Source organism: Podarcis melisellensis (genome assembly GCF_964234715.1).
Source record: "Podarcis melisellensis genome assembly, chromosome: 8".
In the NCBI taxonomy this organism is placed as follows: Eukaryota; Metazoa; Chordata; class Lepidosauria; order Squamata; family Lacertidae; genus Podarcis; species Podarcis melisellensis.
The window spans coordinates 2705398-2844318 of record NC_138540.1 but is presented as its reverse complement, the minus strand read 5'-3'; the positions used below and the strand labels follow the sequence as shown (position 1 = coordinate 2844318).

The following is a 138921-nucleotide window of genomic DNA, read 5'->3' as shown; positions in this document are numbered from 1 at the left end:
ATGAGGGACAGATAAATCTGACTCACAGGGCACGATCCGCCAGGGAGATCAGCTGTCAAATGAAATCAGCTGGAGTTGCACAAGAGCAGAGCAAGGAGAAAGTATCAAGAACTAGAAGACGACCCTGGACATGCCCAGTTTGAAAGGATCAGATTTCTGCCTGAGACCCTTCTTCTTTTGAAGAGAGAAGCAGGATGGCTAATGTCCCTGGCTTCCCACGGGGGGGGGGGGCATGGAGCATTGACTTCCTACTATGTGGCATCTACTTCAAGGTCCTTTTTGCTCTTGGGTGAAGAAGAGAAGAAGAAGTTTGTGGGGTCAGCTGTAGAGGGTTGCAAGATCGGGCAGTCTGGCCAGTCTTTGCACACCCCTCCTCTTTGAGGTTAAGGAGATTTGCTTGAGGGTCCCTTGCTGCAAGGCCCCTCAAATCCTACAACTGGCACTGCAAGCAAGAAGGTCCTGGGTCCTTGTATCTAGTTAAAGGAGCTAATGGGAGCTTCACACACACAAACGGGCATGCAAACTGCAGGTCTGGGTGCCACGATCTGCTTTGAGTCCATAGTGGGGTACAATGGTTTAATCCCCCCTGCCCCCTCCCATGTCAGGGTCCCAAATCTGGACCAGGAGCCTACTGCAATCTACTTTTTAAAAGCCAGTCGCTAAATGTCTCTCCTTGGCCCTGAGGCCGCAGAGCTTTCTGTGTATATTTGTACGCCTGCAGCAGAGGAAGAGAGAGAATTGGGGCACGCCATGACTCTGCTGTGAGTCCAGCAACATTTGGTCTCTCCTCACCTTAAACACTTTCCATTCCAGCTACTCATTATAAGACCTTTTGCAATTAAGAACCCGAGTCTGGATTTGCCTCCACTTCTCGCTCTCATTTCTTTTTCCTTTTGTGTTGTGTCTTTTGGACTGTAAGCTTGATGGCAGGACCTGTCTCTGTTAAGCCACCCCAGGAACCATTTTTGCCTGAAGATTGGCTGAGAATGCTTTAAATAAATATATAAATATACGTAATAAACCACAACTGTTGCTTCTCAGCAGAGACAATACTGGACTACATAGTTCGGATTAGTGGTTTGACTCACTATATGGCACTTCTTGTGTTCTCATCTGGCCTGGTGCCTTTGACTCAGATTGTGTTCAACATATATTTGGAGTGGGCCTCTGTCTCCACAAGATCCAGCATCTCCAGTGAAGAGGATCTCAGACAGCAGCCCTGCAGAAGACCCTTGCCTATCATCTTGGAGGGGCAGAGCAAGTGAGAGGACCCATCCTCTGAGTTGATAGAAGTCCGCTTCCAATGTTGTTTTGTTTGAGGAGAGGGATCATAGCACAGTGGGACAGAAATGGGAATGAAGATTGCAATTGTTTGCTTGTGTGTCCCCATAGGGAAGGGGGGCAGGGGGGCAGCTGCCCCCCCAGGTCCACAATTATTATTGAAAAGCATTGAAAGTACTCAATTATTTGAGGTACTGCCCCCTCCTAGAGGCATCCTGCCCCGGTATTTTTACCCACATCTTCCCAAGAAACTTTGATTTCTTAAAAAAACAACTTTGGCTACTCTCTCCAACAAAAATGCAAGTCTGGAACAGAAAGCAATCCACTACTGTGGGGCTCAAATCCTCCGTGGCCCTGGGACCTGCTCCCGAGTAAGCATGCAACTGGGTCGCATAGGAACGAGGGGGAGCAAGGGAGGGAGAAGCGTCCTTCCGTACAGTTAAATGCTATTTGCACCTGTAATTTGGAGTAAGTACCACTGAGCCACACTGGGCTTTGCACCTGAATAAGAATGCACGGGGTCTGAAGCTGCACAGCCCTGTGCTATTTGCGCTGGGTGGCATAGCTGTCAACTCCCCCCCCCTTTTTAAGGGACATTCCTTTATTCCAAATAGGCTTCCTCGCAAGAAAAGGGAAAAGTTGACGGCTATGCTGGGTGGGGGAGTCAGAGCCACGACTCTTTGTGACCCCCTGGACCAGAGCACGCCAGGCACTCCTGTCTTCCACTGCCTCTCGCATTTTGGTCAAACTCATGCTGGTAGCTTTGAGAACACTGTCCAGCCATCTCGTCTGTCGTCCCCTTCTCCTTGTGCCTCCATCTTTCCCAGCATCAGGGTCTTTTCCAGGGAGTCTTCTCTTCTCATGAGGTGGAGCCTCAGCTTCAGGATCTGTCCTTCCAGTGAGCACTCAGGGCTGATTTCCCTAAGAATGGTGAGGTTGGATCTTCTTGCAGTCCATGGGACTCTCCAGAGTCTCCTCCAGCACCAGAATTCAAAAGCATCAATTCTTCGGCAATCAGCCTTCTTGATGGTCCAGCCCTCACTTCCATACATCACTACTGGAGCCACGAGAAAGCGCCCCGCCTCCCGAGACCAGCGCAACGGAGGGACGCGGCCCCTTTAAATCGCTGCTCCCCCCCCCCGCAGCCCCTCCCTCCTCTTCGCCGCCTTGTTTATAACACGGCGGCGCCGAACTTGCTTCCCGCTCCTCGGCCACGCCCCCTGTGTGCCCATTGGCTGGACCCCCTCGGCTCCTGGCGCGCATTGGCCCGGGCGCCGCAGGCAAGTTCGGAGGCGCCGGCGGCGCAGCGGTCAGCTGACCTTCCCGGGCGGCCCCTCCCCCTGTCGCTGCTGCTGCTGCGGCTGCGGCGGCTCTGGCGATGGTGGGCAGCGGCCGAGGGCTGGGGGGGCCGCCGCCGCCGCCGCCGCTGTTCTTGGTGCTGCCGCTGCTGGTGCTGCTGGTGCTGCCGCCGGGCGGCCGGGCCGCGCTGGGGCGGAGGGGCGCGGCGGGCGAGCTCCGGGCCACCGCTTCCTCCGCTTCCTCCGCCGCCTCCTCCGCCTCTCCCGGGGCCTGGGGCCCGGCGCCGCCGCCGCGGGTGATGGGCTTCCGGCTGGAGGAGGGCGCCTCGGCCGCCTGGGCCTCCGGGGGCCTGATCCGCGCCGCGCCGGGGGCCACGCTCCGCCTGCGCCTCTACGGCACCGGCCTCAGCAACCGCAGCTGGCCCTGGGGCGCCTTCGTGCCGGCCGAGGCCCCCTGCGCCCCCGCCGCCTCGCCGGCCCCGCCGCCCCGGGCGGCGCCCCAGGTGCTGGCTGAGGGCGCGCGGGCCGTCGGGGAGCACGCGGCGCTGGTGACGGTGCAGGTGGCGGCCGGGGGCCCCGGCGGGCGCTTCCAGCTGTGCGCCCCGGCGGGGCCCGGGCAGGCGTGGGCTCGGGCCGCCCCGGGCGACGCCATCCTGGTGACGGAGGAGGAGGGCGGCGGCGCGGGGCGGGTGTCGGCCGTGGCCCTGGCGCCCTGGCTGCCGGCCTGGCTGCTGGGCTCGCTGGTGGCGCTGCTGCTGGCGCTGCTGGCCCTGCTGCGCACGCTGCAGCTCAGCACGCTGTGGCTGGAGCCGGCCGAGCTGTACGTGCTGCGCGACTGCGGCTCGGAGCGGGAGCGCGAGGCCTGCAAGGCGCTGGAGCCGCTCCGCCAGCGCGGGGCCTTCGTGCTCTGCTCGCTGCTGCTGCTGGGCTGCGTGGCGCACGCCGCCCTGGCCGTGCTCTTCTACCAGGCCGTGGGGATGCTGGCGCCGGCCGTGCTGGGCGCCGCCGGCCTGGTCTTCCTGCTGGCCGAGGTGCTGCCCTTCGCCCTCAGCTCGCGCTGGGGGCTCGCGCTGGCGCCGCGCGGCCTGTGGCTCACGCAGCTCTTCATGCTGCTCACCTTCCCGCTCTCGCTGCCGCTGAGCAAGGTGCTGGAAGTGGCCCTGCAGCACGACACCAGCACCTGCCTCCTGCGCGAGAAGATCCTGGATATGGTGCGCAACAGTGACCCCTACAACGAGTTTGTTCGGGAAGAGTTCAGCAAGAGCGCCCTGCGCAACAAGACCGTGGAGGATGTGCTGACGCCGCTGGACCAGTGCTTCATGCTCAATGCCAACGCTGTGCTGGACTTCAACAACATGTCAACCATCATGCAGAGCGGCTACACCCGCATCCCCATCTACGAGGACGAGCGCACCAACCTGGTGGACATGCTCTACGTAAAGGACCTGGCCCTGGTGGATCCTGATGACTGCACCCCCCTCAGCACCATCATCAAATTCTACAATCACCCACTCCACTTTGTCTTCAACGACACCAAGCTGGACGCTGTGCTGGAGGAGTTCAAGCGAGGTAAAAGACACGCCCCTCAGTTAGGCCACTGCCTTGGAAGGTCTGCCCAAGATTCTGGAGCCCTATTTCTCAACCTTGGGTCCCCAGCTGTTGTTGGACTACAACTCCCATCATCCCAGACCACTGATCCTGCTAGCTAGGGATGATGGGAGTTGTAATTCAACAACAGCTGGGGACCCAAGGTTGAGAAACGTCTCTAGAGAGTCATTGCCAGGAGAATAGACAATTGGTTTTCAAACTATCTTCTGTGAAGCCTCAGTTTCCTTAGAACAGACATGGGAAAGCTGCTTCTCTCGGGTCCATCAGTCAGCATGGCCAGTGGGGAGGGGTAACAGTGCAGCTTCACCTGGAGGACCACAGGTTCCCCATACCCCTAGCTTGCTGGGGCTGATCCAAAATGTCTGGAGGGGACCAGGTTGGCAGAGGCTGAGTCAGGCAGTACAGCAAGAGCTGTGCCAAGTACCTCAGCTTTGCTCCAGCTGCTCTATGAGCCACATGAGCACGCCAGGTATAAGCTGACAAGTGGGGCTTTTGTACGTTTGGTTTTTGCTGCATACATGTAGTGTCCAAGTTGCAGCCAGCCTCAGCATCCCAGCAAATATACACACTGAGGTAATGGCCAGGGGCAACCATGTGGCAACCCAGCAGAGGTTTCATCTGCTTTCCTCCATGGACATGGACAGCTAGAGGTTTTAAATACAACTTCAGGCACCGCTAATGCATAGGAACCTCATTTCTTTTTCTCCCACCCCACTTGGTTTTATTATGCTTTCCTGTACAGTCATACCTTGGAAGTCGAACAGAATCCTTTCCGGAAGTCTGTTCGACTTCCAAAACGTTCAGAAACCAAAGCGTGGCTTCTGATTGTAAGCTTCTGATTGTAAGTGTGGCTTCACAATTGTAAGCTGTGGAAGCCCCATTGAACATTCAGCTTCCAAAAAACCAAGGTACAACTGTATTTGGCTTTACAATCGTACCTTAGTTCTCAAACGCCTCGCAAGTCAAACGTTTTGGCTCCCGAACGCTGCAAACCCAGAAGTGAGTGTTCCAGTTTGCAAATGCGCTTTGGAACCCGAACAGCCAATCGGAAGCTTCGCTGTAATAATATCTACAGCAATCTAGGCCTTGAACCTGCTGGAGTTAAGTGTGTAGGAACCTATTCTGCACTCAGAACTTTTCTGGGTAAGCACAGGCCCTCTAGATGCTGAGCAGAACAAACTCTTTGACTTAAAAAGCTTGACCTTACTATATGTATTGTGCATCTATAATCCTGTCTCTGGAATATAATCACTTCTGAAAGGGCTCATATAATGGATTGTTCCTCTGAACCAGCAGAGCACCAACGACCACAGCAAAATGCTCTTCAAGTACAAAAAGGTGTCTCTGGGAGGGAGCCAGGTCCAAACCTACCTTGCTTCTATGGAGGAGCATTCCATCTTGTCATCTCCCACCTGAAGTGGTACAGGCCAGACACAGGTTGACCACCTCAAGGGCAGCAAGGCCAGTGGTTGCCCAGTGTGTAATGAATCGCCCTCTGTTTCCATGGGAACCCTTCCACCATGGTGGTTTGTGGGTAGGGCAAGAGGCCAGTCTTGCTCCCAACTTCAGAGCTGCAGAGATGGGTGGATGCCAGCCTGTTGTGTGGCAATCTCTGCCCCAGCTCCAGTTCTAAGGTGGCTGCAAAGGAGGGCTCTTGAGTTGTGTGGCAGCTACACAGAAAAGGAGCTTGGAGAGGCCATATTGGCAAAAAAAAAAACCCAACTGCTGTTACTGTTTTATTCATTTATGGAAGTATTAATTTATTTAAGTTTCAAGGCAATTTAAAAGGTAAAGGTAAAGGTACCCCTGCCCGTACGGGCCAGTCTTGACAGACTCTGGGGTTGTGCGCCCATCTCACTTAAGAGGCCAGGGGCCAGCGCTGTCCGGAGACACTTCCGGGTCACATGGCCAGTGTGACATCGCTGCTCTGGCGAGCCAGAGCTGCACACGGAAACGCCGTTTACCTTCCCGCTGGTAAGCGGTCCCTATTTATCTACTTGCACCCGGAGGTGCTTTCGAACTGCTAGGTTGGCAGGCGCTGGGACCGAGCAGCGGGAGCGCACCCCGCAGCAGGGATTCGAACCGCCGACCTTTCGATCAGCAAGTCCTAGGCGCTGAGGCTTTAACCCACAGCGCCACCTGTGTCCCCAAGGCAATTTACCATCCTACAAAAAACCCAAAAACTAATGATAGGTCTAAAAACAATACAAATAAGACCCAAAGTAGAGACCTAAAAACATTATTTTCAGAAGGCTGATTTGAAAAGTTAGTCGCAACAATAATGTCACTTCAGTTGTTTCTGTAAACAGGGATCATACCTCAACAGGGATGCTGTTCTGCCAAGCAGGACTGAAAGCCCCACTCCAGGTTGCTGTGGGGTGGGCTTCAGATACTTAAGGGACAGGACGGAGAGGGATTTCCGTAGGACGCAGAGGCTTGCTGGGTGTAGAAGGAATGAGGCGGTCTCTCGGGTCACCTGGTTCCAAGCTGTACAGGGCCTTGTGCGATGGGATCAAAACCTTGAACCTGGTCTGGTGCTCCTGGTTTTCCCTGCTCCAGAGCAGAAAGGAAGGCAGCAGTGGCTTGGATGCCACTGTTGAAAAGTGCTCTGCATGTCCCTTCTCTAAAAGCAAGCGGTGCTCTAGTCATCTTCCCGTGCCCAGCTGCCCATTCTCCTCACCAGCCCTTCTCCTAGGAAAAACCACAAGGAGTTTTAGGATTTTCTGTGCATACGCATTCAGAGCACCTTTAAGGGATCAAACCAACAAGCTTCCCTTGTGCGGTGGGCCACTTCCTGGGAGATTGCCACAGTTTTAGTCTTTCCCAAAGAGTGACTGCTGGTGTCCAGGCCTCCTTGCCTGTAACATAGGCTGTGTCTGCGTAGGCTTTCCTTGAGCAGAGAAATATTCTTGTTTTTAAACTGGTAGGCCTTCCCCAAGAGGTTTATCTCCTTTTCCTCCCCTAGCCCTTCTCCCTCCTAAAGCGTTTGGCAGGAATAGCTGGGTGGCACCCGTGACCTTTGCATACCTGCAGGAATCTGGCTTGCCCTGCAGAGAAACAGAGCAGCCAAGTTCACGAGTTCAGTTCTCCAGCCTTACCACTTCCAAGCAGGCCCCAGGCCATTTTATTCCGGGAGAATAAGCCTCCTAAGAATCTTACACATCCAGCCCTCCCTCCCTCCCTCCCTCCCCCTCTCATACACACAGATTGGTTGTCCTTACAGCTAAGAAGCTGTTTTCCCCTTCTCCTGGCATGTGACGAAAATGAACAGCTTTGCCCCTTTTCACCTCAACCTTTGGAACAAGATTGGCTCCTCCGTCTCCATCGCCTCCTTTCTGTGCTGCCTTTCATTTTGCTTATTTGTTTAGAGCAGAAATGAGGGAACTGTGGCCCTTCAGATTCTGTTGCACTACCAGCTGCTTCGCCCTGACCATTGTTCATGATGGCTGGGGCTGATGGGAGTTGTAGTTCAACAACATCCAGTGGGGGGGGGGGCAAGGTTTTCCCAGCTCTTCAGCCACAAGGATCCCTGAGCAACCTATGGACAAGTCAGTTCCTGCCCACAGGCTTTGCAATTGTTGAGACATGACACACAAGTAAAAAGGGACAGGGAGCGGAAAGTGGGGGTGCAGATTGCATGTCCCAGCACAGCTTTGGGAGTTAGAAATCTACAGTGGTGGGAGCCTGATCCTGCTCTAGTAGCACATAAACAAGGAGTAGCACACAGGAGAAAGGGAGAGACACAATAAATAATTGACAACATTGTCCAGCCTTCCCCAGCCTAGTGGCCACCAGGTGTTTTGGACTACAGCTCTTATCAGCCCAAGCCATGGCCGTGCTGTAGTCCAAAGCACCCAGTGGTCGTCACGTTGGGGAGCAGTGGCCTAGTCTGGCAGGCAGCTTTCAGGGCTATTGGGCAAAGGCCTTTCCCAGCTCTGCTTCTGGAGATCATTTTTTAGAGACCCTCGGAACTGAACTGGTGACTTCCTGGTTGCAAAGCAGTTCTTCTACTGCTCAGTTGTGGTCATTGTCACAAACCCTGCTGGAGGCGTCCAGTGGCCCACTCAGTCCAGCATCCTGTTTTTGCAGTGGCCAAAGAGTTGCTCATGGGAAACCCTCACGCAGGACTTGTGCACAAGAGCCCCTCCCCTCCTGTGGGTTCCAGCAACTGGTATTCAGAAGCAGAGCTGCGCCTGACTCCTACTGTGGAGGCAGAGCAGAGCCATCAGGGCTAGTAGCCAGGGATAGCCTGATCCTCCTCCATTACTTTGTCTAATCTTCTCTAAGTCACCCACTTGGTGGCCATCACTGCTTCCTGTAGTTTAACTGTGTGCTGCAGGAAGAAGTGCTTGCTTTCATCTCTCCCAAACATTCTTGGGGTGTTGATGAAGTCTGGCCAGTTTCAACCCTGTTGCCTCTTCTGCCTTTTCTGTTCAGGCATCTTTGAGGGTGGCAGAGCAGATCCTGGAAGCAAAACCCACCAGGATAGGTGGGAAATCTCAGTCCCAGGGGCCAGACGTGGACGTCCAGATCTCTGTTTGGCCCTTGGACATCTTTCCCCAGGCCACACCCTCAAGTCTCAAGTCTTTTTCCTGGCTTGAGTTCAGAGTGTTTTCAAAGGAAGAAAACAGCTACCTTCTAATGCTGCAAAGGGCTCTGGTCCCGCCAGGTGGCACATGACCAGAACTACCAGATGGGGGCAAATTCCAGGGAGCCAGGCGTGGTCTAAAAACCTTGAGAAGCTCATTGAAGAAAGAGATGGGCTGTTTGGAGCCTTCATGTGAATGACCCTGCAGGAGATCCTTGGAGCCAGCAGGGGGACATTCCACTAGTTTTGCATTTCTCAGCTGAACCCAGCTATTATCGGGAGCCTCGTCTGGGTGCAAGCCGGCAGCCTCCACAGAGAAGCCTATGATCTGAGCAAGTCTGTGGGTGCAATATTCTTGTAATCTGTCATCAGAGCAATTGGCTGGGCTAGAGGATATGTTTTAGCTGGTGAGATGAGGTTTGCATTGTTCACTTTGTATTTAAGAAATGCAAACAGCAAAAACAAGGATACCTCTAATGATCCACTAAAAGCGAAACGGTGGGGTCAACAGCTGCAGCTTCAGAGCAAGACTCACAAGAGATTGAGATTGCAAAATGCTAAATGCTTGGGGAAATTAAAAGTTTTCACCTGGCGCTTAAACGATGACATAGTAGGCACTAAACAAGTATACCCTCCCTCAGACCACATTCAAAAGGTGGGCTGTTAGTGTCCATAAATAAATGGAGAGGGTATTTCATAGTCAGGCTGCCACTACAGCAAAGTCTCTGTCACAGGAGAGACTGAGCCCAAATTGGTGGCTCAGTTGATGGAGGACAGAGCTATCTGGCTACTACCTCCAGCATTGGAGGCTGGTTGCCTCTGCATACTGCTTGCTTTGCAGCAGGCTTCCTATTGGGGTGCCTGGTTGGGCACTGTGGAAACAGGATGCTAAATTGGTCTTTGATCTCATCCAGTAGGGCTCTTTTCATGAGGAAATCAATATAGTTCTTTCCCTTTGGCAACCTGGTGCCCTCCACAGCACCCACCAGCTGCAGCCAGAAAGTGCCAAATGTGTGTTGCAGGCCGAAACATCTGGGGGGGGCACCAGGTTGGCAAAGGTTTCTGTACCTCCATGTACTGCACCAGAAAACTTAGGACCCTGCCTTTGAAATGTTTGGTGCAATTGTGCATGGACAGCCTGTTTCCATGCTATTATTCTATTTGTGCATTTAATTGTCAGGTGCTGAGTGGTAGGAATGTGAAATAGGAGGTGCTGGAGGTAAAGTAGACGGGCAAGGATGGAGACTGTTGCCCAGCCAGGAATCCAGGACTGCATTTTCTGTGGTTGCTCTGTCTGTCCAGGTAAAAATGCAGCCCGATGGGCCTGGGAACCTTAGCTACTCAAAGCCTGCACAAACCACATTATGTTTTGAACCAGATGCAGGAATATTTTTGTGTGTGATGCTTCTCCTCTATCTGTTTTTATCTTGTGTATGAAGAGGGTCTTGTGGCAACGTCTGCCCATTTCTTCTTCTTAACGGTCTTGTTCTTTACCAATCCTTGTGCTTTCCTGTTCCTTTTCCCCAGGTAAATCGCACATGGCGATTGTTCAGAAGGTAAACAATGAAGGTGAAGGCGACCCTTTCTACGAAGTCATGGGCTTGGTGACATTGGAAGATGTCATTGAGGAGATAATAAAATCAGAGATCATGGATGAGTCAGATGACTACAGTAAGTGGGTTTCGTGCAGGTATGGTCTCTTTGGGGCTGCTCTTCCGCTCCCCTCCCTCTCTTGCCCTTTCTGCTTAGCAAAGACATGTTTTAAGCCTCCCTTCCCCTGTAAGGAGTGGACTTGCTTCCTAGGTGGTGCTAGTTGCTTCATTTGCTGGTTCAGGTGGGCAGGGGAAGATACAAGGGGAGCATTCAGAAGTGTTATTTTTCACCTGTATTGGAAATGGTGCAGTTTACCACCCCGTTTTGCTGCATTTATAGTCCTTATATCTGGCTACTAAGTTGGTGGGGTAGGATTTATATAAATGCCTTTTCCTACTCCAGAATTGGGAAATAGCTTGGTCTATTTATGCACGCGGGAGGATGAGGCAGTGGAAAGCTGAGATGGTAAAATGGGAGCTGCATCAGGTCAAGTTGCAAGAAGGGGATTACAATTTTAGATGCTTCTCTTGACTTACTTTAAAAACAATTGCAATTAAAACACTAGCACTAGAAAAGGTTCTGTTGCACCCTTTTGTCCGTTGGAGTGGTTTTCTATTTGACATAAACTTTTCATGTAGGAGAGCAAAGGAAAGTGATGACTGATGTGTGCCCTGAAGTTCACTCAGCCAACAGGTTCTGCTGCAAGGGCAGAATGGGCCTTAATACTTGTAGAAGGGGAAGTCTGTTCACAGCTGGGGGAAGAAAAGCAGGGAAGCCCCAGACCCACAGCTCAGAACCAGAGACAGTGTGTAGCTGCTGTCACAAGTATTTCACTCAGGAGATGACAGTTCTGTACTAATAAATGGATGTGTGCTCTGCAGAGAGATATGCATTTTGAGAAGCAGGGAGCACACTGGGGTGCCATTGAGCATGGGGACTCCTCTGCAGTGGAAATTCCATGGAATCAAAGATCCAAGTGTGTTGGAGATAACTGATCACCCTCAGAGTGCAGTGCATTGCTTGCCCTTTTTAGGTAGTTGCAGCTGGAATGACAACTGGTGGTAGTTCCTAAAAAATGGCAGGGAAATTTGTTTAGTGCTCAGACTACACGTCTTTATTCCTTGGAGCATCAGTGATTTTCACTTCCTCCTTACACCTAGGGCTGTGTCTGTGTGTGTGCCTAAATAAATAAATTTAAAACATCAAAAATCTGTACCTAGCTATCCTAACTTTTCCACCCTGAATAAATACTGCATTCGAAACAAATTCACACAAAATTGGCTCACTTTCTGGGCTGCATCATAATTGGGGGGGGGGGGTTGTACACATGTGAGCGATATGGGCTAGAAACTTAGGGTGGGGGTATTAAAACTAAGATTCCCAGGAAACTCAGTTCCGCAGTCATAAGTATTCTGCGTTTTTTCCTGTACTTGTGCAGAATTGTAGAATCCCTACCGTCATGTTTTACAAGAGAACCCACCAGTGCTAGTAAGGATGGATAGCTTGATTCTTTTGCCTCCTGTTGTCTTTTTTGGCTTTCTCTCCCATCCCTCTAGGGGAGAACAAATTGAAAAAGAAGCCGCCTGCACTTGGGACCTTGATGGACCGCAGGAAAGAAGATTTCTCCTTGTTCAAAGTGTCCGACAATGAGTATAAGGTGAAAATCTCTCCCCAGTTACTCCTGGCTACGCAGCGCTTCTTATCCAGAGGTAAGAGCAGAGAAGAGATCTTGCCGTCTGGCAGTTTTTGTTCCTTCCCTCCACCACCTCCCACCATCTCTGCTCAAGGGGGCTACACTAGGTTTGGATGCATGATCCAAGGTTTATTTTCCCTCTGAAATGTTTGTTTTTAATCCAGTTAAGTGGCTGATAACTGTGTTACAAGGTTGGGAGATGCTCAGAAGGATTTTGGAAAGCAGTTTATGTGCTTCTTCATTAGATGTAGACTTATCAAACTAAATGTTGTCCTTTCACAAAAATAACAAAAATAACAAATTTGAATTCTTCACAACCAAAAACATATTTTTAAGACCTCTCACTGAAGAAATTAAGTTTCACCCCCTAAAATGACATGCCCTGTATGCTGTATGGGAATTTGCAAATACAGAAGTTGTTGAGCATCCTTTTCAGCAGCTAAGAGAGAGCTTTGATTTTCATGCTCCCTAAGGACAGCACAGCAAAGAAAGCCCCTCTGCAGATGCAGGACCAGACACTATATTGCTGTATCCTTCATTTAACCGTCTCTTTTGTCTGACGAGAGCCGGAGACTGAAGGGTCTCTTCCTCAGACTGATACATTTCAAGGCCATGCTGAAATTTAAACATATTCCACAAAGGGGTAGTGCTAGTCATTGGACTACAACTTTCATCAGCCCCAGCTGGCGTGGCCAGTGTTCATGAATGAAGGAAGTTACAGCTAATGTTCTGAATGAGAGCCGGTGTGGTTAGAGTGTCAGACTAGGGTTCAAATCCCCTGCCTGGCTATGAAGCTGAGTGGGTCATTGTCTCTCAGCCTAACCTACCTTACAGGGTTGTTGTGAAGATAAAATGGAAGAGAGGAAGAACCATGTATGACACCTGTTCTCCTCCCAACTCGCTTCATTGGGTGTGGGTAGGAGAAGCACCCACCTTCTCTGGGGGAGAAAGCTGAGGCCGTGTGGCCTCACATCGCCACCTCCATTGGGCTGCTGTGAGTGAATAGGGCCTTTTTGGTGGCAGCACCTCCCCAGACACACTTGACTGCTCTGTATTCTTCTAACCTTTAAGGCACCAGGTTAAAATTTTATTCTCTCAGGCATTTAATGAGATGACTGTTTGCTATGCTGGGTCTTTTGTAAAGCAGTTTGTTTTTTAATGAAACACCATGGGACTCCCCCCCCCCCCCCGCTTGGGGTGCGGTTGGTTGGGTTTTATCTTCTAGGGATACTTACCCTATCAGACCTCCACCTCTTTCCCATACCATTTTGACCCAGGAGTCCTGGCCCAAGGATGACTTGGGGATGTTACCCATCTATTAGGGAGGCTAGTATGGGATCTGGGATTTCCACAATTGAAGGGCTAGGGAGGAATGGCGGTGGGGCTAGATATCTCTATCGGCGAAGGGTTTCGAGATGCAGTGATCCTCGAACCCCTTCCAATCTACGCCCCATCCCAAGGGATGAGGGTAGGGAGAGCAAGGATTACACACCTCCGTCATTGGTGCTGTGCAATGCCAGGTCCATAGGCAACAAAACCGCCACCATGCGTGACTTTTTTGTCTCGCAGGGGATTGACCTGGCTTGCGTGACGGAGACCTGGGTATGGGAAGGGGAAGTAGTCTCCCTACATGAGATAACACCCCAAGGTTTCTCTGTCCTCCATCAATCGCAGACTGTGGGTCAGGGGGGGGGAGTAGCGTTGTTATTCTGGGAGGATTGCTCTTTCAGAGCTCTGCCATCACCGGTGATCTCCGGCATTGAATGTGTTGGCCTCATGTGGGGCACCAAGGAGAGCTTGGCTGTCTGGCTGGTGTACTGACCACCCAGCACACCTGCAGCCACCCTGTCAGACCTGCTGGAGGTGGTGGCGGGCTGGGCCTTGGAGTTCCCAAGCCTACTGGTTTTGGGAGACTTCAGCGTCCATGCCAATGCCGCTCCCTCCTCACAGGCTCTGGACCTAGTGACTTCCATGGCAACACTAGGGCTCTCCCAGTTTGTTTTGGACCCCACTCATCAAGCAGGCCACACGCTGGATCTGATCTTTGGGGCTGGCATAGATGTGATTATGCTCCCCGCTGTGGAAGTGCCATGGTCTGATCGCTACGCTCTGAAAGCCAAGATTGACTTCCTGCTCCTCCCCGGCCCGGGTGGCGAACCTATTTGGGCTCGTCCACGAAAACTGGTGGATCCTGATAGATTCCGACAAGCCTTGAGGAACCCTGCTCCTCCTGGCAACTCATTAGATTGCCTTGTTGAGGACTGGAATAACCGGCTCTTGGCAGCCATTGATGAGATCGCGCCTAAGCACTCTCTGCGACCCTGTCGAAACCAGGCCCCTTGGTTTACTGAGGAGCTCCGGAAAATGAAGTGGGATCTCAGATGGCTAGAGCGAGTATGGCGACGGACTCGTGACGGAGCCTCAAGAACATCTTATAGGACGCTTATGAAAGCCTATGAGATGGCTATGAAAGCTGCTAAGAAATCTTACTTTGCAGCTTCCATTGCATCCGCTAGCTCTCACCTGGCACAACTTTTTAGAATAATTAGGTCAATAACGTCCTTAGGAGCACAAACAAATTTAAGCACAAATTCGACCCACAGTTGTGAGGCATTTGTGAGCTTTTTTGCTCTGTTGCTCCGCCGTGACCTCCCTGCCAATTTAGATGCAGTGACTGAACTGGAGGCCCCTCGACTGACTTCAGGTCCAGTGTTGGCCCATTTGATCGGATACTCCCTACTGATGTGGATAGATTCCTCCAAGTTGGTAGGCCCACCACCTGCCTCCTTGATCCGTGCCCGTCTTGGCTGATTAGGGAGTGTCCAGATGTCGCGCGGACCCCCCTGGTTGAAATTATCAATTTGTCCCTTGACACGGGGACATTCCCAGGGGAACTGAAGGAAGCAGTGGTGTGTCCACTCTTAAAGAAAACTTCATTAGATCCCTTAGACCTATCCAATTACCGCCCAGTTTCAAATCTTCCATACCTGGGTAAGGTAATTGAGAGAGCGGTTGCTGAACAGCTTGGTAGGTTTCTGGAGGAAACATCGGCATTAGATCCATTTCAGTCCGGTTTCCGTCCTGGTTTTGGGACGGAGACGGCTCTGGTTGCCCTAACAGATGATCTCCGTAGACAACTGGATCGAGGCGGGTCAGGACTGGTGATCCTTTTAGATTTGTCAGCAGCCTTTGACATGGTCGATCATGATCTTCTGGACCAAACAGAGGGTGGCACTAGGGAGGGAAATGTCGTCGCGCCACTCCTTGGTGTGTGGAGTGCCGCAGGGCGCAATTCTCTCCCCGATGCTTTTTAACATCTTTATGCCCCCCCTTGCCCAGATTATCCGGAGCTTTGGGCTGGGCTGTCACCAATATGCTGATGACACTCAGCTCTATCTGCTCATGGATGGCCACACCGACTCGGCCCCGAACACACTGACCAGATGCTTGGAAGCTATGGCTGGATGGTTTTGTGGGAGCCGATTGAAACTAAATCCTTCGAAGACAGAGCTCCTATGGCTAGGTCGGGATGGCATGGGGATGAGGGACCAACTCCCTTCTCTTGCGGGGGCCCAATTAGTGCCATTGCCTTCCGTTAAGAGTTTGGGTGTAATCCTTGACGCCTCCCTCTCCATGGAGGCGCAAGTTACAGCAACAGCCAAGGCGACATTTTTCCACCTTCGCCGCATCAAGCAGTTGGTCCCTTACCTTTCCCGCCCCGACCTGGCCACAGTGATCCATGCAACGGTCATCTCCAGGCTTGACTACTGTAATTCGCTCTACGCGGGGCTGTCCTTGAAGCTGTCCCAGAAACTCCAGTGGGTGCAGAATGCTGCAGCGAAGCTCCTCACGGGGTCTCTTCCATGGGAGCATATTCACCCAGTGCTTTTCCAGCTGCACTGGCTCCCAGTGGAGTACAGGGTCAGATTTAAGGTGCTGCTTTTGACCTTTAAAGCCCTTCACGGCCTAGGACCCTCGTACCTACGGGACCGCCTTTCCTGGTATTCCCCACGGAGAGCCTCAAGGTCCATAAATAACAACACCCTAGTGGTCCCAGGCCCTAAGGAAGTTAGATTGGCTTCAACCAGAGCCAGGGCCTTTTCAACTCTGGCTCCATCCGGGCTGGTGGAACGCTCTGCCTCATGAGACCAGGGCCCTGCAGGATCTGATTTCTTTCTGCAGGGCCTGTAAGACAGAGTTATTCCGCCTGGCCTTTGGCTTGGAGCCAATTTGATTCCCTCCCTCCCCCTCTTTCTTTTTTCTTTTCCTTCTCCTCCTGCGATGAGGCTACATTTTAATATTTTAATGTATTTTATTTTTGTTTTTAAGTTGTAATCATTCATCTTGTTTTTATTATTGCTTGTAAGCTGCTCTGAGCCCGGCCTTGGCTGGGGAGGGCGGGGTATAAATAAAAAATTATTATTATTATTATTATTTGTTTTGTTTTGTTGATGTTGAATCCTATGTGTGAAGTTTCTCCTGTTATTCTTTCTGCCTATTTTTACTGTTGTTTGATTTCTAAATTTCTAAGTCTGAACTGGCTGATGCTACCTTTTCTGTCTCCTCCACACACTTCCCTGCAGAGGTGGATCTCTTCAGCCCAGCCCGAATCTCTGAGAAGGTCCTCTTGCACCTGCTGAAACACCCCAGTGTCAACCAGGACGTCAAGTTTGATGACAGCAACCGACTTGCTGCTGAGCATTACTTGTACCAGCGCAACCAGCCGGTCAATTACTTCATCCTCATCCTGCAGGTACCACACTTTGTGGCCCCCAAAGCCCCCATCTGGCCCTTACAATACCCCTCACTGGCCCTACTTCACACAATCCTCAAATGTAGGGTTATATATAAAAAGAACACTATACAGTGGTACCTTGGTTGTCGAACTTAATCCATTCTGGGAATCTGTTCGACTTCCGGAACTACCGTAAATTTCGCTCCATAACACGCAGATTTTTCCTCCTAGAAAGTAAGGGGAAATGTCTGTGCGTGTTATGGAGCGAATGCCTAGAGATGGCGGGGGAATCTGCTGCAGTTGTGAGCTGTCCGTGGCTCGCTTTGAAACAGCAAAGCGGGTGTAAGCGGCTCCTGGCAGCGAGCTGAGCTGGGGAGGAGGGAGAGAAGCAGAGCGGGCTTGGCTGCTTTAAAACAACCCCGTCCTCTTTAAAACAACCTCTCTCCTCCCCACTGAGCTGCTAAGTAGCTGCAAAGCTTTTCAGCCAGCCTAGCCGGGAGGAGGGAGAGAAGCAGAGCGGGGTTGGCTGCTTTAAAACAGCCCCGTGCTCTCTGTCCCTGCCTGCAGTTTTTTGCTGTCCGATGTTGGATTAGCCACTATAGGGGCTGTGTGTGTGTGCTTGAGCTATCGTTCTCCTCCTCCTGCTTCCCGTTCACTCTCCCTGCGCTCTCCCTCCGACTTTAGAATTGACACTCTGTGTGTCTGTGTGAGTGAGAGAGGGCTCCTTCTCCTTCTCTTGCTTCCCGTTCACTCCCTCAGCGTCCCTGCGACTTCCAGCGCCCTGCGACTTTAGGGCCAGTTCTCTCTCTCTCTCTGTGTGTGTGTGTGTGTTTTGACCTCACTGCGCTTGTTGGGGGAGAGTGTTGGTCGTAATTTTTCTTGATTTCTCTCAGAGTGGTTACTATCATGGTTTCCTTGCTGGGGAGGAGGGAGAGACGCAGAGCCTGCTTGTTCTAAAGGAGCAAAGCCAGAGAGGAGCCTCTCCTGCATTATCAGCAGCATCCTTCTCCACACCCCCCACGCCTGCTCCTTGTCCCTTGAGTTCTTTTCCTTCCCTCCCCACTTAAAACGTGGTTACAAAGCACGGATCCACATGGATCCTCAGGATTTTTGCACTAGGTCACCCCAAATTCACCATCAGATCACATAGCATATCCATGGCTACAGCCTGCACCAAAAAACACACGCACCCACTGTTTCATGGGGCCGCAATGGTGCAAAAACGTGGTTACAAAGCATGGATCCACATGGATCCTCAGGATTTTTGCATTGGGCTACCCCAAACTCACCGTCAGATCACATGTCTGTGGCCACAGCCTGAACCACAAAAATCATACATCCACTGTTTCGTTTAGAATATTTTTTTCTTGTTTTCCTCCTCTAAAAACTATGTGCGTGTTATGGTCAGGTGCGTGTTATAGAGCGAAAAATACGGTATTTGAAAACCAAGGCTCGGCTTCCGATTGGCTGCACTCAATTGGAAGCCGCATCGGACATTTGGCTCCCAAAAAACGTTTGCAAACCAGAACACTTGCTTCCGGGTTTGCGGCATTCAGGAGCCGATTTGTACAGGAGCCAAGCCCTTCGGGAACCAAGGTACCACTATGTATGTATGTATGTATGTATGTGTGTGTATATATATATATAGATATATATAGATATATATAGATATAGATATAGATATATATATATAGTTTGTGTGTGTGAGAGAGAGAGAGTGTTTTTATCCTCTCCTTCCCCCTAAGAGCTCATGGTTCTTGCCTCTCCTCCCATTTTTATTTTCACGACTACTTTGCTTGGTGGATTAGGCAAAGCAGCTGGCCCAAGGTCACCCATTAAATTTCATGGCTGCACAAGGATTTTAACCCAGATCACCCTAGCCCTAGTCCAGCATTCTAATCACTGCACCTCTCTGCCTGTTCAGCTGTGAGACAGGCAGAAATAATGCAGGTAGAGCATGCAATGAAGTTGGGGGAAGGGAAAGCTTTACCCTTTGAATCAGCCTGGCGTGCAGCATTGGAGTAATATAATAATAATAATAATAAATTTATATCCAACCCTCCCCAGCCAGAACCGGGCTCAGGGCAGCTAACATCAAAATATACAATATATTAAGACATGAAATTCAGCAATTGACTGAAATACAGCTTAAAATCGGATTAAAATCAAAATAAGATCAGATGGCTACCCAATAATAATAAATTTTATTTAGAGTTATTTAGGGTAGGGTTAGAGGTGCCTTAGTTCAATCCCTGGATCCACGGTGAATCCACAGGTGACCTTGGGTCAGTCCTTCCCTCTTTTCTCCAGCATAGCCTACCTCACATGGCTGTTGTAAAGATGAATTTCATGCACAGGAACCCTGTGGCAACATCTTGGTCTACAACCTACCATTTCATATCCTCTTACCGCTCCCCTCCCCTAAGGAGACCAAGGTGGAACACATGGCTCTCCCCACCCAAGTTTCCCCCTCACAACAACCCTGTGAGGTAGGTTAGGCTAGGAGAGAGTGAATAGCCCCAGTGCTGCCCAGTGAGCATCACAGGAGAGCGGCAGTGAAGTCTAGCAGAGGACAAACTCAGGTCCTCAACTCTCTTTTTCTGTGCAGAAGCCATGAGGTGACCTGCCAGGCTTATTGGCAGAGTCGGCTTGCACTAATAGTAATAATAATAATAATAATATTTTTTTATTTATATCCCGCCCTCCCCAGCCAAAGCCGGGCTCAGAGTGGCTAACAGCTAGCAAGGAATGAGTTGATAGCAGTTGCTTGTGATTGATTAGCATAAAGAACAGCCAGCCAGAGGCAGAACCCTTTCTTTGTTTCCCTGCTTCCAACTAACCATTTTCATGGTTCCACTTCTTTGCGTTTCTAATGAAATCTAAAGGTTTCACTGCGCATGACAGGAGAGCTTTTGTTAACGCTTGTATGTTTTGCAAAGGTTTTTTGTGTGTGTGACTCTCAGCTGATCCTAATTTCGCTCTGTGGGTACAGTGCATGTGTCTATATGGACCAACAGAGGGGCTTGCACTTTGGGGCAGATTCTTGGAGGATAAGGCTAGCCATGGCTGCTGCTAGATGACAGCTATGTGCCGCCTCTCGCCCTGGAGACAGAAGGCTTCTGCATACCGCTAGCTGGGGAGCGCAAGGGAGCGCAGTTGCTCTCGTGTCTTGCTCTGAGAACAGAAGGGTGGACTAGGTGGGTCTTGGGTCTGATCTGGCAGGGATCGTCCATTGTCGGAGTAGACTCTCCACCGGGCCATCGCAATGAGCCCCAGCGCTGCACGATTCACCACTGCCTCACAGGAGGGGGGATTTATGCCTGGGCTTCCCGACAGCCCCCACCATCCTCCATCCTCATCATTTATTTATTTGTATACTGCCCTTCGTTGGAAGGTCAGAGGGTATTGCTGGACATCTCCATCACTTTTCTGCCAAGGCACACAGGACCTAGCTATTAACCTGAACAAATGGTACCAAATAGCTCTGGCTCCCTATCAGTGGGATGCTCTCCCTGGGCTGACTCCTTTTCAGCCTCCCCCCCCCCCCCCCAGGCCTTTGGATAGACTGAGATGCTGAGATGCTGTTTCTGGTGCAGTTCCGTTTTGTCGGCACAGCTTTCTGTCGCTCAGCGCCGGCTGCGGCAGCATCACCCAGAAGCACCCAGCACTCCCTGCGGAGTAGAGATTATCGATGCACCTTCGGCCTCCTTTCCCCCCGAGGTGCGCTGCCTTTAGGGACTTGCTCGCGAGTCAGCCTGGCAGCTCCACTGAGTGTGCTGTTGCTGACACGGACCGGCAGCAGCTCCCCAGGGTTTTGGGCAAGGAACGGGCTCCCTCTTTTCCCCGGGCCGACAGCAACTGGCATCTCTCTCTCTCCGTCTTCCCTGGCACTGGGTGCTTCTGGGTGGCACTGCCATGGCCGGCGCTGAGCGACAAGGCCGTGCCGACAAAACAGAAGCGCACCACAAATGGAGTACGTTCTCAATCTCCCCCCCCCCAAAAAAAATGCAACCCGGAGCACTCATTTCTGGGTTTGAAGTGTTGGTAATCCAAAAAGTTTGTAAAGTAGGCTGTTCATAGACCTCTGCCGCTGTTGTCTCTGCAGCATCAAAGGCTATGCCACCGCAGCCCCCCCCCCTTCCCCTGGTACTGGGTGTCACCCGTGCAACTGCCACTCCGGGCCCCAGAGCAACGCTAAGCGGCTCGGCCCCACAAGTGACTGCCGTGGCATTTTCTCACAGGGCACAGGACGGCGTGGGCAGGATGCTGGCGCTGCCACTGCAGTAAGGGTGTTTATACCTGGTCTGTTGCTTTCATTTTATGGATCAGTGGCCTCGTTAGATAGTAAAATTCATGTGAAATTGCTGTTTTAGGGGTCATCGTCTGGAACGGATTAATCCGTTTTACATTACTTTCTATGGGAAATCACACCTTGGTTTAAGAATGCTTTGGTTTAAGAACGGACTTCCGGATGGGATTAAGTTCGTAAACCAAGGTACCACTGTATTTCTGTTCACGTTTTTAAATGTTAAAGGACAAGCAGTTAAAATGTGTAATGAATAATAGTAATAGCATTATTTTTAATTATTTACTTGACGGGCTTCTGGAGCTGATAGTTTTGGGCTGCCTGGCTTATGCCTTCTGTCAGGGCTATTGAGATGTATATTTTTAGGACCCACCTCATTCCTTGATTGCAACTTGCTTTGGACTGGCTTTAATAATGTGTTTAAATGTTGTATCCTGCCCTGGGACGTGAGGGTGGAGGGTGCAATGATGACGATGAGAAGAAGAGGAGGAGGAGGAGGTGGTCCCGGGGAAGGGTCTCTCAAGCTCAGTCCCTTCAGGAGCTGGCTGTGGTCTGTGCCCTGGCCGGCACGGTCTGTTTCTGCTTGACCAGGCGCCATCCTGCCTGCCCACCCCAGGCGCCCATGCTGGTGCACCTCCCGCTCACTTCTGCGCCTGAAGAGGCCTCTGCGCATAGGGCTCTGCGCATAGGGAGCTCTGGCTTCAGGCTCAGCAGGAGGAGGTGGGGGCAGGCTGAGGGTTGCGCCACTTTGGATGGCAGCAGGGGGAGCAGGGAGGGGATGTTTTCAGGCGCTTCTCTCTCTCAAGAACGCTGTGCTGACCAGGAAACCTTCACGGCAGAAGACTGCTCAGAGACCTTTCATGCTTCACACGAGAGGCAAATGCCCAGCAATGGGCTCCTCACCCCAAGTCCAAAGTGGTGCAGTCCATTGTGCTGCCTCATGAACCACCACCACACCTCCTCCTGCTGCTGCTGCTGCTGCTGCTGCTGCTGCTGTGGGGTGGGCGCACCCAGGGGTCCCTGACCAACCCGACCCCTCCTCACTTTGGGTAGGAAGCCAAGGAAGAAAAGAAGCACCCGTTGCCTCCCCGTGAGAGTTACCCACTTGTGGGACACAAAGGACCCTGTTGGGTTGGGGGAGGAACAGACCCAGCATTGGGGGTCAGCACCTGCAGGCGTCTGCCGAGGGTCATCCCAAGCAGGGGGCCCTCTGCCGTGGCCCCAGCCCTCCTGCTCTGCCTCCTCCCTATCAGCCGCCCCCTCTAAGCCAGTGAGCAATGAGGGGCGGCAGGAGGGCCAGCCTCACCTCGCCCTTCCCTGAGCCCCAAGACAGAAGGGGCTTCTGGGGGGCAGCAGGAGAAGGAGGCAGTCCACAATGGGAGGCTGAACCTCTGGTGGAGGGCGGTGCAAAGAGCAGAGCCGGCTCTGCCATTGGACAGAGTGTGGCAGAAGATGCTGGTGGGCACAGCACTGGCAGCCCCCCCCCAGCTGTTCTTCTTGAACATCTTGACTTTCCCCTTCCATTGGAGGGTGGAGCTATGTGTGCCATGCAGCCTGCCCTGTGCTCCCAAAACTGAGATGCTGCCCCCTGGTGTGGTGGAGGACATGCATTTAAAGTACACACCCCAACTGGGAACTGTAGTTTGTTGAAGGTACTGAGAATTGTATCTCTGTGAGCGGGGCGATCTGCAGTTCCCAAGGCTCTTTGCTGTGGGGGTTGGGAACGTGCAGAGACAATTCCACAGCCAGAACCATAACTGTCTAAAATGCTCCCTTCATTGAATGGCGATGCATTGTTATAAGAGTGGTTCACTTACTAGCTTGGCCATTGTGTGTGTGTTTGGGGTAGGGGGGAGGTGCACTTGGAATTGCAGCTTTCGCCAACTTAGTGCCCTCCAGATGTTGTAGGACTACAACTCCCATCAGCCCCTAGCCAGCAGCTGCTGAGTTGTGGTCCCACAGCACCTGGAGGGGGCCAGATTGGCCAGTGCTGCCATATGGAGTCATCAGCTGGGACTGAGAACCACACGTGCCTCCGCGGGAATCTGCTCATGGTCTTGTTACTGCCTCTTGCCTTACGGAATTTGGGAAAAGAAAGAGAAAATCTGCCCTTGCAGGTGAAACTAAGGAAGGGGTGTTAGCAGGTTAACCACACCCTCATTAAAATTTGTTGTGGAGTAAAGTTGGCTTAGGACAGAGGTTCCCAGCCTTTTGGACACAGGAGCACATTCTGGGCACCACAGAATACCCATTTCACAGAAGAAAAACTGGTGTTGCTCAGAACACACTCCAGCACCTCCAGACACCCCAAAACAAAACTCAGGCCTCCCAAAAACTGCTCAAATAAAATAAAATGGGAGTGTGTCAAGGGGTGCCCACAGGGGCCATATCAGGGGAACCATAATCCTGCAGTAACCTTTGCCAGCCTAGAACTGTATCCAACACTGGCCATCCAATCTAGTGCTCAGAATAGACCCACGGAAATTAATACAGCTAACTTAAGTGCATTAATTTCATTGGGTCTACTCTGAGTAGAACTTGGTTGGATACAAAAATTAGTGTTTTTGGACCTCCACTCGGATCAGCCCCAGCTGGTATGCCTGTTCTTGCAGGGGGTCTGGAGGGCATCAGGTTAGCAGAAGATGTCCAGTACAAACAAACGCCCCCCCCCCATGAGAAACTTCCATGGCGGATTGGTGGCCATTTATCCAGCACATGAACCCATGTGCGGAACCAGGGGAAACTGTACCTGCCGTATTCTGTAAGATACTGTTGTGTTAGCGTCTTCCTTTAGACTCTTCTCTTCAGGGCTTATATGAACTTTGCTATTGTTATTTATTGTTATTTAGATCTGAACTATGCCTTTAGGTTGGGTAAAAGGTGCTTAGTTTGTTACTTTTCTCTTTTTAATGCATAACTCATATTAAAACTTTCTTTTTTGCAACTCAAGAGTGGCAATACTAAAGTAAAAGCAGGGACTGTCTTAAACTAAATAAAGGGTTGGTTCACGCAATAGAAACCAAACCAACTTGCGCTGAGTGAGCTACAAGAATATGGGATCAGGATCTAAGATTCAAGTGGGTCAAATCTCAACTTGCTTTCTCCTCTCTCTCCATTGCTCCCTCCCTCCCTCTCACCTTGCATGGCTTTCTCTTCTCGTTCCCAGGGCAGGGTTGAAGTCGAGATTGGGAAGGAGGGACTGAAGTTTGAGAATGGAGCCTTCACGTATTACGGTGTCTCTGCCCTGACAGCTCCTTCTTCAGGTGAGTCGCGCGTTTCTTCCCACCTCTCCCTGCCACTGAGAGCCCTTTCGGGATGAGAGATTTGCACCAGAGCTTGAGCTGCTGGCTACTTTTTTAAAGGGGTGTCCTTGTGTTGAAACCCTGGAGAGCCGCTGCTGGTGATTAGACCACACTGTGTTAGATGGTTCTGACTTGGTATTGGGCGGCTTCTTATGCTCCTGTATTTTGAACCGAGCACAGCCTGGAAGGACCAGCAGTGTTGGCTCTGCCCACAGATTGGACCCCTGCAAGCCCTTTACCTCACCCCCCCCCCCGCAGCCTGAGCGTCAAGAGAGGCATCCACAGACTTCTTCCCCTGCACACTTCAGCTGCTGAGTCACTTGATTGTCCATCGGCATTTGTTGTTGGCTTGTTTAAACATACAGCAGCAGAGGAAGGGGGGCATTCAGGAAAAGCTACAGAACTGCATTTAACAAGAACAGATAATAGGTTTAGATAGTTGTTGTTTCGGCTGCATTCATGAGAACTTGAAACAGGACTTGCAGAGTTCTGGGTTAGAAGCCGTATTCCTAAACTCCCTGCCTCTCATTTGCAACACTGGTGTCCTTTCCTTCAATAGTTCATCAGTCCCCAGTGTCCACTCTCCGGATGAACCGTCGTGATCAGCAGCTTGAATGCACAGAGACCACCACATACTGTCCTGACTACACTGTCCGGGCACTCACTGATCTGCAGTTCATCAAGGTAAACACCATAAAAAGAAAGACTCTGGAGAAGTAGGCTGTTGACCACCAGCCAAAGATCTTTTGAAATTAGTTCAGAAAAAAGGATTTCTCTTTGAAATCTGTAGCATTTCTCCATAGTGTGTGCCTTTGGCTCACCTGCTTGAGTAAGTTCCTTCTTTTGACCTAACTGCAATCTTAGGCCTCCATCAAGTCGCGTGCTGATCCGCAGCATATATGATGCCCTGCTGGGGACTGGATCATCTCCCTGCTTTTGCAATCTCAGGAATATGAGGTATATTGAGCTCCTAGGGGGCCGCATTCAGCTAGGCAAGATGTACAGGCAAGACTTTGGCAAAATCCTCTGGTGATCACAGATCACTAGGGTCGCACCTTTAATTGATTGCATTAACCAGTTAAAAAACCCAAAGGCTCCTCTAATGCAGCGTCCAACCATGGCACTTTCCCCTCTTTGCTCTTAGCCAGGGACCCTTGGCGAACACAGAACAAACCAGCCACGTGATTTCCAGGCTGATGGTGGCTGAGGTGCAGATCATCTCTCACTGACCTGTGGCTTCTTTTTCGCAGGTTACCCGGTTGCAATATCTCAATGCTCTCATGGCCTCGAGGATACAGAACTCCCCACAGTCACCTGACACCGTGGAATTGAAAATCATCCCCAGCAGCCAGACAAAGCTTCTGAATGACAAAAATGCCACGCCAGGTATGTGCTTGTTCCGTTGTGGGTCACCAGGTGGCGCTGTGGCTCAGCCCCCTTGCCGGGACCTGCCATTTTCTCCACCCGTTTGGACCACGGCTGCCTGCTTGGGTGGAGATGGGGCAGGATTCCTGCAGGCGCTGCAGATGCAACACCAGGGAAGAGGAGCTAGTCAGGAAAATCGGTTGATGTATATGCACAGAGTTATGATCATTGTCTAGTCCGATTATTACGCACCCTTCATAATCAATTCTGAGGGCAGATTGCAATTTAAAATTCAGTATCAAAAGCAATTATAACAAATTACAACCACAGAAATAAGGTGGTTCCTGAATATATATACCTCAGGTGACAAATGCCAAGGTAAAGAGTTTTGTCTGCAGCATTCCCTGAAAGCAGGGTAGTGAAGGTGCCGGGCACAGCTCTGTGGGGAGGGATTTCCACAATGTGGGGCTGCCACAGAGATTGTCCTCCCTCAGGCCACCACCTCCCAAACTTCTGAAGAAGGTGGAACGACCGGGGGGCCCCTCTGCTGATCTTACATCTGACTGAGAAAATTGGCAGGGAGGAAGGTGGCAAAAGTCGTTTTGGTTGGGCTTTAAACAGCTTTAAACACTAGTATGAGCACCTTAAATTGTGCCCAGAAATGAAGTGGCAACCAATTGTCTCTCCAACTTGGACGCTGCCACAAGATTTGGTGATGGCTACTGGCTTAAATGACTTTAGATGTGGCTTAGACCATTTTGCGGAGGATTGGTCTCGCCATGGCCTGGTGGCTAGATAGGAGCTCCATGTGCCAAGGAATGACACAACGGAGCAATCCCTGACAAGGAGCTCTAGGTAGTCCTGAGGCAGCCAAGGTGGGGCCCTCCAGGTGTTTCTGGACTGCAGCTCCCAGCCCCCCTCAACACCAGCCAGTTGGAGTTCAGCAGCACCTGAAGGGCATATCTGTTGATGCCCCCTGATCTTCTCCAGCACAACTCTCCTTAGGCTTCATTCATTTTTTCCTTCTACGGACTTGAGCACTGGCTCCGGCTGATGGCAGTTGTAGTCCCGAAGAGGGGTTCCCAACTCCTCCCCCTCAAAATTGACCACTTGGAAATTACTGAGACCTCTAAATTATTTTTCTGCCTGTTCTGAAAACATAAGAAGAGCTGCTTGCTCAGGCCAATGGCCAATCTAGTTGAGAATTCTGTTTGCACAGCGGCCAAGCAGTTGCCCCCAAGGGAAACCCACAAGCGCCCTCAGCACAAGAGCACCTCCCCTCCTGTAGCCTCCAGCAACTGGGGCTCAGAAACATGGCTGCCTCCGACCGCAGAAGCCGAGCAGAGCCATTGGGAACCTTATCCTCCTCTGGGAGCACATTCCATAGTTTAGCTGCGCTCTGCGTGAAGAAAGAAGGACTTTGCTTACCTGTCCTGAACCTTCCAACATTCAGCTTCATGGGATGTCTGTGAATTCTAGTGTTATGAGAGAGGGGTGCACACTTGTCTCTGTCCGCTGCAGCAATTGTAATGTCCTGTATGATCTTTGATTGCATTGTTATGGCTTCTTTTATTTATTATATTGTATTTTATTGTATTTCCATAAACTTCAAATTGTTATGTGATAAAATAAAAATAAATAAAAAGAAGCAATAAAAATGCAATTAAGACTCAGTAGGAATGCTTAATGTGGACACACTTGAATGTACCTGGTTGGCGAAGGCTGCCAAAGGGCCTGGGGATCAGGGGTGTTTGCCAAAGGCTTCATGAAAAAGGCAGGTGGATTTCAAGGGAGGAGTTTGAAAGAAGGAAGGGAGAGGAGGCTTGATTTTCTGGGAGGCAGTCCCAGGCATGACAATGAGCCTGAGACACAGAAAGTCGCAGGCAGGGCTGTATCTGTCATCTGGGGACATAAGAGCTCAGAGACAGGCAGGTGGGGGAGGCAGTGAAGGTGAGAGTTTTGAAGGTGAGGATGCAGGAGCACAGGGGCATTGCCAGTGGGGCTCCTTGCCCAGCAAAGCTGCATGTCTTTCCTTTCCACGCGTTTTCTTCTGCACTGTCCTTCCAGGAGCTAAACACTGCCATCTCTCCTCTTCTCTTTCTTCCTTTCTCCCTCCAGCCTTCCCGCTCAATCTCTCTTTCTTTGGCACAATTGAGAACTGCATTTAATACAGGCCTCTCTGCCATAGTCTGGAGTGCCTTTTTTGTTTGAAAACCACAAGGTAAATATATCCAGTTGGTTCCCTTCCTGCATTTCCCCTCTCCTTACAGTGCCCTCTGGACCCAGGGGAAGGGCAGCAGCAGGCCCCCCGGGGGTTATTGGGTTTCAGCCCCATCTGCATGGCTCATGGCCAGCAACACCTGGAAGGGCCACAGGTTGCCTAGTCCTTGTTTAGTCTCCCAGTCGTGTGATTGCTGTAGGACAAGCAGAACTTTTAAATGACCAAGTCACCGTAGGGTCTAACTGGGTTACTCCTTCCCTCCTTCCCCATGGAATCTGCATCTCATCAGGAGGGAGCTGTCAGGGGGAAAGACTCAACTAATCAACCCCTGGCCTGATGGATGGGTCATTAAGAGCACCCATCTTAGGTTGGGTCTACTCAGAAGTAGTAGAATGATTGTATCATGTCAGAATGCAAGTGGGAGGTGCCTGTTTGAATGCTCCCCTTACTTCTTCTCTTCTGCAGGTTTTCTGCTTGCGGGGCTTTGTGTTTGTTGTTTAACGAGGGCAGCACCAACCCTCCTGGCTGCACCCGAAAGTGGAACAGTTCTTTCTACCATCTAATTTTTGTAGCATCTGCAAACCAGACCTTTGTCTGTTGGATCACTAATTCCCCCCCCCCCCATCCTGCCTTTCCCACCTTAACCAGATGTGGCTCTTTTGTGCAGGGGAGGGGAGGGTGGGCCCACCTTGCAAGAGGGCAGGGGAGATCCGGGGGGGGGGGGGTTGGATTTCGCTGTTCTGATTCCATGCTAGCCTGCTTTCCTCCTCCCTTCAGCGAGACTCGAGAGAGAGAATCTGTCTCCTTCCCAGGGCTAAAGCGTGTCTCCACTCTTCACATGCCAAGAGTTTATCAAGTGGGTATTTGCCACACTCTGTTACGCAAGCACTTGGTGAACTGGCTGACTGTATTATCCTACCCCCCACCATGCACAACCGTATTTGTGGGGTTGTGTGTGTGTGTGTGTGTGTGTGTGTGTGTGCGTGTGACAATTTAATGGGAGCAGAGAAATTGGCATTGGACGAGATATTCAGCTTCCCAGAATCTCAACTTATTTGTTATTTATTTATTTGTTTCTTGCATCTTTCTCTCCCAAGGAGGTCAAGGTGGTGTGTACATGGTTCTTCCCTCCCTCCCCCACCTTCCTCGTTTAATTCCCACGACAACCCTGTGAGGTGGATTAGGCTGAGAGGCAGAGTGCCTGGCCCAAGACCGCTTATGGCTGAGTGGGAATTTGAACCCTGGTTGCTTCTCCTTGAAGGCAGTGGTGTGCTTGAAAGAACCAGGGTGGCAAAGTGGTTGGCATTTCAGACTGCCAAGACCCAGTTTCACATCTCAGCTCAGCCATGAAGCGTACAGGGGAGCCTTGGGCTTCCTCTCAGTGCCTAACGTCCCTCACAGGGCTGTTGCTTGCTATGAGGATGGAAAGCATGCCACCCTGAGCCAGAGGCAAAGGTGAGCAGAGCGACCGCTGTGGAGCTGACCTTTCTGCAAGGGGCTGCTTTATGCACACACCTCTCCATTCAAACAGACAGACAGGCAAGAGGCAGGATTGGAGCTCAAGAAGGGTGAGGACTAAGCCTGGGGAGAGAGCGGAGGGCCAAAGAGAGGGCCTTCCAGTCCTGAGGTCCCATTTGGAGAGCTGCAGGCTCCCCATTACTCTTTCTTTCATACAGGATGTTCAGTCCCTGCTCATGGCTCAGTTCTTCGTTGCCAAACTGCCAAGAGCCAGCAACGATGGGGTATAAACATTGCCACTCTTTCTCTTCCTTGCCACCCTTCCCCGCCCCCCATTCCAGGGAAAAGCAGAAGCAAGCTCAACCTTCTGGAAGAGGAGAGCCAGAGCTCAGGGGTCTGACCCGCTAGAGGCTTTGGGGGCAAGGGGTCTTGGGAGGCCCCCTCTGAAATCTCGGTCGCCTTCTCCTGGAGTCCACCCATCCTTCCGAGGAACCTTTCACTTTGGCTCCTGCGTCCCAGAGAGACTCCTGGAACTGTGAGGAAACTGGCCAGCAGCCTCTTGGGTTGCTTCTGGTGCTGTGACCCGGCTGCAGCACCCAGGACGCCCTCTGAGCAGCACTTGACGGACAAAGGGTGGTTGAGTTTGGGGGGGCGGGAATCTCTAAGACTGTGAGCAACAGAGAACAGCCACCCTGTGCCTACGGACTGGATTATTTTTGCAGGCGTCGGTGTGAGCAGGGACCGGCAAGGGTGTCATTGCAACAGCGTTCCCTCTGCTCCACTGACTGTGTTGATATTATCCTCCCCGCGTGCAGCAGATCTCCCTTCCACCCAGCGGTCTCATATGTACATTCCACCCACCCTCCAGGCACACTTCAGTTTGTTAGTCTCCACACCAGGCTTTCACTGGTGGCTCCAGCGCTTGGCTCTGGGGCACCCCCACCCACCAGCCTCCCTCGGCAGCTGTTGCGCTTCCTGCCTTTGACTGTAGCTGCACCCAGCCGCCATGCCAGGCCTGACTCCAGGACCTGAAACTTGCTCCTCCCACATTCCAAGCACACCCGCCTTGCTGGTCTTCTGAACGCCAGCGCCAGGCTCCGAGGGCATTTGAACCAGCCGTCTCACCTGGCGCCAGGCAGGGCATCAAACTATCCTCCCCAAATTGTGCCAAAGTCCACACTCCCTAGAGCCACATGTGCAGCCTGACTCTGTCTTGCCAGGATTGCACTGCTCACCCTCTTTCCAGAAAGTGGGGCCCCATGGCGAACGGGTGGTGGGCTCTGTCTGTGCCAACCCAGGGAATGCTGCTATTCTGCAAAGCAACACTTCCTTCCCAGATGATGCCTGTCTCCTGGCCACTTTCACCTAAAGTTTCATTCTCTTCCCCCTTGCTTTGCATCTCTAGCTCTTAAATCCAACACAGGTTTGAAATACAGTTTGCACAAGTGGGGACTGGGGTGGGAGCCATTCTGACCCCGTGCTGGTGTTTCCCAAATACTGGAGTTTAAGTGACTCCTCACGTAAGCTATTGAGTGGTTGGGGATGGGACAACAGGATTTGGCCCATCAATCTGCTGGCATTCCAGGCGCTGAGTCTCCCACCTTCTGAATGCTTGCAGTGCATGGAGGATCTGCAGCATTTTGCTGCAGTTTACCCAATAAGAAGGCCTGCTGGGTGGAAGAAAGTCCTAAAGGACCACCATTCCTCCTGTAACTGCTCCTTCTGGCTCCTTGTGTTTGTGCTTAGAAGAGCAGCTGCTGTTGCATTTCCCTCTGGACTAGCCTTCCCCAGCCTGTGCACTTCAGATGTTTTGGACTACACCTTCGCATCAGCCCCGTGCAGCATGGTTCCTGCTCATGGGCTGATGGGAGCAGGAGTCCAGCACAACTGGAGGGCGCCAGGTGGAGAAGGCTGTTCTCGGCTGTCCTCCTTGGCTGCCGGGTTCTGGCTGGAGAGGCAGCACAGGATGCTATGCTTGCCCTCCATGCTAGCTTTGGCAGAGAGAAACAGCCCCCCCACCCCACCCTTAGTTGCTACTTACAGTATTCCCCCACTGGAGTTCTTGTTTTTAAAATGAAATAAAGGACTGAAGAGCAAGAGAGGGAAAGAGAGAAAGTTGGTTTCCCTTTCTCCCTCTCTCGTCCTCTCCCTGTCCATAACCAACAGCAGAAGTTGTCTAAAAGCAATGTATAATTTCAGGTAAATTATTTGTAACCTGCCTTTATGTTGTAGTTTTTCTGCAAGGACTGTACCTTCAAAATGGAATAGTCTAATCTTATATATCTATTTATAAGTTACTGGCTTTAAGGAGTGTTTGGTGCGCTGCGTGTGTAACGACCTCTAAAAACAATTAGGGAGCTGTTACCGTGAGCGGCTTCTGCAAAGGGGATGCAAATGCCCCCTCTTTCCTCTTACTCCTAGGTTGCCCCTGGCTCTGGGAAGGAGGACCTCCTTGGGTTTCCACCAAAGACAGTCTTGCTTACCTATGGTGACAGGGACCACAGCCAGGCTCTTGCCAGGGGCGCCTCCCACTCTGCCATGTCTGGTTGAGGAGTCCCAGGCTGGGGGCCCCCATTCCACAGGCTACACCCCAGCAGCCCTTTTCTCTGTCCTCAAGAGATGGTGCTGCGCTCAAATGTGTCCTTGAACTGTGAAAATGGTCTCTGGGAGGAGTTGTAGAAAACTATGAATTGGTGAGTGGCTGGCATGTATGACCAGTCACCCTTGATCCTCCTCCCCACAGGTATGTGGCTCCCCAGAAGATTCCCCCCCCCCCCCGATTGAGGCATGGGCTGTAGGGTTACCAACAGTGGTTGAGAGGGGGGGGGGGCTTTCTTGTTTCAACCTTTGAGGAGAAAGAGTTGATGCCAGAGCACTGGAGAGAGAGCGGATTTCAGGAGCAGCCCTTTCCTAAAACACAGAACTCTGTGCACAAAGCCAGGGCTTCCAATGATTTATTCTTGTTCAAAGAGGAATCGCATCAGTTTCATACTCCAAAAAAACAAACCCAAGCCTTTTGGGTGACTGGGGTTTAGCCATCTATAGTCAGCCCCACGCAGTCCCTTAAGTAGGGCCTTGTTTGACATGCCAGCTGTGGGGGAGAGGAGGGCTCTCTTCTCACAGAGTGAAGGGCCAGAAATGTCAAGGTCAACAGCCTTTGAGAATGTTCCACCACCTGATTGGCAAAGAGAGCCCATCCTCCAGATGGCCACGTGCTGCTGCCCAGAGCTGCTTGAATTTGTCAGAATTTCCCCCCAAAAAAGTAGAGGCTAGAACATTGTTTTTGACACATTTAGATTCAAGATCAACTTGAGAAGAATTGAGACCTCACATTGGTTTGCAAAGATCCATTCAAGTAATTTCCTCCAACCCCCTCTGCACATTTCTCTGCAGAATGGAAGGGGCATAAAGGTACCCCAGTTGCGGACGACTCGGGGGTTGCGCGATCATCTTGCTCTATAGGCCAAGGGAGCTGGCGTTTGTCCGCAGACCGTTTAGCTTCCCGCTGGAGCGGTACCTATTTATCTACTTGCACTTGACGTGCTTTCGAACTGCTAAGTTGGCAGGAGCAGGGACCGAGCAACGGGAGCTCACCCCATCATGGGGATTCGAACTGCCGACCTTCCGATCAGCAAGCCCTAGCTCTGTGGTTTAGACCACAGTGCCACCCGCGTCCCACGGAAGGGGCACAGACATGTATTAAAAGTTCATTCTCCAGAGTCCAGTGTCACCCATGTACCAGACAGCAAGGTCAACAAGGTAGACCATTGTGGTAACCAGACACTGAAGGGCAATGCCCATCCTGGCTCTGGGGCTCTTTCACTGATTACCTTGAAAAAAATCCATCAACAGGTATGTATGTCAGGTATACAGAACGTGAAACCCAGTTCCACGGTGAAGGTCAGTTAGCAGAAAGTCAGGGAGCTGCTCTGCACACTCCAGAAACAAAACAACAGTAAGGGGATGATGCCAAGAACAGCTGTGCCAGCAGTGTGCAAACACTGGAACCTGCAGCACTTGAGATCCATTTTGCATCAGAGAATAAATCCTTTGAAGATCATGTTTTGGTTGGGTCATGGCCTGAACCAGCAGTGCCAAGATCCTGCTCCAACAGGCAAGGAATGAGAGGGCCGTGCCTGGAGGCATGTGGCTCCACAGCAGTGGCTGGGAATGGCAAGGAGGAGGCAGTCGCTGGCACCTTCTAAGGTTATGCCCTTTGGGGCATGTGCAAAGCCCCACCCCAGGGCGTCTCCCAAGGGAACAGGCACAGGGATGCTTGACAGGAAAGAGCTGGGGTGCTTCCCTCATGCCTCAAAGGGGAAATTAAGGCAGCTGAGAGAGGATCCTTGTTTCTGCTTGTGGAGGCCAGCAGAGGTTTGGTTCATAACCAGCTGTGGCCGAAGTGTCTCAGGCATGGCTCCCCAGTCTACAAGGAAGTTGCTTCCAGTCCTCACCACTGGACCAGGGAAGGCTGCAACTAAGCTCCAGAAGTGGCCTCCAGGATCTGTGAAAGGCAGAAGCTGTCTGCCTTTTCCTCCAAGGCCTCCTTGGACTCTCAGCCCCAACAGAACTGTTAAGGCACTTGGGAAGGGCAGCCATCACAAGTTCTCTGTCCCCCTATCATGCGGCAGAGTGAGGAGGCTGTCTAGGCAGTAGATGGGGAGGGGGCACAGTACAAGGGCTCCTGCCCTCCCCAGACGTTCCTCCTGAGCTCCCCGTAACAATGCTTTCCGGCTGGTGGGGTGGCTGGCTGGCTACTTTGTCTTCCCAATGCCTCAGCACACCCTCACCTGCGAGCGCCCTGGCTGGCTGCTCCAGCAGGTGAGTTCAATGTGCTGCGCTGCTTACCCATTGCTGCTGCAAATGCCCTGCAACAGGCCCAGGCGGAGCAGTGGAACATTGGGAGAAAAGCTGTGTGCCCCATGGCCTTCCCTGCACCCTCTAAGCTTGTCTGCCGCCCGTCACCAGCACTGAAGTGAGAGTTGACTGCCATTAACAACCAGCTTCTGGGAGCAGAATGAGGCTGGTGTGCCATGCTGTCCTTTGCCTAGTGTCTGGCGGGGGGGGGGGGGACTAGCCCTGCAGCCCCCCCCCAGGTGTTCCTGTGCAGCAGGACCACGGCCACAGCATTCCCCTCACCACCTGCTTGCCCTGCCTGATAGAGCTGCTTTGGGAGTTCCCGAAGGGGCTGTGCATCTACCCACCTCCCTGTAATAAAAGCCTTTTTTCCCCTCCACCCTTCTTGCTGGCCAGAGAGGACAGTGGATTTCCCTGTTTCCAAAGAAAGACCCCCATTCCCCCACACGCCCCAGATCACAGCCACAAGGTTTCCAAGTGCCATCTCTTGTGCCTTAGTTTCTCCTCGGGTGACAGCCTCCACAGAGAGCCACAAGAGAGAGGGAGTTTGTCGGCTCCACCAGGAAGAGCAAGTGGGGAGAGGCCCAGCATGGCTGGCTCCCAGCCCACTCCGAGGAGCAGAAAACTGACCCTCAAAGCCTGTTGAGACATAAGAGGGAGGCCTCAGGGACAATCTCTCACCCCGAGGGTACCAAATAAGTACCTGGTGCCCCGCTGGCACCAGAGTCATGACGGGGTGGGGGCATATCTGCTGAAGGGCAAGGGGAGTGAGTTGGTCCCCAGCTGGTAGAGGGGTACAGTGGAATGTCAGCTCACAGAACCAGCACCCCACCACCCAGGGCCCCCCACTCTCAGCAGCTCCTGAGGGGGCCTCGCTGCCGGTTGGCACAGGCCTGCAGTGTCTCTCGGATGCCCATCTGCCAGTCTTTCACCAGCTCCACTGGAGTCACCGCCTCCTGCCAGAACAAAAAACGGCATCAGACAGCTCTGCCTGCCTCTCCGCTTCCTGCCTCAAGCTGGAAGGCCAGGAAGAGGCAGAAAGAAGCCTTCCAATCTCTGTTAGGGAAGGGGAGCCCGAGACATGCCAGGTGTTGTGGCAGGACTGACTACAGGGCAGTAGGCTGCACCCTGGAGAGCCGCAGCTTCCCTGCTCCCCACACTACAGGCTCAGCCTGTTTGGGCTTCTTGACAGATGGGATGGCAGGCTATGGCACAGGCCCACCGCTGGCCGCAGAAGGCAAGCAACGGGGGCTTTTCTTTCCCGAGCAGCCCCCTCCACCCGTCCTCGTTGAGCATCAGCTTAGTTCTCACTCTGCCAGTAAATCTGCCTGGGCTTCCGAGTGCAGGTATGGACACTCATTAAAAAAGCCCTCTATACTGGGAAGTTACATGGTGCTGAGAAGGGTTATAGACTGACCTTTGCCCTGAACTGCTACCTTTCTATGTGAAGGGCCTTTTTATGCAGGAGCATTTAGCATCTGAAGCTGTCACCTGCTATGATACAGCGCAGACGCAAGTTGACAGACTCAGTGAGCCTACAGAGTGGTGCAGAAAGCAAATGGTACATTTGCACCAAGAAGCAGTGCCACCAGACCCGCCCAAGCTCTGGGGGCCCAAGGCTCTTCCCTGCTTGCTGCCCATTCTGAAAGGGTGGTAAAACCTCCCCGCTGTCCATGCCTCACCTCATTCTGGATGGCCAGGTTTGCCCCGTACATCAGCAGCGTCTTCACAGCCCTGAAGCGTCCCAGCCTGACTGCGTCGTGAAGGGGCGTGTCTCCTTCCTGGGCAGGGGGGGCAGAGTAAGTGCGCCTGGCCTCCTCCACACCAGGGCCAGTTAAGGGCAGATTCTTAGCTCGGCAGAAGAGCTGCTGCTTTGCATGCAAAAAGATCTCTGGGTCAATCTCTGGCTAAAAGGATTCCCCGCTGGAAGTCTCAAGAACCCACGGAAAATGGCAATGAACAAACTGACCTGGGCTAGAAGGATGAATGCTCCAACTCAGTAAAAGGAGGGCTGTGTGCAGAGTGTGTCAGATAAAAACAATTCTGTGTCTTGCATATATTATGCAAACAAGCGCAATTGCTTTTATTTTGCATAATTCCTTCTGCGAAAGCAAAGAGCTCACTGTGAGGCGAGGGCCATTTCTGAAAGTGCTTGAGGATACACCCCAAAGTGCCTAGAAGGAAAGACCATCAGAAGAGCCCTGCAGCTGGATCAGGCCAAAGGCTCATCTGGTCCAGCATCCCATCCTCAAGGGCCATCCAGACACCAAAGAAACCTGAGCAGCCCCTCACTCCTCGCAGGGGCTTCCCGGCATTCAGAGGCGTGGCTCCTCCAGCGGCAGGGAGAGAACTCAGCCGCTCAACTCAGGAGGGTTTCTGCTGGCAGCTTGCCTCCCCAAAGCAGTGCAGACCTTCGGGCAGAGCCAAAAGGAGGGCTTGGCCACCCCAGCTGCTCCCCACAGCCCAGAGGCAGAGAGCCCCCCCCCATCTCATACCTTGTCTTGCGCATTGATGTTTGCCCCGCAGGCAATGAGGTGCTCTGCGCAGTCGCTGTGCCCCGTCCGGACGGCCACGTGCAGGGGGGTGCTCCACAGCTGCCAGAGAAAGAGAATCCCTCAGAGCCCACCCCGTTGTCCCGGTGGGGACTCCGTCACGGAGGCAGCGCCCCCAGATGGGGCAGGCAGCATTGGCTGAGGCTGCTCACCTTGTCCCGTGTGGAGATCTTGGCTCCCCTGCCCATCAAGCGCTTGAGGATCTCCAGGTGCCCCCCACGACAGGCCCAGAGCACAGGGGTCGCGTCCAGCTGCGTCAAAGCAGAGCCCACTCATTATAGGGAGAAGATCATTTGGGGCACAAGAAGGTCTGGCTGCACAGGAGCGGGGAGGTGGGGAAGGGCAGTCTGTGGCATAAAGCAGCCTTCGCCAATGGGCGCCTGCCACATTTCGGACTACAAATCCCAGCATCTTCAGCATCATGCAGCCGTGCTGGCTGGCGCTCTTGGGAGCTGTGCTCTAAAGCATCTGGAGGGCACCAGGTTGGCAAAGAGAATGGTGGGGTGGGTGTACCCTTCCTACTTTTTGGAAAGGGTCCCAACCTCTCCCTCCCTGCCTCTCTTTCCCTCTTCAACCACTAGAGCTTCAGCAAGGCAGGAGAGCACATGCCTGTCCTCTGGGCTGGAATCATGGCCCCGATGACAGCCAACCTGGCTTGCTCCTGCTTTTTAGCATTTTTAAGCCAGTGAGTGAAGTTAAAGTAGCGATTGATGGGTACGTTTTCTCCATCAGCAGGTGTCAGGAATCCCTAGGTGCTCACCATGTCTCTCGGCTCCAGCTTGGCCCCAGCTTCCAGCAGCTTGTCCACGATCTCTGCATGGCCCCGCAAGCAGGCCCGGTGCAGGGCTGTACATCTGAACTGCAGGAGGACACACAAAGGAGCACCTTGGTTTGACAGGTCAGCACCCTGCAAGGCTGCCCACCCCTTTCACATCCACCTGAGGGTCTTCTGTGATGGATACTTGGCGCAGCCCATCAAGCCAAAACAGCATCTCCTGGGACAGGGGATCTCCTTCCTAGTGCAGAACTGCACATTACTCTAGGATAGCCTTTGCCCTCCAGACGGTTTCAGGTACAGCTCCCATCAGCCACAGCCAGCACTGGAGAGCACCAGGTTGACAAGGGCTGCTCTAGCAAATGCAGACCTTTGTCAAAGTCATGCGACTTGAGGGACAGGGCAATGGGATGTTTGTAGGGGGGAGTGCTGGGAAGAAGGGCGCTTAAGCTTTTCCCTTCCACTGATTCCCCCTCTCCATGGGTATCTCCACCCTCACTGCCAGGCTTATAGCCAGCCCAGCAGAGGAAACACTTCAGGGTAGGGGGACCTGGAAGAAGGATGTGGCAGGAAGGGAATTCTCCTTTGCAGGGGATTTTGCCCCTGCAGTGAAACCCATTTGCCTACAGAGAAACCGGTGATCAGAGCCACATAGCAGCTTTGACAAGCATTTGCTACTTTGGGGTTGGGGGAAAACAGCTTCATTCACCATGAACCATGACGTTTTGAATCCCCTCCAAAACTATGGCAAAGTTTTGTAGTTGTTTTGTAGTGTAAACCCTGCATTTTGCAGGGCCTCCCAAACTGAGGAACTGATACATCAAACAGGGGTTCATAGCTTGATACTGTATATCAATTATTCAGTTGGGGGGGGCTACAAAACGTGGGGTTCATGCTACAAAACCCCATGAAACGACTACAAAAGTTCAGCACCTGTATGGAAGGGACCCAAAATCTGGGGGTTTGTAGTGAATGAAGCTGGGGAACACCAAAGGGGATGTTTTATTTCCACCAGGGGGTTGTCTGCTTCTGGGGCAATGCAGCTTAAAAAGTTGCTGAGCAACTGTCTCCATGTGAACATATTGTGCAGGGATAGTCTGCCTCTGACTGCCAGATACTGAGAATCAAAAGTGGGGATCTTGTGCTCAGATCCTGCTTGCAGGTTTCCCACAGACATCTGGTTGGCCCCTGTGAGAACAGGATGCTGGACTAGATGGGCCACTGGCCTGATCCAGCAGCAGGCTCTCCACACAGACGTTAAACAATGGAATCTGTCTCACACGATGTAGTGATGCCACCGACTTGGATGGCTTTACAAGAGGACAGGACAAATTTGTGGAAGAGGACAAGGCTCTCCTTGGCTGATGGCCACAAGGGCTAGCGTGACTCTGAATGGCGGCTGCTGGCCATCGCACGCGGAGAGACATCTGGCTTGGCCACTAAGAGAACAGGATGCTGGTGGGCCTTTGGCCTGATCCTGCAGCCATGCTCCTCTTGCACTCTTGTGGATGTATATTTTTGATACAAGCACCTATCAAAACTGCAGATAGCAAAGGGCCACCTTAGCAACCATTCATCGCGTGAGAGAGAAGCAAGAACCGCACTTCTGAGGTGATGCCTGGCACAAAACACCTGGAATTTTAAAACCATCCTTTGGGAATGATTGTTTTCCATTGATACAAATTTAGACAGATGTAATCAATCAGCTCAAACTCATGCATTGAATCAACTAAGATGGCTTTAGATGCAAAAGTGCGTCCGCGGCTGGATCTTGGGGTTGTTGGCGCGTTGGGGGAGGGGCAATCAAATGACCATCCCAGAGAGTGGCAGTTGATGGAAGAAGTGACCAAAAGGCCTGACGTTGGTTCCTGAGCTGGCAGGGGTACCCCAGGCCCCTCCAGAACTGGCGCTCATCACCGCAGCAACACCTACATTGGCTCCCAGTACGTTTCCGAGCACAATTCAAAGTGCTGGTGTTGACCTTTAAAGCCCTAAACGGCCTCGGCCCAGTAGACCTGAAGGAGCATCTCCACCCCCATCGTTCTGCCCAGATGCTGAGGTCCAGCGCTGAGGGCCTTCTGGTGGTTCCCTCATTGCGAGAAGCAAAGCTACAGGGAACCAGGCAGAGGGCCTTCTCAGTGGTGGCGCCCACCCTGTGGAATGCCCTCCCATCAGATGTCAAAGCGATAAATAACTACCTGACATTCAGAAGACAGATTGGGGAAAATTCAGATTGGGGAAAATTTAAAGTATATCTTAAAAACTGTTGTAAAATTATGGACTGATAAGATGTGAAGGTGTAAGAAACAGAGAATTACAGCTGTAAATGACAAGGGTAAGGAAATCTAAAGAGAGTTAATTAGAACTGATTGATGGGTTGCTAGAAAAAAATGGGAAAATAAGGATGCAGTGAAAGGGAGGTATGGGGAAGTCAATTTTATTTGTATGTATTTGTTTTTTGAAGCGTGTTTGTTTTCTTTTCTGTTTTGTTTGTTGTATGTTTTGAAAATCATTAAAAATCATTTAAAAAAAAAAAAGACATTCAGAAGACATCTTAAGGCAGCCCTGTTCAGGGAAGTTTTTAATCTGTGGTATTTTAGTGTATTTTTGGTTTCCATGCAAGCCGCTCAGAGTGGCTGGGGAAACCCAGCCAGATGGGCGGGGTACAAATAATAAATTATTATTATTATTATTATTATTATTATTATTATTATTATTATTCCTTTCAACTTATTTTTTTATAGTTGGGGGTGGAAGCCTGAGCTCAGGTTGTTATTTTTACTGTAAAATATATTATCCTCTTCTACACCAAAATGAGGCTATTCCAAAGTAAATGTGCTTTTGCATCAGGGCAGGAGGAAAAGCAAACTCCATTTTATTCCGGGAGCCTCAGTAGTGCCGGGATTTAAGTGAGCTTGGAATGCAAAGCTACATATGCTGGGTCTTTTTGTTTTTCATCATCAGAGCTGGCAAACTGCTTTTTGCTGCTGTTTGGTCTTATGCATCAGGAATGTGGAAGTGCTTATAATGCGGGGGGGGGGGGGGGACAGGACGAAGAAGGGAAATGTTAATTGTGTGTTTCATAATTGAGTGTCTAAAGGGGGTTCCCCATGAGACCATTCAATCCAACCAAAGAAAACCAAGGCAGCTGCCTCCAATGGAGAGAATCCTGGTGCAATTTGGGGAGGCAGAGAGACCTGACGGGGGGGGGGGCTGATTCCAGCGAATGCTGTGAGAGCCCCTGATGCTGCAGCTGTGATGAAAGCTGCAGAGTTTTGGACTTAAGTGAAATGATCTAAGACAACCACACTCCCCAGAGAAGATGTCCAGCAGAGTGAGCGAGAGATGTGCAATATCAGGTAGGTTCCTTTCAGTGGGGCTTGTGCAAGAGAACGTCCCAGGGGATTGCATCCTTTAAGGCTGAATAAAAGGGGAGGTGCTTTTCGGCTCTTGACACCAATATATCTTGGGCAAATTTGCCTCTCTCTCCCTTCCTTTGCTAATAACCTCCACCCCAGCTGCCATCCTTGCCTTTGCCGTAGGTTCCCTGGACTGCCCCATCCCCCCTTCCCTGTTTCATCATTAGGCAAATTCCGGATGGAAGCAGGAGGCTTGCGTTTCTTAGCACCCCCTTTACCTTGTCATGAGCGTTGGGGTCCCCTCCATCTGCCAGGTATTTCTCAATGACAGGCATCCGGTTCTCCAGTGCCGCTTGAAGAAACTGCACTGGACCCACAGGCTCTGTCTATAGAGGAGGGCGATAGGAGTCAAACTCTGCTTTTCCACAAGGTGCCTGTCCCCCTTTGAAGAGAGGGGCACTCGGTCTGCCTTGTCCACCTTCACCCCACCCCAAAACTAAGCAATACTACTGCTATTACTGCTGCTACTACTACTACTAATAATAATAATAATAGGGTTTCTTAGTTGAACAATGTACAAATTCTGCTTAAATAAGAAATAATTTTACTACTAATAATTCTACTAATAATTTTACTTATAAAAAGAAAGGTTTAGTTGGTGCCTCAGAGATAACAATATGGCTGTTCCATTGCTAAGTCTGTAGCCAACTTGCTTAGCCCTGAAGGTGGATGGGCAGGGACAGCCCTGCCCATTAGGCAGAGGGAGGCATCTGCTTCAGGTGCCAATGCTGGTGGGCAGAGCATCCATCTCCCACCTTTTCCCTGGGGACCCTTAAGCCAGCCTCTGCTCCCAGGGATGCAGCAGAAGACACTGTCCTGCTGGTGGTGTGGAAGGTGAAACTTGAATTCTGGGTGTGGAATGTGATGGCACCATCTTGCCCTTTGCTTCAGGTAGCAAAATGTCTTGTCCCAGCCCTATAAAGGGGACCTCTAAAGCAGATCTGGGTATGTTGGTATGTTGAATGAGTTCATATGAGAGATGCACCAGCCCCTAATTAATTTAGGGCTTGCAAGGGGGCAGCACTTTGAATTGCACCCAAAAATAAATTGGAAGCTGTCTTATGATGGGACGCAGTTGGGCAGTCTCACAGGCGGTCTGTCTGGGATGCTATCCAAGCATGGATACCTGTGACAAGACCAGGTTTTTCTGAGAAGAGATGCAATTGGTGGTGCACCAACGCAAGACCCTTTGGGGGATGAATGCCTGCCAAGCTAGGTCCAAGCCACAAACTTCCTCTTGCAGGGGAAGCGCTGCCCCTCCCTCCAAAGCAGTGTGTCAAGGCCACCCCTGTGCTGCAGCACACAGTCTTCTGGCAAAGCGAGACTCACCATCACTTCTGGCTCCCGTTCTTTGGGGCGGACCACTTTCTTCAACCTCTTCTTATGCTTGCGAAGCTTGACAATCGCCTCCAAGTCCTGTAGGCTGTCTAGCTTCAGCCTGGAATTGCTGAGTGTCTCAAGCTGGAAAGGAGACGGGGGAAAGGAGATGGGTGGGCAACCTGCCGCAGTGGGGGAGGGGAGGCCTGGGACACCCAGTGGGAGAGCTTTGCCACGCCCCCTTGCAAAGCTTCCATTCATTTCAGTGGGGCTTGTGCAGGGTTGCTTTGCAGCAGGGAAGTGTTTGCTTGTCTGCCACATTCAAATTATGCTGCCACTCTTCCTGGTGCTCCCTGTATTCAGGAGGCTGCCCCACATTGCTTCACAGTAAACCAGGGGTGGAGCCACAGGCCAGGATGCTGACAGCCCTCAACCCGCGTGGGCCACTTGGGGTGCAGCCACCCACCTGGTATCCCCTTGACAGGGAACAGCTGCAACTGCTTTTGGGCAGGACCCGGCTCCATGCAGGGGCTCTGACTGAGAGCTCCCGAGCAGAACCAGACCCAGAGAGAGTCATCAGGAGTGCCCTTTCAGGCTCCCAATTGTCTGTTGCTTTCTTTAAAAATTTTTTTGTTATGAATGTGTTTGCTGCCCTGAGCTCCTTTAGGAGGAAAGACAGGATATAAATTCAATCCATCAATAAGTGCAACAGAGCCGACAGAATCTTGTGGCCCTTGAAGGGCTAAGAGATCAAAGCAGAAAGAGGATTCAGTCTTCAGTGACATTTAACAGAAGCAGAGCATCCAGAGCATAATCTCCCCGAAGGTAGACCAGTTTATCTTAACCTTGGATATACAGCTGTCGTGGGACTACAACTCCCATCATCCTTGACCACTGGCCCTGCTAGCTAGGGATGATGGGAGTTGTAGTCCAACAACAGCTGGCGACCCATGTTTGAGAAACACTGGTGTAGATGATCCATTGCATTGCTATTCCAGATCTGTATTCATAGATTGCTCAACCATTCTAGAATGTGCTCTAGCCATTTCCTTTTCTGTGGCCTGCCTCTCTTTTGTAGCAATCAGCTCTATCACTTTCACTCTCTCCTTCCCAAATATCATTGCCTTTACATCTGTTTACACACATACTCCAAACTGCTATAGGAAGCAGGGTGTGTGTGATCACATTCAGAGAATACAGTGCAGGGAGTATTTAGTCCTTTCCCCACATACAATAGTCCCATAGCATTTTCCCCTCCCCACGTCCTACAATGAAGTCTGGGGGAAAGTGGGGTGTACCTGCCCAGTTGACTACATTGAGTTAGAAATCTGGAAGCAGAGCTGCTCTTCCAATTCCAGCTTCAAGCAGAACTGCCTAAGTTTGCTGCTGCTAAATCATCCATGTCTGGAAGCACCTTTGATCTTTCAAGTGCCATGTGATGCCTTGGGAACGCAGGTCAGCCTCTGGCTCAGCTGCGTGAAGAGATCCCAGGTGCACACCTTTGCGTTGTCTGTTTAGCAGGTTGACTGCTGGGGGACTAAGAAACAGCTGGCCAGCTGGCTTGCCAGACAAGAGCCTTCTTGTCCACTATTGCCCCCTTGTGGCTGCGGGGGAGACAGGCCCCTGCCCACCCCCCACGAGCAAGGTGGAACTTCTCACCCACCTTTTTCTTCTTCGCATCTTCTGCCTTCTGCCTTTCCTTGCTGACTGCTTCCCACACGCCTGCCGGGCCTGACCGCCATCTCTCTGGCTCCCTGGCCACGCTTCCTGCCAGCACTTCAAAACCTCTCCCTTTCTCGTCATGTCGTTCGCCACTTACCTGGCGGGAGAAGGAAAAAGGCAGGAGCATGAGGACTGTCTTGGGTTAGGGTTAGGGTCTATATCCCTCCTTCTGGCTGCAAATTCTGGTGGTGGGTGTCAATAGCTCAGCTGTGGAGCATCTCTTTGCATGCAGAAGGTGCAGGTTCAATCCCCAGCATCACCAGGTAGGGCTGGGAATGTCTCCTGCCTGAAACTCTGGAGACCTGCTGCCTGAAAGCACTGACATCACTGAGCTCACTCACTATAAGGCAGTTTCCTGCACTGCTGGGATTGTAGCCTCTGTGGTACCGCGGTTAGAAGGTTGCACTAGAACCTGGGAGACCACACTCAGCTGTGAAACTCACTGGGTCCCCCACCTTGATCTCCTTGCTGGAAGGAGGTGATATAAAGACAGTAATGACAGCAATGAATTCATAAAATGGACCAGGGCAGGGCAGGAGGGCAGGAAACAGGGTGGGAGGGAGAGGGAGAGCCCCAGGTTTTGCAGGTGTACAAAATAACTTAAGGAGGTCATCTCACAAATGCACCAAAGGTGCACAATCTGCCTCAGTTGCATCAGAATCCACAGCAGCCTACCTGGCCCCAGAACGCCCACTGAAGTTCTTGAGCTGCTCTTAAGCTCCCACCCTGCCTACAGCCAGTTGCTCCCTCAGCCTAGTTTATATGTTTCTGCAAGTTGCTGATCCACCTTGCTCTCCCGCCGAGTGGAAAGGGTGCCCAGGGCCAGGGCCAATTTGCAGCATTCCCCCCCTCCCTGCCGCCAGCTCCTCCTGGCCCTGATGAAGCAACTTCTATTTATATGGATATGTATATAAGCAGCAGCCCCTGGCTCAGGAACACACATCATGTGCGGCGAATGCTCCCTCCTCCTGCAAGGGCAAAGTCAGCACTGTCCACCACAGGGCCGACTAGAGACATTTGGGCGCCTGAGGCAGGACGTCTCCAGGGTGGAAAATCCCCAGGCACTAGCAGGTGACTGGGAACAGCCGCTGGCCAAACTTCATTCCGATGACCCCCAGGCTCTCATGCCCGTCCTAGTCATTGCAAGAGGGCGATCATTTCCTGACTGCTTGTAGCTCAGTGTGGTCTGCCCACACCCAGCCCCACGCTCTCCCTGGCCAAAGGAAAACATGCTGCTTGAGAGGTCCATACAGAGACAACAGGAGACATGTTGGCAGCGAGGCAGAAAACCCAAACACCTAAGAGCATCCTGTTCTCCCTGTGGCCACCCAGATGCCTTTAGGAAGCCCAAGGGGAAACCAGCAAGAAGCACTGGGGGTCCAGGACTCTGGGAAGCAGAAGAGAGCCAGTGGGGTGGGGTGGAACTGGACTCAGTCCTGGGAGCTCGGGGCTTACATTCAGTCACAAAGCTCAGTGGGTGACCCCGGGGCCAGTCACGGCCTCTCAGCCTCACCTACTTCACAGGGTTGGTGTATTAAACAAGGAGCAGGGAGAACCAGGTGTGTCCCCTTCAGCTCGGGGGTGGGGTGGAGCTGGGCTATAAATGTAGCAGATTAATTGTTGAATAAACTCTCCTGGCTTGCAATGGCCTTATGCCATCACTAGTACCCACTGATAGCCTCATCCTCCAGGAATTAGTCCATTCCTCTTTTAAAGCCTCCATTATGCTTCCTTTCCAAGGAATGTATTACAAATACATTTGGTTGCCTCGGATGGAATCCAAAGGGCGCCCCTCCCCCTCCCCCCACCTTCTGCTGGGATCAACACTAAAAAGTCTTGCTGCACCTTTCGGGCTCTGCTCCTGCCTTTCTTGATTCCCCCTCCCCCACTTTCAGAGGACCCCCCTGAAGCTTGGCAGGGATGACCCCAGAAATAATGAAGGCAGCCTACAGGTTAGAAAACACACCCCACACCCTTAAATAGTCTTTCAACATGTGCCACCTGAGGCAGCCCCCCCCGCCCGGATTACTAGAGTAATGCGATAGCTTCTAGGCCTTGCTGCTGTCACAGGCCAAGCATGAACGGAATGGCTCTTTTCTCCCCAGTTTCAGTCACTCCAGCGCGGTCAGCGGCTCCCTTCCTTCTTAGGCCTCCAGGGAAGAGGACACCCAGAGGTCTTGGGTGACCTCCATGAGGCAGCAAGCAGAGCTTCAGCTGGACACAGCAGCCACAATAAGACACCAGCTGCAGCCCAGGGGAGGCCTAGCAGGCTTGTTTGTGACATCCTTCCCATCTGCACATATAAGGCAGTTGAAGGAGTTCGTTCAGTCTCAGCTCTTTCAGCAAGGGAACATAGGAGGCTACGCTCGACCGATCCATCTAGCTCACTATTGCCTGCACTGACTGGAAGCAGCATCCGGGGGGGGGGGGGTTCAAGCAGATTCTCGCCCAGCCCCACACCTGGAGATTCCATTGGGGATTGAACCAGGGACCTTCCGCATGCAAGGCAGATACTCCACCACTGAGCCACGACCCGTTCCTTGACAGTAAATTTAATTGTTGGGCATTGACCCCAGAGCCTTCAGGGGGGGCTACCGTGGAGCTGCAGCAGGCACCCCCCATCACCTGCTGGTCGGCTGTATTGTGCTGCATTCCTATTGAAATGAGCGCCATTCTAAATTTGCGTGTATACAACTCAATGGCCATATGGAAACTGCTGGCCCTTTTGTCTTCTTTTGGGGGCAACGCATAGCTGGCCACCCCAACCCACACCGCCCGACACTGTGACTCCCCTGCCCTGCCCCCGCAGTCTGGAGCAGTCCTGGATCAGAGAACCTTACCACCCAAATAAGGTCTATGGCAGGTGTGGAGCCTTTGAGTAGATTTCTAGGTAATGTGCAGTATGCCTGCAAGGGGTTCTAACTAATTGCCTCAACAATTGCAACAATCCAGCTCAGTCCTGGTCCTGGTCACAAATTCCTGGGCTGAGCAGACACTCACAGAGACATCCTGTTCCTTAATTCTCAACGCACACATGCCTGGCACCAGACTGTGGCTGGTGTACCTCAAGGCTCTCTTTAAAAAAACAAGAGCCAAAGCCTGCCGTTTGCCCATCTCTGAGCTGAGCACCCATCCCGCTACTCCCAGTTTGCTCTGGATTGCCCTCAGCCCCCCACCCGACCCCTCCATCGCTTACCAACTGCTGAATGCTGAAGATCTCCATGGTCCCCCCTACCTCAGAGCCACAACGCTCACTCCTTGGCCGCCAGGCACAGCAGCTGTTTTTATTCCACCCCGGGGCGGGGGGGGGGGAGGCTGCCTTTCGGCTTTGCTCCAAAGCTCTCCCTCCCCTCCAGCAAACTGGATAATTCAGGTGCCATGTCACGCGGGCTAAAATAACTTCATAGTTTAAAGGTTTCCAGAGCTTGGCAGTGGGATTCCCAGGTCCAGAGTGGGAAACATGTGCAATTGTTTGGAATGAGAAGAGCTCCAGATAAATCAGAGCCGTTGGGAGTCCCATGACATTGGGGAGGGGGCACAGGCTCCCTACCGCCATGCTACTTGCTCCCAAGGGTGCTGCATTGGCTGCCAATAAGCTACTGGCCCCGATTCAACCTTGTTGGCCTTGACACACAAAGCCTGGACCAGCTGGGGGCCCAAGTGCCATAGGAAGCTGCCTTAGACCAAGTCAGCCCATTAGTCTATCAAGTTCAGTGTTGCCTACACAGACCGGCAGTGGCTCTCCAGGGTTTCAGGCAGGGGGCATTCCCAGATCTGCCTGCAGATGCTGAGGGTTGGACCTGGGACCTTTTGCATGCAAAGCAGATGCTCCGCTGCTGTGCTGTGGCCCCTGCCGTTGCGGCAGGAACGCCTTCCCCAGAACTTGCACTCTGGATTCAGGGTGGGGTAAAGAAGCGGGGAGCAGGTGCCCCTGTGTACAGGCAGGTGGAGTGAAGCCTGGATCTAAAAAGCTGCAGCCCAGACGGCAGCCTGTGCCTCCTGTGGATTTGTAGACAGTTGAGCAGAAGAGATCCTCCCAGAGCAGTTTAACCACCAATCCCTTTTCACAGGGGACTCTGGGAATTGTAGCGCTGTGAGGGGAACAGGGGGTCTCCTAACAACTTTCAACACCCTTAACAAAGCACAGCTCCCATTATTCTTTGCAGGGAAGCAACACCTGTTCACATGTAAGGTGTGGATGTGGTCTATGTCTACAATGTTTGATCATGCATCATTGTTTTACCATTAAACCTGAGGATTTGGGGGGGTTTTATTGTGTCTGTACGTCGCCTAGGAAGCAGTTTTATATCAGACCAAAAAAACTGAATGAATGAATAAGCTGGTCCAACAAGAGGGGAAATTTCAGAAGCAAATTACTCTCATGGACTGAATATAAATTACAAAAACACATGAGATCAATAACACTTAAGAGGATTACTGAAGAAATGAAGTAAGACCTTTGAGCAGCTGAAACCAGGCAGGGAAACTTCTGGCTGGTCAGATGCTGTCAGCCCACCACCATCCAAAGCATCCAGGGAGCACCAAGTTGGCGAAGGGTGTCCCAAACTGTTGCTCATTCATTACTGTGGGCTGCACGGCTTCTCTTTCTACCACCATATTGCTGGGTGGAGAAACAACGTGGCTGAAAAGCTCTGGGGCGGAAGCCATCCTCTGGCTGAATGCCCTGGAGCCCCATTCGGCTCTGCCAGCCTCCTTCTGCTGCTGTCAAAGTCTCACAGATAAACTACTGAGGTCTGGTAGAAGGTAGGGAAGGGAGGAGGTTACAGGAATTTGAAAGCCAAGATTCTCTGTCGCTGAAGAGTTCATGTTACAGGTACAGGAGGAGCAGGATGGAAATAGCTGCCAGATAGGATGATATTTAATCTTGTTGAGATGCTATTCCCACTGCCCAAGCGCTCAAGGTTACATAAACACTCCAGGATTCTGCTTCAGGAAGTGCAGGCATTGAGTGTTTTGGGGTGGGGGAGAAGAGAGCTGCTTTTTGATAGGGATGTTGACAAAGATATTTTCCATACGGTAATATTAAGAGGATAGCATAGTAACTGCATTGATTATTGACTAGGTGTGTGTGTAAGGTAAAGGTAAAGGTACCCCTGCCCGTATGGGCCAGTCTTGACAGACTCTGGGGTTGTGCGCCCATCTCACTTAAGAGGCCAGGGGCCAGCGCTGTCCGGAGACACTTCCGGGTCACGTGGCCAGCGTGACATCGCTGCTCTGGCGAGCCAGAGCCGCACACGGAAACGCCGTTTACCTTCCCGCTGGTAAGCGGTCCCTATTTATCTACTTGCACCCGGAGGTGCTTTCGAACTGCTAGGTTGGCAGGCGCTGGGACCGAGCAGCGGGAGCGCACCCCGCCGCAGGGATTCGAACCGCCAACCTTTTGATCAGCAAGTCCTAGGCGCTGAGGCTTTAACCCACAGCGCCACCTGTGTCCCTAGGTGTGTGTGTATCTATCTATAAATCTCTATCTATACAGACACTGTCTTGGTAGTGTGATGTGTGAAAACTGTTATTATTTAGTGTTTGGTCACAAGGAATATTTCTTTAAAAGGAAACACTAAGTTGATTCAAAAGTTCAAGTGGGGAGACAGGTGCGCTCATTTCCGTTTGCTGATCTCAGTGGCCAAGGGCACAGCAAGATCCCTCTGCTCGATAAGCAGTATCCCGTTACAGGACAGCGCTGGATCAGCCGAGCCAAGAAGAGTTCATTCACCTGCTGCAACCCCTGATGGATAAGATGCCATTGCTGGCCAGTCCTGCCCTCTCCCAGCTTCCGCATGGAGATCCAGTTTGACCTCTTTGTAAAATAATGAATGAGCAATGAAGCTGAAAGCATAAGGAGACCAGCTAAGGGAATGGTCCAGCCTCCTGGGCCATTTCATGTTCTGATCTTGCCCTATCTGAAGAGCCAGATTAGATGCAACACAAGAGACAAATGAAACAGCTCCTTCTCCAGCCTGGTGCTCTCCAGATGTTTGGGACTAGAACTCCCATCAGCCAGCACATGCTGATGCAGTTCCAACACATCTGGGGGGCACTGCCTTTGGGAAGGCTGTTGCTAGGGCCTTAATTATATTTTATTGCAGCTACAAATGAGGTTGGTGGGTCCAAATTTAATTGGAGCATCAGAGAAGGGCCAGCTGAACCTTTCCCCTGGGGGATGTTATCTGATCCACCATCCCCTCCCCATCTTACCCCAGTCATTGTTCCATCCACGGGAAGAAATATATTGGGCCCATGTACCTTTTCAAATGTAGCAAGAAAAACAGCTGGGATTGATTTTTAGTGGATAAAGAGCTTGCAGGAAAAGGGTTGAACGTGTGACCCATTCGCATTCAAAGGCCCACCTCATTTGCACCCAAGTTTCTTTTTTCAAGTAGGACGACATTTCATGCGGAGCCCCATGTCAGGTCTGGTATAGTCACCTCCCCTACCTTGCCACTTCTGTGAAAGTGTGAGGCAAGCTCATGGCTCTGACGCCATCTCCGCCTCCTGGATGGATCCTTTGGGAGCTGGGTTTGGTGCCAGAGGCCTCTCGGTCGATGCAGCAGAGCTCCTTTGGCACACTGATGAGCTGGTACAGTCCAAAAGGGCAAGCTTCGCCATTTTGAGTCTGCAGGCTGTAACATCTGGAAGGGTGGGGATGTGGTTGTTTGTTAAGAGCTGGAATTCATGTTTTGGATAGCCTATGCTTTTCTTTAGGTGTGTACTGTTATTGGGCGTCTCTGATGGAGTCAGGAATTACATGTGACTAAGCTTCTGGTGAGAAGAAAGTTCTAAAGGGGAAATAAAATGCATACTTTTGATCCAGGCTTAGTCATCCTTACTTCATCCCATTATAAATCAATAGGTTTAAGTGAGCCCTGTTATTTTCTATGAGTCTTCTCTAAGCAGGACTACACTAGTGGCCAAAATTGTGGAAACCTTTTGGAGAAAGTGTATTTCTGAGGTTTGATAGCTCACAACACCACTTTTTTTTGAGCAATACCATAAAATTATACATCAATGGAAAGATAATTTAATGAAGAATGTAATGCAACTATGTTTGTTCAATTATCAAAAGTTATAGCCAAATAACCAGAAAAATAAGTGTTTAGAGAGCCAATCATCTTGTTTTGGCAATGATGGCTCACAACACCACTTTTTTTGGGAGTAATACCATAAAATTATATATCAATGGAAAGAAAGATAATTTAATGAAGAATGTTGTGCAATAACTTTTATGAAGGATTATTTATTACAACATAAATAAGGAGGACATTTGTCAGTATGTTATGTGATTGCTATCAGGTTAGTTGGAGTTTTTTTTGTTCTTTCATTTAGTGAGCTTGTAAAACATAGTAAAATTAAAGAAACGGTGCAAAGAGTTGACTAGTCACCCAGAAGGTGATGTAGAATAGTACTATTAAGTGAAGAAGGCTACAGTTATGAAGAAATTAGAAGAAAAATTGGTGGAAACTTAACCAAAGGTATAAACAAAATAAAAAATCCCTTCCAGTAGCACCTTAGAGACCAACTAAGTTTGTTATTGGTATGGGCTTTCGTGTGCATGCACCCTTCTTCAGATACTTTTCCCAGAGCCCCAAATCCAGGGATAGACGCCGTAAGCCGATTGAAGGAGCTTGATTGAGGAAGCCCACCTGCCTAACACCTGAGCAATAGCCATTCCCAAGATCCAGCTGCTTTTAGGGGCGGGAGTAGCCCTCCCATACCCCACAAACTCTCCTTCAGCAACCACAGGGACCCCAGCATAATCCCAGTCACAGCCATGGCCCCCTCTTACTTTGGTGGCTCCAAAATCTAGGCCAGGCCTTGAAGAGGAGCAATTAGAACTGTGAGACTGCTTACACCTCCTACACAGATACAGGTCACAAGTGGACTTGGTTCACACATGCCTTTGTAATACCAGAGGACGTTAGCAGGTCGGTGGAAATGTTTGCTTAAGAGAACACCTCATCTCCTCAACAATCAGCTCCCTACTCCAGAAGCTTCCTCAAGTCCTCGTTCTTGTCAGGAACCAAATCGCAGGCGCGGCGCAGGCTCTTGTCCTGCAGGCGTCTCAGGTCAGAGTTGCGCTCCAGGAAGAGGAGGCAGAGGTCTCCGTGTCCATTCTCGGCTGCCTGCAGGGAGGGAGGGAGGGAGGGGTCCTCAGGCAAGCTGAGAGCAAAGGGTTGCCCCTTGTTTATTGCATTTATAGCCCTACCTTCTTTCCTCTAAGGAGCTCAAGGTGGAGTACACAGTTCCCCCGCCTGCACAGTTAATCCCCACAACAACCCCGTGAGGGAGGTCAGGCCGAGAGACAGCGACTGACTCCAAGATCATCCGGTGAGCACCAGGGCCAAGTGGGGATTTCAACCCTGATCTCCCAGGTCCTAGTCCAGCATGCTCTAAAAACTGTACTACTCTATACCACCTGGGCCTCCCACGGACCAGCCAGACTCACGGGAGGGAGGTGCCAATGAGAGCAAGGGAAGGACATTGCATCCCCTCCCCGCCCCGCCCCCCCAAAATAAGGAAAACCCACAGCCCATTAGGAACTGGAGGGGCAGGGACTCTGCCTTCCTCAGGGCTTGTCTGGAATCAGCCCTGGGACTGTGACCCTCCTTGCAGAAGGCTTGCCTGAACAGAGAGACGTGTGGGCGACTTTTGCATGGCCAGAAGGCAGCTGACTGGAGAAAGGGAAGAGTCCTTTGCGTTGCTCCACCCACTCTGGCCCCACCATACAACCGTGTGACCCTACGTGCAAAGGTGTCTTGGTGCATCACTATACATTTGCCTACGAATGAATGAAACGGCCAAGGAGCCACTCGGTACCCCACACCTTGTGCAAGCAGGTCTTCCCATCGTCATCAGTGGCTGCTGGATCAGCCCCGTAGGTCAGCAGGAGCTCAGCCACCTCCGTGTGCCCACAGTAAGAGGCTCGGTGGAGAGGGGTGGCCCCGCCATGGGTCTGAGCGTTGCAGGCAGCTCCGCTCTCCAGGAGGAATCGGCAGACGTCATAGTGGCCATTGCGGCTGGCATAGTGCTGCAAGGCAGAAAACGAGGCATCTTGGGGTGGTCTGGGCCATTTCAGGCAAGCCACCTTCCCCTGCCCCACACTTGATGTAAGATGTAGGATGTGAGATGTGGGGCAGCTGAAGATGCAGCTGGATTGAAAGGGCCTTGGCAGCCACCTGCAATCATGGGGCTTGCAACATGCCATGCACAAGTGCCTGCAGAGCCCCACTTCTGCCATCCCTGCCCCACACCTCCACGGCCTCTGTGTTGGGCAGGTGTGTGTGGCTTGGCTGAAACAGTCTGGTGGGTCAAATGGGGAGGCACTTGCACAGCACGATGTCTGGGGCTTCGCAAACAGAAAACAGGGGAAGCTGCCTCAACCCCCTCGGGCCACCTTGCTCAGTACTGTCTGCGCTGACTGGCAGCAGCTTTCCAGGATTCCAGACAGAGGTTTCTCCCAGTCCTACCTGCAGATGCCAGGGACAGAGCCCGGGGCCTTCTGCATGGAAGGCAGGCGATCTGGCCCTGAGCGACGGCCCTCCCCCCTCAGCTGATCCTCAGCACTTGCAAATAACTGTGCCTTTGTGTGAATGGCTCTGCAGGCAAAAAGAGGTCACCTGACATCACTGTGATGTCACACCAGCATGAATGGAGCCCGCATGACAGCAGATGCATCTTCCTTCTCATAAAAGACAAGGTGCAGGCACTATGCATTGTTCGGACACCTGGCAGGGGACACTAGTAGCCAACTCTCTTGTATGGTTGCATTCTCATGTATTTTTGAAATCTGACCCCCACAGTAACCTTGGACACTTACCAAAGCTGTGTATCCAAAGGGATCTGGCTCGCTGGGATTACTGCGGTTTAGGATCTGTTTTTTGACCTTCTCAAGGTCTCCGTTCAGAGCAGCACACCAAATCCCTACACATAAATAAATTTCAATTTATCTTTATATTGGCACTAGTCTGTCACTGAGCAGCCCTGTGCCTCATCACCACTCTGCATTTACCTAACGTAATTTACCTGACTATGGGTACAACACAAAAAGCTAACACAACAAACTATTTCTCAACTCGTGTCTCTCTGTCCTCAAGTCTTGTTTTAAACCACCACATTTTCCCTGTGTCCTTCCCTGCTTGCTCCACTCAAAGCTTTGCCATTGTTTAGAACTACCAGTTTCCCCTCTCAATGTCTTACCATTGCTGTTTTACTCAAACCTCTGCCATTGTTTGAAACTATCACTATTTTCCTCTCAGTGCCCCTCTCTACCTTCCAACCAGCAAGCAAGAGGCATTATCAGGGTTCCAAAATGCATTGCAGCCAAACAAGGGTGTGCAATGCAGGGCCAGTGAAGTGTAGCTTGGGGAGACAGGGGGTGGTTGGGAAGGGGAGGGGCCCAGGAAGAGTCTATTTTGTAGGCCAGACAGAGAGGCTCAGACAGCTGCATTTGGCTCCTAGGCCAGAGGCCTTCCCGCCCCTGCTTTGGACCATAATAACTTATCTTTTCTCTCCTCCAGACAGGATAAGGAGGCAAAGCAAGGGGGCAAAGAGAGTTTTAGTTAAAGCTCATCTCCTTATCCCCTTCTCACCCCTCCAAAGACCCACAACAGACTCAATGCCCCAGAGCTTCTGTACCTCTCTCAAAATCCATCTCCTCCAGAGTCTGATGAACACTTGGCACGGCCATATGGTGGGAGCAACAGGAGCCATCCTTGGAGTGTCCAGGTGACAATGCCATTGTTAGCCCTTTGAGGTTATTATTTTGGGAAGCAGCCGTAGGTCCTGCTGAGGAGGAAGAGAAAGGTTGTGACACAAAGCAGAAGAGAAGGCTCCTCTTTCTAGCACAATGTCCAGAAAGAACAATTCAGACCCCAAGATAATACTGAATGCTGGAACAAGCACAGGCAAAGCTTGGGGAATTGACCTTTTATAACGTATAATGCCCAGCAGGTGACAGAGCACAACCTATGCTGGATCTGTCTGAACCATCTCTTTACTTAGCATCCAATTCCTACTGAAAGGAAGCAGGATGAAAGCAATTTTGTTCTGCATCTGCACTGTGCTTTTATTCTGGTCAATTGCCCATCTATCCAGGAATGACCAAGGCGAGGTTTAGAGCAGAGATGCCCTCCAGATGTGGTTGGACTCAAACTCCCATCATCACCAACCACTGCTCATGCCAGCAACAGCAGGATATTAAGGCACATCCCAGATGTAGTGAATTCACCATAGCCAAGAGCAAAATGCGCCCTGAAGCTTCTCACAGGGCAAAGCCTTCAGCCATTTTATTTCTCAGAGCAGGTTCAGGTTCATCCTGGCATAAGACAGCTTCCCAAAAACACTTCCCAGAGGGGTTACTGGGTTAGTCTGCCAGAGCAAAACCAGTAAAAAGCCTCATGGCACCTGAACATTTTTTGGCATCTCTGTCTTGAGAGACAATGGGGTGCACGTCAGGGGTGACGTCAAATCCCTGCATTAGCAGCACTGAAATGACCTCCCTGGGGTGCCAGTCTGGGCAGTGTGTCTGGAGGTCCTGGGCTGCCCAGACCACAAGACCAACCTCGCTGGTGTGGACCAAAGGAGAGCAGAGCAATATGTTTGGCACCAGCTTGGCTGCAGGAGTTGCCTGGAGGCGGCATAAAAGGCACCATCAAGACTCCAGATTTGTGTAGGATTTACTCCTTAGCCTTCTCATCTCTTGAAGATGTCCCTTAACAGATACACCTTAAGAGATATTCAGTATAAGGAATGTGTGACTGAGATCAGCACAAATGCCACAAACTTAGTCTGTTTTCACAGTGAATTACAGTGGTACCTCGCAAGACGAATGCCTCGCAAGACAAAAAACTCGCTAGACGAAAGGTTTTTCCGTTTTCGATTTGCCTCGCAAGACGAATTTCCCCTATGGGCTTGCTTCGCAAGACGAAAACGTCTCGCGACGTCTAAAAACAAAGACATGTTTTGTTTATAAAGTTAATTTATTTTCCCTTCAGTTTTTGAACTGCTCTTTACAGTATGTGTGACTTTAAAGAGCAGTTAATAAACTGTTGTTGTACCAAATTTGGCTTTGTTTAGACCTTTTTTGACCATAGGAACGCATTAATTGATTTTCAATGCATTCCTATGGGATTTCGTGCTTCGCAAGACGAAAAATTCGCTAGACGACAAAAATTGCGGAACGAATTAATTTCGTCTTGCGGGGCACCACTGTATAAGCACCTTTAGCTTCTTTCACATGGTATGTGCCAGAAACTGGGTTAGACAGACCAACAATCTGCTTTGATATAAACTGTTTCGTATGCATCTGGAGGGCCAGAGGTTCCACATCCCTGAATGAAAGGGATCCGACAGTGTGTGGTGGGAGAGAGGTTTCTTTCGCTGAGACTCTAGAGAGCTACTCTCAGTCAGAATTGAGCAGAAACGGGCAGAAGGTAGATCCAGGATCTGCTTGTAGGCCATTGGATGTTGGCAGAAGATTCTCTGTAACTTGAGAATCAGAAACACTGGGTTAACGGCAGCAACAAAGAGCCACCCTCCCAATCTAGATTCCCCTGTCCAGATGAAGAAGACTTAGGATGAAAGGAAGAGTAGCTTCTTATGTGACAGGACTGTCAAGGGAAACAAATTCCTGGACCATGGACATGCTCAGAGGCCCCCCATCCCTAATTCTATGTTGCCCCTACTGAATTATTCTGCACGCAGTTCCTGTTGGGGGTCCCCAGCATCTTAGTTGAAAAAACAACACAGACTCAGCCAGCCTTAAGTCTGCACACCCATTATACTTATCCATGCAATTAACTTATTTATACAAAATATAATATAGGTTTAAAATGGTAACTGTTAACAATTGCTATAGACCTTTTTTTCTCTTCACACTTCTGGTTTTCTTTTTAAGAACTTCTTATGTGTTGCATTTAAATTCCAATAAATAAGAATAATAATAATGTCTGTGCACCCACGAAGCAGACCAGCCTTTCCCAACCAGGTGTCCTCCAGATATTGGGACTATGCCTCAGCATGCCAGAGCCCCGCCGGGCCAGACCCAGGTCCGGCCTCGTGTCCCGGGGCGGCCAGCCAGTGCTCGGACCTTCCTTCCAGCCCCCGGAGCCTCGAGGGGTGCTGGGGGCCAGGCGGCCCCAAGAGGCGGCTCCCCTCCGGGCCTTGGGGCTGGGAGTTGTAGTCCAGCAGCCCCGGGGGGGGGGCAACCTGAGGGGCGGCGGGTCCTGCGGGGGACCAGGGCCTCTCCCCCCCCCGGTCACGTGGGCGCCGGCCGGCTGCTCCTTAGAAAAGGCATCGGCCGCCATCTTAGCTCTTACCTGCCACGGCCGCCCGTTCCGCCCAATCGGAGAGGAGATGGGAGGGGAAAGGCAGCCAATGCGGTCGCACGAAGGGAAGAAGACCGGAAGCAGCCCGGGGGCGGGGCGAGGCTTTCCCTGCGCGCAATGGCGGCGAGCGGCCGCTAGAGGGAGCCGCGGACTCGGGAATGCGGAGCACCTTGGCGAAGAATGGAAATTACGCTGTGGGCTAATGCGGTGCTTTTTCTGGGGGGATGCAAACACCCAGACATTTTGAGAATCTTTGTACTTTCGTCCATTTACTGTATTTATTTTTCCCGATCTGAACTATAAAAAGGTGATTTTCTTGAGTCAAAATGAGAGTACTCCTAAACATTTTTTGGAAGAAAAAAGGAAAAAGCACTGGCTTGATGTAAGGCAGGACGGAGCCCTCCTGCAGCCCTTCATTGGCGCTGGTCTGCTCCCCGTGTGCTTTCCAGGTTGTTTCTGCATGTGCTTTTTGAGCATGTGCAGAGCGTCTCCTCCACAGCCGAGGCTGGGCGCCTCCGAAGACTTTTAGTCACGGCAGGAAGATCAGCCAGTCCATTTAGGAAAGACACCATGTCACTTGACACTTGCTCTTGCCTCGGTCTCTTGAGGTGGGCTGGCATATGAGGATACAGTGATACCTCGGTCTAAGAACAGTCCTGTTTATGAACAATTCAGTTTACAAACTCCACAAAACCGGAAGTAGTGTCCCGGTTTGCGAACTTTACCTCGGTCTAAGAACGGAATACACACGGTGGAAGGGCACCGGCAGCGGGAGGCCTCATTAGGGAAAGCGCCCCTCAGTTTAAGAATGGATTCAGTTTAAGAACGGACTTAAGGAACGGATTAAGTTCGTAAACCAAGATACCACTGTACTCTCCCAGAGACAGTTGCTGTTTGCTCAAACCTGGCAATTCACTCTCCTGTCTTCTGTTCCTTTTTTAAAAATGCTTAAATGCTTTCTTCTGTGTTTCCATCACTCCCTGGGTCTCTACAGTGTACATAAATGCACATCCATGGAAACATTGAATGCCTGCATCATTCACCATGCACGGTGAACGGCGTTTGTTATGAACAGTCTGGCTGGTCTTCTAGGGCAGCATCTACCAACCTGGTGCCCTCCAGATGTTCTGGAGGACAAATCCCATCGGTCCAGCCAGCAAGGCTGTTCGCAAAGGCCACTTTGAGACACAAAAACAAAATAATGTTCCCTTGGTTATTGAATCACAGGAGGCCAACTCAGCAGAGAAAAGGGACATAACAGCAAACAGCAGATGTTGCAAAACCCTTCAGCTCTGCATTCTTGAAGAAGGCCTGGGTGGATACAAACGTCTCTCTCTTTTCCCCTGTAAAAACATTTGAAAGGAAGTTGCTGGCTGGCTCTGCCCCAATCAGTAGCCTGGGGTTAACGGGGACATGCAATCCAAAACTACTGGAGGGCAACAGGTTATGGGGAAAGCTGGCCTAGGCCAGTGCTTTGGAAAGTTCTTCGCTTCAGGGAAACTTTTCCACATCTATTTGTCTGCCAAGGTTCTTTTTACCAAGAGCCACGGACTGGCAGCACACGGAAGAGGATTATGAGTGAAGTTCTAGGGAGCAGACCGTCCTTTCATGTGGGATGTCAGCTGGTTATATGGGCAGGTGTTATGTACTGAGTTGAATAGGATCCAAAATGCAGCAGCCTGATTGGTCCTAGAACAATAGGATCCAAAATGCAGCACTCTGATTGGTCCTAGAACAATGCAGCAGTATGATTGGTCTGCAGGAGCCACCCAATCCAGCTCCAGATGGAAGTGAATCCACAACCTGATTGGCCTACAGGAGAATTCTGGAATTAGCCAATCACGTGGGGCCCATTGTGTAAATAATGTATATAAAGCAGATACTTTGGGGAAACTTCCATTCCTCCTCACCACTATGAGCTGAATAAATAATTCTCGACTGAGTATATTTCAGCAGGGCTGGCCCAATATGTTTGGCACCTGAGGTCAGGGCCAGCCCACCCACAGGGCAAGGTCAGGCAACCACCTCAGGCGGCTTCGCAGACGCAGCAGGTCCCAATGTAGATACTCACTGCCCCCTTGTTCCTGATGTAGATCTTCACTAACTCCTTCTTCACTGGCAGGGAGGTGAGACCATTTTGTGGTCTGCCTCAGATGCCAAAATACCTTGGGCTAGCCCTGCCTGAGGCAGCCACAAAATGGCACCACCATCACACCAAAGAAGGAGGGGTGAGGGAAGATCTACATCAGGAACAAACAAGGAGTGAAGATCTACCTTGGGAAGAGGGTCGGGGAATCGAATCCATCTTGTTGTTGTTTTAGTCATTTAGTTGTGTCCAACTCTTCGTGACCCCCTGGACCAGAGCACGCCAGGCACTCCTGTCTTCCACTGCCTCCCTCAGTTTGGTCAAACTCATGCTGGTAGCTTGGAGAACACTGTCCCACCATCTCGTCCTCTGTCGTCCCCTTCTCCTTGCGCCCTCCATCTTTCCCAACATCAGGGTCTTTTCCAGGGAGTCTTCTCTTCTCATGAGGTGGCCAAAGGATTGGAGCCTCAGCTTCAGGATCTGTCCTTCCAGTGAGCACTCAGGGCTGATTTCCTTCAGAATGGATAGGTTTGGATCTTCTTGCAGTCCATGGGACTCTCAAGAGTCTCCTCCAGCACCAGAATTCAAAAGCATCAATTCTTTGGTGATCTGCCTTCTTTATGGTCCCACTCTCACTTCCATACATCACTACTGGATTTAAATGGAAATCAAAGGCCAGCATGCAGGTTGGGGGAAGGGCCCCACTCTGAATTTCACCAGGCGAGAGCAGAGCCAAGGAAGCCCCTGCCATTTTGTCTCTACAGGTGGGAGGAGGTCAGCAGTGTCTCCTATTCTCTGAGCGGCTGCTGAGGAGCGGAGGGGGCAGATGCAGCCTCCAAGGAGCACACCGCAGCCGTCTCTGCCACCATGGCAGCAGCAGTGGGCTATGCAGTCCTTGGAGGCTGGATCTGCTGCCCCTGTGGATCCTGCTGCCCAAGGCGGTCGCCTCACCTTGCCTCATGGGTGGGTCAGCGCTGCATATGGGGCTAAGGAATAGCCCCCTGCAGACAGAGAGTGTAACTGGGAGCCATCGTTAAGGGCAAACACAATCTTTCTGCTGGCTTTGCAATGTGAATTGTACCCATGCAGTAGACTAGAAGACAGCGATCACCCAGCCACCAGCTTCTGAGCTCAGCCTTATTTCGGCAGGAGACCCACCCTTGACCTCAAAGTAGCAGGCGGTGCTGACCAGACGCAGCCTGAAGACCTCTAATTTCAGAGAGTTTGTTTAATTAAAGCTCCAGCGTCTGGTGGTGGAGAGACGCAGGGTGCGCTTCTGCTGCGATCTGGCTCCCTGCTCTGCTAGCAGGTCATGCTCCTCTCCCAGAAAGCCAGAAACCTCTGATTGCAACTTAGGGCAGAGGTGATTCGAGGGTCAGGAGACCGGCTGCCTCTAGCACTGCTCAGAGTGCAAGAGGAGGCTTATTCCTCCTCCCACGAGGGGGGCAGGTGAGGTAGGTGGCTGGGCACTGTGCCACCTGGCAGCCATCTAGATGCTGATCAAAGCGGGAGGCTACGGGTGCCAGGACAGCTCGTTGTTGTTGGTCCCCTCCCCCCCCAGCATGCCTTGCCCCTGGCACCCAGCCATGCTACCCCCACACAGCCAGATTACTGTGCAAAGCATTGCGGGTATTGGGCTTGCAGCTAGAACTTGTATATAAACAACAGAGGGGATGTGTGGGGTGTGGGGTGGCTTCTCGACTGCGGTGTTTATGGTGGCCGCCCCACATCTGGGGAAACCTTTTCCTCTAGAGATCTGTCTGAGTCTAAGCCCAAAAATACTTTCTGAAAAGCCTTCCTCTTTGGGCAGTCATCCAAACAGCCAGGATTAAGGTGTGAGGTGGTGACTTTAATTTAAACTCTTATTAAGTGCGCTGGCTTGTGCCTTTAGGAACAGGTGAGATAAAAATGGAACTAGCTCAGTCACTAAATAAATGAGGGGAAAGCCAGTATCAGAGACTCGGAAGGCCAGAAAATTCCAGCTCCATCCAGATTTCTCCAATAACGGTGCTCCACAGCTTTGGACCAGGAACAGAGTCAAGCCCTTAGTCCCTCTAGCTCAATATTGTTCACACTGACTAGCAGAGGCTCTCTGGTTTCAGAGGGGACACAATCAGGGGATGCCATGTGGGAACCTGATGCTCCTCCATTTGCCCCTTTTGCTTGGGCTCTGTGTGCTTGTGACTCACAGCTCTGCTGTCACCGCTTCTCTTGTTGGCCCCTAGATAAACCTCCCTGCAAGTGAATCTCTAGATCCCTTACCGTAGCCTATTAAACATTTGAAGGGTCTTATCCTCTCTTCCCTTAATCTTCTTTCCTCTAAGCTGAATTTACCCAATTCCTTCAAATGCTCCTCAGATGTTTTCTTAATTTTAAATCCTCTCTCAACTCTGATGCTCTCCTCAGAACTCACCCCAATTTCTCCATGCCACAGAGTTTTTGACTTTCTGGTGCCATATAACACTCTGAAATTTCATTTGCCCAGATTCTTTCTGCTTCTGCTTCTTTTAATCCACCCACTTGCCTAATTTTATGGTCACTGAGGTTGTGAGCTTCTAAAAGAAGGTTTCCCCACCCACTCCAGTCTCTGTGTTTTAGCATTTAATCAATCATCTGCTGATTATAATAATACTGCAGCATCTGAGCACAAAGTGAGACGATGAAGAGGAGTATTGCAGTCAATTGCTCCTCTTGACTAAATTGCAAAAGACACAAAACATATATTGTTTGGGGAAGCATAATGAATGCATTGTCCAAAGACTGAAAAAAACAACCACTTTGCGTGCATGGAGGCCAGCTTTGGATTTCAAAACTACTGGAATCAGCTTCCGGGAAGAAAGTGAGCATTCCCAGTGAGGACAGTCTCTGGTTTGTTAAGGCTGGAGCCTGGAAGTATCAGGAACAGAAACATGGAGAAACTGTGAGACTCCAGATTGCTAGCCTGAAACTCCCATTTCCCCTGGAAATGAGTGTCTAACTACATCTGGAGGGACACAGATTCCCTGTTGCCAACCAAGGATAAAGGTGGAATCAGGGCAGAAGCTGATAGGTGGAGCCCAAAGGAATCTAAATGCCACTCTTCCAACCCAAACCAGCCTTTGCTGTAACTTTGTAGAGTTTGGAGCACCCCCCCCCCATCATTCCCAGCCAGCAGGGCTGTGCTTCCATCAATCCCAGCACCATACAGCTGTGCTGGCCGCGGCTTATAGGAGTTGTATTCCAAAACATCTGGAGGGCACCAAGTTGGGGAAGGCTGTTTTTTAAAATCAAACTTCGTGGCCCATTATTCTTCCACCCACTGCAACTGTTCTCAAGTTCTTAAAAGCCTATTAAACATCCTGTTCTAAACCCACAATTTAGCGAATTAATCAATCCATCATATTGATAAATTGACCAAGGCTTTCAGACCTAATTATAAAGCTCTTTTTTAATTCTAGCTTCTTTCCTTCAAAGTGTTTGCTGGCTTTGGGCCATCTGCAGATTGGATAACTACACGCTCCACTTCTTTGCTCAATCCGTGATTTAAAAAATTTGAACAGCACTTGAGCCAAGATAAAAAACCAAGGAGTATAATTTCATGAACTGAGGGTTTGTCTGCACCAGAGCAAAATGTGGATTTGCAACTGCCTGTCTCCCCAGTAATATAGGGGTGTCCACATGGCATTCTCCTCATTCCTATGTTGTCCTTTATCCCTTTGAATGTGGGTTTTTCCTGATCTTGGTCATTTTGGACTTCCCAATGATTGAAAAAACCCACATTTAAAGGGGATAAGGTCCAGGACAACACTGGACTGGGGAAGACATAATGTGGACATCCCTACAGTAATGGGGGGCAGGCAGCTGCAAACCCATATTTTGTTCCAGTGTGGACAAGCCCTAAAGATTCCACTGAGGCTTCCTCCCAGGTAAGTGCCATCCTATACATGTATACTCAGAAGCATAGGTGCCATTTCTTAGGGGGCCTGGGGACCTAGGCACCCACAACATTTCCACTGTGGCTGCCTGGTTCGGCGACCCAATGTGTTGCACGTGTGATGTCACACGTGTGATGCCCTGTGATGTCACACATGCAACACATTGGGTCGCCATCTGCATGGGGCCATGGGCAGAGGCCTTCTCCCGAACATGTGTGCTCCCTTGCCCCACCTACGTCACACATACCTGTCAACCGTCCCTTATTTGGCGGGAAACTCCCTTATCCCAGCGCCGTGTTCCGCTGCTGTCCCGGATTGATGATGTCCCTTAAATTTCCCGGGTTTCAAAGGACGCAGCTCCTCTCCCTCCCTCCCTGCCAGCCAGGGAGGAGGGAGGCTACAACTGTGTTGCTTGGCTGCCCGGCCCGCCCCCCTCCGGCCTCCTCTCACCAGCCTCGGCCCCCGGGAGCCCCTCCCCGCCGGGACTGGCGGGAGCCTCGGGCCCTTCCGTCGCCATCCTCCTCGTGGCCGCCAAACTGAGCGTCTCTGCCTGGGGCCTCCCCTCTGCCCATCACCGCCGCTGCCGCTCCCACTAGGCCGTACTGCGGCTGCGCTGCCAAAGGACCCGGATGAGATGGGCAGCCTGGTGCAGCCTATGAATTGCTGAGGAGCCTTGAGAGGAGAGCGAGGCAACCACAGAGAAAGCAGTTCAGAGGGAGGAGGAGGCAGGTGTTCCAAGGGCTAAGCATAGAGGGGGAAAGCGGAGGAAGGACCGCAAGCGCTTCTCCCATAGATTTGTAGTGGTAGACTAGCATAGATGGTTTGATCTGTGGATTTACTTCGGGCGCTTTCCCCCCATCTTCCTCCTGCCCCACCTGATGGAACTGAGAGCTGTAGATGAAGCACGAGAGAAAAGATACAGAACTGCAGCAGCATCTTCGTAGCTTGGACTTTGTTTTACGTGAAAAGTGGTTGCTGCTTGTAGTTATTTAATTGCAGTGTTTCATCAGCTGGTGTCTTGAGCAGCAACCTCTAGAAACGAAGGGCTAAAAACCGGTGCTGCTCTCCAAAATTATCTGGTCCCTTTTAACTTCATATTTCAGCAGCTGGTTGACTAAAATCCCTTATTTTGGCTGCTGATCCCTTATTTTCAAGGCTGCTGGTCCCTTATTTTCAAATCTGTAAGTTGACAGCTATGACGTCACCACTGTGGCGACCAGGCTAAGACCTCCAATGCAAGGCCTACACCAAGGCCCACTGTGGCTGCAGATGCACCCTGGAAGCTGACCCACACTTCCGGAAGCACGTCCACAGCCACAGTGGGCCCCAAGAGAGGCCCCACAGCAGAGGCCGAGGCCCCAGTCGGGTCTCCGCAGTAGCAGCACCAGAGAGGCACGGCTGTGGTTGGCGGTGGCAGTGGGCAGAGGCTGAGCAGAACACACGCGACATCATGACGTCACGTTGAGTGTGCATCGCTGGGCACCCACAACCTGGTGCCCAAGTCACCTGGTGTCAAGCGAAATGTACTTTGTTCATGCTCAGTGATAATATTGTTATATCAGTTCTGTTTTGAGAAGGTTGTCAGTCCTAACTGCTGCCTCTCCAACCACTGCACTGCACTGGCATAGTTCCCCTGCCCCTCTGCCCACTTTGGAGTCCTTCACCCCTACATTTCTGGGGCCGCACCTGGAATTCTGTCACTTAAATCCTAGGCCTAAAAGCAGCCGTTTGCCAACCTGGGTATTTTGGACTAGAACACCCATCAGTCCCCTCCAGATGTTTTCTCCAAGAGGCTCAAGCTGGTCACATGGTTCCCCCTCCCCTCCTCATTTAATCCCCACAACAATCCTGTGAGGTAGGTTAGGCAGACTCTGGGCAGCTGGGAGGGGCGGCAGATCTGGCCTCCTTTAACTCCCAGGCTGTCTCCAGTTGCATCAGGCAGTGACCTTTGTGGAGGAGGAGGAAGGGGAAGCAGTGATGGTGGGGGGCTGTGGAGGAGGAGGAGGAGGCGGGAGAACACTTTCCTTTTCACCTCAAGCGGCAAAATATCCTGGGATGGCCTGCTTCCCACAAACATCAGGGAAATCAAGCCCGGTGTCAGGATGGGGAGAGTTTGTTGCCTTCAAGCTCACATTTCTCTTGCTTGTATGGAAGATGGTAGCATGGAACTCCTGTCAAGATTGCTTAGTGATGGCTTAATGGGATAGAAGAACTTGAAGGGTGCTCTGCAGCGGCAACGAAGAGGCCACTTTGCGTCCCACGCGCACACCATGGTGTGCCCAGGTGCCCAGTGACACCGATTGTGCAGAGCCTGGGAAGGACCAGCAGCAGGCAGTCTTTGACGACACAACGCAAAAGGAGACGCGCTGGAGTCTGCAGGCCTCTTGAGGAGCCGGAAAAGCTGTCTGTTGTGTGCACAGAGAGAAAGGGAGGGAGAGAAGCACAGGCGTTCTAGGCCAAGCCAACATTTTCTCATTATTACAACATCCTTTCTAGGGCCACATTCCCACCAAACGTTTAAAGCACTATGATACCACTTTAAACAGTCCAGTTATTAAAGAGAGGGAGAGAAAGTTAATCATTTTATAAACCTTTATCACCCCCACCACACACAATTCCTACACCCACCCACGCAGAGAGGGAGCTTTTCAACCAATACACTTTAGCCTTTCCTTACAGTTTGCACTGGACTTGAACCCAATGCCCTCAGCAGCTAATCCTCAGCAACTTTCCTGGCAATTCTAACATTGCTTAATAATCCAGCATGAACTCACTGCCCCAACCCAGCCTGCTTTTTCTCAGGCTGGAGGCTGGAGCCATCCTGGCTGGAGGGGAAAGCCTTGGCTGGGAGGCTAAATCCCCTACGATAATGGGTGCCCCTTGAGGACCTGTGAGGTTCTTCGCCAAACTTTCAACGAGACCAGGGAAAATCAGTCCATGTGGAGATCTGTGCCATAGGGGTCAGGATTCTGAGCAGCAATGCTTCACAGGGACTGCCCAAGACAGAGTGTCTGTGGAAAAGGCATAAAATGTGCTGTGATTTCTTCCTACATGCCAGGGCATACCCTCCAACATTTCTCCGATGGAAATAGGGATGTCCTATTTCTTCTTCTTCTTCTTCTTCTTCTTCTTCTTCTTCTTCTTCTTCTTCTTCTTCTTCTTCTTCTTCTTCTTCTTCCTTTTATTATTTATGCCCCACCCATCTGAAACGTTGGGTGGCTTCTATCATATATAAAAATATAACAAAACATTAAACATTAACAAAACTTCCCTATGCAGGGCTGTCTTCAGGTGTCTTCTAGCAGTTGTATAGGACCTTATCTCCTTGGCTCGGGGGTCGCATAACTCCATACCCTCCAACCTACCCTCCGATGAAAATAGAGACATCCTAAGAAAAAGTGAGACATTCCAGGATCAAATGAGAAACAGGGACAGTTCCTGGAGAATGGCTGCACTTGAAGAGTCTGCAAATGGTGCCAGGAAGGTGGGCAGGGACGGCCTGCTTAAATCTTTCCATTTATTCTTAAACCTTAAAATGTCCCCCCCCCAAAACCACTGTCCTATCACACTGCCATGGTAGGGGAACTGGCAAACACACTTCCTCTTGTCCTGCCTTCCCCTGGGAGAAAAGATGGAGACTGAACAATTTTCTGCGTTGGCTGCTCTGAGCTTCCTGGCTGGGCTGCCACCATCCCTATCATAGGTAAAGGGACCCCTGACCATTAGGTCCAGTCACGGACGACTCTGGGGTTGCGCCGCTCATCTAACTTTATTGGCCAAGGGAGCCAGTGTACAGCTTCCGGGTCATGTGGCCAGCAGGAGTGAGCCGCTTCTGGTGAACCAGAGCAGCGCATGGAAATGCCGTTTACCTTCCCGCCGGAGCGGTGCCTATTTATCTACTTGCAATCTGATGTGCTTTTGAACTGCTAGGTTGGCAGGAGCAGGGGCCGAGCAACAGGAGCTCACTCAGTCGCGGGGAATCCCTATCATACTTGCCCTGAATTCTAGGAGCCTTTTCAAAAAAATTTTTTACACCTGACAGATCAGCTGTTCCAGAAGATGGAAGGGAGAGGGGTAATGTTCACCCTGCCACCTCCCCCTGCTTCACCCCACAGCTTTGGCCCCCTTTGCTGATTACTCATTTAGTCGTGTCCGACTCTTCGTGACCCCCTGGACCAGAGCACGCCAGGCACTCCTGTCTTCCACTGCCTCACGCAGTTTGGTCAAACTCATGCTGGTACCTTCGAAAACACTGTCCCACCATCTCGTCCTCTGTCGTCCCCTTCTCCTTGTGCCCTCAATCTTTCCCAACATCAGGGTCTTTTCCAGGGAGTCTTCTCTTCTCATGAGGTGGCCAAAGTCTTGGAGCCTCGGCTTCATGATCTGTCCTTCCAGTGAGCACTCAGGGCTGATTTCCTTCAGAATGGATAGGCTGGATCTTCTTGCAGTCCATGGGACTCTCAAGAGTCTCCTCCAGCACCATAATTCAAAAGCATCCATTCTTCGGCAATCAGCCTTCTTTATGGCCCAGCTCTCACTTCCATACATCACTACTGGGAAAACCATAGCTTGAACCAGACGGCCCTTTGTCGGCAAGGTGATGTTTCTGCTTTTTAAGATGCTTAAAAATATGGCCCCCTACCAGCCCTGAAATTCAAAGTGCTGTTTTTATACCTCAAAGCTCTAAGCCTGGGATGGAGAACCTCTTTTCAGCCCAAGGGATGCATCTGCTTCTGGTCAGTCCCTAGTGGGGGTGGGTCCAGGAGCAAAAGTGGGTGGGGCAGCAAAGGTAAATGTTACCTTTGTACAGCAGCCTGTCGTTTCCATGCACAATCCTCTCCACTTTCCACGCAGGCAAGCAGGAGGCAAGTTCAAGGACACTTTTCAGCCAGAGAAAAATGCTTGTGGAGAGGGGGTGGTGGCCTGGGGAGAGTTTTGTGGGCTTGACAGAGAGGCCCGGGGGACAGAATTTCGGGCCAGGTAAATGGAAGGACCTCCTGTGCCTGTAGGAACCTCTTTGTCCTTTGGAGATCAGCTTGGGAGGCCCGGCTTGTTCACTCGTCCAGTGGGCAGGCACTCCGGCCAGGGCCTTCTCTAGGGAACGGCCTCCCAAGTGATGGAAGCCTGGTAGCTTCTCTTCTCAGAGAGACTTTTAGAAGCAGCCTGCTTCATGTGGTTTTTAACCAGTTTGGGGCTTGTTTACTACTGTCTGAACAGTATTTTAATGTGTTGCTGTTTTCAGGTGTGGGGTCGAGTTGTTTTGATTTTCATTTTGAAATTTTAATATATCGCATTAGTGTGGTTTTATGTTTTATGTTATACTTCACCTTTGTCCAGAAGAGTAGTTTATAAATATTAAAATAGATTTTTAAAAAAATATTTTAAAAGATTAAAATAAAACAATTATTTCCAATTGTTATTACTAGCCAACCTAAGAATGGAAATTTTTGGTTTTGTGCTAAAGTCGCAAAGATTGAAACCACTTCTGCCATTATGTCTCCTGCAACTGATCCCTTCCTCCATGGTTTTGGACAGCTAGCTTTGGCCCATTTCTTTTCTCTCTTCCTCCCTTTACATTTTCATTTTAGCTGTTGTGCACCACCACCCCTACTAGTAGTAGTAGTAACAACAAGAACAAGAACAACAACATGAATACGCAAATATTCAACTTTGGGGGGGAGGGCCCTCGAGTGAAATGGCTGGTGTAATACGGCGGCACCCACTTTAGCTGTGGGGATAGTTGTGTTGTGGGATTGTAACAGGAATTAGAGCTCTATGGGACCTTCCAGTCTGCGTGGGAGTAGGCTCACACAATAATAGAAAATGACAGCTGCACAATTAAAGTTGTTCTGGAGCTCTTTCACAATAAACCCATTTCCCAAAATATCTGACTTTTTGCAATAAGGAAAGTGATGGGAAAACACATGCCTGATGCAATGCAGTATCCTCTCCCTGCAAACAAATCAGAATAAATGCACAAGCAGAGCTGATATCATCTAGCTTCACCTCAAACATTGTGCAAACGGATCAGGGTGGATGCTTGATAAACATGCATTCTAAAAGAAACACAAATTAACTGCCACATGGAGTCAGAGTCACCTGCTTCCAGCTAGTTGCAAAAAAAGGGAAAATAAAACAAAAGTCTCAGTATCACTAAACTAGAGGTCTCTAATGTGGAATAGACTGAAGAGCAGAGAAAGAAGGTGGCGTGTGAACATACTATTTTGGTTTCTAGGGTTCGGGAGTCTGTCACCCCTATTTCCTCAAAGCACAGCAGCCGTTATCTGAAAATACCTCGCTGTCCCTCCTGCATTAGACCTAGGAACTGCCAATTCTCCACATTTCTTAATCCTGAAATTCTCATGCTGGGGCCGGACAGTTTGGCGTGGTGGTGTGGATTCTTTCTCCCCCTGTTCCCTCACGGCCATTCAATTAAGATTAATCATCTGGAGGGTGGCCAAGTTAAACTCTGGAGAGGACGGGGCCAGAGCCATCTCTCAGCCAGCACTCCAGCACCAGTCTGTTCCTGCAGCTTGTGGGAAAGGCTAGGAAGGAGGCCAAATCTGCTTGTGGGACAGTGCTTTTCCCAGCCCCTCTCGCCTTTGTTTGCATCTACTGGGCTGTGTCGGGGCTCTTTCTGACGCAGGCAGCTTCATCTGCAGGCCGCCTCCGTCCTCTGCCCAGAGCGAATCTTCCACGGCCCCCTGCTGAGCAGCGACAGGGCTCATTCTGCAAGGCAGAGGGGTCATTTCCTGGCTGCACAGAATTGACTTCACAGGCTTGGGCAGCCTGGTGCCCTCCAGATGTTTTGGACTACCACTCCAGCTGGCTGGGGCTGATGGGAGTTGTAGTCCAGAACATCTGGAGGGCGCCAGGCTGCCCAAGGCTGCTGTAAACAGTCAGAATAAGCTGGTTCATCAATACAAGCCACTGGTCGTATTTGGAACAAAATCAAAGCTCAAAGGCTTTTTAAACAGTCTGCATATTCCTTTTCCATACGGCCATTTGCTTTGTGCACTGTGAAAGCGAGGGGATCCTAACTCCGCTGCTGTTATCAGGAAGACCAGCTCTGAAGAGCCATTCCTTTGCCTCAGCTTCTCACGCCCGCCTGGCACTGAGGAATGGGCGCCTGCAGCTGAGGGGCCTAAAAACAAGGCTCTGGCAGAGTCTGTGTTGCTGCTCATGCCAGGGCTGGGGAGAAGCAGACATTGGGCCAAAAAGTAGAAAATTGTCCCAGCAATTTGAGGAGAAATGCCTTTGTGAAATGGCCCCTTCCAAAAACACATTTCTCTGAATGATATAGCTGATTCTTCAGCACATTTAGTTGGGAGTAAACTACTGAGCTCAATGGGGTTGGTTTCTGATTTTTGCATAGGATTCTCTGGCAATCTCTGGTTCCGCCCCTTCCCTCTCCCAAAAATGTTTGTATCTACTTTTGAATAAATTGTATTTGTTTATTTGTTTTTTGCAAGACAGTCTTCTTCAACAAAAGGAAAAAAGAAACCCACATGTAAAAAATGTTTTTTTCTTGCAGTTCAAGTTTAAAAATAGGATTTTATGAAACGGCATACTGTGACTTTATATTTTTAATAAGCTTGCTTCAGTCATTGTCCTTTTGGAGGGAAGTATTTAACTGTAGTGCAGCTCTCGAATAAAATGAGTTGCTGGGGGAACGATCTGCCCACTGTGTAAAAGCAAGTGTAAGTTTCTCTCAATATTCTGCTGCTGCTTGACTAAGTGGCAGCCATTTTTTCTCATGGTGCCAGCCATTTTGAATTCCCCCCAATCGAAAAAGCTCCTTGGGACAGGCGTTTTTGTGGGAAGCAAAATGGTGGGTGGAAACGATGATTCCCACCTAACGGAATTCCACCTCCCTCTCAAAATATAGATGAAACAAATCAACTAGTTTCAATGTGTGTGAAGCAGCTGTGAAATGCTTTGTGTCAGTTCAGTCCCTGTCTAGTTCACCCTGGGAAGACATCTGACATATTACAATTAAAAACAGGGGGGGGGGGCAGCACAGACAGAATACGTAGATAATCTCATCCTGGTCTGCTGCCCACAGCTTTGACACATGCAGAGACATCTCCCATCTTTCACACCCATAAAAAGAGGAGCATGTGGGGCAAAACAGTTTTAGCCCAGTCTTTACTGGTGGGATGTATTTAGAACATGGCAAGGGAGTTGTGTGTCGGCACAGAAGCGAGGGCAGGCAACGGGAAGCCATCTGTGCTCAAATCCTAATGGGGGAATGTGTGTGTGTGTGCTTGGGAGCCAGAATGCCTGCGTTCTTTTTCTTGTTCAGCTGAAGACAGTGATGAGAGGATGAAGTCTCTGTTTCCTCTGTTGTTGTTTTCCTTTCGAGGTGGGGTGGGGGGTGGGATTGGTTGCTGGGATGGGCCTCAGGCCTACCACATCCCCTGCCAATAATAGTCACTAGCCCTCCCCAACACCCCTGGCACCGATGAGTGATGTGCCCCAAAACCTCTGGAGGGGACCAGTTTGGTGTTCAGTTCTCGAAAGAGGGAGCTGGGCCTCACCGGCCACGTGACCCCGAAGTGCACTGCTCTCTTTCCAAATTTGCTTCATGCTCCTGCCTGAAATCCAGCTGTTTCTTTTTAAAGTGGACAGGATGGGCATAACACAGGAACTATCAAGGCAACCTAAGGCCATGGGAAAAGACTCTCTGCCAAAGTGAGACCTGCCCCCCACCCCTTGCAGACTGGGAAGAGTCAATTGAGCATTACCCATTTCCCATCCTTTGCCTGCAGACATATATCTTTTATGCATCTGTTTCAAGAGTTCAAACCCTATAAAAACACACACATCTCCAAACCCATTCCAATGTCACACTGTGACAGCTCTTATCTGGACCTTTTTGTGTCATTTCTATTGGGGCTGCCTCTATTCTTACACAAGTGAATCTTAGAAGACATATGGTTATTATTTATCTGTTAAGCGAGACCTGCAACGAAGTGTTGCAGTGTACCCTGACCTCCTAATAGGAGGGTTCCTGCTCAGGGATTCAGCCTGCCAGCCTTGCTCTCCACCAGGAAACTCCATTTGACCCCACCCAGCCCTCTGCTTTTCTTTTCCAGCTGACATTCAGCACTCTGTGGGTGCCGACCAGGCTCAGACCTTATTGAGCTGAGCTGGTTGAACTTTCTGATGGTAAAATATGTTTGACAGTGGACTATCTCGGAAGAGGTGGACTCTCCTTCACTGGAGGTTTCTAAGTGGAGGCTGGATGGCCTTCTGTCAGGATCCCTTAGCTGTGATTCCTGCATTGCAGAGAGTTGGACTAGATGACCTTTGGAATTCCTTCTAACTCAACAATTTTATGATTCTGTGTTTTTGTTTCTTTTGAACTTTACGTTTCTCCCAAGCATGCTGTTATCTCTCTCTTCTTTCTAAAGGGCTCTATTTTGAGGACAACACCATCAGCACTCAGCACCTGAGTGTGCTTTTAGAGAGTTGCCAGCTCTTGAAATAAAAAAAAATGACAGCTGGATGGGAGTGGGGCTGAGTCAGGAGGAAGGGAAGCAAGTAACCTGCTTATTCCACCCGGGGAAGTGATCTGGCCACAATGAAGGCTGTTCTGCTACGGCAAATGAGGCACTGCCCCACCATCCTGCCCGCCAGCTGACACCTGCCTGCCCTCTTCGGCCTCATTCACACCCTCCATTTAAAGCCCATGAAACAGGCATGGCTTTCCCCAAAGGATTCTGGGAGCTATAGTTTATTAAGGGTGCTGAGAGTTGTTGGGAGTCTCCTACTCCCCTCCCAGAGTTCTCTGTGAAGAGGGATTGGTTGTAAACACTCTGCAACTCCCAGAGGGGAACAGGGGTCTCCAAACAACTCTCAGCACCCTTAGCAAACTACAGCTCCCAGAGTTCTTGGGAGGATGAATAGTGTGGCTCTGGAGCCACCTGTCATAGGCTTCCCTGCTGTCCATCCCGCCTGTGCCAACGGGCAGCGGTCACTGCTGGATTAGAAAGCAAGGATGCCAAATGCAACACCAAGGCAGGTTTGGTCACTGCCAGGAATCCACACTGCCCTGTGGTACGGATAGCAAATTTTTGATTCTGGACTTAATGGCTCTATGGGTAGCGTGCCTCGATTCATTTAGACAGTAGTGTCAGGCAGGCAGTAGTGCATTTTGTGTCCTCGGGTTGGCCTCTGCTATGAACTCGCTAGTGTGGTCTGAGCTAAGCAACGGTTGTGCCTCATCCTCCACAACTTGACAGTAATACAGATCTTCATTACAGGGGTGTTGCAAGGATCACAAAGCCTTTGACTTTATCTTCATTGCCAACTCTAGCAAAGCCTATGTAGGTTTAACTTCATTGCTCACAAAGATCCCTCCCTCTCTTCTCTTCGCTATTCCCCCTCTGTAAAAATGTAGATTTTAAGTTCTTTTGGTGGTGGAGAGCAGTCTATTTTTTGCTGAAGCACCATGTTAATTGATACACACAAAAACACTTTGCTTTACTCTTGGCAAAGAAGTTGTAAGTGCTATGAAAATAAGGAACTGAATGCTGAGATGCCAAAATAGGTCACAAGCTCGGGATGCACAGATATCTTGAGATTCCACGTTCCACTCCAGAAGCTTCCTTGCAAATCCTTTTTAAACACCCAATTTCATCTCTTCATTGCAAGGTTATTGTTAGCTGATTGCCTGATCTGCGCCTCATGTGTAGCAGGGGAAAACTATGGATTATTTTCCCAGACTGGAAGCTAGAAGGGAATCAAGGCAGGATAAGTGGGGGAGGAGAAATCTGTTGCAACACACACCATTACTTCCATCCTTAACATATTTATAAATGCGTGTACAAATCAACAGGAGCAGGGAAGGCATTAAATTGGCAGTTGTGACAACAGAGCCCAGAGAGCTGCTTCCTGGGAGCTCTGGTTCTTTCCTCCAGTCTCTCCCACCCCACCCCTCTCCTCCCTGCTCGGCCCTCTGGAGTGCTGGGAACAGAGAAATGCCCTTTTATAGCCCTGCTGTTCTTTTTCCATGAGCTCACAAGCGAAAGGAAAAAGACTGGCAGGCTGTCACAAGGGCAGGCCCCAAAGATCGCGGGGAAAGAGGCCCAGTTGTCGGGAAAGCTAACGAAAGGACAGCGCGATATCCAGGAGTGGCCTCCACAGGGCAGAAAAAGAAGAGTTTCTCCTGTCTGGGGCAATTCATCATCTGAGATGCATCATAGCCAGGAATAAAAAAATCACAGAAAACCAACTTTCACCAACCTAGCACCCTCGAGATGTTTTGAACTACAGGTCTCTTCATTGCAAGAGATACACTGGGGTGTTGTCAAAAATATCTGGAGTTTGGCAAAGGTTAGCATAATCACACAGCAATTTGTCAGGGCTTCGTTTTCGAGAAGAGGCAATCAGAAACCGCCCACCACCATATCCCAATATATGGCCCTTATTCAGCCTTCCTCCCAAGGTGACGCCTTTGCCTCTCTCTTCTCTTCCAAATGCAATGTACAGAGCCAATGAAAACAATGTTAGCCATGCCATTTAACGTCCATGGGTCTACTCTTGAGTAGGGCTGGTCCTGGATACACACCACATTCACACTTTTTCCTCCCAATTTCCTTCTCTCTCCCATCTTGATTTAGATTGCCGTCTGCCTGGGACAAGGACCTCTTCTGCTCTGTAAAATGCAGTGTACACCCAATGAGGTTTTAACAATATTATCACTGCCGTCAATTATTATTAATAACATATAATGCACACTCTCCTCCTGAGAAGGCATGTTCTGCAATGGAAGAGAAACCCCCACGCCCGATGAACACAGTCCTCATCATGTTATTCTTATTCTCCATTTTATTATTAATATAAAAATATCCAGATATTTACATCAAATAAATATATTTCAGTAACAAATAAATTACACGAATTGCCTGGGGGAGGTGGGCAGGGTGAGCAAGAGACCCTTGTTATCAAGAGGCCCCTCTTATTATTTACAGGGGGTTTTTCTTGGATTAAAAAAGGGTAAAAAGAGAGGAAGGGGTGAAGTCAGCTGCTGGCAGTGGTGTGAGGCATGCGGGATTAGGGGAAGGGTCTGGCTGTGTTGAGGGCTTGGTTACCAGGCAGGGATACAGCCAGGGGGGTGGGGGTATCTACACTGCATGCTCCTCATTCCCCAAAAAAGAAGGGAGGAAGCTCAGTTTAGTCACAGCAGTCAATTGCTTTGAAGGAAGAGGCATCTCTCTCTCTCTCTCTCTCTCTCTCTCTCTCTCTCTCTCTCTCTCTCTCTCACACACACACACACACACACACACACACACACACACGGGTTCTCTCTCTCCCTCCAGAAGCAAGTCTAACCATGGGGTAAGTAAAGGTGGTCACCCCAGGTGGCAGATCTGGAGGTGCCATGGGGAGGGCACCTCACAGACTGGGAAGGGTGTGATTTACTGGGGAGATCTCCTGCACAAGCCCCCCTGAATTGAGCATAAGCCCGGAAGGCTTTAGCAGGATGGGAGATTGCCACTCAAAACTTTCTGCCTTGACCTGACCACAATCCCTTAGGCAAACCCAGATTCTGCGCACCTTCCCTGGTGGTGCCACCTTTTGGCCCACCCCTTGACAAAAGGTGGGTCTTTTCCAGGCAAAGCAGCCTCCAGCTCAGTTATTGCAAGTCTTCCCTGGAACTCAATTCTTCCCTGCGCCACCTTCCCAACCCCTTTTCGCTCTCACCAAGACATCTAAGCTTGAAGAGGCCCAGCCCCACACATGCAGGCCCCCCTTTGTGGCATTACTCCCTGGGGTGGAGTGTTTCCTTCAGAGGCATGGGTGGGGGGCACAGACTCTCAGCTACCCTGGCCCAACTATTGCATTTGGCTGGTTGTTTCCTGGTTAGCCCAGCGGAAGTGGCAAACAGAACAGCATGGACCCAACAGCAGCTGTGTACTGGGAACGAGACTCTGCCCTGCCTTTTGCTGTCCACTCTGCCATCAGCCACAGAGCTGTTTCGGGGTGGGGGTGGGAGTGGGCAAGCCTGAATTACTGGGTCTGCCCGTCCAATGGTTAAGTCTCCAGTGAGGTTCAGGCTCACCATCGAAGGCAAAGGAAGAGTTGAACACACCTCCCACAAAGTCCTGGGGATTTCTCAGAAGGAAGCACGGCTGAAAACACTGAATGAGGCAGGAGCAGCCTGTAATGGGGGCTTGGCAGTGTATAAAAACTGGGGGCCAAAGTGTCTGAAGGAAGTATTTAAATAGGATTTTCTTTTCTTAAAAAAAGAAGTAGAACCAGCCAGGGGCAGTGATCCCAGCCTAGTTTATGAGGTAGTTGAGGAATAATACACAGGCCCAGTCCATGGCGCTGCTCATACGGACGACTCCTCAGGGTTTGAGTCAGGCAGCGCTTGCCTCTGCTTGAGCTTCCGGCGCAGCTCCTCGGCCAGGTCGCTGAAGTCTGGCCGCTCCTCGGCGCCCAGGTTGAGGCGGATGTAGCCGTTGGAGGAAGAGCCGCGGATGTTGCCCAGGTTGATGCGGTTGGGCGAATGGAGCGGGGGAGACTGCAGGGGCTGCCCGGGGATGCCGTTGGTGGTGGGAGAGGGTGTGGTGCCTCCGTTCTGGCACACGGCATGGCCGGGGACGATCTTCAGGGACCCGTCAGAGTAGTAGTAGCTGGCTGGGTCCCACAGCTTCTCGTCCGAGTCCGAGGTGGTGCTGGGAATGAAGGTGGGGCTCTTCGCCTCCTTGGGCAGCTCAATGGGGTAGACCAGGGTGCTCTCGATGGCCTTGGAGCCCTTCTCCAGCTCTTCCTTGAGCCTGCGCCGCAGGGACAGCACCACCAACAGAAGCACCAAGCACACGGCGGCCAGAGCGATCACAACCATCCACACCAGGCCCAGGTTCTCCAGAGGGGCTCGCGCTTCCAGAGACATGGCCGGGCCAGAGACCACGGTGACCACGTAGCTCTCGGACATCAGCTCATTGCGTTCCTCCAGCTGGACACACCTGTACAGCCCACTGTGCTTCAGGCTGGTGCCCAAGATGATCAGCGCCTTGAGGTGGGCATCGTACAGGACCGAGTCCCGCTCCTCAGGCAACTCCTGCCCATTGAAGGTCCAGCGAGCCTGGGCCAGGTTGGAGGTTGGGCGGCAAGGCAGGACCAGGTCTGTGCCCACCATCACCGTGATGTTCTTGGGAATTACTTTGGTTCCTGCAGAGAGAAGGGAGAGGGTGAACAAAAGACGGGGGAAGACATCACGCCTAGCTATTCTTCTGCCAACAGACAGGGCTCCTTGCAGGATTTTCTTCCTTCCAAAGCAAAAGCACTGTGGAATCCCACAAGCAGAAATGAAAAAAACAGCAGAGTCTTTGTATATTGCATTTGTATCCTGTATGTCCCTCCCAAAAACCGAAAGAGTGGCACACATTTTTAAAATGTCTATCCCACCTGTTTGTCCAAAGAAACACATAATCCCTGACAAACCTCAATATTAGGGTTGCCATATTACAAGAAGCAAAAGTAGCAAAGTTGTTGAGCTTTTTAAAAAATGCTTTTGAGGTTTTTTAAAATGAAATTTGCCAAAACATCAACACTTCCAACATGGGTTGCTCTGTGCCTGGGGTTTCCTGGACATTTTGGCTGAATTTCAGTAATTCTGCCCAGACGCTATTTCCGGCAGACGAATCCCAGCTATGTCTGGGCACTTCTGGGTGTATGGCAGCCCTACTCAGTGTAGTGTCACAGAATCAGAGAACTACAGAGCTGAAGGGACCACGAGGGGAATTAACCCCTGGCAAAGCGGGAACCTTTTTGCCCAACGTGGGGCTCAAACCCAAGACCCTGAGATTAAGTGTCTCATGCTCGACTGACTTGAGCTATATTCAAAGCAATAAATTAACAATAACCAACCTGTTTAACGAATTCCAGCAGCAAAAAACAACAACAAAAAACAACAACGTAAAACTAATCTAGCAAGAATGGGATATCACAGCACTTTAAATGTACTGTGTGAAAGTGACCCAGTATAGACATTCTGATCAGGCAGCCTCTTGCCTAATTCTGTTCTCTTGTGCTTCAAATTATGTGCCCACAGGCTCCCACCACCATTTCTAGAAGGATTTGCAGACGGAGGACTCAGTGTCATGTGAGCTTTGATCAAGAGGCAATTATGCCTCCTCGTTTTCATGGTCCAGCCACAAGTCCCAGGGCTGCCCTCAGACCAGCAACCAAATCTCCTTGCAGTGAGAGTCTGTGGGTTGCAAGATGCAGCACCCCAGGGAGGGCCCAGGGACAAATTCCTCACTTGGCTATGAGGCTCCCTGGGAGACCCCAGGCCTGATGCTTTTGCTTAGCCCAACCTACCTCACAGGGTTGCTGTGAGGATAAAAAGGAGATGTGTGGTGTGGAGACAACTGAGGACATTGCTCCAGAGTTACTGATGAAAGCTGGAGTGTTTCCTTCACTTGGCATGAGGGATGAGTAAAACTCGATTTTGTGGCATTTCCTGTGAAGATGTTGGTTTGGAGTTGCAACTGAGCATTTGAAATACACAATCACCCTAGTTAAGCTTGTCTTGTCACTGAAGGACCACAATGCTGAAACCACCGGTCCCACAAAGCATATATACAAGGAGTCCACAGAGTAACCACAACACAACACTGCCTGAAAATTGCAGAGGAGGACTGACCTGATTTTGACGTGCGCAGGGGGCTGCAAATCCCAGGCTCCACTCCCAAATCCTGGAACAGCAGCGAGGTCCTAAAAGAGCCAAAAGCCAGTTCATCAGAAGATGTTTTGCCACAAAGAGAGAGGGAACAAAGCTAAGGAGCAGCACCACAATACCAAGGAAAAGCTGGTGGTCACCTTTGTTTTAAGATTTGTCAATTGTCTGTTTTTTGTAAGCCACTTTGAGACATGTGTGAAAAACAGGATATAAATTATTTAAATAAAAGGCAACAGGACCATAAAACCAGAGTTGAGTGTATTCTGCATGCCTGTAAGTTCTTTTTGTGCAGGCATAGAGTTCTGACCCTCAGAAAGTGCAGGAGTTTCTAGGCCTGGTGGTTGAAGCTACTTAAGAGCGTTCAGCAAAGGTCTGGACACAGAAGAGTAACTGAACAAGATTCCTGAGAGTTGATGTCTCAGGGCGAACACAAACAGACAACTGCTCTCCACATTTCCCTTCCTTGTCACTCCCTCTTTTGCCACTTTCCAAGATGTGCCTCTTACCCATCGTAGGCATCTATGCGAACACAGCGACTCCCATTCCACGTCCAGGCACAGTACGGGTCCTTAGCGAGGATGCAGTCAGAACAGCTGTGATACTTGCTGCAGTCGGCCACAGGAAGCTGGATAACTTGGGAGTTGGAGCCAACAAACAGCACCCTCTGGGGTGAGAGGGAAGAATATCAATACTGGAGCAGCATCTAGAGTCACACCACTTTGCTCCCACCTTAATCTTCAGATACCACTGAAAAAGTCAGTGCTGCCTCATTCCCTGGGTTGCTCTATTGCATGCTCTTGCTGCAGAGGCACAAACATCTCCTGCCAAATGTGGGATGTTGTGGATCTAAGTTTACATACATTTGTCCAGGTTTCTAGTCCTTATGGTTGCAGAGAACCATGCAGGCATTTTCTAATGAAATCTTAGCAAACCCCAAAGTACACAGTGGCTGACCCCAATCCTGTCGTGCTCAGTTTGGCTGCACTGCCCTCATCTCCTGACCAGCACATCCCACTATTCTCTCACCTCCAAAACACTACAATTCCACCAATCCCTCATCAAAAAAGACCCAGTCGCTAACCTTTGATGTCTGAATCCTGAAAGTAGAATTAGCCAAAGCAAAAGCAAGTGGTCTTAACTTGTAGAATCTCTTCTGAGCAAGGCTTTTGGGGGGGGGCCTACACCTCAGCACTGCCCATCATGTGGTGTGATCGGGGACATGCCTTGCGACTCCACAAGGAAAGGAATCCTGCCTGCTGCCACCCCCCCGTGTTTCCAACCCCAGCCCATGCAGGGACATTTCTTACCTTCTGCAGGGACAACACTAGGCTCTTGACAGGCTGGGCATGCTCAAAGATCTGCAGCTCTTCGATCAGGTGGACACCCGATGGCAAGACCACGGCCTTGTGCAGCCAACCATTATCTTCAGAAAATTCAAGAGAGGGAGGTCATGGCAAAGAAGCATCACAGGAAGGCGCTCTCTGGACCACCAGAGCTGCCCTAGGGACCACTGCCTCTGCCAGCTACCATATAATAGGAACCTAGGAAGCTGCCTTGAGGGAGGCCAGTAGGTCCACCTAGCCGACACTGCCGGTCAGCAGCTCTCTGGGATTCCAGGTCAGGAATCTTTCCTAGGCCTTCCTGGAGATGTCAGAGGTTGATCCCGGGACCTTCTACATGCAAGGCAGGTGCCTACCATTAAGCTACAGTCCTTCCTCAGGCCACTCCTTCCAAGAACCGCCCCAGCATCAAAACGGGAATTATGTTGTTCTCATCTGACTCAAGAGCGGGGCTCATGTGGGATTTCCATCCCCCAAACCCAGGAACAGGTTGCAGCACTAACTCTGTCTATCCACAGAGGTGCTGCAACTGGACATACAGAGCCAGACCCCCTACACAATCTTCTCTGCCTGGCAGTGAAGTTTCAGTTTGTGGAGCAAGTACACCAGGGATGGGCAGCCTGTGGTCTTCCAGGTGTGGCTGGACTCCAACTCCCAACAGCCTCAGCCAACATGGTCATTGGCGAGGGGGGGCATGAGAGTTGGTAGTCCATCATCTTGAGGGCCACAGGTTCCCTATCCCTGGTCTACTCCGGCAGGCAGCAACACTTCAAGACCTCCTGCAGAGAAGCTTTGCCATCCTTCACTAACCAAGACCCTTGTATTTGATGTGCCAGAGGTTAAACTGGAACCTTCTACATGCAAAGAGTGCTCTGGGCCTTAGAATCCCATACCTGTGCCAATGTACAGCAATTCATACGGTTTGCCATCCAAGCCATGAACCCGCTCCACCACCAGCTGGGTGAAGTTGGCCTCCTTCTTGACCAGCAAAGGCCGGCTGCCTTGGGGAGGGACCACCTTATCCATCAATGGGTGCTTCTTTGCAAAGTTGAGCGTGTTGTCAGGCAGCTCCAGGGAGTTGGTGATGCACTGGAAGGAAGGGAAGATGCAGGGCTTAGCTCAGAGCTGGAAATGCTTTGACACAGATTAAGCCTTGGCTCTGCAGAAATGCTTTTAATTTGACAAGACCCAGCCGTGATGGATGCAAAGCAGTCATGAAGACGAGTGCTTCTGAGGGCGTACAGAAGGAGTGCCTTCCAGCTCCTATCAGCCCCAAGCAGCGCACTCAGGAGGGGAGCTGCAGTTCAGCAACAGCTGAAGAGCACCATATTGGCTGCTCCGGGTGTGCAGAGCACACTTTCCTCATGGCTAAATAAGAAGGCACCTGGAAAAGTAATGTGCACATGGGAAAAGACGCAAGGATTTGAAGCCAGGAAATGTAGCTTCCACAAGATGAGTAGACACTTATGACAGAGAGACAGCCAGAGAAAACACACCCAGAGAGATAATAATAGGATTGCAGAGTTGGAAATGACCACGAGGGACTCGGTGGAAGAAGACTGGAAAAAAATTAAAGATTATTTACAGAAATACTGTAAAATCAATGAATGTTAGAAAAATGTTGGAATGAAGTTATATGGCTTTAGCAGAAATGTTATAAGGAATTAAGTACAAATAGATTTTTAATGTATTAAAGGGAAAAAATAAGGTTAAAATAAGTTAAGATAAATTACAGGACAGAAAACAGAGGAAGATGGAAAGGAATTGCTGAAACAGTTAATTGAAGTGGAATACAAAAAGGGAGGTGTGAGGAGGTCGTGGAAACAAGTGAATGAAAGATAAGATACTGAAATTATTGGATGTGTTTTAAATTGTGTTTGTTTTGTGTTGTTAATTCAATGTTTTAGTATTAGTGTAATGTAGTGTTTTTGTTTTTGTATTGTATTGTATTGTTGAATTCTTTTTCTTTCTTTTATAGTCTTTAAACTGTTAATAAATATTATTTAAAAAAAAAAGGAAATGACCACGAGGGTCATTTAGCCCAACCCCCTGCAATGTAGGAGTTTCTTGCCCAATGTGGGGCTTGAACCCACGAGCCTGAGATTTAAAGTCTTGTGCTCTACCAACTGAGCTATCCCAACTGCCTATACTTTCAACTGTCAGCCCGATCATGCTTGGGCTTGGGGACCTGGATAAGAGGTGGACACAAAGCCCTGTGGCCCATTATCACAGAACCATCCCAGGATCACTGAGGTGGAAGGGCTCCCATGGGTCATCTAGTATGACCCACTGTGATGCAGGAATCACAACATCAGCTGGGGTGGGGATTCACATAAGCTTGGGGACATGCCAAGTCTTCCGTGTAAGACCAGGGAAATTTCCACTGAGTTGCTCCATCATATACACATTTTCCAAATGTGTGCCTACATTTTCCGTGTTGCTGTGGCATGTGTAGTGGCATGCGGTATCTACCACATGTGATAAAAAGTAAAGATACTCCGGAAGAATCTGGATATGGAGAAGCAATCTCGGGATTGTGAGCCAATCTGTCCAAGGGGAAACTGGGAGGGAAGGGAGTGATGGGTACACGTCTGCCCTCACAGACCAGAAGGGGGCAGCAGCTGGGCACCCATCTCTCAGGGGCAGGCAAGCCACTCGGGATTCCCACTCTCCTCCCCAGAAGTACTTACTGCTCCAGGACGAGGGCTGGGCACTTGGTCCGAGTACCGAACCCACTTCTGAGCTACCTCGCTGTACTCCTTGTAGGGACCGTCAAACACTTTCTGCACCTCTTGAATCTGGTATTGACAGACAGCAGAAACATCCACATCTCCCCTGCAGGAAAGGAAGGGAGGGAGGCAGAATAAGTTTAGCGATAGAGAGCAACCAAGATTGGGAAGATTTTATTTTAAATAGTTACTCGCTCCCCCCCCAAAAAAACCATAAGAAGTTGCAAACAAAAAAATGGTACTGAACTAGAAATATTTACAAATAAAAGAAAATATGTTCTAATGAAAACTACATATATGTTTGATATGACTGCCATAATTAAATCCTAAACTGATATGACAACACAGAAAAACAACCATACACTAGGCTTGCTTTTTATCTTGAAATTTGTAATTCCCCAAATAAACAAAGACCATTTTTCAAAGAACATATTTATTTTCTTGAATAGCTTCCAGAAAAACAAGTTAGAAAAAGAAATCAGCCATGTAGTGTCCTATATTTTGCTTAACCGTTCGGCGATTGTGGAGAATTTGTGCCATTCCCCCCCCCCCCGCCCTTTGCGTTACAGATTCTACCAGCAGCCAGTAAATTGAACAATAATTCAAGATCAACTATTTCAACCTCCCCTTTCAGATATCAAGGTTGGGAAGTTTTTATTGCTGTTATATCAGGACAGGCTGAGGGAAAGAACAGGACTCCTGCAATTATTCCCATTTCATTGACTGTGTTATCCAACTATCAGGATGACAGCCTCTCTAACCACATCTTTCCTTTTGGCATTGGAAGGAAGTCTTTTTTTGGGGGGGGGACACCAGGAACAAAATCCAACATAAATCATGTAAATTCAGGCAATTTATGCTGCTCTTTCCCCCATGTTGCGTGACTAGCACAGGTCCTGCTCATTGTGGGCAAATTAGTGTGTGTGCCCAAAAGAGACCTATAACACACTGAAGTTGTACCCGCCTCCCCTGGAAATCTTGTCTGATCACCCCTCCTATTCCCAAGATTTCTATAGGCACGGACCACGTGCTTTAAAGGATATGGTTTTCTTTCTAATATATAGATTTCTTTTTATATTGTTTTAAGGAAATTTCACTGAATGTCATTTTCAAAAACTGAGTTTTTTAAAATAATTCAGTTGTATCAATAGTCCATCTATCAATACGAAACAAATATGGTTTCTGGCCTTAGGACAAGATGCTTGCTTGTTGTTTTTTTTAAAAAAAGTGAAAGCAGAGATTCTCAGGAAGCTGAATTCTGTTCTCACCCTCGTACCTTGTGACATTTTTGCACTCCTGCAGCCCTGCCACCCACCCACTCAGCCTTTGCAGAGCAGAGGGCCATCAGCCCCACAGGACAAATCTGAAAGCAAAATTTGCTGCCTTACCAGCGTGCTTGGAAGACTCCGAAAAAGCTAGTTTCAGACCAATGATCCCCACTCAGAGTGTACGTTCCCTGGATCCGATTGAAATGCAGCTGTTGCTCCGGAATAGAGCACAACAGCCGTGCCTTCAGGAACGTCGTCCACCTCTTCTGCAAAGTCCGAGCGCCTCCCACGTCCCCCTGCACAGAGATAATTAACATTTAAGGGGGGGGGAGAGAGGTCCCTGTCTCATGGAGCTTACAGGCAAAATTTTAAGAGCTGGAGAGGAAGAAGTGAGGCAAAGGTAAAGTATGAGAATCAGCTTCTTGCTGTTTTGCGCATGTTTGTTTTTTATTCTACAAATGCTGACTTGTTAAAAGTTTTTTATTCTTTAGATTTCTCACATTTCATTCCTTTGATGCTATATCAGGTCACTGATGAAGACCTCTGTGCTGTTGGCCAGAGGGTGAAATATACTGCATCAGAATAAGTCCTATTAAGGACTTATTATTGGAGTGTCTGTATATAAGAGAATCGTTTCATTGCAATAAAAGAATTCTGTAGGGTTTTTAAAATACATCCTTCTTTTAACTCTGATTTGGGCTGCTGGACTAGACAAGCCTTGGGCTCTGACCCAGCTGGAGTCTTCTGAGGTGGTTGGGCCACACAGAGCCTGCCATAACTCTCCATCGCCTCTGGAAGTGCCGCCTACCTTGCAGACTCTGGCTACCCGGGCCACAACTTGGTCTATGTCACAGTCGTACTCCACCGCCCGCTCGCTGAAGAAGAAATAGACCTTGTCGTCATCCCCTCTGTCGCTGCCTTTGCTCTCCCGGACGAAGGCCGAGCCCACAAAGTGGGGTTCTACAAAAGGAGGAAAGGAAGCAAGATGAACGGCCAGTCCTGAAACCAAAAATATCCTTCCTGATCCCCTCTAAGCCCCCACCAAACACACATGCGCAGATATAATCCTGGCCTACTTTATTTCAATGACAGTTATACCCCTCCTTTCCTCCAAGGACCTCTCTCCCCATTTAATCTTCACAACAGCCCTGTGAGGTGGGTTAGTCTGAGTGACAGTGACCGGTCCAAGGTAACTCAGGGAGTTTTACACCTGAGTGGGGCCTTGAACTCTGGTCTCCCAGATCTCAGTCCACTGTTTTACCCACTACACCACACGGGCTTTAGAAACGGCTGGTTTCAGGCCCCCCATGCCTAGCACAGACAATATTGAGCTATGTTCAGACAAGATTCCACATTCAGAGTACAGAAGCAGAGGGTGCTGGTTTTTCCAAGCTAAGTAAACCAAGGCAAGCAGCATTTGCCACACTTGTGAGCCTCTGCCTGGAACCCACCGTGGAAAACATGCATTTGTAAGGAGGAGCCATGATGCACTCATGCGCACAGAGAGCCCAACTGGAGAACCACCCCCCTGCTTCCCATCGCATCTCACCATTGAGCCATGTGGGCAGGTGCTCAGTCTTGACAGAATACTGGGGGCCCAGGTTGCGCAGGATCACAGGTTCTGTGCCCAGAAAGTTGTAGAGTGTTGCCGAATACAACTCTTCCTCTAAAATGGGTGGAAGAGAAGGGGTTAAGCTGGCTTGAAGAGCCCCGAGGCCCAGGCTGCATGGAGGGGGAGCAGGCAGGGAGCAGGCCGGCCAGCTGTTACTTGCCTGGTTGCCTGTGGAGAGCACGGCGACCAGGCAAGAAAAGCTTTGCAGAAACTGGCTCTTCCCCCCACTGCACCCCAAAGTCCTTCTGCAGAATCCATTTGAATGAGCTTTGTGAAAGAGCGCCTCCCAGTGGGACACCCTGCCCTTTGGACTTTGCTCCTCAGGCTGAAGAAGGCAGGCAGCCCTGGGTGCCACTTACCCACAATGAGGCCCGTGTGCCCCTTGTCGGGGTCGTAGGGGCACTTCCCCCTTCCATCTTCAAAGGAGAGCCTGTCCAAGGAGAAGGTGGCCAGATTCTGCAAGGAGGCCAAGAAAGAGAGGGGGCTGAGCCAGTTGCCCCCATTCAGCGCACTCAGCCCACGTGTCCAAGCACGATTCATGGACAGAAAAGCTGCTCCCCGCCATACTCACAATGTAGGCGCACTTGGGCTGGAAGGCATAAGTACCACAGGCATACATGTGGGAACTGTTGTAACTCTGCAGGAAACGGATGTAGTTGAAGCAGTCAGTCTGAGGAGGAAAAAACAGGTCCTTAGTGAGACTCCAACGGCCACAAACACAGAATACAATCGCAGAGTTGGAAGGGACCCCGAGGGTCATCTAGTCCAACCCCCTGCAATGCAGGATTTTTTTGCTCATCGTGGGGCTCAAACCCACAACCCTGAGATTTAGAGTCTCATTCTCTGCCAAATGACCTGTCCCAGAGGGTATGGGTTGTTTTCATTTTGTGGTTGCATTGCTGACACGCAGAAGTCAGCATCTGGAGAATCTTGCTGTTCTTTAAAATCATGTTTCTAGTCCTCAAGGCTCCTCAGAAGCCAAACTTAGCAATCAGAGGTTAGAGCTCCTTCACAAAAACCACCAGTGTACCCATGACACCAATTAAAAGCACAATACAGTGGTACCTCTGGTTACAAGCTTAATTCATTCCGGAGGTCTGTTCTTAAGCTGAAACCGTTCTTATCCTGAGGTGCACTTTCGCTAATGGGGCCTCCCGCTTTGTGATTTCCGTTCACATCCTGGGGCAAATTTATAAACCAGGAGCAGCTACTTCTGGGTTAGCGGAGCTCGTAACCTGAAGCGTTCGTAACCAGAGGTACCACTGTAAATGTAACCAAAGCATGCGTCTATGTATATTATATGCAAATAATGTGCATGATTCAGCACACAGATACAGCAACCAGGTATCAAATCCAGGCTTAATAAGCCAGCAAATTCAGGAGCGGCCATGAAAACCCTTTCAGGACAAGACAGAAAAGGATAACCCAAACTGGAGAGACATTGAAAGATGAAAAAGCCATGAATGCTTGGCCACCACAAGCCACAATCCCTGTGGTAACTTTCCTGACACTTGCTGCTTGCCTTTTTTCACGTAAGAAATTAATTAAATGATTAATTAGCTGGATCACATCAGCATTTGTTTTCATATCAAATGAAAGGGAGGGTGGCGATGTGGTTTTTTCCCCCAATATGGAGCCTGTGCATAAATAGTAGGAAGACCCTGCTTAGGAAAAGGCATCTCTGCTTCCCTCTCACACCAAAGGGAACACCTCTCTTCTATGGAGGATGTCTGTCACCCAGAGTTGTGTTTTTGTTTTTTTGTTTTTAAAAAATCTTCTTTTACCGTAAGTTAGAAATTCAGCTGTCTGGTTAATTCGGGCCACATTTTATCACTGAGAAAAAGGTTTTAAAACCTACCAAGGGACTCAACATTGAAGCCCCATCAACAATGATCCATAATCAACTGCGACAACAGAAAGAGTGGTGGGAGGTTGCTAAAGCTGTGGTCTTAACTGTGACTACTCAGATGCAGGTCACCCTGAATTCAATGGGGCTTACTCCCAGGTTAAGTGGGGAGAGGAAGGCAGCCTCGGTCTCCCTCTCTCCTGTTGCCCAGTCAGCAAGGAAGACAGGCTGACTGCCAGATGCAGACCTGTCTGGTCCAAAGCCAGCCCAGCTCAGTGAGGATTCACGTTTGCCAGAGAAGTCGGCAGGGGGAGATTTGATGTGCAGAGAGCCCTGGTCTGCTTGCTTAGCAGGAAAGGCGAGAAGCTGAGCCGACTAGAGCTGACCAGTGTTCCCAGGGGCAGGGCAATGGAAGGGGGAAGTCTAACGCAGCCACCCTCTCTGCAGGGTGCCTGGGGGCTCACAGGGAAAGGGCCCATGCACACACTGATACCAAGATGGTGTAGCATAATGGCCAGGACAGTGAGCTATGAATCAGGAAATCCCTGATCCAAATCTCACCTCCACCATGAACTCATTTAGGGACAAGCCGCTCTCCCTCAGCTTCAAAGTGGGTCCTCTCTGAATACTCTCCCGGCGTAACAGATGGGGAGAGCAGCAAGTTCCTCACTGCAGGTGCCTGACAAGCCATGACAATATTGCGCTTGCCTGCCCACCGCTGTCAAGAGACGTTTGGCGGTAGGGACAAAGGCCCATCCTTCTGTGGGAGATCCATGGGGCAAGAGGATCCCCACGGGGTGCAGGTCTCAGACACCATCCTCAGTTTTCTTAAGGACAGCTCTTGAAAACAACCCCCGAAAAAGCAATGAGAGGCACCTCTCTGTTTCCTTGTCTAGAAGTCTGCAGTGAAGAAAATGTGAAGTGGCTCAGATTTGAGTGGCATGTAGGACAGCTGTCCTGCCTGGGGCTGATGGGAGTTGTAGTACAAAGCAGCTGCAGGGCACCAGGTTGGAGGAGGCTGAGTTATGGTCATGTCCTGTCTTACCTGATTACTTTTGCCCTTTTGAATACATTCTGCTTTCTTCTCTGCTGGAGCCTCCCAATGGATCTGCAAAGAAGTAGAAATTATTCTTAAGCATCCTATGAAGCCCACCCTATCACAAGGGCTTGGGGTGGTTTATGTTGCCTAAATAGGAAAGTCACACAATCACAGCCACAAACAGCATGATAAAAGCATTTTAAAAGGGAGTTATAGAGTTGGAAAAGAGCGACCAAAACAATCAAGGGGGTGGAGCAACTTCCCTGGGAGTCAAGGCTGCAGCATTTGCAGTTTTCTAGTTTAGAGAAAAGGTGGGCAAGAGGCCTGGCTTTCTACAAGGCTGCTTGCTATGCCAGGACACCCAACGGCTGCTAGTCCTGATAGCTGAACATGGCTGGGAAGCAAGAGCAGCACAGCAGGCACTCTTGGCCTTCAAATGCCCATCTTGGGGATTCTTGGAAGCATCTGCTTGAGCACTGCTAGAAAACGGGTCAAAGAACGAGATGGATCTTTGGCACAGCCGTCCCAACCTGATGAGACTACAGCTCCCCTCAGTGCCAACCAGCACAGCCATATGGTGCTGGGCCTGATGGGAGTTGCAGTCCCCAAAACTAGAGGGCACCCAGTTGGGAAAGGCAGATTTGGCAGGCATCTCTGTGATTAATGCATCTTTGTAGCACCTCCCAAGACAGCCCAATCTGCAACTCACCATTTCCTCAAGCTCCATGTTGTTGGTGCGGAGGGCGAAAATGGCTTCTCGAGCCCCCACGTAAAGCAGCCCTTTGGGGTCAGCCAGGGTCAGTGTTGTGTAGTTGAACACCCCAATCTTGGAGAAGCGCTTCGTCACTTCCCTCAGGTCTGCAAGGGAAGAGCAGGCAACGTTAGGGGTCAGTGTGGTGCAGTGGTTAGAGTGCTGAGCTTGGGTCGGGGAGGGAAATCCCCACTCAGGCCCACGAGGGTCAGGCGCCATCTCTCTGCCTAACCTACCTCGCAGTGTCGTCGTATGAAATGGGGAATGAGTGAAGCATATATACCACCCTGAGCTCCTTGGGGGAAGGTGGGTTATCAATATAATAAAAACTAAACATGAACAATGTTTTAAAAAGTTAAAAGAGGACAACAGGATTCTTGCTTCTCTGCTGGCAGCAGATTCCAGTCCTGTTTGTGCTTAACAGAGAGGTAGACAGACAGATAGAGAGATATGTCCCAGTGGCTTTTCAGGGAACACCCTCGCAAAGCAGGGAACACACAATGGAAGATATAAAGATATAATAGACTCATTAGCAAGAATGCAGAATACTTTTAGACGCTGCTCTGCCACACCCAAGCTAATGAAAATCTCAGTTAAAAGGCAGCACTGAAGAGGCAAGTCTCCAGTGCTGGCCTAAATGTCTGTACAGATGGGAGTTCCACAGTTCAAGGGCCACCACGAAGAAGGCCTTGATCCTGTCTATGCTGAAGTAACCAATCTGAGCTGCAAGCCCTCAGGAAGCCCCCCTGAGGCACCTCTGAGCATTTGGGCCCTAACATTACAGCACCATATAGGCTACCTATGGGCTGCCCCCATACATAGGTGGGCTTTTCTGGAGGAAGAATCCGTAAGAGTGTAACATCCCATGTAGCACAAGGACAGAGCCTTGTGGCGTGATACTTGTTCTGCTAGCAATATGCAAGAGAATGCAGAAGGAGGTTGCTGGAAACTAGTTGTATGATCATGCATAATCCAGTTGGGATTCCTGCATGGGGGGAGGTGGAGTGGGTGACCCTAGGGGTCCCTTCCAACTCTACAATTCTATAACTTTGTTACACAATGGTATGTGTGATCCACTAGAGAAACTGTTGCATTGGATCCCTGCTAGTGTCTGGGTAGACCCATGAAATTAATGGACATCACTAACTTGGGGTTATTAATTTCAATATGTCTATTCTGTGCATAACTTAGCTGGCAATTTACTGAATTTGCACCAGACAAACTTTTCTGGGCCCCCCTTCCATCAGAGGCAAGGGTGATGGTGACAGGAGGCAAGAGCTTTTTGGTGGTGGTGCCTGTTTGTTAGAATGCCTTTCCCAGAGAAAAGCCTGCTAGGTGCCTTCGTTGGCTGTGTACACATTTAAAGCAAGTCTTCCACCCCCCCCCCCACCCAAAGCTCTGGAAACTGTTCTTAAATTTGCAGGCTGCTGGGAATTGTAGTTCTGGGGCAAACTCCAGTTTCCATTATCCTGTTTTTGGGGGGAGGGTGCTTTAAATTTATTGTGCACACAGTGGCAAAGTTACAATTAAGGCCTTTGTCTCTGACTTGAACCTTCTTAATAATAATAATTCGTTTGTTGTTTGTTTGTTTGTTTGTTTGTTTAATATACTGCCCTGTACCCTGGGGGTCTCAGGGCGGTTCACAGAATAAAATCAAGATATAAAACCACAAAATACCATAATAAAAATATAAAACAACAACCCAATAGCCCCCCCCCCAAAAAAAACATTTTAAAAGGGCATAGGATGTAAATCGGATTAACCAAAGGCCTGGTTAAAAAGGAACCTGTTGCCTAAAGGTGTATAATGAAGGTGCCAGGCGAACTTCCCATGGAGAGACGGGGAGCCACTGAAGAAGGCCCTGTTCTCGTGTTGCCACCTCCGGACCTCTTTCGGAGGAGGCACGCAAAGAAGAGCTCAGAAGATGATCTCAGGGTCCGGGTAGGTTCATATGGAAAAAGGTGGTCCTTGAGGTATTGGACCAGGAAACTAATCGGTGGCCAGTGAAGTGGGACCAAGATTGGTGTAACGTGATCAGACCGTCTTGCTCCAGTGAGCAACCTGACCAGTGAATTCTGCACCAGTTTCCGAACTGTCTTCAGAGGCAGCCCTATGTATAACACACTGCAGTAATCTAACCTTGAGGTTATCAGAGCATTGACAACAGTAGTTAGACTAACCCTGACCAGACAGGGGCATAGCTGGGCCACCAGCCGAAGCTGATGGAAGGTACTCTGGGCCACTGAGGCCACCTGAGCCTCAAGCTTACAGCAATGAATCCAGGAGAACCCCCAAGCTATGAACCTGCTCCTTCGGAGAAAGTGTAATCCCATCAAGAGCAGGCGATCTCCTAGCCATCCGGTCTAGGGAACTCCCCACTAACAGCGCCTCCATCTTATCTGGATTGAGCTTCACTTTGTTGGCTCTCATCTAGTCCATTACTGAGGCAAGACACTGGTCCAGCACTTCCACTGCCTCACCTGCAGATGTAAAGGAGAAATAGAGCTGAGTGTCATCAGCATCCTGCTGACAATGTACTCCAAACATCTGGATAACCCCACTATGTTAAACAACATGGGGAATCTGTGCCCCCCCCACAAGGTTGCTGAGACTCCAACTCCAGCGATGCAGCTAGCAGTCCTGCATCTGGAGGGCCACAGATTCACCATCTCTGTGAAGTTTAAGAGGCTTCTTGGTGAACAGGGAGCTTCTTTTGTCTGCCAAAAACTTTCATCCAAGTCGTTTAATGTCCCATCTGGCATTTGAATATTTTCGTTATTCCTACCCGTTCCAGCTGCTGCAAGTGATTGATTTTAATTGCCATTCTATTTAATGTAGTTCTTTTTACGATTTATGTTCACTGCTGGAATTCCAGTTACAAACTTCTAAGTGGGGATACACATTTCAAAGAAATAAATAGCAATTTTCGTGTTATTTTTGAAGCTAGCAGGTGCAAACACTGTTTCGCTGTGGGGGCGGCACTTGCGCACGAACATCACCGGCCCATCACAAGAAGGGCAGAGATGATATCACTTCCAGGCACATCATTAATCATTCCCCTGCGTGGCTGGGCCATTTTGAGCAGCAAAAACCTCTCTCTCCCCCTCTCTTGCCTTTGCCAATCTGGTGCCCTCCAGACATTTTGGGTGACAACTCCAATCAGCCCCAGCAACACAGAGGATAGGTGTTGTAGTCCAAAACATCTGGAGAACATTAGGTTGGTAAAGGCTGCCCTAGAGGCTGTGCACTCATATGCACTAGTATCCCAGAGTATAAGAAAGGAGCAGTCCTGACCGCTTCCACTGTTGGAGTTCAGGGAATACCGCTGTGCAGGGCAAGAACAGTAATCTAACCATCTGCAGTGCAGCAACCACAGAAGCTACCATGGGTTTGCGAGGACCCAAGGATCGCCCACTTTCCCTTTTAGGGTGGCTGCAAGGGCCATCCAGCAGCTCCTTTAATCTGAGGAATCATGTCACTGCAATTCTCCAAAGGAGATCTAAGGAAAACATTAAGAATGTAAGGTGAGCCTGCTGGATCAGGCCAATGGCCCCTCAAGCCCAGCATCCTGTTCTCAGGGTGGCCAACAAGATGCCTGTGAGAAGCCTGCAAGCTGAACAGGAGTGCAGAAGCACTCTGCCCACCCTCTGAGGTTAGCAGGGGCAGCAGCCTCTAACATACGTGTGTGTGTGTGTGTGTGTGTGTGTGTGTGTGAGAGAGAGAGAGAGAGAGAGAGAGAGAGAGATTTATATATATGGATGCACATGCACGTGCGCGCACACACACACTCAGTCTTAACTGTTTTTAATATAAGTAACTGTTTTGATAGAATTGCTTTGAAATACATGAATGAAATAAATCACCACCACCTGATCCCTGGGCGAAGAGCTGGCACCTAAGTGGTAAAGGCAAAGCATGATTTGCAAGCCAAGAGCCAGTCTGAGGAAACAATAACACCCTCTGCCTCTCCTCCCTCCCTTTCTCAATGTTAAGCATGGTTCATTTGAAACAGCACCCCACAAACCTCGCATTTAGAAAACCACGCTTTCATATGCTGCTGCTTCCGTAAGTCAAGCTACATCCGATTCAAAGGAATTAAAAACACTCTGCAGGACAAGGCAGAATTGCTTAAGGGGGCGGAAGAACCCCTCTGACTTGGCTGCAGTGCATGACACAGACTCCAGGGAGCACAGGTTAACCCTTTCCCTTGAGTGATGACCAGGTCAAAAGTCTTTAAGTCATCAGAGTGGGAAAAGCAAAAATCTGCATTTGGGGATTAAGGTCTCAGCGCATTCTGTTGCACAGATGCAGGGCACTCATCCCACAAATGACGGGAAGACCAGGAGCAGAGGCTCCTGGGAAAGATAGCAGCACAATGGTGGCCCATGAACAAACTGGCATCGCTCTTTGAGAGGGTAATCCTGCAAGCCTCAGTCACCAGCATGGCCGGGGACATCGCTGAGCTCCACTATACGAGCACAGGGAAGGTTAATCCTACAAAATCGCTTCCATTCCCCTGCTCAGTGATTAGCAAATTAGTCTCTCTATAAGCCACCGGAAGCTACAGAGCCAGAGCTGGGGACTAAAAACAGCTGTTTTCATGGCAAAGCAGAATGAAGCAGCGCCTATTAGATCACTTCTACCAGAAGGCTGGGTGATATCATTTGGACCTCATCGCCCCCTGTGATAAGCCAGATGGGCAAAAGAAAGGGGGACAAGCGTGCTTGCGGTGGAGTACTGATTCGGACACCCACAAACACACTGACTGACAGGTGTGATAGATCTGGCAAGCAGCCCCAAGCACAGGCAGGCAGCACAGGCTGCAGAGCAGTGTATGCCGCCTGGAGGCCCCAGCTTGGGGAAGGCTGGTGTAATTCCCAATCCAAGATTTGCTCCCAGAAGACACAGCAACGGCTACTAGCTTGGGTGGCTCCAAAAGGAGAATGGAAGACGGAGCTGTCAGTGGTTCATGGCTCTGGATGGTTGCTGCTCCATCTCTGAATGAATGGGATGCCTCTGAATATCTGTGGCTGGGACTCCCAGGCGGGAAGAGGGCAGCTGCACTCAGGTCCTGCTTGCGGCATCCCCACTGGTACTTCTGTCTGGCCACTGTGAGAACAGGATGCTGGACTAGATGGGCCTTGGGCCTGATCCAGAAGCCAGGCTCTGCTTCCTGGCCTAGTGCTCAGTCTTGGGAGAGAACAAAGAGGGGGCAGAGCTGGGCTGGAGGTAGGACATCTTTCTCTCTCCTTTTTTTAAGCTGACGGTGGTACAACAGTGCCATTATAAGCCACAAGCTATTAGGAGAGCTGGCCAGAGGCTCTACCTTGTAAAGTTTACAAGGTGACCAAGTTCATAAGATCTAGTTAGTCAGGACGGTGGAGTGGAGTGCAAATGACCTGGAAGCAGAGTTTGTCACGGGTCTACTGCACGTCCCCATTGCCCTGGGGGCAGCTGTAGGAAAAGTAAGTTTGTCAAAAGGGCTCCCAGAGGGGCAGAGGGGCACACTGGCGCCCCCCCCCCCACACACGCAAAGAAGCAGCTGGAATCCATGGAAAACACCCCACCTGGAGGAGGCCTCTGCAGCCCTGCTCCTGCCTGCCAGACCTGATCAAAGGACCATTGTCTGGGATATCCAGAGTGTAACCAGAGACAGAGAACCCTTTCCCCAGCCGGCTCAGGCCTTGAGAGCAGCGCTTTGTTCGCCAAAGAGGCAGCCCTCTGTGTGGCGGAGAGCAGATCCCCCAGGGGAGTTTGTAACGCATCAGGATATGGTTGGCACTCCAGCAGTGCTGGAGGGTGGGGGGAGCCACATGCTGGGTCTCCAGGCATTGCTGGCTGCTTGGCGTGAGGAGACGGGGCAGGTGGGGAGAGGCCCAGCCAAGCGCTGCACCTGCCTTCTCCAGTCCTGCTAAGTGACTTTGGGCAGACACAACAGTGAAGGAAAGCAGGCGGAGGAGGGAAGAGGTAGCAACTGCTGTGGCCACTTGTGACTCAAACCGCGCCCACCATACGGGCATGTGGCCTTTGGAGGATCGCCCAAAAGGGAATGTGGCCCTTGGGCAGAAGAAGGCTCCACACCCTTGCTATATATGTAGTTATGCTGTTTCCACGCCAGCCAGAAAGCTGAAACCTGTTGCATGCACAAGACCCAGAAATGGTGGGAAATGATGCTGATGACACTTCGAAGCCACTCAGAAAGTTAAAATTTGGCACATCCAGATGACTAGACAATGAGACATTTCACACCTAGGTGTCAAAATGCAAGATGTGAACTTCAGCCCAGAGAGGACGCTGACATTTTACCAGAGAGAAAGCAAAGCCCCCGAGGCAAAGGGTTAGGGGCAGCTGTGCTGTTGCTTCGTCCAGCCTGGGTCTGGGCAAGGCACAGTCATCCAAACAAGCAACCAGGTTGCCTGAAGAAGGTGGGCTCCTCCCCCCCCCCCCCCCCGGCCAGTGGCCGGATCCAAATGGGGCCCTTCCAAACCACCCCAGGAAACCTGCCTCCGCAGTAGCAACTACTGTCGCTTCTTGGCTCAGCTCCCTCAGCAATCTTTCTGCACAGCGCTCGGCGCCCCCCCTCCCCATTTCCTGGCGCTTCCAAATCCAGCATCTGCAATTTGCCCAGCACCCAAAGACGCTGCAGAGGTCAGGCATCTGGGAGCGATTAGGCCTTGGAGCTGCCACAACACGCCGCCTGATCAAAAGCCCCAAACGCCTGGCTTCAATCAGCCCCTTTTCCCTCAGCAGGAGAGGCTGGGAAGGAAGCCTTCCCAACTCCCTGGGAAGAGAAAGCCGAGGGGGGACATGGAAGGTTCTGGAAGCCCCCAAATGGAGATTCTCTCATCATGTGTGCACCTCAAGCACACTCACAATTCTTATCATGCCGGCCACACAAACTGCCACTGGGGCAAGTGGAAACTAGCTGGGGATCCTTAAGGAAAGCTGCTCCCCAAATGCCAAGTTTGCCCAGCTCCGAAGCTGTTGTGCAGAAAATCTGCAGGCTTCTTCCAGCCCTTGTTGCAGAGCCCCCTGCTTTCTCCTCCCCCCCAGCAGTGTTCAGCGACTGAACGCGCTGAGCTGTGTCAGGCTGCAGGCGCAGGGCCAAGGAGGGGAGCTGCAATGGTGCCATCCTGGCTGCCCCCAAAAGCCCCAGAGCAAGGCAGCATCTGGCTTTTTCATCTAAAGCATGCTTAATTATGCCACCCTAAAAAGGAAAAGGAAAACCCACAGCGTCATTTAACATTTATTTTGAAAACCGTCAGATTGGTTCCATGGTCTCTGACAACACCCATTTGGTGTCCTGCCCTTGGTCGCGCCCACAGCAATGGTTCCTCTTGCCCCGCCCTCGTAAGACAACTGCAGGCATTCTCCAGCTCTGGATCAGCAAGGAAGAAGCCAGCGTGTCAGAGCCAATGGGGGTCACAGTCATTTGGAGGGCGCCAGGTTGGGGGAGGCTGGCAAGTGCTGTTGTTGAGCAGCCAGCGCTGCCTTTCTTTGCTTGGGGCTGCTTGCCAGAGCTACAAATGCTGTTATGTATTTCAAATGCAGATCCAGATCAGCATTCTGCTCCAAAGACTCCCTTTCTTTTGGATCTCCAGCTTATCACAGGGGGGGTGTTGAGCTCCAAATGATATCATCCAGCATCCTAGCGGAAGTGATCTAATAGGGCCGCTTCATCATTCCTTGCCACAAAACCAGCAGTTTCCAGCCCCCAACTCTGGCTGTAAAGAGACTAATTTGCTGGTTGTTTGGGAGAACTGCACTAAGGCCTTCATCTATGGACAGGGACCACCTTGCACAAGAGAAGGGGGCTGGCAGCTAGGCAAGCCAAGAACTGCAACCTCAGGCAGGCGTGAGCTGAGCCAGGCTTAGCCCAGAACCCTCCATGCCTCTCTGTGCAGCCTCTGCTGCCCCTTCACTTCGTCCTCACACTTTTGCCTGACTGGAAAGTGCCTTAGCACTCTTGATACGGCTTCTGTGGCTGAATGACAGAGGGCCATGTGTGTGCAGGTAGAAACCAGCCTACTCCACCCACTTTTGCCTCTGGCCCCGCCCACCACCGCTGTGTGGCCCCTGAAAAGCTGCCCAGAAAGGAATGCGGCCCTTGGTTGGGCTGAAAGAAGTTCCGCTTCCCTGGAAGAGGAAGCATATCTGAGCATATGCAGAATGCCCTTGCCTTACCACTGAGCATACAAGGTAATGGGCAAGGCTCCCCACAAAGAGTTTTACGTTCCTGGGTGTTTCCCATTTTAGAAAGAAGAAATATTACTCTCAAAACTAATAGGGAAGACAAGGCAGGGAGAATGTGTGTGGCTCATTGCCACCTCTTTTCTGTTTCTGTCAGGGCAGGTGCCCTTGGCAGCCTCTGGCCATCCATCGGCCCAGAACTGGGCCATCAACGTACCGAATTTATTCAGTGCAAGGGCCAGAAAAGGCAGGCCTGAATTTGCTTTCCTGGGCCTTGGCTCCAGCTCCTGCTCCACTCAGATTCAATTACAAGAAGACTTCAGAAAAATATCCGAACAAGATAGACAGGCGCTGCCAAAATATACACTGACAGATCCTCAGTGTGTCTAGCCAGGGAATGGAGCTATCATTAAGGCTGGCAGGTGCTGGGGGTGGGGGGAGGGGGGACCAAGTCCAAATACCTGGTGGAGCAGATGGCTTGAATAGTGTGCTGGTACCGCACAGGATTTGGTACCATTTGTCATATTTCCAGTGCTGCAGAGCAGTAATGCTCTGTGCCTTCCTTCTGTGTTGCTTTCACAGCTGATCACCAATACTGAGTGTGCAGGTCTCTCATGCGAGGTGTTTAAAGCCCTCCGCATTCTCCGGCTTGTTCTAATGCAGGGGCCAGGAGCCTGTTGCCCATGGAGGACCTGCAAGCCAGCAAGAGTCGAAGCAAGCCAGGGGGGCCTTCTCTGGCTCTCTCTTTCTGACACCCCCTTGTTCTCTCGTTCTAACATCCTCCTCTCCTGGTTCTTTCTCTTTTCCCATCCCCTCCATCTCTCCCTCTCACACCCCCTTTCTCTCGCTCTCTTTCTGCTATCTTCTTTCTCCCACAGACATCCTCTTCTCCCCTCCCCATCCCTGGATCACTTTTACCCAAAGACTGAAATGATCACTTGCATAGGGCTTTCCCCCCCCCCCATCCACTTTGGCTTTCCGCTGTTCATTCCCCTGCTTCCCTTCTCCTCTCCCTCAGCATGAAATCAGGCTGAGAACTGCAAGGGCCCACCTCTGCTGCAATTTGTACAACATTTTTGTAAAGTAGGACAATAGCCTCATTGGCAAGCTGAGGGCTGAGTTGGAATTGCCTAAAGCTACTTAGACTGATTCTTACATTACCTAAAAATATGTGCTTCTGAGTGGTTCCTCTCTAGATTGCTCAGATAGCACTGCAGAACCATCTGCACATGTTCATGAGAAAAATGTTCTTCTTGCATCGCACAAACTGTCTGCTAAATGTTCCTGTTTTCTTCCAATGACTGATAACAACACTGAACCTCCAGGCGCAGGGGCAGTATACCACACAAGAGCAAAGGCTGTGAGCAAATCACAGAGGAGAGCAGTTGCCTATACGCATGTTCTGCTTGCAAGCTTCCTGGAAGTATCAGTTGGCCATTGTTGGAAGGCAGCCTACTGGGCCAGATGGACCTTTGGCCTGACTGAGCAAGATGCTGGAACCTGGAAGGTCGTGCAGGATGGGCCCATTGCAGGGGGATGGACTAGATGACCCCAAGATCCTATGATTCTATGACTCTGGCACATGCTCTAGGGCGCACAGCAAGGTGTGCTGGTGAAAGGCTACTGGGCTGTACCACCGTGAAATGAATACGCCCTAACACACCCCCAGGGCTCCTCCATGCCTGTGCATTCCAGGGGAAGGCCGACAACAGAGGACAGGCTGTCTCTTGGGGAAGATTTCGTCTGCCATTGCCATATGCAACCCCCAGATAAGATATTGGGGATCCCCAAGACTCCCCAGAAGGCAGTTTAAAGGCTGCTGGCCTACAAGCGCATTCCACAGTTTCCTCTCTGCTAGGAGGAATAGTCCTGTGAGGCAGTCTCAGGGGCTGTTGCTAAGAACAGCTGCAGGCTTCCCAACAGAGAGAGGAAGGGGCTACTTGCGACCAGAGGAGTGATTCCAAAGCCCAGTGTGAGCAACCAGTTCAGACCTCTGGAGAAAGCAAGCCATCCCTCCTTGGGCAGCCTGCTAGGTGGGCAGGAGGAGAGGAAGGGGGCAGAGGATGGGTGGCAAAATGAGAGGGAGGGAGGGAGGGAGGGAGGGAGGGAGGGAGGGAGGGAGGGAGGGAGGGAGGGAGGGAGAGAGAGGGAGGGAGGGGGGGAGAGAGAGAGAGAGAGAGAGAGAGAAAGGGAGAGGGAGAATGGGGTGGCACACAGAGGAGGGAAGAGAGAGTTATTGGTGCCAGAATGAGAGAGAGAGAGAGAGAGAGAGAGAGAGAGAGAGAGAGAGAGAGAGAGAGACGGAGGAAAGGGGGTGGCTGCACCAACTGCTGGCATGCAGCCCCCAACAGATTACTCACATGGAAATGCAGCAAGGAAAAAAGCAGCCACCACCCACTGACCCACATGGCATCAGCTCAGCAAAACTGTCCTGCCAACTCGGGCATTTCAAGCACTGAGCAAGGCCTTTGCAACAGAGCTGGCAGGATGGGTCTCATTCAGCCAAGCACCCCAGCCAGGCAATTACGGAGCCCGGCCCTGTAATCAGTGGCTTTGTCGTGAATCAGCAGAATGTGCTGACACGCACCACTGGAGGGAGAGGGATTAGAGCGGCGTGCCTCCATTTGGAGCCAGGCTGGGTGCCCAGCTCCGCCTTCCGGGTGCCCAGCAGCAAAAGGGGGAGTGGAAGAGGAGGAGGCAGGCAGGCGGCTGTGTGTCATCTGTGCACGAGATGGGTGGGAGGTCCCTCCTTGTACACTTTCACCCCACCTACTCCCATTATAAATGGCTCTAACCTCTCCCTCTGTGTTTGGGGAGACTCCCATCCTCTAAACCAGAGCAAGGAGGGCGCCTGGGGCTGCCACGCCTGTGTTGTCCCTGCCCTGAAAGAACCCTGTGCAGCCCAAAGTCTGGACTGGTTCGTCACCCCAAAGAGCCACTGCCAGTCAGTGAAGAGACAATACGAACTGTCTGACTCACCCAGGCCCTGTCTGCACCATACAGTTAAAGCACTATGATATCACTTTAAAGAGTCCTGGCCTCCCTCAAATAATCCTGGGAACTGTAGTTTGTTAAGGGTACTGAGACTTCTATTCCCCTCACAGGTTACAATTCCAGGGGGTTCTGTGGGAAGAGGGATTGACTGTTAAACCTGCTCTGTAGCCCTGTGAGGGGAACAGGAGGCTTCCTAAATCATGCTCAGTGCAGTCTCTCCACCCTTGGCTGGTGGGCCACGTGGCTGCTGTCCCAATGCCAAACAGTGGAAAAGCAGTGGAAAGGAATGCGTGACTCAAGGAATATGGGGAGACTCGGGCGAGAGCCGGCTGTGAGGTTCACGTGGACTAGAAACTTGTTCCTTAATGTAAACGAAACCTGGGATTCTCCAAAACAGACCAGATTCTTTGGAGAGAAGAGAAATGCAGCAGTACACAGCATGGCTGCAGTCACAGAGTAAGTCATTCACCGTATAAAACAAAAACCTCACAAGCTACCTCTTACGTTTGGACCTAAAATAGACTGGGTTGCCACAAGGGGATAAAGACTATTGCCAGGCGCTGGCCCAAGCCTCCCCCCGCATCCCTGTGGCAAAGGATGACATAAGGGAAGGCAGCATTGCTAGCAGGAAGAAGGGGTCCCCAAGGACTCTGCCTGAGCTGCAAACAGAGCATGAGATCATTATCAGGTGTTTGCAGCAACCGCTGGCAATTGTCTCAGGAGAGCCCAGCAGGTGAGACCACGCACTCTCCAGGTGCCCACAGCTCCCTCTATTAGAGCCAATCCTAGGGCAAACCTCCAGCCCAAAGGTGCCAAAGAAAGTGAGGCAGAGATGCTGGCGTGTTGCCCGGCAAGCTGGCAAATCTCAGGAAAACCGTGTTCTGCAGGTTCATCTAGAAGAGGAGGGTGCTCTCCACTTATTGCATCTAATAAAAAGCAAGATTTATTTGACAGGAGGCGAACGCTGTCTGGCAGAACTGATCAGATTGTTCCAAACCTCCACACTACTCATGCCAGTTAAGCTCTCTGCCCCAACTTGTGAGGCCGTGACGGCAGGCAGGGCACAGGCGCCCGGGCAGCACTCAGGTCTTGATTGAGGGCTCCCCACTGGGGCATCTGGTTGGCCACAGTGGGTGGGAAAAGGACTAGAAGGACCTTTGGTCTGATCTGGCATCCAGGCTCTTATGTTCTCAACAGCACTGGGAGGTGTAGAAAAGGCCCGAGCCCCTTCCACCGACTCCCAGAGCCTTCCTCTCTTAGAAACCATGAGATCTAGAAGCTTGGTTGCAACTTTGGGGAATGAAGTATTCTGGATTGAAGCCAGGCTCTTTTATTCATGACAAGGCTGTGGCCTCATAAAAAGGAAGTGTGGTGCGGGCACAAACACTCTGAGAACAGAGGAGCCCTGGAGGAGCCCATACACCATGGCACCTTCAGTCTCCTCACCTAGTGACTGTCCCGGACCCCCTGCCCCAAGACTTCTCAATTTACAACATTTAGAGGTTTCTTTTTGTTTTTGCTTGTTTGGTGGTGCTGCAGCCTCTGTCTTTTGCGGGGAGTTGATGCTTGCTTTATTTCTCTGTGTTTTACGTGTGTGTTTTTTGGGGGGGTCATGGGACGGTGCAGACATCAGGTATTTTGCTTGAAAGGTGTTGTGAGTATCACTTCCAGTAGGCTGGGGAACCCTGAAGCAGCCTATGGCATGGAGCCTCATCTCTAAGACTCTGCAGTGGGATTCTTTAAAAACATAATAAGAAACATTTAGTGCTTTCGATTGTTCATTAAAATGCAAATAAAACCAGTATTTGTATACTCATACTGTCATACTTGGGACGCGGGTGGCGCTGTGGGTTAAACCACAGAGCCTAGGGCTTGCCGTTTGGAAGGTTTGTGGTTCAAATCCCTGCAACGGGGTGAGCTCCCATTGCTCAGTCCCTGCTCCTGCCAACCTAGCAGTTTGAAAGCACGTCAAGTGCAAGTAGATAAATAGGTACCGCTCTGGCGGGAAGGTAAACGGCATTTCCGTGTGCTGCTCTGATTCGCCAGAAGCGGTTTAGTCATGCTGGCCACATGACCCGGAAGCTGTATGCCGGCTCCCTCAGCCAATAAAGCGAGATGAGCGCCGCAACCCCAGAGTCGGTCACGACCTAATGGTCAGGGGTCCCTTTACCTTTACCTTTACTGTCATACTACAGATGGGAGGGGAAAGACTGAAGATTTAAGATGTGAATTTACTTAAGGCCTTGAGTTCATGGGTTATGGTGAACCAGCGACTTTCCCATTTGAACTCTCAGCTAGTCAGATCAGCTCTACAAGCAGAGAGCAAAAAGTGTTTAAGTGTATAGATATCACAAATCCATCTGACAAGAGGACAGGGGGGAATTATTTCCAGCCTTCAGTTGTAGAGCTCCATTAGCCACTTCAGCATGCAATTAAGACCTGCCTCAAGCCTGGTTCACACATGCACATTCACCACTTGATGACCTGCATGTGTGAATGGGACGGTGCAGACATCACATTAAGAAGTTTCAAATCCTTGTCACAGAAGCAGTTGCCACACTCAACACACAGCATGTAAGATGCAAATCGAGTGAATAAAATAGAATTATATGCCCTTGTATCTGAAACAGGAGTCATTCTCCACCACTCAGGCAGGGGCGAAAGCAAAGCAAAGTAACTTCCATCTTTCGTCTCACAAACAGAGCACCAAAGCCTTGAGAGAAAATAAGGTCCAGTGGCACAGTCCTAATTCAACAGACAAGGCAATGCTTCAAACAAGAAGGCTCCGCTTCCTCTCCCCAGGACCATGACAGCTTCAATCCTTTGAGAGCCTGATCCTACGACTATTTATTTGGAAGTAGAGTAACACTATATTTCACTGGGGAGCTCTTACTCACAAGCAAATGAGAGTTAGTCCTGATTTAAATAATTTATTTTTATTCTATGAACTTCTAGCTCACTCTTCATTAAATTTAATCCCTGTGGAGCAGAGTATAATATAACAAACCTAATGCATAAAATATAATAACACCCCCCTCCCCACACTAATATACGGTCATACCTTGGAAGTTGAACAGAATCCGTTCCGGAAGTCCGTTCGACTTCCAAAGCGTTCAAAAATCAAAGCACAGCTTCTAATTGGCTGCAGGAAGCTTCTGCAGCAAATTGGAAGCCGCAGAAGCCCCCCAAAGAACGTTCGAAAACCAGAATAGTCACTTCCGGGTTTCGGTCGTTTGGGAGCCAAAACGTTTGAGAAGTAAAGGTAGGACTGTAATCTTCAGACAACAACAAATCCAGAAGTCCAAGAAGGGCAGGCCCATTTCCAATAAGAAGAACCTAGGAAGAGCCCTGCAGAATCCGGTCCAAGGCCCATCTCAATGGCTCTCACATGGCCAGCCAGGTGCCTCTTGGTGAGAGGTGGGCAGCAAGGATGCCCAAACACTCTGCACCCCTTTGAGGCAGCCTGGGCTCCAGAGCGCAAGGATGAGCAAGAGCTTTTTGGAAGGAGCAGAGGAAAAACTCCAGGCCAGACTGGATCAGCTATGAGGACAGATTCCTACTTCAGCACAGAAAGTGGGGAGGCAGCAGCAGCCCCCCCACCTTTGCTATTCACACGCCTTCTTTCTTTTCAAAGGAAACTACCATGGGTCATAGCCAATTGTGGTTTTGCACTCACAGGAAGAAGCACCCAGTTTCCACTCCTTCCCCATCCCATTGTTTACTGTTGCAGAGGCTTCACTCAGGCTCCAGGAGCAGCTCTTCGGAGGGTTGGGTGACTGCAGTAGTGAGGGGGGGGGTGAGACTGCAAAAAATGGGGGTTCAGCCTTCCAGAACTGCTTCCCACTTAAGCGCAGTGGCCACTATAATTACTATACATTTTTATGTAATGCAACAATAAAAGAAGAGATAAATATAAATATTTATGTTATTTATGTTCTCCAAGGAACTTGAGGTGTCACCCATGGCTCTTCCCCTCCTCAGTTAATCCCCACAACTGCCCTGTTAGGTAGGATAGGTTGAGGGGCAGAGAGACGGGCTGAAGGCCAACCAGTGATCTACAGGAACGAGTGGAGATTCGAACCCTGGTCTCCCAAGTCCTCGCCTGACACTCTAACCTCTACTCCACCCTGGCTCTCATTGGGAATCGCAATTCACCTCTCACCTCCCCATTTTACATATTATTTCACACACAGGCTTAATCAAAATATTAAATTGTTAAGTTCTAACCTGGTAGGGTAGGAATATTCAGGTGAGTGTTGCCGAATGATAGGGCAGAGTCCCCAAGGAGGAGAAAAAGTGCAAGCAAGGGGAAATAAAACAGGTCTATGCAAAAACTAGCACAGATGAGGTCAAGCTGAGCTAGAAGCTCTCTCTCCAAAGCGCTAGGTCAGGGGTGGCCAAACGTTTTTCAGAGAGGGCCGGATTTGATGAGTGAGGGCCAGTTGTTGAGCTTTTTTTCAGGTTTAGGATTATAGGGCTTGGGGGGGGGATTTTGCTGCAGGAAATAAACTGCCACAGGGGCCGGATTAAATCGACCAGAGGGCCAAATTAGGCCCCCAAAATGGACTTTGTACATGGCTGCACTAGGTGGTTTTTTTTGTTGAAGAAAGGATGATGATGATGATGATGATGATGATGATGATGATGATTATTATTACAGTATTATTATTTTAAAAGCACCTTCCACTTCTGAAATGAAATGGTCTACCCATCCAGAAGAAAAATAAGTTGGTTGAATCCTGAGGGGCTGGAGGGGGTCATCTTGCAGATATGCAATTAAGTCTGCAAGTGTTCCCTGATCCTGGGGCCCAAATCTGCCATAAACTCCCACCCCCAGGCTTCCATATTTAGTTTAGATCTGTTGCATCAACCTAGCCATTATCAAAACATCCCGTTGTTTATTAATCCAATCTGTCTCAATGGTCAGAAGAGACTTCTGATGTTGCACAATAAGCATCTTTGCAGCAGGCAACATAGTTTGGATTTTTTTTATTTATGAAAGTGAGCAGCAGCAACACCATCAACATTGCTTAATGTTTTAACAAAAAGGCTGTGATTTCTACCATTTCCTGATGGACTGGAGCGCAAAACTGCAGTGAAATAAGACAAGACCACCCTGTGTGTTTATAAGTGCAGCTTCTCAGGCTTGACCTTTCCAGGTGTTAAACATCAAGATGCCACAGCTTTTCTTTAAGGCTAAGATCCCAGCAATGGTCTTGTCCATATGGCCATTAATGTTTCATATCCACAACTGGGATGGGCAGGCTTAATGATGTGCAGGATCTGGAGTCTGGTGCAAAAGACATGCACTTAGAATTAAATAATTCTGAGCCCAGGGACTTGATTTTGAGCATCAGAACTGGGTGTTCAGAGTCCTTCCACACACAAAATCCACCCCTGGTCACTGCCCCCCCCAACACCCAGCTCTCACCATTTAAACAGTATAATTTAGGGGAGGGGCCACTTTGTTGCTGCTTATACCATTAGAAATCTTGCCAACCTACCACAAGTCACCCAGAGATCTGGATCCAGATCTATCTTCTGTATGTTCTTCATATAGAATATATTGCTCTAAAAGTGAGTTCAGTTTTTTAAACCCATATATCTTGATTCCTGGATCAAATCAAGCAAGCTGTTGTATGCAACCAAAGGACTGCTCTTAAAAGGCTCTTCTGTCGTGTTTTACTAACCTTCCCAAATGGGTCTTCCTTTCCTAATTTTACTGTGATATGAGCAGTACCTGGGACAGGCTGCAGTTAAGAACTTCAGAAGAGGCTGTGCCAATCGGGTCAGCATCCTGGTCTCACTGTGGCCAAGCAGGCGCCTCCCTGGGGAGCCACAGGCAGGACTTGAGTGTCACAGCCCTCTGGCATTTTGAGGTACACTGCCTCTCATAGGGCACAGTCATCGTGGCTGGTAGCTACTGGCAGCCTTTTCCTCCATTAATGGGTCTAATCCTCTCTTAAAGCCATCCAAGGAGGTGGCCAGCGCTACTTCTTCTGAGAGCAAATTCCATAATTTAACTATGTGCTATGTCAAGAAGTATTTTTCTTATGTCGGACCTGAATCTGCTAATGTTCAGCAGCATGCAGTTTGGGGGGAAGATAAAGGAGCTCTGTATATACTACTCAGTGACACAGATATTATTGCATAACCATTTCTCTGAAGAAGAGCAATGGCTGAAGATAGGGCAGGGGCATGAATAGAGGAGGAAGGGCTTATGCCCTTGCCTAGGTCTGGCCCACAGTGACCTCTGGAGCCCGTGGCATATTATAGCGAAAGAAAGGAGAGAGGAAACAGAACTACCCCATGGTGTGCCTGCGCTCAGTTCTCAATAACACACCTACCAGCTCTCAGTTAATCCTGGTCCAACTCAACAAGGCATATGAAGCTTTATAGTCATTAGCTGGGGGAGGAAATATTTTAGAGGCACCAACGAAACCGTGCAGAATGGAAAAGCCCCCCCCCCAAAAAAAACCCTGCTGGGAAAGGAACATACAGATGGCCTGAGGCTAGACCCTTAGCATCCTCAGCGCTGTCAGAAAAGTTCCTGTCCAAGCACACAGTCAACTGCTCAGGCGGATGAACCGTCACAGCCCAGTCCTGCTTCTGCTATTTATTATCTCAATACCTTCCAGAACTGGCCAGCACTACAGCCCCATCACTTCAGAGGAGAGTCATCAAGCAATTTAGTCCCCTCCTCCACCACTGTTCCCCTGCCAAGTCCTTCTCCCTACGCTGTCAGTTCTGGATGACGAGTCCGCAGCAGATCAAGAGCCCACCACCGGCCCACGAGTGCATCACCTCACACAAGGCCCTATTAATTTCCTCCCAGCTTCCGTTGCTCCAGCCTATGAGGTCACTCAGTATCACCCTTTGGTCGTCTTCCAATCCTCATCTCTGCCAGCGCCTCTTAACTTGGGGTCATCAGTGAATTTTAGACCACATCTCCCCCCCCCCCCATAAGGAAAAGAAGTGGGGGAAACAAAACGGTCTAAAAGCTGATCTGGGAAGCACATGCTCCTTTACTGTTTGCTGTTTGAGCAGAAAATCATCTTTGGAAAAGATGGTAGGAGGAAGGCAAGTGGTGAGCTGCCCTTTTGCATTCTTCTCCCTGCGCTTTCGGGTCTTCTTGCCTCAAAGGAGTTTCTTTAATAGGTTAGCATTATGGTTCTTGTTCATTATTTATTACTATTATTGATGATGATGATGCCTCGACATCTATACTGACAATGCTTTACAGAGTAAGATAAGCAAAAACAAAAGAGAGGCTCCTGAGCAAGGTATTGCAGTCTAAATTTCGCCAAGTGGGGCAGAGCAACGGAAAGAGAGCAGCCAGGGGGACAAGGGATGGGTGTGAGCCAGTGCAATTGTGCACATTGGGTTTCATTTCATCTGGAGGCAAGGACATCAAAGGAGTTAAAATAGGCACTCTTGCTTGCCTGAATGGAGGGATGTGTCTGTGGGTACAAACCTCCGGCTTCAGCCTGGTTGACACAAAAACCCCAGTACACAAAGCCAGAGTCTCATTCACCCCCTTTTTCCTCAGACTCTCTCTGCCGTTGGCAAGTGGTCCTTGGAAGGTTGCCCATGAAGGAATGTGGACAAAAAAAGTACCTTCACCCCAAGTTAAACCCCCCGAAAAGTGAACTTTGAAGAGCATAAATTTGGTTTGCAAAGGCGGCATGGCACTGAATATCATCTTAAATGGGGTGTATCCTGAGCTGCTTCTTCCAGCCTTGGTGCAAACACTGATTGACGGGGCCCACAGGGCACTTTCTGACAGCCATTCACAGCTTCCATCTGCCAGCCAAACAGACTCTGCTGATCCATCAAGCAGGATCAGTGCAGGTCACACAATCCGAATGAATGACAGCACTGGGGGGGGGGACGGGGAAAACCCCCACAAAAAACCCACAGAACCAGGCATGATGGCCTGAAGGCCCATGAGGCTACAACCTTGCTGAAGCTACAGGAGTCGGTACTAGGAATACAGGGTGTCTGGAAACTGTATGGACTCAAGTAGAACCCTTGATTTCTACTGGAGGTGAGGCAGAATTCAATTCATTTATTTACTTAGGTCAGTGGTCTTCAACCTGTGCACCGTGGCCCCCTGGGGTGTCTTGAATGGTGGTCAGGGGTGCCAGGGCAACACTGGCCTCTGTCCCTCTTTCCTTCCCTCCCTCCTCTGATGCCCTCTCTCATGTCTCTGCCTCCCAAAGGCTTGCACAGCTGTTTGTTGCAGCAGCCCTGGCTACAAGCTCCCCAGGCGAAAGATGCTTCTAGGGCAGTGTGAGGAGGCACCTCTCTTTGGGGCGGGGGGGGGCAGTTCAGGGACCTGGGGCAGCAGCTGCGGCTGCCCAGAAGACTCTCAAGGAGGGGGGGAGAAGAGAGGAGGCTGAGGGAACCCTCCACAAGGGAGGGTGTTTGAAAAGGGGCGAGGGGCTGCTGGCTCTGCAACTGGGCTCCTGAGCCCCACTGGGTGCCGCAGAAAGAACATAGTTGGTCAAGGGAGCTGTGGACCTAAAAAGGTTGAAAACCTCTGCCTTAGGTGGTTGACACACCACCCTTTGTGCAAGCCACAGGGACACAGCTCTGCAGCAGAGCGTCTGCTTTGCATGAAAGTTCACTCCCCAATGTCTTCAGGTCGGGCTGGGAGAGCCTCCCGTCTGAGACTCTGGAGGGCTGTTGCCAGTCAGTGTAGGCAATACTGAGCTAGAGGGACCAACGGTCTGACACAGGCAGCTTCCTGTGTTTCCTACACAAGTTGTCCCTCTGCACCCCTGGCAAGGGAAACAGACACACATGGGGCCCCAGCCACATGGATGGGTCCTTCAGATGCCATCCACAGCCATGTGGGATCATGCCACAAAAAAGAGGGTCCCACAGCACTGCAGTTGTGCACAAAGGGGCCTAAGCCATGAGTGTTTCAGTCTGACCCTCTCTGAAGTGGCACCAGTGGCAAAATCAGCTGACTTCTCCAAGTCTGGGTTCTTCTTAAAAATGAGCATCCAACTGGATTTCCAATTCAAGCTGCTTCTGCCTCTTGCTGGCCTAACTCCTCCCTATTTTGCATTTAATTAACAGTGTTTGCTTGCCCCAACTCCCCAGATTAATTAACAGCTTGCTTGCGAGCCTCAGTCAAACCCACATGCAAAGTTCCACCGGATCACAGCACTCCTTGTGGTTTTTAAGGTTTCCTCCTTGTCAACAGTTGGATCAAGGGACGGGCTTCTTGGAGAAGTCTCCATTCTGAGCCAGGGACAAAGAAGAGGCTTTGGACTCCCAGTGCAGCCTGACCTGGCCCTGTGCTTGTGGCAACCTGGTTATCTCCAGGTGCTGTGGACTAAAAACCCCAGCAGCCCGTGTGTCATATATGGCTGTGCTAGCTGGGGCCGATGGGAGTTGTAGTTTAATAGATATAGTTCAATGCTGGTCATTGACCATAATAATAAAGATTTGATTTGATTTACAAGCACCTGGAGAGTTGCTAAGGCTGCCTTGGAAGATTTGGTGCTAACAGAAGTCACCAACAGCAAGGAACTTTGCAGAATAGTTGTGAGCCCCACTAGAGAACCAGCAGCCAAAGAGCCACTCTGGGACGCCCTAAAGTGACTTAACATGTTATAGTGCAAGAGATGCAATGGAGGCCCTGCCTGTGTGCCTGAATAAGAAGGAACTTCCAAATGGCCAGGAATCAGAGAGCCTCCTCGCTTCCTTCCAAAGAAAGGATGGGGTGTAACTCAGAGCACCTGCATCACATGCAGAAGGTTCAAGGTTCAATCCTCACTCTCCTGGGAGGGCTCTGGTCTGAAACCCTGGGGAGCTGCTGCCAGTCTGTGCAAGCAATACTGTGCTGGGTCGACCACTCATTTGAAGTTGCATAAGGCATGTTCCTGATGGCTGGGGAAGGGCTGCACAGCCCTGGAGTCCAATCTCACGAGTCAGGGAAAGCCTGAGCAAAAAGAGGCATCTTCACAAGATGCCTGGAGCCGCTAACAGACGATGCTTCACGTTTGTCACTAAGAAGGCCCAGGTGTACTTTGGGCTGGCTGGTGTACCCACATGGCAGCTGGAAAATGCAACACATGCTGCCCTTCGGAAGATGCTGGAAATATATAAATAGAAATGCACCAGCAGGTACATACACATATACAGGCAGTGGGTTGAACACAGACATCTGACAGGGAACCTATGCACATCAGCTACAATGCAACCCAACAACTGTATTACATTTTTTTTATTTACTCATTACATTTATACAGTACCATTGCATCTTACACGCATTTAACTTGCACGATTTCAACTATACGTGGTTGAAGGCCACTGGCTGAAATGCAAGCAAGGCAGAGAGCTTCAAAGCTCTTTTTGCACCAGCTTTTCCTTGGGAAGAAAGGTCTGGGATGCTCCCACCAGCTCTCATGGGAATTCAGACAGCCCCACCAGATCTCATGAGAGCATCTCAGGGCCTCTGGGGCCAGCACTCGCCAAGCAAGGCAGGGGGCTTAAAAGTTCTTTTGTGCTGGGAAAACTCTCTGCCTTGCTTGTGTGAGAGTGGAGGGAAGCTGTGGGCTGCTCACATGGAAGCAGCTCCAAGGGTTTGGGCACATGCAGAATTCTTGGAAGCAAACCCCCCCCTTGAGAGGCAATTGTACTGCATCCCGCAGGGCAAGGTTCCAGATCATGCAGGAGCCTCAAGCCTTCAGGAGTGGGACCTGCCAACATATAAGCACAGCCTTCTGAAACAGACTACAACGCACACCTTGCAAAATGCAGCAGTTGCTTCCGTGTTCCTCTTGCTCTGGGGCAGAGTCCCCCATCCCCCCACGGGGCAGCACACTGTGCATGCACAACACCCAACAAGCACAGCCCCCCCAATCCCTTTGGCGCATGGGAGGGCCCTGTGACGATTAGAGCACAATAACAGCAAGCATTGGCTTGGCAGGCATTTGCCTTCTCCTGGTTCTGGCAAATGGCCCAAAGGACAGAATTCTGGTCAGGCCTGTACAATTCTGGCTGGGTGGAAACTCTAGGCATCTCCTCCTCCCCACATGTGCTGCAAGGGAGGGGCAGGAGCAGCTCTATCTAATGAAAGGCTGGGTAACCACACCAACCAGCCAGGTGACTCTGCCAGGTCACCCTGCTCCACAGTCCTTGCTTTCATCCACCCCATACGGTTCCCATTCAAGGCCCAAACTGCATTCAAGAAAGACAAAACAAAAACAAAAAAACCCTTGACTCTTTTGCACTGTAGCTTTAGCATCTGCTCCAGCCACTTTTTCAAACGTATCCCCACCTCAGCCATCAGGACTAGAAGCTTAGAGGTGAAAGATTCCTGTTGGCAGGGCGGTGCATAAAGTTCCAGTTTTCAAAACAGTAAAAACTAGATTAAGTGTTGCTTTTGTAAAGCCACTGACACTTCCTCCTGAGTATATTACAATGCTTTATCTCATTTGTGTTCCCCTTTAACCCTCTTTGGTAGTAACTCTAATTGTTTTAGTAGTTTGTACTAATAGTTTTACCGTGTTTTTAATTGTCGTAGAGATTTTTTAATATATTAAATGGTATAGGAATGGTCCTTAACAAGTAAACTAAGGCAGAGCCAGGACTCAAATTCAGTCCCAGGTCTGATTCCACCATCTGGGCTGCAGCTTCATGAAGCAACCGCTTACCCAGCCACAGTCTGAAGTTAGAAGGAAATACCACGGGGGTCAAAAGCCTTAGAGGCAAAAGTCCCTTAACCAACAGCCCTTGAGAACTTCTGCCGAGTCCCTGCCTGCCTTGGAGCCCAGATCACCCAAGGCGCTGCCCTCCCTTCTTTGGCTTCACCCTAAAAAGAAGTGGGAGGAGGAGGGGGCTGGGGGGCAGCCTCAGGGCAGGTGCCAGGGACAGAGATGTCTTGGTGCCCCATTCAGGGAACGCCCTCTCCAGAGCAGCTCACCTGGGGATCAAATGTGGTATTTTTAGGCACAGAGTGAAGACCTTTTCTCCCTCCAAGGCCCCTTTCTACAGCACCACCCACATTTGCCTGGAGCTTTTCTATAACTCTTTACGTCTTAATCTGTGGGCTGCTCACATATTTACACTGGCTTTTCAAAGTTGTCTTCTCTGTTCCTAATTCTTAGTTACAGGGGTAGCACAGAAATGATGGTTTGTTTCCAAAAGAAGTGTGGAGTTAAGCCAGTGTTTCCCAAACTTTTTTGGGCAACGGCACACCTGTTTACTGAAAAAAAATCTCACGGCACACCACCATTAAAGCCCCGCCCCGTGACGTCAGCGCACAGCGTCACGCCGGGAGGGACGCACGAAAGTGAAAGTTTTTTCCCTCCCCCTTGCCGGGGAACCTCCAAGCTTTGGGGGTGGGAGGAGGCAGCAGAGCGAGGGACTGAGGGACGGCGGCAACTGAGGCGGCGGCGGCTGTTGTGGTGGTGGCGGCGATAGCGGGCGGAGGAGGGGGCGGCGGCGGGGCTTGAGGAGCCGTCGCCGGGAGTTGCTGCTGCTGTTGTTGCTGCTGCTGCCCGGACATGCCGGCCTCCTCCTCCTCCGCTGTCTCGCGCTCCTCCCTTTTGCACGCGCTGCCCCGCCGCTCGGCACCACCACCGCGGAGCCGCCCCCGGCTCGACGCGGATCCTCGCCGCCGCCGCCTCTCACCGCCCGACTCGCCCGCCTCCCTCCCACGGCACACCAGCCAATGTCTGACGGCACAGTAGTGTGCCGCGGAACACCGGTTGGGAAACACTGAGTTAAGCATCCTGCCACCACAAGGATTTCCACTTGCACAACAGAAACACACACAAACCCTGCTCCCCCGTGTGCCCCCTCAACCCGTTCTGGGGTCCCCCCAACCCTCCAGAGCAGACCTGGGGAGGGTGCAGGGGTGGGTGGGGAAATCTTTGCACTGGTGGGATGTGTTAGCTGCATGGAGTCCTAAATAGATAAAAATCAGGTCTCCGTGAAGCCTGGCTGTGCTTTACACCCGCTTTCTGTCTCTGGGTTCCTTTGCTCTGCCTGTTTGCCTTTGAAGTCCTGGCTAGCCCTCAGCCCATCCCAGGCAGTTTGCTGAAGGAAAAGCTCGGAGGAGAAAAGAAGAGAAGAATCCAAGCAGACCAGACACCTGGGTCATGCCAGAGGCACCGGCCTCCATCTCCTCTGAAACTAGGCTCAGGGCAAGGAAGAGGCAAGGCATTCGGCTCAAAGAGTGGGTGGGGGAAGGGAGGGAACATGTCATTAACACTGCCAGCCCACCCTTTTAATGGAGAAAGAGGTGCATTTCCAGTTCACAAAGGGTTTCAGACATGAAAAAGTCTTATCTGGAGTCTTCCAAAGAGTGGGTAAGACTTTAGGCCAGAGTAATAGATCTGTAAAGTTAAAATGTGCTTTAGAGAAAACTACTGGACACTTTTGCATTGTAGCTTTAGCATCTGTTACAGTCACTTCTTCAGTCTGGTCACCATTACAACCTCGTTTTAAAATATTACTCTTTATTTATTATTTATTATTATTAATTTATTATTTATACCCTGTCCACCTGACTGAGTTTCTCAACCCACTCTGGGCGGCTCCAACAGAATAATAATAATAATAATAATAATAATAATAATAATAATAATAATAATAATGCAATAAAACATCAAACATTTAAAACTTCCCTAAACCTTCAGATGTCCACTAAAAGTCAGATACAGTGGTACCTTGGGTTATAGACGCTTCAGGTTACAGACTCCACTAACCCAGAAAGAGTACCTCGGGTTAAGAACTTTGCTTCAGGATGAGAACAGAAATCGCGTAGCGGCAGCGGGAGGCACCATTAGCTAAAGTGGTACCTCAGATTAAGAAAAGTTTTAGGTTAAGAACAGAACTCCAGAACAAATTAAGTTCTTAACCCGAGATACTACTGTAGTTGTTTATTTCCTTGACATCTGATGGGAGGGCACTCCACAGGGTGGGCGCCACTACCAAGAAGGCCCTCTGCTTTTCGGGGGCAGCGGCTGCTTTTTTAAAATAAACACTATGCATTCGTGATTTCTATAAAGCCACCAATATGCATTTAAAATAGAACAGAAAGGAAGAGGAAAGCCTGTAACCTCACTGCCCACTTAAGGGAGATGTTATCGAGGTCTCTGTTGTGGATATGCAAGCACACAGTGGACATCTACTGAGCTTCCATTTTCACCCTGGCATACAGGTTGGGCCAAAAAAGGCGCACTCGACTCACCTTTGTAGGGGACTGTTTTCCGGGGCACCAGGTTCCACCAGTTGCTAACCGAGGAGGCGCCCACACTCAGAACTACAGAGGCCAGGAAACACATGCCCAGGGCTGGGCTGGCGGCCATGCTGACCAGGACGCAAGGCTCCCGCTTCTCCCGCTGCCTTCCGAGGAGGCTCCTGCTGCGATGCCTTCCTCTCGCTCCGTCAGGGGCCCTGACAACAATGGAAGGAAGGAGGTTAGCCTGGCTAAGGTTACAGCGGCCTCAATTATGAATGAACAGTGTCAGAATCGGATGGTGGGAAAGGAAGGGGGAGGGAAAGAGGATGCAGAGGGGAACAAAGGGGGCATTGAGAGAGTTTCCACTCAGGTACTGCGATGATCGGCTCCTGCTTGAAGGGAAGGAGCACGTGGCAGCCAGGATGAGTCAGGCTGTGAGTAACCGGGGCTGGAAATGGGAGGAACCCCCCCCCCCCAGCACTTATACATCACCACCCCCTTCATACACTTGTCCAATTCTGAAATTCCACTTCCTGTGTGTCTATATTAATAAAAAGGGTTTCCTGGACATCACAGGACACTGACCTGAAAGAGAGTCATTGCAAAATATACCCCAGAGCATTAAAAACGGTAACCACTAATGTGCCCATTAAGGTTGTGATGCTGATAATGGTTTCTGATCTGAGGTGTACCAAGATTCTCAGCCTTGGGAGCAGAGTTCAAGCTGGGGAATTCGGACAGAGGAACGGCAGGTTATGAATGCATTTCCTAGGCTGGAGGCAGACGAGAAGACCTTCTTTTTAAAGGCGGCGGGGGAGGGGGGAGATTTGACCTGTGAAGGCTCCTTCAAGCCACCACTTCCAGCTGGTGAATGTCAATGTGCAAGCAATGCGTACTCTTCTGTGTTTCTTGGCGCAGTTTGGGCAGCTGCTTCTTTTGCAGAGTTGGAGAGGCTTTGCTTCTTAGGGTGATTGGTTTTGGACCACAACTCCTATTATCCCATGTGGAGGCTATCAGGCTGGGAGAGGCTGGTTGTCAAACACCTGCTTTTTACACACACACACACACACACACACACACACACAAGCCATGTCCTCTTCTCAAATTGTCTTTAGAAGCAGGCCAGCCCCCACCACAAAACTATTAAGCAGAGTCAAGAGTGAGGTGAATATACACACACCACAAGCCATGATCTTTTCCCAAGTGCCCAGAGTGTTTCTGGAGAATTTGGGGAAACTGAACTACTGTAGTGGCGGAGTGTGAATTAGCTCCTCTTCAGTTCATTTACCCATAATTAATTCCCCAAGATGTCTTGCTCCAAATCAATTCCATTCTCCCCGTGCATTACCCCCAAATCATCTCTGCATACAAGTTATATTAAACCATTTCATACACCCCACAATTCATATCCCACTCAATAACCCACTCCCATCACCCTATCCCTAAATTCTCCAGAAGCAGCCTGGGCACTCGGGGAAATAAATGCCCGTGTGGTGGTTAGAGTGCTGGACCAGGGCCTGGGGAGCCGGGTTCAAACACCACTCAGCCACGCCACTTTCTGGGGGCGGCCCTGAGCCAACCATCTCTCAGCACAACCTCCCTCCCAGGGTTGTGAAGATATAATAAAGAGAAGGAGTATGAAAGGTGAAATATAAACGTATACTCAAACGTATATTCAACAGTTTTGATTGTTGTCCTAAGACATAAAAATATTTGTAATGTTTCTCAAGAAGGAAAACCTAACTGCTATAATAATTTGCTGGTTTAATTTCACCAACCAACCAACCACAATGCTTGTTAAGGGTTCCCTCGGGTCAAATGGCTGGTGGGCTTGTTGTGCTGCCTGCAGGCCCAGCTTGGCCGGACTATTTGTTGTGCTCACAGCCTCCTTGCTACATTTTGCTCTTGGGTTTGCTAACCACAGCTGGAATGGGGTGGGCACCTCAGAGGAAAACTATCCAATAGAACAAGTTCCTCATTGCTTTCTTTCCAACTTGTTCGCCATGGAATATTAACCTTGGGAAGAAAAAGAGTAGCAAGGCATTTTCCCCATATTTAAACTGGTCTTCTCTACAGTAGGATTAGGCAGAACAAGGTAGATACATAGAATCATAGAGCTGGCCGAATCAACCAAATCCTTTTTGATCTGCCATGTACTCAAACCCAGGGAAATCTTTTTCTGGCTTCAAACACAGAAACTAGATTCTGGGGGGGAACAACCAAAAAAATCCTGACACAATTTTTGAAGGAGCAACCCCAGAATACCTGGCTCAATTTGCACAGATAGCACCTCTTCAAGAAAATGTCACTTTCAAACTCCTGTTCTGCAGAAACAGGCATTCACTTCTCCCAAGGAGAGCATGGCACAACTTCCTGCCGCACACCTATGCGCAAAGCGATCACAGCTATTGGTCTACCGCATGAGGAGTATGCAGCCCACTCCTTTCGCATCGGGGCCGCTACCACCGCCGCCCATATGGGCTTACCGGCGGAGAGGATTATGGACCTGGGTCGGTGGAAATCCAACGCCTATAAGGGTTACATCCGGAAGCCTTGTTAATATCCCTTTCGTTTACTCCCCTACCTACCCTCCCCTCCTGACCTTTTATTCTCTTATTCTCTCATTTTAGGAACAAATGTGGTGAGTCTGTGGATTATCGGCCACAGCATCGTGCATTGGGCGAAGCGACGCGCGGACCGTAGGCGTTGGGATGCTGACCTCCAACTGCCGGGCAATGTCAAAGTGTCATGGATCTCTAGGCGTGGCATGCGTTGGGAGGAATTCTTCCCAGCCATATCCAGAAGAATTGCAATTGAGGGGTCCCCTGACGCCTTGGTCATTCAACTGGGCGAGAATGACCTTGTTTACAGGAAAGGGGTTGATTTAATGTGGAGCATTATCAATGACCTGGAGTCATTGAGGGCAACCCACGGGGACATTACAATAATTTGGTCATCATTGCTGGAAAGGCGGGTTTGGCGGGATGCGGAGAAGCCCGCGGCCGTAGACAAGGCCAGGAGGATCGTGGAACGTACGGTCGCGCGCAGAGTGACTTCTTGGGGTGGTCGGGTCATCATGCACCCCGAAATTCAACATAACAGGGATACGCTTTACCGTTGGGATGGCGTGCATCTATCCGATGCTGGCAATGACATTTGGTTGGCGGATATATTTCAGGGAATTAGGGATTGGTTACAGGTCTGAGGGTATTGGCGGCGAGCCGGGCTATCCGGCTCATGTGGCGGTAGGCATTGGCCGGGGTATTGTTATGCAAATGAGGATGGGGGGGAGGAACGCCATCACCTCCCCCAAAGCTTGAAGGGTAGTTCGTTAAAGGACTCCGAGGGGCGACGCCTCGTCCGAAACCTACGGAGGCTAGGGCCTAAAGCGCGCCCCCGAGCGGTAACCCCTCGGGGAGCGCCTAGTGATATGCATCTCAGGATAGCTCCCCCTGTCGGTGTTTAACCCTTCCCGGTTAGACCGGATAGTCAGTTAGGGGCCAATGCCTAAAGCCAATACCTCTCTTACCTGTAATCAATAAAGTTGTGGCCATTTTTCGCCCATTAACCCAAATATTGGTGTCCAGTGTCTTTATTTGTCTCACCTGTGGGGGGGGAGGGTATAGCCGCGCAATGTCACTTTCAAACTCCTGTTCTGCAGAAACAGGCATTCACTTCTCCCAAGGAGAGCATGGCACAACTTCCTGCCGCACACCTGTGGGTGAATCACATCCAAGCGCAACAGAGCAACAGCTGCTGCTTAATTTGTATTGATCAAGGATTCCTTTCAGAATCTGGCTAGATAGATCAACAGCCTGACTCAGTTAAAGGCAGCTTCCTATGTCCTAAGTTGTTCTGAGTCTTTCCCATTTCTCCACCTGAAGCCCATGAGCATGTGCAGAATGCGCTTAAACCCCATCACTTCTGAATCTAACTGACATTCAGGGCAGGGCTAGCCCACACGCTTGAGCCAGTACATTTGTCTACATCTGGAATACAGCCTCTGAATAGCCAATAGCTAGACCAATTCAACAGCAGCAGCCTGAGATCTTCTAAATCTTACCTGGCTTGAGATTTGTAGAACTCTGGAAAGACAAGGTTTTCAAGGGCACCAAGAATGCGCTCTCTTCCCCCCCCCCTTGCAGAATTTTATTTCCCAGGTTGGTTAACCATGACAGTCTGAAAATGGTTAAAGCACAAGTGCAGAAGGGCCTCAGATGCCCCTCTCTGCGCAGCCCTCCAAATCATCCAGCAAAGCACAGTGGAAGACTTGGGAGAGGAGGGGGGATGGAGAATTACAAACGAACGTGAACACTCACATTCCCGACAGGAAGGAGAGAATGGAGAGACCAGGCTGAGAATCAGCCAACCAAGTAATTGTATACTATTTCACATTTCAGGACTTTATAAATCCAGAAAATTGTTCTGAACAAGACAGCTAATTTCAGCTTTCCCCAGTCCAATCCCAAAACTCTGGGCCAGCCGTTGCCAACTTGGTGCCCTCCAGAGGTTGTTGGGAGGGACAGGTGGGAATTGCAGTCTTTCAAACTCTGGAGGGCATTAGGTTGGCAAAGGCTGCTCCACGCACCCCAAACTTGATTAGGGGGAGTGCCATAGTTCTGTGGTAGGTAATCAATACCTTAAGGACTGCCTCTCCCCATATGAACCGACCTTGATCCTGCGATCATCATCTGAGACCCTTCTTTGTGCTCCTCCTCAGAGAGAGGTCCAGAGGGTGGCAGCACAAGAACGGGCCTTTTCTGCGCTGGCTCCCTGCTTGTGGAATGCTCTCCCCAGGGAGGCTTGTCTGGCGTCTTCATTATATATCTGTAAGTGCCAGGCAAAAACATCCCTCTTCTCCCAGATCTGAAACCTTGGAGAGTCACTGCCAGCAAGTGTAGATGATACTGAGACTGATGGAATAAGACAGCTTCCTAAATTTTGCCTCCAACTTGAGATGCTGGGTTTAATCCTCCTTGCCAGCCACCAGAGCTTAGTTCTGAGCCAAGGCAGACCACAACTGAAGACTTCCACTGCCACAAAGGTCTCCTAATCTGCCCCGATGTGCAATTGCTGCACCGGCTGTGGTTTTACCCAATGGTGAGGGAAAGGCACTCTGTACAGGTTCATAGTCTTGGGGGGCTTCAAATCCCCAACCAGCCACAAACCTGAGTGGCAGCATGCAAGTGACTCAGTTTCAATTCCCCATGTGTAATCCGAGAAAAGGCTTCTGGGACTAATAAGTGCCCCTCCGCACACATATTAAATCCTGCCGGCGGCAGGCAATCCACACAAAAAGGCAGCAGCAAGACTAAATGGATAGGTCTATCAGTAGCAAAGAGGACAACACAAAACCTCCATGTACAGAGGAAGTATACCTCCAAATATCAGGTGTTTTGGAGAAAGAGCAGAGAAGCCACATCCTTAAAAGTAGGGAATTGGTTCCCACAAAAGAGGACGTGGACAAATTCACGAAGGCGGCGGCTATCCACAACCACGTGCGATTGTCGCCAGCGTTCAAAACCTGACTATTGGCCACTTGCGGCCAAGTGAAGATGCCCAGGTGCCAGGGTGGCAGCTGACGTCTCCACCATCTGGAGGTGCCTGCCTGGGGATCTTGTCTGTTTCCACACACTAGCAACACATCCTTTAGAATTCTATTTGTGACATTTTATCTGCACAATCAAAGAAATTCAGGAAGAAGAAAGTTGTATAGAAAAATACGACTTTTGAGCAGTCTGGCCCCAAAGTGGAAACTAGACATTCAATTTTGGCAACTGTAACCCTGGTTTAAGGAGCCATTTGGCGCCTGGCTTATGTATCTGCTCAGGTCCTGCTTGCAGGTCTCCCAGAGGCACCTGGGGGTCAGCCACTGTGAGAAGAGGGTGCTGGACTGGACCAGGAGCCAGGCCCCTTCTCACAAAACATCTCCGCCTTCACAAACCTTGCCTGTGAGCTTCCTAGAGCTGGCGAGCTGCTTACAGAATATTGGATTAGATGGCTCTGTCGTCTGACACAGTGATTTATATATTTGCGTGCTGCTCCCACTACGCACATGTGCTCACACACATGCGCACATGTGCAGGAGGAGAAAACGAGTCCTTGCTCTCCTCGTCCCCAGTAATGTGATTTGCTGGCTGCCCCTTCCTCCCAAGGGCAGAGTTTCATGCCACACTTCCCAAACTGGCTTCCTTCCAAGTCATCAGGGGGCTACCTGTCTCTTGGCTCTGCTTGTTCGCAAGCCAGTTTGCCTTCTCTTAAAATTATTCCAGACAGGGAAGCAGCAAAGTCAACTCCCCACACGACCCTCCGGTCAGCCAGACTCTGCAGAGTGTGCCGGTTAAACCATAGTAGAAAAGTGCCCCCGAGAGCCCACCCCACAAGCCGAGGCCCGTCCCTCCCCTCCCCCATCAGGCACACAAAGCCAATTAGGACACCGTGGTTTTTTAATATCATCAAAGCGCCCTGCCAAGGCTCCCAACATCATTATGCCCACTTAACAGATCACAAGCCGGGGATGAGTAACAGCCCATGGGGTGGCTAGAACCAGTTTTCACGGCACTCCACCTCCTAGGGCTAATTTAAAATTAAAGTAACTATATATGCCTACAGAGCAAAGCAAGGTATTTGAACCTAGAAAACCTGGGGTCCCCTTTGCGCTTGGTCACGTGCGCACAAAAGCCACTCAGGCACCAGGGTAATTTGGGGGTGCTTGTGGCTCACCTGACAGCGCTGTTGTTGGAAGGATAAATGTGAAGAACATGGCCCATTAAAATGTTCTGTCAGTTATTCCCTAGGCAAGGTTGGCAAAGTCACCCCACCTCTCAGCCTCAGGGGCGCAGTCTGTAAAACGGGAAAACTGCAGACCTAAAAACACTACTTAGCATCTCCACACCTAGGCCACGTGTTCAGAATTGCTTCACAAACATTTACCTCACTAATCCTCACAACAACCCTTTAAGGTAGGTCCACAGACAGCGAAAAGCAAAGACTGGGAGCCAGTTGTCTGAGGCCCCTTTTAAGCAGAGCTTGGCTGGCCGTCTGACAGGCACCGCAGGGGGTCTGGGGGAGTCCCTTCCAACTCTACAAATCTATGATTCTTGGTAAGTTCATGGCAGACCCACCCAGAGGGCACTATTGACTGAAAAATATATCAACTGCCAAAAATAAAGTAGCAAAATAAGTCCGTTTTGAATGACCTGCCTCCTTCAGCCATCCTGCTACATTTCTGTATATGGTTGGTATCCAACTAATTTCTACAATGAAATTAATGAGTAAGTTGTGTCAATTAACATCAATGGGTCTCCTCTGAGGAGGACCAGCATGGGATGCAACCCTTTGCCTGACTTTTTAGTCATTATCTACGAAGTGCTGCATCTATGCCTACAAAGCCACCAACTAACAAAAGTGAAAATGCTGCCGTTTCCCTGGTCTTTGGGGGGCAGAGCCAAGTGTGGGTCTCAGCTGGGGCCAAGCTGGGGCAGGGCCCAATAGCTTTCAGAAAGCTGTGGGGGCAAAGGCCAGTGCAAATCTGCCTTTTCACCTCAAGCGCACAGCTGAACAAGAAAAGAAAAATATCACCAATTTTTTGACCACCAGGGCCATGGGTGGGCATGCTGCACGAACCACTATGTAGATGAATAGAGGATCTAAACTAGGTTTCCACCCAGTTTTATTATCCACTAACTGTGTGGAGGGGGTGGAATGGGGGAAGTAAAATAGCCTGCACTGGCTCTATTTTAAAAGAAAGAAACAGCAATGTTCTCCGAGATCCAGGCCAAGAGCCACGGCCCTCCACACCAGAAACCTCTGCCAGGACTTAGAAATGCAGCCCAGCCAACTCACCACAAATCCTTCATCCAACTCTCCCCAAAGAAGCCTCCCCGCTTGGTCAAATCCCCTTTCTTGTGGCTTTCCTGTGCTTTTAACCACTTCCTGTCTTCCGAATGAGGCCAGGAATGAGGCCAGCGCTGAGTCAGCTGCGTGTAGGAACCAGGGGGGAGAGAACGAAACAATTAACAGTTCCAAAAAAGCAGCAGTGTTTTCCTTTTCCAGCTGAGTCGGAACTGCAGCCACACCTTCCTCTGCCCCTGGGAGCTAAGTCCGCCTCACTACCAAGAACGCAGATGGATCACGTCTTCTGCAATCTCTGGCAAAGGCAGCCTTGCCTGGCCAAACTCACGCCCCACCCCCCCAACTCTGGGAAGGATGCAAGGCGCTGTGAAAGGCGGCATGGGAGGGAAGGAGAGAAGGGAAGACTTCCGATCCTCAATCCAACCAAAAGCTGGCTACTAGTTCACAGCAGAGAGAAAGGCACTCTGTACATGTTCAGAGGCTACCACTTCATGCCAGCAGAGTCTCAAAGCCAGGATTCCTGTGTTCCTTTTTTGTCTTCAGGGAAAAGCTGCAGTGCAGGTTGACAAAAGTGAAGTATCAACTAGGAAGGAACCTTATCGGGAACAAAAACAACATAGAACACAGAACGCTGTCTGACATGTTCCATCTAGCTCAGCACGGTCTACACTGACTGGCAGCGGCTCTACAGGATTTCAGGCAGGTGTTGTGCCACTGAGCTATGGCCCTTTCCCAGCATAGACACAGCTGCCCTGAAGGTCCGGCCCAACCACTGGCCAGCGGGAAGCAGGTGCCTCTGGCTGCAGCTGTGGGAGGCGGGAAGCAGCAGCAAAGGCTTTGGTGCTCCATGCACAACACATACACCCATCGCTACTGGTCACGGTGGCCATGCCCCACCTCCACAGTCGGAGGCAGGGCGTCTCTGAAGGCCGCTCCTGGCATCCCATGGGGGCAGAGTGCTGTTGTGCTCAGGTCCTGCTTCTCAGGCTTCCCACAGGCATACGGCTGGCCGCTGTGAGCACAGAGTGCTGAACTAGGTGGGCCAGAGGCCTGATCCAGCAAGAAATCTGTCCCCCAAGTATGCCTGCTGCTCTTGCGTGTCGCAGAGGAGCCTGTTCTGTTGTCTGTGTTGAAGCAAGAGATTGCCAGGACAGAGCACCCTCTTATGACTTACAAACACTCGCTCAAAACACTCCAGTTACAAACTGACTCACAAACACTCGCTCAAAACACTCCAGTTACAAACTGACTTACAAACACTTGCTCAAAACACTCCAGTTGAGCATGCAACGGCAGGGGCAGCCATCGCCAATGGCTTTCCGGTTCACATGCCACTGGGCCAACCTGGCACCTTCAGCCCAAGATGGCTAGGAATAGCCAGAAGCCGGGGAGTGAGTGACCTACGGAAAACCTGACTTATCCCGGGGTGGGGGTGGAGGCCGGAAGAGACATCCCACTTGCTGGCAGCTGAAACAACCATTCAGATGCCAGGCTACACCAATGGTCTCCACTAGGCCATTGCCAAGTGCTATTTCAGAAATTCCCAAGAAGACAGGAGGAGGCTGCAGAGGCGGGTAATGGATCAGTAAACAACACACCCATCATGCGTCACAATCCCCAAATAAGCATTGATGTGGGACGAGGGAAGGTACCCCCCCCCCAACACACACACACAGAGAGCAGAAAAGCATGGGGAAAGACAGGAAGAAATGTGGACTTCTTTATCCTGGACGACATCAAGGACCACCAAATGACACAGAAGCAGAGTTCTAATGTTGACTGTTGTGGGACTGAGGGGGACATCAAGATGCTCCTGGTTGCTGGCTGGTCTTTCTGGGGCATCCTCCACAGCTGAATCTTCATTAGCTCAACCCAATCGCCTCGCCCTACTCGGGCTGCATTTCCCTGGGACTTTAGCAACCCTAGCTTGAAAACAAAAGGCACTGTAGCACCTTAAAGACTACCAAACGTATTCTTATGGGGCATACCTTCTTGGAGCAGAATCCACTTCCTCTCCAAGAGCAGCATTGTGGCACAGTTCCTGTTCCTTCCAAATGGGTTTGCATAGGAGACGTTCCTGATTAGAGTGTGCCTGCGCCTTAACTGTGGAGTGGACAGAATAGAAAATCCACTTTGATTTTCCTGCTCAGACCCCCGAATACCTGGGGTGGAGAGCAGGTTCACTCCAAGACGCCACAAGGCAGGGGTTGCCAATGTGACGCATGGGAGGACGGCAGCTCCCACCAGCCCCTGTCAGCACAGCCCATGGGCAGGAATGATGGAGTTGCAGACCACAAGACTTGAGGACATGGCATTGGCTATGCCTGGCTCCATCCCAGATTGGGGAAAACAAGTGAAAACGGGTCCATTATCTTCCTTTGGGGTTGGAGGGCAATTCCTTTTTTGAACTAGCTGCTGTATTCTCCACTGAACATAAAAAAGAATCAGATGTTGTAGATCACTGAGACGGATTGTCACAACCAGAGAGACCCGCTGTGCATGCAGGGACCTAGACATGGTGAATTCTGTGTAGTGACGCTCACATGAGAACCTGGATGAAAGCCAAGGCCTCTCAGGTCCAGCACCCCATTTCCCAGAGTGGGCAACTAGGTGCCCCTTAGAAACCCACCATCAGGCTGTGAGTGCAGCACTCGTCTCCTCTGGCTGGCATTCCTAGGGATGCTGTCTCTCCTGGAGGTAAGATACAGCCATCAAGACAGTGGGCACTGATAGCTTCATGCTGTGTGAATTTGCCTAAGTAGGTGGTGATCACTATATCTTACAGCAGCAAATTCCCAGTTTACATGCATGAAGCAGTGCTTCCTTTCCTCTGTCCTGGAATCTCCCAGCATTTCAGCTTCATTGCAGGATTCTTGATTCTAGTGTTATGAAAGGGGGGTGAGGGGGGGGTCACTTTCTCCAGGCCATGCGTCCTTTGATAAGCCTCTGTTATCCTCCACATGCCCAGACATCTTTTTTCTACACTAACCCGCCCTCCCCATTGTTGTGATATATCCTTTGACAATCATCGCCACCCTTTTCAGAGATGTGTTATCTAGAAGTGTACAATGTGGCCCCACTGAGTCTGTACAATGTGGCCCTTTGAGGCTCTATCTGAGGCAATTGGGTTTGTACCGCAGCCACACCCTCTCCCCCAGGACAGCTTTTCTCAAACTTGGGTCCCCCAGTTGTTGTTGGACTGATCATTCCTAGCTAGCAGGACTAGCTGCTGCCCAAGACCCCCCCTGCTTTGCACCATCCTTGAGGGTTCTTGCCTGGCTGGACTGTTGCCCCCCACTTGCCAGGGCAGAGAATAAACAGCAGGGGATGGGGGTGTAGACACTAGCCCACAGTATAAAGCTAAAATTCACTTGTTGCTACACCTACTTTTTGCCTCTGGTCCCGTCCCCCCACTGGGATGCGGCCCCCGGAAGGCAATGTGGCCCTCCGGTTGAAAAGGGTTACCCACCCCTGCTACAAGGGCATTCCTCTATTGGCAGCTTGTTTTTATCCTTCTCAGCCTGAGGGATACCTCCGATTCCTGGGACTGGTTCAGATTTGACTCTTCCATCATTTACAGATTGCAGCACTAACTGAGAGACATCACACATCTTGGCACCCTGGGCTTGAGCTCACATCTCCAGGGCAAGTCAAGTGGGACTCAAGTGCAGAGTGTGCAAAGGGTGAACTGGCTGCAGAGCACACAACCCCCATTCCCAGAAGCACCTCTGAGATGCAGGGTCAGGGCGAGTCACGCAGCATTTGGACAAGACCGTTTTTAGAATTCAGCAGGCCTGAGGATGGTGGGAGTCACAGCTGCTATTGTTCTTCATTAAGGGAAACAGGAAGAGCCCTCCCTCCTCCCAAGGTCCCCGAAGGAGGCAGAGTTCATGGCAGAAAGAAGCATATAAATGGATCTCCGGAAAGGGAACAAGGAACAGGGTCAGTGGACTGTGGGAACCGAAGGCTATTACACCAGGAAGCCCCGCCACCAAGCACAGTCCAAGCAGAGCAGGATCTTGGGTCTCGGCCGTCACCATCAACGGTGGGAGAAGCATGTAAAGGAAGGGTTTTGGAGTCAGCCCAGAGGCCATGTGGCCCCTCCAGGTCTCTGGGATTCTCCCTGGACCCCACCTCTTGCCAGCCCTGCTCTCTGCTCTCCTAGAGCGCTTCCTTCCTTGCTGGAACTGCATCACTCAACTAGGATGGTGCTTTTTGCACAGATGTTCCCTTCAGTACAGAAATAAAGGTGACACCCATTGCTCCACCCCCTTTTGCCTCTGGCCCTGCCCACCACTGGGAAGTGGCCCCTAGAAGGTTGGCCAGGAGGGAATGCGGCCCTCAGACTGAAGGTTCCTCAAACCTGGTCCTACTTAACTTCATGAAGGAATCAAGGGAAACTGTGGAGTAATAAAATAAGCACCCTGAACACGTACAGAATGCATTTCTCAGGGATTCCAGGATAGCACAGCAATGCTTCAGGTCAAAGGCTGCAACCTCAAGACATGCCGCAGCCCCCAGGCCTCTCTCTCCTGCCCCACCACCCTGCAAACTACACTTGAAATCATTTTATACAACCTTCCTCACCTCTGAATTCATGTGGATTTGGATGTGCTAGGCTACTATAAATTTATGCAATTTTAAAAATAGCTCACTGCTTAATATTAGCAGATGCCTGAAAAAACCAGACTTCAGTTATAAAAAAAGCAAATGTGAAAATTGGAATAAAGGGGGCAGGAAGATTCCAGCAGCTTCTCCTCCTCTTTTTTCATAAAGATTCAGCTCCTTGGGGCACAGGAGAAAACACTCAACTTGGGGTTCATCTGTGCTCAGTCATAAGAAACTTTAAAATGTGAAGAGAGATTCCAGTGTGAAAATGCTGGATTAGAATTTATCAAGAAGTTTGACTCTATCTGCGCAGGGGTTTCCTTTTCCACTCCAGCTCTTAAATAACACAGCAAACCTAGAATGATTGTGCTGTATCACCAATTAATGCTTCCACGAATGATCCACTGGGCTTATATTGCATACATTTTAGCATTAACTGAATGGTCACAAACTCTGCATTTTGCATTCTCTTCCCATTTCTCCCCACAGGTCACCTCCCCTTCCCATCTGAAAAATGTATAATCTGTCTGCCAGCTGAGGAGAGGTCCATGCAGCTGATGTTGTGGATGCTGCAATCCACGAAAGTATACCCTGTAATAATTCAGGGATGAGCAGGCTTGCAGGCTTTGCTTTGTGTTTTTTTTAACTCCCCCAAATCCACCAATTAGAGCCTGGTGCAAAATATGTGTGCTTAGAATTAAATAATTTGGAGTCCAGGAATTAGTTCTGGGTACCAGAACTGGCTGAGTTTTGTTGCTGCTACTATTAAACAAACTGAGTCAGAAATGCTTCTGATCTCCTTCAAATCACCCAGAAATCTGCCTTGCCCATCCCCGACATAATACACATCTTAATCTTGAAGGTCCCACAAGACCCTGATAGGTTCACTGCAACAGACAACTGCGGCTATTTGTATATTTGGTTAGGCTCTTGGGTGGCTTGCAAGTTGGGGGCTGCGGAAGTCAAACTGGAACTACTCCCTCCCCCAAGCGCTGCTGGCCAGAGGCAGGTTGAAATGGCTGGTCAGACTCCTGCCAAACCCTTCTAATTCCTGCACTGCGAGCGAAGGAGAAACCCACTCTGGTACCATGGGGTGTCTGAAAGTCAGTGGCAGCAGGAAACCCCACCCTCTGCACAAAAGCCAGATCTGTAGATCACTGCTGGATCTCAGGAGAATGGCAGCAACCTTGGCAAGTGTTGAGCAGGTGCTTACAACCAGATCAGAAATAGACCAAGATAAGCAACAAATGTGGAAAAGTCTGTTTAGTGCACACCTTTGGAACCCAGCAACACACCCTGCCCCGCAATCCCCTCCCCCCCCCCCCCGGTTTATGCATCTGGGCTGAGCCAAACCATGAATGCCAACAAGAAAGCTACTGGACTGAATGGGGGTGACCCCCCCACCCGGAATATAGGGAACTGCTTTAGGCCAAGTCAGATTCGTTGTCCATCCTTACACCAACTGGCAGCAGCTCTCCAAGATTTTGGGAAAGGGTTGCAGCTCACGCCTTCTGCATGCTCTGCCCCTTCCCCAGACGGTGCATCAGGAACCAAGTGTGCCAATCAGTTTATACCATAACACATCCTTTGCCAGCCTAGTGCACTCAAGATGTTTTGGAGCCCAGCTCCCAATGAGCAGAAGTTGCCATCCAAAACATCTGGAAGACTCCAGGGTGGCAAAGGCTGTGTTACAGGTGGACTGCTATCCCCATCAGCCAGCCCTGCTGTGCCCCCATCAAAACCTCTCTCAAAGCACTTCAACGCATTCAGAAGGTTTTTGTTCTGTTTTTCACAATCATGCAGTACTGTATTTTATGAAATAAAATTAACAAACTCTGGCAGGGAGGGGGAAGATCATCTGACTCCAGCCATAGACACCCTAGAAGCCACTTGCAAATTTGTCTTCATCCGCTAACAAGCAGCACATTCCAGCCTGACACCCCCCTCGCCCCCCTGTCAATCGCTGAAGAGCCAAGCGGCAAGAAATCCACCATTGCCCACAGGCCTGCATGAGCAGCTTCAAACGGGTCAGAGGATGCTTTTGATAGGGGGCTGATGATGTTGGCAAAAGGTGGCAGGAACATTCCTATTAATGCTGAAGTGTCCATCAGACTCCAGGGGCGGCAGTGAAATCCTGACTAGAGAAACCACCAGGCCACTTACTAATGCAAATACACACAGGTAGCTCTCAATTATACACCAGTGAGGACTGCTTTCCAATGCAAATATATTCAGCTGCTACAGTTAGATAGCGGCTTACATCTCAAAACAGTTGCAGTTGCCTAAGTGAGCCAACAAGCTGGAGAAATTTGCATTAGTGCAGACGGTAACACCAGGCGTTCACTCTCCACGGGGGAGAATTTAAAGGCCTTTCCACTTGGCTGAAAGGAGATCTGTGCCATTCCACCGTTACTTCACCAGCTGAAGCCAACTCAGTAGGAAGGAGCCAATTTTTACCTATGGCTATATCAAAGAACCACCAAAGCTACCTGAGACTGCAGTTTCACACCTTGGCAAGACAGACTAGGAATAAAAACAAAATCATTGGTGTCATCCTTGGTGGCTAAGAGGCAGAGATTCACACCAAGCAGCCTGCAGTTCTAATCTCTTACACTCTGCCACTAAATGGCATTAGGAACACTACAGTTCTCTCACCCTCAGTCTTGCATCTGCAAAATGGGGATAACAGCACTGGCCAACCTTTTAGGGCTCATGTAAAGGTTGCTGATTAGCATTATATAATATAGAAGCATTGTGCACATATGAAGCTTAGAGCTATTGGTCCATCAAGCTCAGTATTGTCCACAGACTGGCAACAGCTCTCCAGGGTTTCAGCTGGAAGACAATTCCCAGCCCTGGCTTCAGATGTTCTGCATGCAAGGCAGATACTGTGCCCTGAGCCACAGCCCTTGCAGTCCCCTCAGGTTCACCCTGGTGGCCGTGGGTCTCTCAGATTGCCCTGAACAATGGTGCAGAGCACCCACTGCAGCAAGTGGGTGGGCGGACTTCGTCCAGGGCCTCTTCCTTAAGGCAGACTAAACAGGAACATGAGTGACAAACTGTAGGAGTCCATTGAAGGATCCTTCCCCAAAATGCAGAGCTCTTTTTCTAGAAAAAGAGGTGATGGAACTCACTATGAACACCTTCCTTGTTCTTTTATAATGGCAATGGTGCCCCCACCTGAGAGGTGCCAGAACTGAGTTCTAGCGAGTTCTAGCTGAAGAAAAGCCCTGCCAAGCAGGACCTGCACCCACACACCTCCAGTCGCCCCCACCCATCATGAAAATGAGCAAAGAACCACGCTTGCGAAATGGAACAGGCCCCAGACTGGGAGAGCGAACTACTTGGAGGTCCCAACAGCCTGGCTTTTTATATCACGGCCTGGGCCTGGGCAGGACCCCGGACAACTAACTACATTTCCACAGGCAATTCATCATAGCAGCCTGTCCCAGTTGTTTTGGACTACAGTTCCCCTCAGCCTCAGCCAGCACAGCTGCATTACAGCTTGACTCACTTGCTCTGACCCCCTGATGTTATTTCCCATGTGGCATGCCTGTTCCTGAAGGACAGGTAATAAATAGAAAAAGTAATAGGCTTTAGTCTGACCAAACCTATTGAAATTAATGGACTGAAGAGAGTAATGTGTGTTAATTTTAAATGGGTCTACTCTGCGTAGGACTAACACTGGATACACCTTTGGGTATGCACAGCTCTACATCTGTGGGGCCTCAAAATGAGTCCACCTTTGGGTTAAGAAGGTCTAACTGGGGGGTGTCTTGTTTCATGCCCAAATCTACCCTCCCCAGCAAGCATTTGCCCACTACTGCCCTGGTGCCATTTGCCACCAGCTCCAAATGCTGTAGCCCCCCAGCAGCAGAAATCAGAGGCAATCCCTGACAAAATGCTGTGTTGGCAGCAGGCAGGAGAAAGCAGGCAAAAGGAGGAGAGGAAACAAGAGAGAAAACAAAAGATGCAGTTTGCCGCCTCCTGCCCTGGCTGGGAAGATCTTGGTTGGCACAAAAAGCGAACACCAGTGTCGCCTGTGTTTAAATTAGTACCCCTCTGAAAGCCACTTCAGTCGTCTGGAAGCCATGAAGCCAACTCCAGCCCAGAGGCAAAGCCAGAGTCAGAGATAAAAGAGCCGTCAAGAGATCAAGGAGGAGGATCTGTGGCTCTGAGCCATTTAGTAACTAGCTTTACTACCGCCTCCTCGCACCCCTCCCCCACAAAGCCCAAAATGCTTCTGAGTTGAAGATTCCCAGATCCTGCCTACAGAACAGAAAATAGAAAGGGGGGGGAGAGACCACTCCCCTCATTTGGGAAGATAAGGAGGAGGAGGGCATGAGGGTGCCCCCTGCTGGAAAGGAATACATAGTCACCCCACTGGTCCCCAATCCTGTAAGAAAGAGAGGGATTTGACAATATGGATCCGCTCCCTTTTGTGTGTCCACGCAGAAGGCATAGCTCAGGTGAAAGCAGCCTTCCACAACCAGGTGCCCTCCAGATGTTTTGGACTACAATTCTCATCAGCTGTGCTGGCTGGGGCTGAGGGAAGTTGTCATCCAAAGCATCTGGAGGGCACCAGGTCAGGAAAGGCTGGGGAAGGATGCGCCCCTCCTTAGCACCCAATTTGCTTTTTCCAGCAGAGGAAAACTCACCTGGGGTTCATCTCATTTGAGTCCAAAGCAGTCTACATCTTGCAAAACACTTGTAGAGGTAGAACAGTTTCGTGAAAGACCAACATCCTCAGTTTAGCATCAGGAAGGTGTTGACAGGGGGTTAAAGTGGGAGGCTGTCATTAGCCCCCAACCCAGAGTCATGCAACTATCAGAACCCTACTAAGATGATCTAAACGAATCCTTACAGTAATCCTGTGAGGAAGGCTCCCTCAAATAAAATGAGTCTAGAAAGAGAAGAAAATTGGGGAACCTGAGCAGCAGAAGAGAAAGCAGGAATAAATAAGCAAAGACTGCCCACATTTCCTTTGCTAACTTACTTTGCAGATGCTGCTACTCCTGTGCTAATTAAGAAGGAGGGACAATTACTCCTCGCCTCCACACCAAAAATCAGCTCACAGATTAGAAACCTCAGCCAGAGTGGATTGAGAAGGAAAACTGACACCCAGCTGGCACACACACAACAAACAGGTTCTGAGCAAAATCTATTAGTCCAAGAACAGCCCAGCTAAATGGAACGGAGTCCCATGGAGAAGCCCAGCCACCTATTTCCACCTCTGCAGACTCACAAGCAGGGCTGGACAGGTGAGGGGGGGGTTAGTTTGCCCCAGAGGTACCTTGCCTCTGAACATGGTGGATCCATTTGGTTATCATGCCCCAGAGCTGCTGGCAGACAACCCCCCCTCTCCACAAATGCGCCTGGTCCTTCTTGCTAGAGTCCATCACCACATCTTGTGGCAGTGAATTCCATAAGCTCATAACTTCACATGGGAATAAGTCTTTCCTTTTTCTCAACCTTGAACCTACCAACAATTTCAAAGGGTGACACACACAGAGCAAATTATATCTGGCTTAATGAGGCATTGAGAAGGGGGATCTTTCTCTGCTTGTGTTGAAAGCACATTTTACAGAGCAAGGAATCCACATCAAGTGTTTCCATCAAATACATCACCACACTCCATCCCTCTGGGATTCTATGGCATGCAGAGTTGCTTACTTCCCAACTGTCCAGCGGTCCTATGCCCTGCTAAAGCAGCTGTTCTGCACCTTCACTGGCAGGTATTAGCTGGCCATCACACTTACCCCCATGCCCAGAAAAGCATTCCCTGCTGCTTCTGCAGATCAGGCTATTATTAAGGAGCAAGCCTAGCAAGGGGCTTTTTGTTCGCTTTTCCTGGTCAGCTGGCAACCCTATTCTGTGTGGCTATGGGATGTGTGGGTGTGGAGAAACGGCAAGGGAGACTGGGGCTATCTGGCCAGTTTTGAACTGGAGAGTTTATTTAAAATAAGAAGCTACATTGAGCGGCTGTTGCCTCCCATGCTTTGTACTGAACTGATGTGAACAAGCCCCAGGGATCTATTTGCGTTTTTCAAATTACTTAAGAGAAAAAAGAGGGAGGAGAGAGAAAAGAACATTAAAAGCAGGAGGGGAAAGAGACTATAGAGGCTGAAAAGAAAAGCAGCCCAGATGGTGTTGTGTACACATACACAGAAGGGGCTTTTTTGTGTTGCTCTGTTTGAAAAGTGGGGAGGCCGCCCCAGACATGCAGGGTTCAAATGTTTGCTGACAAGAGAGACATCAGTATTTCTTCTTCTTTTTCCCCTTTCCTTTTTTGGGAAGAGCCTGTCAGTGGGGGAGGGCAACAGACCCAAAAACTGCAGCAGGTGGAATAAATATTAGATTAAGATTGTGAGATATATATTAGTGGTGAAGGAAAGGAATAGGAAAGGTTGAGTAGTGCTATCACTAGCCAAATATCTGCTAGAATAATTTTCACGATGATTCTCTGCCTGGGCCGGGCAGCTGCTCTTGGGCCCGAAGCAAGAAGCCACAGCAGCTGGCTTAGGGACAACCCTCCCCCCTCCACACACCTGGGGGAGGACTGCCAAGGCGGCGGGAATGCTGCCATCCTACCCAAGAGTCAAGGCTTCCCCTTACCTGGAGGCAAGCCCCACTGAACTTAACAGGATTTGCTCCAAGGGAAACGCCAGTGGGATCGGGCTGCGAGCCTAAGAGCGCAGAGGATGAGCGCATGCCTCGCTTGGAAGGCCGGGGAACTTGCCTCCAAGTACCTATGCAGGCAGGCAGGGGAAGACAGGAGGGCCTGGCGTGCTCTGGTTCAGGGGGTCACCAAGAGGCGGACACGACTCAACAACAACAACAACTATGCAGGCAGGAGGGTCGGGCTACCAAATGATGCAGAGGGGTGGGGGGGGCGGGAATGCCCCGGGCAGGAGCCGGGCGGGGGGGGGGGGAGAGATCTCGTAACGCGCTCCTCCAAAAGTCACCAGAAGAAACTTGATCCGGAGCAAACACAGGCACACGCCCCAGCGCGGGGGGGGGGGGTTGCGAAGGAAGGCGAGAGGCGAACAGAAAACTTTCCACAGCTGTTTTTTTCTTTGGCTTAAAAAGAAAACAGGCCCACAAGAGGGAAGCAAGCCTAAAACAACATTTTAAACCTGCGTTAGCACGAGAAAGAAGAAAGGAAAACGAAGCCCTTGTGAGAAATTGAGGTGGGGCAGAGGTGCTCCGCAAAAGCTCTTGAGAAGAGCGATCCAGCGCATATTTCCCTGGGAACTGTTGCAGCCAGCGGGACTTACTCCTCAATGAACGTGCAACAGGATCGCGCCCACGTTCCAGATAACACTTGGTCGTTTGCAAAAAAAATATCAGGCCAGCAACAAATAGGCAAATCATCTCTCTCTCTCTCTCTCATACTCATACACACACACACACACAGACAGACACACACACACATAGCAACACCCCCAACCCTCTCCGGAGAGAAAGGCGCTGGCCAAGCCCATCCTTGGCCAATGCGCGATCTACTGGATCCCAGGAGAAAGCAACGGAAGGAAGGACGGGCGGGGGTACATCGTCACACTCTGAGCCCGTTTCCAAAAGGGAATCGTCTTTCTCTCCTCCACCCCCCCCCCCCGCCCAGACAAATAAATTAATTTCACGCCAGAAGCGCTTCTCTGCAATGTTGATGTTATGGAGGGGAAATCCGAGGATGGAAGGCGAGGGGGCCCCGCGCGTGCACACGGCATTGTAGGCAAGGGGGGTGGCGGCGTTATCTGCGGGGGTCTCCCCAAGGAAACTCTCTGCTGGCCGGGCTGGGCGTTCGCCAGGCAGACCCCCCCCCCGCCACGCAACACGCCGTTTTGGCCCCGGGGAGGAGAGGGGGGCGCTTCCTTTCTCTCGCCTGCGCGCAGCGTCCGCCCCTCGAGCGACCCCTTCCCTGGACCCTGCCCGGCAAGGGAAACAGAGGCAGACAAAGGCGGCCCGAGAGGAGCCAAGCGGGGCAGAGGCGCGGGCTCCTCGGGCGCCTGGGCGCTCACCTCTCCGGCAGCCAGCCAGCCCCGCGCGCCCTCCTCGGCTCCGCCAGATGGGAAAGGCGTAGATCCACGCTCGGCGCCCCGGCTTCTCCCGCACCCCGCGCCGAGGGGACGGCACCCCAGAACTTCGGGCGACCTCCGGCCGCTCCTAAGCCGGCGCTGCTCCGGCTGCTCCTCCCGCTCGGCTGCTGCCCGGCTCGGCTGGCGCGGGAGTGTTTTCCTGGCTGGCTGGCTCCCTCGCGCCCGCCTTCCTTCGCTCCCTTTTGCTTTCCCTCTCCTCCTTCCTTGACGTCAGGCCGGGGCGGGAGCCGCCAGTCGGGAGCGGGGGGCGGCGAGGGCGCGCGCTCTCTCCCCCCACCCCTCGCCCTCCTCGCTCCCGCGGGACGGGGTCGCTCGGCCGCCGCCCTCCCCGGGCTCCCTGGGGCGCGCCCCTCCGCGGCCGAGGAAGGCGCCCGGGGAGGCCCTCCAGCATCGGCCCCGCAGCCCCCCGGCCCGGGACTCCTGATTTCGCAGGCGCACGTGTCTACCTGGGGGCGTACAACTCACGGAGCCACCATTCCGCGCTCCCTCGCCGCGAAACAAAGCCCAGCCTATTCTGCTCCGCGTCCAGGCGCCGGGGAAGGATTCACACGGATTATTCAAGCGTATTCGCGCCTGTTGAGCGCTGCCCTCTGCCGGGCAGAGATGCTTTCTGGATGTTATGTACCTTCCTATTCCCTACACGGCGGGGAGGAGTTTCCTTCCCTTCCCCGCGAATTCGTTTTCCTGGCTGAGTTTCCTTCCAGCAGGAGCGGGTTTCAGATACAGGATTAAGGCCACAAGCCCGTTTAAGGGGTGCACGTGTGAAATGGCTCTAGGGGCCAAATGCTGTGCCGGCTAATGGTCCTGGCGGGTCGAGGGGCTCACAAGCAATTGCCACTTTTAAATGCTTTTTCTTATGGATATAGGCAGTGCTTTTTTCTGGAGGGATGCAGGGGGATGCATACCCCTAAACATTTTGTGAATCTTTGTACTTTTGTCCATTTATTGTATTTATTTTTCCCCATTTGAAATGGGTGGTTTTCTTGAGTCAAAATGAGAGTACCCCTAAACACCTTTTAAAGAAAAAACCACACTGGATATAGGAAGCATACACAACCTTCACAAATGTGCAATATATAAACAATAATAAAGCATAGTAAAAAAGTAATTTGGGAGGAGGAGGGAGCACCACCCCATCACAATGACATTGCCTTCTCCGCAACCCAGCAAAAAAGACCAGGCCAGTGGTCACATCCAGTGGCATAGCGTGGGGGGTGCAGGGGGGCCGGCCGCACCAGGCACAACATCTGGGGGTTAGGGGGCGCAAATCCACGGGTTAGGGGGCGCAAATCCATGGGCTAGGGGGCGCAAATTACTTGCCTTGCCCCGGGTGCTGACAGCCCACGCTACGCCACTGGTCACATCACCCCAAAGAACTGAGCACACAGTTTTGCCTCCAACCAACTGGGGTTGGTTGAGGTCTTTCCAGCCTCTGCCTCCTGGGCTGTGTTCACACGCCCATTTGTTCTGCATCCGGTGGTTTAGTTTGTGAAGCCACGTGGACACAAGAATGTAAGCCACAATTCACATCTATCTGGGAGTTTCTCAAGAAATAATGTGCTTTGATGTGTGTCCCCCCCCAGCCCCCGCAAGCTTTGATCCAATTGAACAGGTGAGCCAGATGAAGACATCCATGCCCACTCAGATGACTGATGCAAGTGCAATTTGAAACAGGGATTTAGGTGCTTAAAAACACCAGAAGAGCCCATCCAGTCCAGCATCCTGTTTTTGCAGTGGCCAACCACATGCCCATGAGAAGCCAGCAAGCAAGACCCAAGCACAAGAGCCCTCCCCCCTCCTGTGGCTTCCAGCAACTGGTGTTCAGAAGCATTGCTGCCTCTAACTGTGGAGACAGAACACAGCCATTGTGGCTAGGAGCCATTGCTAGCCCTCTCCTCCATGAATTTGTCTCATCCTCTTTTGGAGCCATCCAAGTTGGTGGCTGTTGCTGCCTCCAGTGGGATTGAGTTCCACAGTTGGCCTTGGGTACTTGGCTTGAAGGAAGGCGCCCATGAGATTCCTCCTGACTCTGACTCTATGAGCTTTGCTGCTGTGGGATCTGATAAGGGGGGGAACCTCCTCAGTCACCTGCTGATCACAAGCATCAGGCTCACAGCCAGCTCCTTTGCTGGTGAAACTGCAGCCTTTGTCTCAGTTTCCCGATCACTGCTGGGCTCCCGGGGCCAAGACCCCTCTTCTCCATCACTGTTCTATCCCTCCTGAAGGCCAGTCAGGATTTCATGTGGCTCAGAGGCTGCTCTCTTAGGCAATATAAAGACAACAAGAACAATGCACTTTAAATTATTCAAAGTTCTTTGGTAATCCTATAACAACTCTGTAAAGTAGGTCTGTATAAATATCCCCAGATTGCAAGTGGGAGAGGGCATGGCAAGAGAGTTGGCTTAAGCAAGGTCCCTGTCCTAGTAACTTTTGAATTGAGCACAGGTAACTTTTGAATTGGGTTTCTTGGCACTGAGAATGAATGGTACTGGATGTGAGCAGTGAGCTGGAGCCAAATGAATACTGTAATGAGTCCTGCTAGTGCCATGGTACCCTTGCCCCCTAATTGGCTCTGACAGGGTAAGGAGAACCCACCCCCCAACAGCATGTTGGGGTGAGGAGAGGGGAGATTGTTCCATCAAAAGGGGTTTGTGAGAGGTTTTACTTGTCCTGATGTGCACACATATCTTTTGTCCCAGTGTCACATCTGACCAAAAAGGTCTTGCAGGTTTTTCAGAGCATGGTGCTGATCATGCCAAGGTTGGAGGTTCAATCCCTGTATGGGACAGATGCATATTCCTGCAATGCAGGGGGTTAGACTAGATGATCCTCTGGATCCCATCCAACTCTACAATTCTATGATTATAATTCTATGATTATTACTAGAGGCAAAAAATGGGGTGACTATATGCACCACAAACAGCAGTCCCTCGTTCATCTGCTCTCTAACATGAATTGGTTTTATCCTACACAGAGTAGACCCATTGAAATTAATATAGAGTTAGGTTAGTAAAAGTTAGTTGGATATGATCCACTGTCTCTGGATCAGTCCTTTCCAACCTGGTGCCTGCCATATGGTTTTTGGACTACAACTCCCATCAATCCCTTGCCAGCATGGTCAATTGTCAACAGCGATGGGGATTGTAGTCCAAAAACCTGGCAGCACCAGATTGAGGTTAGGCCACCGAAGAGGCACAGCCAAGCAGAAAAGACTTCTAGGAATCATCTCACAAGCCACCTGTTGTAGCTTATTGATAC

The 138921-nt window shown here is 50.6% G+C and overlaps 4 protein-coding genes across 6 annotated transcripts; 1 reads left to right on the top strand and 3 right to left on the bottom strand.

Annotated features, from left to right (window-relative positions):
- The first annotated feature begins 2863 nt into the window (after positions 1 to 2863).
- Positions 2864 to 31745, top strand: CNNM3 (cyclin and CBS domain divalent metal cation transport mediator 3). Its single transcript, XM_081921314.1, has 8 exons — positions 2864 to 4148; positions 10303 to 10446; positions 11925 to 12077; positions 16645 to 16814; positions 24269 to 24365; positions 24964 to 25088; positions 25655 to 25790; positions 29790 to 31745. Exons 1-8 carry the CDS (start codon positions 2879 to 2881, stop codon positions 29846 to 29848), a joined length of 2154 nt encoding a protein of 717 aa, XP_081777440.1. The 5' UTR covers positions 2864 to 2878; the 3' UTR covers positions 29849 to 31745.
- A 641-nt stretch (positions 31746 to 32386) lies between these two features.
- On the bottom strand, positions 32387 to 47409 carry ANKRD23 (ankyrin repeat domain 23). The gene is made up of 9 exons (XM_081921336.1): positions 47287 to 47409; positions 44032 to 44187; positions 42381 to 42512; positions 41270 to 41377; positions 37618 to 37716; positions 37010 to 37108; positions 36801 to 36899; positions 35988 to 36086; positions 32387 to 35261 (listed from the first exon to the last, which is right to left on the bottom strand). The coding sequence occupies exons 1-9, from the start codon at positions 47311 to 47313 to the stop codon at positions 35157 to 35159; spliced, it is 924 nt and encodes a 307-aa protein (XP_081777462.1). The 5' UTR covers positions 47314 to 47409; the 3' UTR covers positions 32387 to 35156.
- Positions 47410 to 51329: 3920 nt separating this feature from the next.
- Positions 51330 to 57509, bottom strand: ANKRD39 (ankyrin repeat domain 39). Of its 2 annotated transcripts, none has more exons than XM_081921403.1 (5): positions 57425 to 57509; positions 54744 to 54890; positions 53926 to 54029; positions 52933 to 53136; positions 51330 to 52231 (listed from the first exon to the last, which is right to left on the bottom strand). In XM_081921403.1, exons 2-5 carry the CDS (start codon positions 54844 to 54846, stop codon positions 52088 to 52090), a joined length of 555 nt encoding a protein of 184 aa, XP_081777529.1. In that variant the 5' UTR covers positions 54847 to 54890; positions 57425 to 57509; the 3' UTR covers positions 51330 to 52087. The 2 variants fall into 2 exon arrangements, with proteins under 2 accessions (XP_081777529.1, XP_081777528.1); XM_081921402.1 differs by having other exon boundaries at positions 54744 to 54893; positions 57425 to 57488.
- Positions 57510 to 76224: 18715 nt separating this feature from the next.
- SEMA4C (semaphorin 4C) lies at positions 76225 to 136208 on the bottom strand. 2 transcript variants are annotated; one of them, XM_081921304.1, is made up of 15 exons: positions 136110 to 136208; positions 115115 to 115320; positions 89674 to 89822; positions 88971 to 89033; positions 86651 to 86749; positions 86439 to 86535; positions 86017 to 86133; positions 85276 to 85427; positions 84588 to 84763; positions 83161 to 83305; positions 81364 to 81559; positions 80438 to 80553; positions 79637 to 79794; positions 79095 to 79165; positions 76225 to 77617 (listed from the first exon to the last, which is right to left on the bottom strand). In XM_081921304.1, exons 2-15 carry the CDS (start codon positions 115230 to 115232, stop codon positions 76776 to 76778), a joined length of 2499 nt encoding a protein of 832 aa, XP_081777430.1. In that variant the 5' UTR covers positions 115233 to 115320; positions 136110 to 136208; the 3' UTR covers positions 76225 to 76775. The 2 variants fall into 2 exon arrangements, with proteins under 2 accessions (XP_081777430.1, XP_081777429.1); XM_081921303.1 differs by lacking the exon at positions 136110 to 136208 and adding an exon at positions 135586 to 135862.
- Between the last annotated feature and the right edge of the window lie 2713 nt (positions 136209 to 138921).

What these genes read in the sequence shown, in the direction of transcription:
- ANKRD23 (XM_081921336.1), bottom strand. Translation starts at nt 47,313, where the DNA reads ATGGAGATCTTCAGCATTCAGCAGTTG. An exon ending in AAGATGCGAAGAAGAAAAAG is followed by an intron (nt 42,513 to 44,031) that starts GTGGGTGAGAAG and finishes TCTCCTTTCCAG; the next exon opens with CTTGAGACACTCAGCAATTC. An exon ending in AACGGGAGCCAGAAGTGATG is followed by an intron (nt 41,378 to 42,380) that starts GTGAGTCTCGCT and finishes CCTCCTCTATAG; the next exon opens with ACAGAGCCTGTGGGTCCAGT.
- ANKRD39 (XM_081921403.1), bottom strand. Translation starts at nt 54,846, where the DNA reads ATGGCATTGTCACCTGGACACTCCAAGGATGGCTCCTGTTGCTCCCAC. An exon ending in CCTTTGGATACACAGCTTTG is followed by an intron (nt 53,137 to 53,925) that starts GTAAGTGTCCAA and finishes TCTGCCTTGCAG; the next exon opens with CACTATGCCAGCCGCAATGG. An exon ending in GGAAGACCTGCTTGCACAAG is followed by an intron (nt 52,232 to 52,932) that starts GTGTGGGGTACC and finishes CCCTCCCTGCAG; the next exon opens with GCAGCCGAGAATGGACACGG.
- CNNM3 (XM_081921314.1), top strand. Translation starts at nt 2,879, where the DNA reads ATGGGCTTCCGGCTGGAGGAGGGCGCCTCGGCCGCCTGGGCCTCCGGG. An exon ending in ACTTCATCCTCATCCTGCAG is followed by an intron (nt 16,815 to 24,268) that starts GTACCACACTTT and finishes TCTCGTTCCCAG; the next exon opens with GGCAGGGTTGAAGTCGAGAT. An exon ending in TGACAAAAATGCCACGCCAG is followed by an intron (nt 25,791 to 29,789) that starts GTATGTGCTTGT and finishes CCCCCATTCCAG; the next exon opens with GGAAAAGCAGAAGCAAGCTC.
- SEMA4C (XM_081921304.1), bottom strand. Translation starts at nt 115,232, where the DNA reads ATGGCCGCCAGCCCAGCCCTGGGCATGTGTTTCCTGGCCTCTGTAGTT. An exon ending in CCTGCCCACATGGCTCAATG is followed by an intron (nt 85,428 to 86,016) that starts GTGAGATGCGAT and finishes CTCCTTTTGTAG; the next exon opens with AACCCCACTTTGTGGGCTCG. An exon ending in CCAGCCCTCGTCCTGGAGCA is followed by an intron (nt 81,560 to 83,160) that starts GTAAGTACTTCT and finishes CCTTCCTTCCAG; the next exon opens with TGCATCACCAACTCCCTGGA.